This window comes from Parasteatoda tepidariorum, chromosome 6 (assembly GCF_982258835.1).
Source record: "Parasteatoda tepidariorum strain Cologne lab strain chromosome 6, Ptep-v5.0, whole genome shotgun sequence".
Taxonomy (NCBI): Eukaryota; Metazoa; Arthropoda; class Arachnida; order Araneae; family Theridiidae; genus Parasteatoda; species Parasteatoda tepidariorum.
This window is the reverse complement of record NC_141760.1, coordinates 109,102,102-109,223,997: the sequence shown is the minus strand read 5'-3', so window position 1 is coordinate 109,223,997 and position 121,896 is coordinate 109,102,102. Positions and strand designations below refer to the sequence as shown.

General features: G+C 31.0%; 1 long non-coding RNA gene across 1 annotated transcript; it reads right to left on the bottom strand.

The window, feature by feature from the left end:
• Positions 1 to 2,244: 2,244 nt before the first annotated feature.
• On the bottom strand, positions 2,245 to 62,994 carry LOC122272306 (uncharacterized). The gene is made up of 5 exons (XR_015434814.1): positions 62,855 to 62,994; positions 51,536 to 53,119; positions 38,464 to 38,507; positions 19,997 to 20,048; positions 2,245 to 2,353 (listed from the first exon to the last, which is right to left on the bottom strand). It is a non-coding gene; the product is annotated as an uncharacterized LOC122272306 (long non-coding RNA).
• Positions 62,995 to 121,896: the final 58,902 nt, after the last annotated feature.

Below are 121,896 nucleotides of genomic sequence, written 5' to 3'. Positions count from 1 at the left end.
CATTCTTGGAACATGGATGGACATGAACAAAAATCAACAGACCTTAAGTTACTTCCTAATTGCATAAGTAAAAATGAGTGGATTGCATGTAGTAAACCATTAATTTTGCATATGATACAACAGTCTTTTCTGACCACTTCTTGTTAAATTTTTATTTGTGTTGTTAACGTATCAAACTCTTCCACAGATTTGACTCCTTTTGTGACAGACCCTATAACAAAAAGTACATTTTTAATATCTTTTCATAACCTATTACTACAGTTATTTAAATCGTAACTATTGTCGAAAGAGTTATGACTTCTTTTCCAACTACTACTACTCATTCGAATGTCTGAAAATGAGCAACGATTGTTTGCTTTGTTGCGCTGAAGATTTTTCTAAATCATTTGAAGGCGTACTTAGAACTTGTGGATTTATAGTGAAAAATTATGCATAGCTAGTTTCATCTATTACTTTTTATGTACGGGTGAAGTAATGAAAGTTTTTGGTTGAGAAGAAAACTTTTTGAGGTAGGTACTTTTTTTTACGTCGCACTAGAGCTGCACAATGGGCTATTGGCGAAGGTCTGGGAAACATTCCTGAGGATGATCCGAGAACATGCCATCACAATTTTGATCCTCTGCAGAGGAGATGGCTCCCCTGCTTTGGTTGCCGGACGACCTGCGCGTGAAGTCAAATACTTTACGGTAGAACAGTTTAACGAGGACCGATACCGCACATCCTCGGTCCCTACGCAGGCTGATCAAATTGGTCACCCACCCGCTTACCACCCTATACCGCGCACCCACCAGTGATGCTCGACTTTGGTGTTCTACTGGGAACCGTGTCTTTGCGATCAGTCCTCTGCGGGACAACATTTTGAGGAAAAGTTTAAACTTGTGATTGCGAGATCATATAAACTAAAACGGTTTTAGAAAAAATTCATTGTTGCGCATTGTGATAATGGTGTCGTAACATGGATTAATGCTTGTGTGTTGTTGTAATTTTTTGGCTTGTAGGTAAAAAATTTACTAATTTTTCTGCTAACCACAAATTTTTTAACGAGTTTTCTTGATGGGTGAATGATTTCTTGGCATGGATTAATGAATGGAGAGGAAATTTTACTGGATTTTAAAGTGTGTCAATTACATATCTGGTGAAGTGTAAAGTAGTTTATATCAGATTTTTTTAATGAAAAGAAATTAAAAAATGACTCTCGGCAGAACAAACACTTCATCATAATATACTAAATATATATTTAATAAGTTTTAAAAGCACTTGTATTTAAAGAAACATAAAAGTAAATGGGTAAAATTGAAATATGTTTATTGCCAGTAAATTACTTTTTGTAAAGTTAATGGAAAATTATAATTTAAAACTTTATAATTTAAATATAATAATCTATATACAATAAAAACTTCATTAACACTTAGAACTATCTTTAAAAATATCACAATCTAGAGAATAGATTTATAATTATATCCAGTCCTAGCAGCAAAGGAAAAACAAATTAAAAAAAACATATGACAACCATTTAAGTGATTAGTCGCAAATTTAAGCCTGATGCCTTCTACAAATTTGAACGAAAAAGCATTTTTAATTTATTAGATTTAAAAAAATACTAAAGTTTGAAAGAAGTTTCTTTTCTACACTTGAATCAGCTGCATCTCTTTTTTTCGGGGGGGGGGGGATTATTTGATTTAAAGAATTTTTTGTAGTACTTTCATTGTAAAGGTGTTCCCACAATTCAATGTAATTTATTTTTTGAAGTTAATTACACTTCAAAATTTAAATATACTATTATTTAATTCAAAATTTTAATATATTACAAAAGCAGTTTTCGGTATGCTGTTGCTTTAATTATTTAAATTGTTTAAGTTAAAAGTATTAATTGCTTGAAAATTAATTCTCATATTTGCTACTGTTCACATTTTCTTTACTAAATTGTTTCATAATCCTTCGAATTAATCAGGCTGTAATTTCAGAATCAAAATGCTCACCCAATATTAAAAAGACTCTTAACCAATTCAAACCTTTAGAATTTAGATTTAAAAAAAAAATTTATTCTAATATTTTTTCTTCTCTTTTCATTAATCTTTAGTATTTTCCATATTTTTTCTACATTTTTAACTTATGTGCATAGATATACATTGTTAGTTCAGACACTCCCACAGAAAAACTTATAGACACATAATCATTGCAATGAAAAGGAATATACACAATTGTAATAGAATTCCTTGAGCCATCATTTTAAGAAAAATAAGAATACTCACTACATATTCATCTTCATAGCTTTCTTCATCATCTGGTTCCCCACTGTTTGGATCACAATCTTTAACTAAGTACTTTAATGTGTTACGCAAGATTCCAAGTACTGAAAGACATTATAAGTTTCAGTATAAGTACACAAAACAATTTGCTTTTTAACACAAAATTAAAAACACTTGGGTAAATCGTTAATGTCAAAACTTGTATACTTAGTGCAATACTTTAGGTCAGTGGTGCGCAAACTTTTTTCGACCGCGACCCCTTTCGTAGAGAGAAAATTTTTGGCGACCCCTAGAGATAAATGTTCACAAATACGATGTATATTTCGAGCATTTCTTTCGTTTCATCGAATAAAAACATCATCATATTTGACTCATATTAATTTTATTTATAATTTTAAGAAAATACTTTTTGTATAACACAAAAATCAGTAAATTGCCCTTTAATGAGATGTATGTGGCTGCAAGTTTCTAATTATCTCATCGATGTTTGGATCAGGGTTTAAGCTGAGTCTAAAAATTCATTAGCAAAAAAGCTAAAATCTGAAAAAAAGTTTTAGCAAAATGCTAAAATGCCATTAGGCTTATAAAATTACTTTATATCAAACAAGTACTGTAAGTTATCTGACAAAGAATAGCTTAATGTACAAGAATATCAAAAAGAATACCTATAACAAAAAAAAACACATTTATTATTTATCAAAACATTTTGGTTTATAATTAACAATCTTCCTTTCTTTCATGTTTGCCCATTTTACAAATGCTTCTTGAAAGTTAAATGCACTTTCAGGGCCCTCAATATTAATCATTAACAAATTGTTTACATGGTTGATTAACAACCTGTTTCGAATATTAGTTTTAATCAAATTAAGACAGCTAAAGCCCCTTTCACAGTCAACAGTGTGCATTGATATTGTTGCAGAATACTCTTTAACAGAAGTTATTAATGGGTACTGTTCAGACACATCATTGGTATATAAAAATAAAAGTAATTCATTAAATGACACGTTTTTACATCGTTGCATTAAGATGTGTTTAAATAATCCCCATTCACAAAGTAATTCAGTTTCTGTAAACTGAAAATCTTTTCTGGGAGATTCCGAAAACAAATTGAAAATGCAACGGATTTCCTTTACACCATAATGCTGTAATTCTTCCGAACTATGGGGCATCCTGCTAGGTATAAATATATTGAACATTTCGATTTTATCCAAATCTCCCAATCTATCAGTAAGCTTTTTTTTAATGGAATTTAGTAAAATCCTTTAGCAAAAATGCGAAAATGCTTTGTTGAATTTTAGCATTTTTGAGGGGTCTTTTCGCATTTTGCGAAAAAAGCTACCGTAGCGGAAACCCTGGTTTGGATGTATGTTGCTAATTGCAATTCACATATCATCTTCAGGTTTTAAACGCGAGTGGTATTTAGTTTTTATTGAAACTAGTTTGCTAAATCCAGTTTCACATAAATACGCTGATGCAAATTGTATTAACACTCTGATGGCATTCTTGCATAAAACGGGATATTGTTTTTCCACGGATAGCCAAAATGTTTGGCAAGGCTGAGTCTTAAATTGATTTCGAAGAGTATAATCACTAATCAAATCTATCAATTGCTCTTTCTCACTAATTTGAAGCGTTGAACTGCATATGTCAAAGGAAAATGGATCACGAATCCAACCAAGATCGTTTTCAGGAAAATCCTCGAATCTTCTCGAAAAATTTTTCTTTAACTTTTCAATGTGATTGGAAATGATGTTTTTAAATGTAAATATATCTATATTATTTTCCTTGATAAAATCGTTAAAGCAAGGGAACATGTTGGTGTTGTTTTTATTCAGTTCTGTTTGCCAGAGACTAAACTTATTCTTAAAAGCTTGAATTTTACTGGCTGTAGTTATGATAGTTGAATTCTCACTCTGCAAGCTCAAATTTAAGTCGTTAAGTTTTTCGAAAATATCAACTAAATAGCTCAGCTTTCCTAGCCTAACTTCATTGATATAATAACTTGCCAATCTATGTTTCTTTTCGATTTAGAACATGTACACTTCATTTCTCAAATCAAATATCCGTCGTAGTATTTTCCCACGTGAAAGCCGATGTGTAACAGTAATTTCTCATACGTTGAGCCCATCTCATTGCAAAGTATTGAAAAGAGACGGCTGTTGTGGCTGTTGCATTTAATGTTGTTAATTGAACTAACAGCGTCTTGTAATACGTTATGCAACTCTTCATCCATATCTTTTGCAACAGGAGCTTTCCGATGAATCATACAGTGATTAAATACCGTATGAGGTGCCACCTTCTGAATTAAGCCTCTGAGCCCTTTATTCGAACCTGTTAATGCTGCAGTACCATCAGTACAAACCGCAACACAGTTTGCCCAGGTAAGGGACTTTGTTTCAAAATATTCATTTATTACTTCGAATATTTTTTCTCCAGTTGTTTTTCCTTCCAAATTTTTGCAACATAAAAACGTTTCTGTTATATCTTCATTAAAAATAAACCTAACGTAAATAATTAGTTGTGACATTTTAGTAATATTGGTAGTCTCGTCCAGTTGTAAAGCAAATACAGATGAATTTTGTATGCGTTTTATGACTTCTGACTCGATATTTCGTGACATTTCGGAAATCCAACTGCAATTAAACAGTGAGTGATGGCGCTTCACTCTTTATATGTACACTGTATGGTATGCAGCATGCAGGGGTAATGCATTTCATAAAAATTTGGGGACCCCCAAAAAACTTCTGGCGACCCCCACAGGGGTCGCGACCCCTAGTTTGCGCACCACTGCTTTAGGTGACCTGACACGGATGTTAAAAATTTTAATTAATTAGCAAAAAATCTAGTTTCAGCCTCCACCTAGGTATGCTGCTTTATTTCTTGTGACCTGCATGCTTGATTGCTGGGTTAATTGATCACATTTCAAATGACAAAATTATATAAAAATTTATTAATATATTCCTAAAACTTTTAATTAAAATAACGACTATGTGCATGGTGCAAAAGACTACTGGAACAAAAAGAAACACGTGGGTAATACAGAAGAGGGGGCATAAGTTTTTACTGCGTTTTTGTAAGACTTGCTTGATTATTTCTTTAAAATATACACTGAACAATAAAAATGAATTAAAAATCATTAAACTTAAATATTGCTTTTTCTTTCCCCCACAATGCATGCACGAGATTTACTATTAAACAGGTAAAGACAAGCTGACCAACAGGTTTGTATGGATTTTCTCTTTATGCAAATTTCCAGTTGTCTATGTGTGATTTTTTCTCTTGTTCATTAGCTCAGGGTGCCCAGCCAAATCTTTCAGCAAAAAATAAGCACATTTTAAGTACTTTTTAAGCACTAAAAATATTAACAAAATGCAAACTAGTTATCAAAGACTTTTCATGATCATGATAAAATAACTTGTTTCTGATAGAGAACTTTTCTCTTGATTACAATAGCTACCATATACACAATAGACACACTTGATTACAATAGATCGAGAGATTTTTCGGTTCGATTTCAGAGGATGGAAAATGAAGCCTGAAATTGAGAATATCTTGCAAATTGCAGCAGAGTCGCTCATGAGAGTGCAAGAATCTCACCGAACCCAACCAGTAGATGTACATAAGGACCCGCAAGTATTTTATCAAACATGTAAAAGGATTGGCGCTTTCATACGCTACGGACCGACGGAAAGCCAAAATGCATTGTGTAAAAATGAATTTCGATAAGGTTGAATAAAACAATGTGAAAACTACGCTTTTGCACAATACGTGGCGAAAATCGACATGGTAAAGAAAAAAATTCATTGCCGAAAAGGGAAAATTGAACACTTTTTAAAAACACCCATTAAATGAAGCACCTTTAAAGGTTTTTAAAACGAAAATCGAAATCAAGCACTTTTTATAAACGCTACGTACTATGTAGATTAAAATTTCGCTCTAATTTGCTACGACCATAACTTATGTCTGCATGCTGATCGTGGAAAATTTGTGGAATGATCACGATTTTCTTTGATGGGTTAAAGTAGCGGTTCCCAAATGGTGCTCCGCAGAAACTTATGATTCCATGGAAGATTTAAAGGAGTACCGAGACTTAGAACTTTATAACATTTTTGAAACCTACGAATATATTTAGGTGCAATGATTAAATTATTATTTAATTAATATTTCGGATGTCTTTACGATATTATTTAAAGTAAAGTGACAAAAGAAAAGGCACTTGCTTTTGAAAAAATAAATGCGAATAACTTAGTGATATGTGCATTAGTCTTTCCCATTGTGATCTTCAAATCATATTTAAATTCGTTAGTAAAGAAATGTGTTTCCTGAACAACTAATTTCAACTTAAGTTCTTTTTAGTTTTCATTTCAACGGCTTATTTCATAAATTTTAGCTTATGAAACAAATCCATATCTAGATCAGATTCTGCTTGCGATTTCAACTGTCAGATATCAAACCTAATTTAAGATACGAAAAAATTTCATTACTTCAATTAAATATTTTGAAAATAAAATCGCACTTTATTGATTAATAAATTTATAATTGTCTTTTAGTAGTTTTTGATAACTAGCAGTCTTTCATATTATTGATTTTTAATAATTGTTTGCATATTTACCTAATGAACTTAATTTATGAAATCGGGGTTCCACAGAAGGAAGTTTGATTACTAAGGGTTCCACAAACGAATAAAAAATTGTGAACGGCAAGGATAACGTATAATTTAAAATGTTACTTCTAATAAAAACTACTATTTAACCAAATTAATCAATTTATCAGGATGTAATACAGGATGTTTTTGGTCGTAACATTTTTGGCATTTGCGATAACGAAAATTTTTGTCAGGCTGACGATTCCTCACTAGCAGTTAATGTTCTGAGGAAAATTAAAACACGTGGTTGTTTGGTCGGTTAATGGGCTAAGACATATTTTTGACCATATTTAACAAAAAATTTTGTTGTTCCAACATGAGGAGGTTAGATAATAATAAAGAAAAATATATTACGATTCTCTACAAAATGAAGAAAATTGTGATTCTTTGCGGAAAAGAAACTTTATTGTGTTTTCATTTAGAACAACTTCAACTGTTAATCCTGAACTGCTCGGTATACAATTTCGCAGACATATTTAAATGCAGCTCAGAAACATTCTGTATAATTCTTTCGATGACTGAATAGACATTGAACAGCCGACTCACAACGTATGATTTTTAAAAAGAGTGAATATGAATCGCGATATGTGTTTTGAATGAACGTGAATATGGATCGCGGTGTAGGATTTTTGAATAGCGAGAAAAATAGCAACTTTTTAAAAGCCAAAATACGAATTACGATTTGTGATTTTTACATCTCATGAATATGAATCATGATGGATGATTTTTAAATCACGTTTTGTTAATACTTTTAAATTGCGTGACTTTTAAATTGCGACTGCCATAAAAATAAGCGTTTGAAAAAATATTTGTGTTGAAATTGACACAGAGCGCGTAGGTGATAATTTTAATACGCGATTCAAAACTCGCGTGCCGTGAAACTATAGTAATAAAAATATCAAGATTTTTTAAACGGGAAAAGCGTAGTAATAACTCTATTAAAATCCCTTCATATTTACGATGCAATAGGCATAAAGAAAGAGCTTCAAAAAATGAGCTATTCCTTACTCGCGATTCATAATAATATCGTGCTGAAAATAACGAAATTTTAAAAATGCGTAGCAATAACTTCCAAAAAAAGGATCAAAAGTCATTTAGAGTTGCTATGAAGTTTGTGCATATAAAGCGTTTCATAACTTTCAAAACGTTAAAGGATATTTCGATTTCATAAAAAAATCGCGATATCAGAAACTACGTGAAAACGAGTTGCAATAACTGGCGAAAAGTCATTGGATTTAGGACGAAAACACATGAAGAGCGTCAATAATAATGTAGTATTAAAAATAATGGGATTCTTAAAACTATGAGTTATTCCGCAGCATTAACCATCGAAAAGAAGCGATCGAAAAACTGAATTGGTAGAGATAGGGTACCTCAAATTTTATTCTAACAATTCAAAACTAACTTTCTAATTAACTAACAATTCAAAATTTCTGAATTTTTTTTATTTATTTATTTTTAAAAAAAAATTGAATTATTTACTTTTTTCACTTTGTTCAGGTTGCAGTCACGGGGCGCATATCGAGGATTGCCGGGCCGCATGTTGTGCCCCCCTTCTTTAGACAATTAAAAATAAATTTCTTTAAAATAGTTTGACATACATTTTCTCAATATATCCATCAATGATGTGTTTTTTAAAGATCAAGTACCATTGCCTGCCATACATTTGCCCGGTATATCCTAACAACGCAAGTAAAATAACTACATAGCCTCATTTGGGCAATATTTTCTGAATTAAAAAACAGACAAATATTTAAAATTTAAAAGTTCTTTAAATAATATAAATTTAAGAAGAGATTTTAAGGAGCAATGAAAAATGCATTAAGAAAAAAATATGTTTCTCAAATTGTAACAATTTGTTTTTGAAATAAATGGAAAAGTATGCATTAAGAGTTTCCTTGTGTGATTATTTAACAAATGCTGTTTTCTTGTAATTGAATGGGACATCTTACTTATCCTACCAAACACCACATTCAATTCAATTAACCTATTTTAGGCCATGCAAATAAATTTTATAAAATGTATTATTTTCATTGAAATATGCTTACATTACATTCATTAAGACACAAAAAATTCGTGTATAAAAAATTATATTTTATTCAAGATATATAATGGGGCGTATAGGCACCATTGACCAAATAAATGAACAAACCATTTAGTAGAAAGCTTGTTTATTATGAATTTTTTTTAATTTACTGACTTGCAACTTTAATCCATCATAAAAACATAATGATAAATCTCAAAAGGAATAATTATACATTTTCAAAAAATTTCATTTGTCAATAACCGTTTTGAGTTGAAAAACTTAAATAGTAGTTTAAAAATCTCTCAACAGAAGGTATGTGTACTACAATTGAATTACTATTAATTTTTGGGTGTCTTAAGAACCCTTGACAATAGCAGAAAAATAAAATTAGTGAAAAATATACGTCACAGTGTTAATAAAAAAATATTTTTTGGAATGGTGCGTTCGCGCAATTTTGGCCGAAAATGGGTTAAAATCGATTGAATCTAAACGTAGACCATACGAAATTGTTGATAAAAGTAAAAACAAAATTAATACGTTTAAAAGTGATTAAAAAAATTGAAAAGTGAATTAAGGCAAATAAGAAGGATTGCGCTAGACTTTGGAATGAACTGGTCCTTAGAACTTAAAACTTTTTTATCAAAAATAGGTCCCTATCAAAAATATTAAATTTCTACTTTAAGATATACCCGAAAAGTAAATACTTTATGATAAGAATAAAAATACCATTGATTTTGAATCGGTAATAATTTCATAAACCATTAAGACCAAAATATCCAGATCAGCTGCTATTTTAATAAAGGGATTCATATTAATCAAGGGATTCATATTAATCAAAGGATTCATATAAATTAGATTCGTATTAATCAAGGAATTCATATTAATTTGATTCATATTAATCAAAGGCTTTTTATTTATCAGATTCATAATAATCAAGAAACTTAATATGAAAAAAACCCTTTTTCTTTTGCACTTTTCTTTTGCAGTATTCTTGTGTAGTACAGGCATTCATAATTCTGACTATGTAATTTAAAATAACATCATTATCACAGACACCTGTATTGTGCGCGCAGTGCATAAAATAAAAATAAAAAATGAACTCACTGAATAACTCTTGACTTAATGACTGGTTCTTTGCCATCAAAGACTCAATCTTAATGGTTCGAAAGTCTACCTTTAAATAAATTGATTATACAGAGAACCCGATATTTTAAGTTACAAAATCAGACGCGAAAACATACTTTTTTACTAACGTAGTATTCTTACGTAGAGCAGAGGAATTTTTTAAAACAAATCAACAGCCGAAAAAAGGGGGTAGCCGTACTCTGCTCCTAATAATTTCGAGCAGGGGAACAATAAAAATTAAAGACTCATAAATATAAATTCACTTCTTAGCATAATTCGCTAAATCTTGAAAATATTTTAAACATATTGCACATAAATATAAAACTCCTTTATCCAAAAATAATTACACATAAAGAATAATTTTTTTGTCATTTAAAATAATGTGAAATGATATATATATATATATATATATATATATATATATATATATATATATATATATATATATATATATATATATATATATATATATATATATATATATATATATATATATATATATATATATATATATATTTGTTAATTTTTCCATGTGTAAATCCATTTCGGGCAAGTCCGTGTTAAAATTATCTATTAAAATTTTTCTTTGATAATTTAAATAATTTTTCTATGTGCTAATCCATATCGTGCAAATCCGCGGCTAAAATTATTTGCAAAGCAGGCAATTTATGTTTCTCTTTTCTATTTTTTCTTAAATAAACATCTATCTTCTAAAACTATTTATGATCAATTTTTAAAATTATCCAGTATAATATTACCTTGCGCACATCCATTTCGGGCCCATCCTTGGTAACTAACAAATCAAAACTCAGAATGACAAATCACTTCAGCAGTGCAGTAAGAACGACACTTTAAAAACCTCTTGTTACACTCAATTTGCGCTTTTGTTTTCATATTTTGTAATCTGGCAATCTTTCTGCGAAAACATTTTTAAATCATTCTTGAAAAATATCCGTCCATGTAAGTTGTTATGATTTTGCTACGCGCTTTATAGTCCCCCCTTTTTAATTTTTCTTCTTTTTATTTTATTTTATTATCTGTTTTTACATGTTATTTTTACTTTTATGATCTATTTTATTTGTGTTATTTTTTAAAAATTTTTTTGAGTGCTCCTCACACTATTGTATTAATATATTTTGCTTTGGCTTTATTGATACAATATCAGAAAGCACTCTGTTTTGCGGATATAATCGTGTGGGCTGAAGAAAAGATTATATCTTTTTTTTCCGGCCTTTTTTCCGGTTTTTCAATTAACATTTTTTTTTTTTTTAATAAAATATTGTTTGTTATTTTTTTACTTATTATTTCCCACCTCCCTGTTTAATGTGTCTATAATTTTTCTTTGTTTTATTCTTCATTTTTAACTTATATATATATATATATATATATATATATATATATATATATATATACATACACGAATAGTTATTAATGCAAAGCATACACCAAATTTTTAAATTTCGTGTATTTTTCTATGAAAAATTAGTTTAATGGCCTTCCCTCCCCATGTAAAAACTCCTGTGCAAGCTTAAAACTTCCATGGATCATCTTTTTTTTTCTCCAGAATATTAAATGTGATGTCAAAAGATGGCGCCACTGGTAAACAAGAATAATCACACTCCCAGTGCTTTGATGGCTTACGACAGTGTTTCCCAAACTCACGACTTTTGCGTACCCTTTCTAAATTTTTCGTAACGCTATGTACCAGAATTAATGTATTTTTATTAGAAAAATTAATGTATTTTTTTAAAAAAATGTTTACTTTTCATTTTTGTTACAAAATTTTCGGCAAAAAATTCTCAAATTTTTGTAAAAAATTCTGTGTTAGAGTGATAAAAACTATATTTTAAAGAATAATCTAAATAAGTAGAATTTATTACAAACCTTTACTATCAAATAATTGCAAAAAAGTTAAAAATCAAAACTGGCTGTTGACACCACTAATTATTAACTGTTAACTCTGCAAAAATAGCCAAAAGAAAAATACGTAATCGCAAATTTTCATGGTTGCTTTTGATTTTAAATAAAAAAATTTTACATTTTCATTTGTTGCAAGATAATTCGCATAAGAACGCGTACCCCCACTAAACTGTTCCCGTACCCCTGAGGATACGCGTACCACACTTTGGGAAACACTGGCTTACGACAACAGCAACAGTATAGTTATATATAAAAAAGAAAGTGAAATGTTTGCTATGGATGGTGTTTTCAATATAAATGTACACACTTCTGCTTACTACAGCTTATTCTGCGAGGCGATATTTTCAAAACGGATAATTTTGTTTTCAATAAAAGAAATAAATTAGGTAATTTCTGAGCTCAAATCTGCCGTATTTCATAAGATATTAATGTTATTAAGTAATTCTGGTGAGTTTGAAGTGAAGGTTTCTTTTAGTTATTTATAGATATATTGTTAAAAAAGGAGACATGGTTGCTAGATTTTGAATAACTCGCTTTTTTGGCAGTCCTCCTTTGGCCTCTTTTCATTTGTTTATTACTTTTTGTTCTTGTTGCAAGTTGTGCACCATCTTAGGTTAGTGTTAGCATACTGTTCGAAGAGGAAGATTAAGTTTATACATTATAATTGGGTATACTATAGTCACAGATCGTGTTATTAATACTAAATTTAACTAGTAAACAGCATTTTCTGCGAACCTGATTTCTTGCAACAAGTAAGCATCAAACGAAGTGTCTTGTTATAAGTCGTTACTCGCCAGGTTGGAATTGTATTAGTCTAGTTCCTTTGAAAATAATTTATTTTGTTGTTTTACATAAGTTTATGAATTTAGTAAACATATTTAAAACTCAGTTCATTAATTAAACTAAAAGGTAAATGTTATTCCTAGTAAGTGGAAGTTGTTGTTTTTTTTCCTTCATATTATACCCAATTCAGGTTTAAATTTGAAAGTTAGCATATATTATTGACAAGGTACGAAGTGTTTTATAACGATTCTTTTTTCAAACGTTAGGTTTACATATTTATAATTGACCAAACCACATGTTACTACAACATAACACTGCTATTTCACAATGAAGTTTAAAATTATATAAGCGTATGTTTTTTTAAATTTTTTTTATTATATAGCGACACTTTTATTAGCTATTGCATGTGGTATTGTAAATCACTGTTTAGGCATACGTTAGTTTTGAAGATTGTATATCCGTAACAAGGTAATAATTGTTTCATAATAATTCTTTTTCTGATATAGATTTCACGTTTTCATAACCTTCGAAATCGCATGATTTCAGTCTTGATCAAGTTGTGGGCCAAATGGCTTTAAAATACACCGGAAACAGTAGCATAGGCGGTATAGACCTTGCAGCATGGAAAATACCATCCATATGATAAATATAGTATTTCAAATTGTGTTACAAGCAGGTTTCCTTTTTTAGTTTAAAGAATTTTGATCTTTTGAAGTTAGTTTATTATTAGTTTTAGTGCCACTTGTTCATTCATAGTTGATTTTAAAGTCCCAAAAATTCAGTTAAATTTGTATTGTATTAGAAGCTGGAGACAAACTGCAAACCTATGCCTAACTCGGATAAATCATGTTTTTGCGCTTAGTTGTTTTTTTCCTTCCATTTATGGTGCAAATATAGTTATTTAATTAATGTTATATATTATTTAATAAATAGTAAATAAAGTATTTTCCGTTAACTTATTCTCTTCTTAAATTATAATTTAATTTAGAATTATCAATCCATAAGTCTAAAATTAAGATTCCATTATTCCTTATTAAATTGTCGGTATCAATAAAAAAAAATATCAGACGTACGCGATAGGAATTGATTTAAGTTTAATTAATGTTGTTTAAAAACAAAATTGATTTTCTTATAAATTTGAAATGTTGCAAAATCTTTTAGAGCCAGGTTGGTTCAAGGGATAGAGCGGACCGGGTTCGAGTCCCAGCTATGGCTGGTCGAATTCTGCACCCGGCTAGCACCGACCGCAGTGCTGAAGTAAAAATATCCTCAGAGGTAGACGTATCATGGGTTTAAGTCCTCTTGCCGTCAGGCTAACCATGGATGGTTTTTCTCTTCATGTAACGCTATTCATAATTTTATTTAAAATTATTTGAATTGATTTACAATAAACGTATGGTTTAAATTCTGTTCAAACAGTATTTGTAACAAGCAGGTGAATATTAAAAACAATTCGTCCGGAAAAAAACATTTCAAAAATCATGTTTCAAATTTGTTTCTTTAATTTTAGAAATTTTAAAAAAGTAATTTCAATAATGTATTTCTTGTGAATAAAATGGAAAATTTCAATTTTTTTTTCAATTTTAACTATATTCAAATTTTAAAGAAGGAAAATTTTAAAACTCACACTTATTTTTAATTTTTCGAGATGTAGTACTTTTTTTAAGTCACATTTTAAATTCTTTAAATTATCTATGATATAAACACATACAAAAAATTGCTATTGTGATTTTATATTTATTTTGAAAAAAATTTTTTATGAATTTTATTCTGCAAAATACATTTTGCTTACATATTTTAGCTAATAATAGCATAAAATTTAAAAATACATCGTTCGTGTTCAGTTTATATCCTGAATTAATTCAATATTATACTTAAGAAAAGTTATTATAAATGAATAAGTATTTATTTTTTGCAGTTTTTTTTAGGGAGAAAGGTAAACTCTCCAGTAAAAATTAAAAATTTCTGTTGTTGCGGCAAGTTGCTCGGTGAACTAAGCGAATTTAAGGCAAAGACGGGTTTCTTATGTTTCAGATGGCGCCATCTATGGCCAAAATTACCAATTCTATCACACACATCATAGCCCATTTACAGGGCTGACCCATTCATATATCCATTTATTCATCCACAGATCGTAAATTTGACCTGAACTAGAGAACGATCTATCTCCAATTCAGTACCTCTAGATTTATGATATGTTTCGGGAACATAGACATGATTGGGAATTATATGTTTTGAGAAGACTTTGTGACCTGTCATACTTAACGTGCACCAGTCTCCATTTACTACACGGGGAGTCTTTGACCTGCGGTGATCGAACTCACGATCCCTTGGACATGGGCCGCACGCTCTATTAACCAGCCTGTCCTGGCAGTACTTAAAATTCTAAATCTTAAATATTTCCATTTCCTATTTGGGATCAAACTTTCAAGTGAAAGAATTCGAAACAAGTTCTAATGTTTGTATATATAATTCTTATGTATTACTCAGTTTACTTATAATGCAAAATGAAATAACAAAATTTTAATTTTTGAATACCCATAATGATGATTTTTGCATTATTGTGGAAAAAATTATACTCTTAATATTAAATTTGTTTTTAGATTTATTGATAATTTAATTATCTTTAATTTCCAAGATTATACTATTTTATTAAATAATATTTACCACGAGGAATTAATCTTGCTCCGAAATCATGATGATAATATTAATTTAAATTTTTTGGATTTGGGTATTATAAAAGAGGAAAATATCTGCTTATGTTGATTTATACGATAAAAGAAATGATTTTAATTTAATATAAATAAACTAATTACTTGGATTTCTAATGTTTCTAGGAACATCTATTTAAATATCATTTTTAATGATTTTTTTAATGATTTAGGTAAATTAAAAGAATATGTAATAATATTTATTTATCCTAAGAACAAATAGATAAACTCTTTCAAAATTTGATAAAAAACAAAGAATACCAATTTTAGAATTTCATCCATAGTAATGAAATTCTATATAAAATTATTGAGTTAATTGTATATTATTGCAAATAAATTCACTAAAAATTTCTTTGTTAATTTATATAATTTTTACCATGTGCAAATTCATTTCGGGAAAATCCGTGGCTAAAACTACGTGCAAAACAGGCAATTCATGTTTCTTTCTCTTTCCTATTTTATTTTTTTTCTTAAATGAATCTTAATTTTCTAAAATTATTAATTGTCAACTTCTTATTCTATATCCAATATAATATTACCTTGCGCACATCCATTTTCGGGCCCATCCGTGGTAACTAACAAATCAAACGCACTTCAGTACTGCAGTAAGAACGCACTTTAATACAAAACCCCTCTATTTACGCTTTAACCTAAATTTGCGCTTTTGGTTTCATATTTAACAATCTGGCAATCTTGTTACGAAAATATTTTAAATCATTTTTGAAAAATTCCCCTTTCATGTAAGTTTATTTGAATTCGCTACACGCTTTATAGATTTCGTTTCACGCTTTATTCTGTTTTTTTTCTTCTTTATATTTTATTTTCTGTTTTTACGTGATATTTTTATTTAATGTGTTCTATTTTATTCGTTGTAAAGTTTTTGAGTGCTCCTTACACTATTGCATTGGTATATTTTGCTTTGGCTATATTATACAATATTAGAAAGCACTCCTTTTTGCGGATATAATCGTGTGAGCTGATGAAAAGATTATATCTTTTATTTTCCAGATTCTTGTAATTTTTTTCTATGTTCTCTGCATTTTGAACTAAGGTAACTAATTTTGAACTATATATATATATATATATATATATATATATATATATATATATATATATATATATATATATATATATATATATATATATATATATATATATATATATATATATATATATATATATATATTCATAATTTTACTTAATTCCATTATTTCTTATCAAGTTATTGGTATCAATTAAAAAAGTGTCAGAAGTACGTGTATTGGAATTGATTTAAGATTAATATTGTTTAAAGGAAATATCACAAAATCTTGTAAAGAGTCGTGGTAGCTCAGAAGATTCGCGTTCGTCTTCGGTAAACCGGATTCGAATCCCAGCCATGACTGGTCAATGCGAATTCCGCACCCGGCTTGCACCGACCGCAGTGCTGACGCAAAAATATCCTCAGAGGTAGACGGATCATGGGTTTAGGTCCCCCTGCCGTCAGGCTAACCATGGGAGGTTTTCCTCCTCATCTAACACAAATGTGGGTTAGTTCCATCAAAAATCCATCATTCTCCTCTAAGGCAAAATTTGTCCCAATACCTTATCCACGAGATCCTTTTTTACTGGATTGGGTTCAAAATTACAAAGCTATGGAGTTTATTATTATTAGTCGTAAGCAAATAATTGGAACAGCTGTTCAAAGCCGGTTATAAAATAAAATAAAAATCTTGTAGATTTATGTTTAAAAAAAGTACTGTAAAGAAGTATGCTTATGGTTTTTTTTAAAGCATTTTCTTTTATATGTGTTAAATAATTTGTTTTTATGCTTTTACTTCATTCAAGTTATTTTGGTATTAAACGAAGTTAGTGAAATGTGTTTGAAATGAGTGTATTGTACTAATAGCCAATTTTACGTTGCATTTCGTAAATTGATAGGTAAATGAAGTATTTTCTATCAAATGTCAATTCCTCATTCTTCATTTTATTTCAAGTTATTTGAATTGATTTAAAATGCACGTATGGTTTAAATTCTGTTCAAACAATATTAGCAACAATCATGTAAGCATTAAAAACAATTCAACCGGAAAAAATATTTAGAAAATCATGTTTCAAATTTGCTTCCTTTGTTTTTGAAATTTAAAAAAAAAATTTCAATCCTTGTCAATAAAACAGAAAATTTCAAAACTTTTTTTTTCAATTTTAACAATATTCAAATTTTGAAAAAGGTAAATTTAAAAATCACACTCTGTTTTAATTCTTCGAGATATAGTAATACTTTTTTTACGTCACATTTTAAATTCTTTAAACTACCTATGATATAAACACATACAAAAAGTTGCCATTGTGATTTTATATTTATTTAAAGAAATTTGTATGACTTTTATTTTTCAAAATGCATTTTGCTTACATATTTTAGGTAATAATAGCATAAAATTTAAAAATACAACTTTCGTGTTCAGTTTATTATCCTGAATTAATTCAATATTATACTTAAGAAAAGTTATTATAAATGAATAAGTATTTATTTTTTTAAGTTTTTTAGGGAGAAAGGTTTTTAAAAAAAATAAGCCTTTATTTTTGCTTAATTAATTTTTCAATTTGCTTAAAATTCAGTTGTTTCTAATGCCACTAGCCAATATCTGCAAGCCTGCTTGGTGAAACTAAGCAAATTTTAGGCAGAGGTGCGTTTCTTGTGCTTCAGTGGAGCCACCTATGATCAAAAATACTTATTCAGTCACACATACGTCACAGTCCATTTACAGGGGGGCGAACCCATTCATATATCCATTTATTCATCCACGTCTCGTAATTTTCACCTGAACCCGAGAATCTCCAATTCAGTACCCCAAAAATATGATTTGTTTTGTGAACATAGAAGACTTTGTGACCCGACAGATTTAACGGGTAACGGTCACCACCTACTACACGGAGTCTTCGGCCAGCGGTGATCGAACTCACGATCACTTGGACATGGGCCAACCTAACAAGCAGGGTATCCTAGCAGTACTTAAAATTCTCAATCTTAATTACTTCCATTTCTTATTTGGAATCAAACCTTTATGTGAAAAAAATTTCACAAAATTTATTATGTATATATAGATATTTCTTACGTATAAACCAGTTTACTTATAATTTAAAATGACGTAACAAAATTGTAATTTTTGAATAAAAAATATCAATTCTCAAACCAAATATCCTTCTCAGTTTGCATTATATTTAAAAAATGTAAATAATTTTTTTCAAAAATAAGAATAGAATCAAACACTTTTTGTAAGCAACATCACTTTACCGTAAGATAAGTCGTGGTTTGGCATAATCCGTTTAAAAAGGAAGTGGATTCTGACGTCATAATCCCGCCTTTTTTTGAGTCACGTGAAGCTATTTTCGTTTCAAGCTAATTTTCAGTGATGATTTTAATAAATTCAGGTTAATTTTGAACCAGTTGATTTTTAAAAGTTTTAAGTTATAGACTTGTCAAAATAATCAGCATTACTCGATTACCCTTCGTATGCAGGTTGTTTGCTCTTAATATTAATTTTACCTCTTTGCGCATTCCGCTATATCTCAAGAACTTTTAACGAAAATTAAAAAGATTCCGTACTAAATTATAAAATTTGTTTATCCATTGATAATTCAATGCAAAAATGTTTAATTATTTTTTTTTTGTATTTTATTTAAAAATGGCCGAAGAAATTTTGAATTGCAAGGTATACATTTTTCTGCATCATTTTAAATAATGCAATTTTAAATGGTGAAATACAAAATTTAATGAAATCGGACGAATAGATCCTAAGAAATCGAATTTTTAAAAATACTTGAGTCGTATTGTTTGAAAAAGTCTTATATTTAAAAATTGATTTCTCAGAAACTAATCGGTCAACATCGCTCAAACGTTGTATTAGACCATTTAAAGTATTAACAACATTTAATATAATGCAAAAATTGTATACCTTAGAATTCAATTTTTTACTATTACTAAATAAAAAAATGAAAGATAAAAAGTATTTACTGAAAGTTTTATTTTGCTTGAAATTATTTCTGGATAAACGGAGCTCATTTGAAGTTTTATATGAAAAATCTTTTAATTCGCTTAAAAATTCAAGATATGATCAAATACGCAAAAAGTAAAATTAACATAAAGGGGTCCAAATTCTGGACCACTCTTTAGTCCACATTACTCGAACCTTATTTCTCGGCTACCCCCTATTCGAATCAGTCGAGCAAACGATATGTTTATTCAAAGAAAGTACCTTTTTGTGTCTGATTTCGTAACTTAAAATATCGTTTTCGCACAATTAATTAGCATGTTGTACACCTCGAATCATTCAGACCAAGAATGTAAGATTCAATTATTAGATCAAAAATTTCATTTGTTATTTTTTTATGCACTGTCACATGCTTATAGCAGCTGTAGTTTCAATTTGTGCTACAGTTTTGAAAAAGAAAATCCAGAAAATGAGACAGGAAATAAACAGGCAATAAAAAATTAAAATTTTTGGACAAAACTAGCGAAGATTTCAAAATTGATAAGACATGAGAATTATAATCTTACCTGTGTTTTGCTGTACTACATTATGTAGCTCATTTAACACCATAGCTCTTTCCTATAAGAAAAATAGTTGCTTTAGTAAAACCATAGTTAAAAAAAAGACAGCAGTGTAAATATTGCAATCAAAAATGAAGGGTATGTTACTACTCCCTCTGGGGTTGGGAACAATTTGGTTCCATATCCAGACGTTACCTCTTATGCGTTTTTCAAATTCCGATATTTTGATTAAGGTATTATAATACACATACTACAAATTTAATTTACCGCTTTACGAGGTCAATGCGTGACAATTTAAACGAAAAACTATATAGTTTTTCTTTTACTTTGATAACTTCTTTATTGACAGTTTTTTCCCTTCGGTTTTTCATACTAAAAATATCGCATTTAAGTAACCGCGTTTTTTTTTCATTGTACCAACTTCACCGTTGCTGTTGTCTCTAATTCCACTTGCCACATGGGCAAGCCTGCTTGGTGAAATCCAGGCAAAGTTAAGGCAGAGTGTGCGTTTCTTGTTTTTCAGTGGCGCAATCTATGGCCAAGAATTCGACTTCTGCCACACCATACGTCGCACCCATTTATAGGGCGGACCCATTCATACATTCATCCACAGATCGTAATTTTGACCTGAATCAGACAACGATCGATCTCCAATCCAGTACCCCAAGAGGTATTGATTTGTTATGGGAAATGGAGGACTTTTGCGATTCGACAGATTTAACGTGCATCAGTCACTTTACTACATGGGGAGTCTTCGGCCGGCGGGGTTCGAACCCACGAACTCTCAGACGTGGGCCCAGTGCCCTACCGACCAGGCTATCCCGGCCGCGATATTCCACTATGACTAACTCTGGGGCATTTTATATATACAAATGTACGAACGAGTAGAAGCGTCTGTGGCAAACCTTCACTGTAAACAAGGAACATCGTCTTTTTAAACTTCATTACTATTATTTTTTTTTTAGTAAGTCCCGCAGTGGATTGATCGTTAAGGCACGATTCCCAGCAGATCACCGAAGTCAAGCATCACTGGGTGCGGTCAGTGTGCGGGTGGGTGACCCACTTGGATCAGTCTGTGTAGGGACCGAGGGTGTGCGGTATTGGTCCTCGTTAAACTGTGCTACCGTAAAGTGCTCGACTTCGCGTGCAGGTCGTCGGGCTACCGAAGCGGGGGTGCCATCCCCTCCGCAGTGGATCAAAATTGTGATGGCATGTCTTCGGATCATCCTCCGGGATGTTTCCCAGACCGTCGCCAATAGCCCATTGTGCAGCTCTAGTGCGACGTAAATTAACAACAACAATAATAATAAACTTGATTATCGTTATGGAGATCTTTAAAAGTAATTGCCTTAAAGAATTACAGAAGTATTAAGAAGATTACTTTCAATTCTTTTTATTTAACTGAAACCATTGATTACTTAATAAAATAATAGATCAATTTAGAACTGTTGATTTTACTTATTAATTTTTGCAGTTGAAACACGTTGCTTTCCTCAAAATTCAGTGGGCTTGAATAAGTTTTTTTTTTCTTGTTTTTTTTTTTTTTTTTTTTTTGTAATTTATCAACAAGATACCACCATCATTTATCAACATGTATCAGCAAGATACTTCTGCTAATATTTTATTCATTTAAAATATAATAAACCAACATTTAAATTTAGCACCAGTTTTTACTACAATTCAATTATGTAAATCTTGTAAGATTACCTATTTAATTCTTTTTATCTGCTTATATTTCCTCAAAATTTCTATTTAGATCTAACATACCTGTGCGTTTTTGTAAATTTTTGATATTGTTTTATTTTATGCATAAATGTTTCTAACTATTTTTAAAAAAATTGACCTAAATATTTTAATATAATATTTAATATTATATATTTGAAATCAAATTTTTTTAAATCAAATTTTTTTAGATAAAAAATTTTGATGTCGATAGTATATTTGAGAATTGTATATATAAAATGTAATCTATCAAAAATCAAGATCAGCAACAAAAAAAAATTCTACTCTGACCATACATTGTGTCCCCTTATTGTGTAATATAATGTATGTTTATTATTGCTTTATAATAAAATATATTTTTTCTAATTAAGTTGCTTAATTTTATTTGTTACATTTTTTCAATATATTTTTATTGTTTTAAGGAATTAAATTTATATATTTAGTTCCTTTAATCCTTAAACTTTTTTTTTGACAAACTGATATAAGTTGTCATTTTGGACCACATTATTAAAGTTATTACTATATCAAGATCGATATAATTCTCCTGATTTTCAACAGAACTTTTAATTTTGCTATTTCTCTTAACTTGGAAATATTTAAAGTAATCTTTTAAATAAGGTTACTACATTTTCGCAAGACATTACAATGGTGGTTTCTTTCGCTGAACTAAAAATTTATGAAGCTAAGACATTTATTTTTATTTAATTTTCCCTTCTATTTGAGCTTAGTGTTGATAAAAGATGCAAAGAATAGTTGTTTGGTTGAATACCTGATACATGCAGAAGAGATGCAGGCAAATATTTGGTTACTAATTGCGACTCGTAAATTCTATTTCGGGCAAAATACTATACGTTGATTATAGTTTAAACAGCTTTTTAAATTAAAACATTCTATTTGTAAGTTTTCCAAAGGATTATAATTACCACTTTACTATAATTGTTAAATTTTAAAAACATAATAACAGAATAATCCTCTTAGAAACAAGTTTTTACCATGCTATTTCTTTTTCCATTTTTGCACATTTTTTCCCACAATAATATATAAATATTTATTATAACATTCGGAAAAGGAAATCAGATGGTTATCAAATTCATATCTATATTTTAAATTTAATTAATTTAATATGCTATTATATTTAATAATTAATAAACACTTAAAATTTATGCATGAATATAACCCATGGATTTTGTTGCTCTAAATAGATCAACTGATATCGAAATGTATTTATATTCGACCAAATCGAATATATTTGATTTTTGAAGCAAATAAGACAGATACAAAATAATTTTTGCATTATTACTATTAATTCAAATTTACCATATCTTTTTCACTTCATAAATTTTATAAAATTGTAGTTTCCCTGAACACAAAGACAAATGATTTCAAAAGTGTTTTATTATTAAAAATTCAAGATAATCTAAATTAATGAAAATAATTAAAAAAGCACTTTTAAAAGAAATGCATGTGCATGAAAGAAAAGATTTGTCATTTCATTTAAATTTTAGTACATAATCATTAAAATAAAATGTACTCATTGAATTGCAGCATAGTATTTCTATCAACATTTTGTGGTTGTCTAAATGCTACACCATATAATTAAGCAATATATTTTATTTGTGAATCAAGCTGTGTTTAAATTTTTTCACTCTATAAACAAAATTAAACGTGATCGCACCCTTATTAGTGTATAATTACAATATTTTGTGTTTCACATAAAGATTTAATAAATGTGACTGACCAAGTTTGAACATTGTAGGTTAATATATGAGGACCATACTGCCCAAAACAGAAAATATCAGTTATTACGCAAATTCACTTAGGAAGAAATGTTTAGTGACTGTTTACAGGATATTAACTTTCTACTGGAATGAAATGTTGATAATTTCATATTAAAACGGTGAGACTATACTAAAAATGGCTGGGTTTCCTTTTCGAGGAGAACCATTGTTTCTTGATGGTAAAAAAAGTTGGATGAAATGAAAACAAAAAGTAGGCAAAATTTAAGACACTGAACGCAATCATAGCGAAATAATTTATTATTTTTCTGCATTATGTTTTAAATTAAATTCAAATAAAAATTATTACTAAATGTATCAGTTTATCCTTATTTACCCTTACAGTAAATTGGATATATTGCATTTAACTCATTTTGAAGTCATTTTTATTTAGATTTTAATTACTTTTTATAATTAATATGACTATGTAAATATTTAAATAACTGGCATAGATAAAATTGTTTGTATTAATTCAGGTTTTAGTTTTGAAATTTACAAGAAACTGCCAAATATTTTGCTTGCTAATACTTTTTCAAAACTAAATCTATTTTAAAAAAATAATTTTTAGAAATCAGTAGGGGAAAGTGGGGTCAATTGTAACATTTTTTACTTAACTATTTTTAACTAACAAAAAATAGAATATATTATTAGTATTAATTGACAGACGAGTAAAGTAGACTATCCTCTACTAGAAAAAAAATAAATACCTGATTTTAAAATATTATTATATTAGTTATTAACAATTTTTGACAGTCGTGCACTTGTTACAATTGTCCCCACTCACGGGGTCAATTGTAACAGTTCATAAATTCAACTAAAACATAGTTAATTGTACATATTATCATAGTTGTGATATATTTTTTTATTAATCAACATAGTAGTGATATTTTAGGAGTAAAAATAATAATGAGCAGAAACCTAAAAGGTTAAACTTTTAACTTTAAGGGGTCAAAAATTTTAATTTATGCTGTAAAAGGTGACAAATAAAATAATGCACATGCAACATAATATAAATGATGTAGGAAACTATTGGTGGTTCTTAAGGCCTCACATACCTTTTAATAAGTAAAAAATGAGAGAAAACGAGCAATTTTCAATCATCTGCCAATTTTATAATAATTATTCTAAAAATACCAAATTTTGAAATATGACACTATACATAGTCTACATTTTGAAAACAATGCAAAAATGTTTTTTTCAAAAATTAAGAAATTTCTTAATTAATTGAAATTTTAATTCAATAAAATTTTTCTGTTTTTATTTGCGCGCAAGTTTCTGGAAAAAGTTTACATAATATTTGCTTGATTTTTTTTGTGAGTATAGAAATATATGGTAAAACTAAAATGACGAAGAATGAACAAATAATTTTACTTTTTTCTCAATGCAAAAATTTTTTTAAAATTTATTAAAAAATTTTAACAAAAAAAATTGCTATTTCATTTTTTTAAATGTCAATACATTAATCCCACCTTCAAATGGCTTCGTTAATTTATAGAAACAGGTATTTGAGACCTGCTGTAAAAATTTTGTGCAATTCTAATCAATAGTTTTCGAGATATTGTGCGCGCAAGGTGTAAAAATAGCATTTTGAGATAAATGAGTTTAAACACAAAACAGGACATATTTTATTAAAGAAAATGTATGACTTATTTTTTCGATAACTTTTGATCTAATGTGAATTTTTTTATGCTTTTTTTCCCAAATTTTCAGAAAGATCCATAGAATAAAATAAAATATTATGAAAAAAAAAATCGATTTTTTTGAAGTATTAAAAGGTATGTGAGGCCTTAAAGAGTTAAGTAATGGTTTGTAAACATAAGATTATTTATTTTCAGCTGTTACAATCGTCCCTTTACTTATTGCTACAATTGTCCCCAAGACGCCATTTCAGCTTCATTTGTAAAAAACAATGCTAGTTAATTAGCAAAACTAATCTTTTTTTATTGAAAGGTTAATTAAGGTGTCCGCTTACATATTCGGTTACTAATTTTTATTTGTTTAAACAAAATTACTTTGTTACAATATAATATTCTAATACCAAAAAAAGTACTTGCGTGGCGTGAAAATATCTTTTGTGATGTAACTCTTTCAAAAGTACATAAAAATGGTTGCCATCAGGGGTGTACATGTAGATTTATTAAATACACCTTGTGCGCCACCTAGGAACCAAATCTAGAACCCAACACTCGAAATTTTTGCTCTGTTACAATCGTACCCTGTTACAATTGACCCCACTCTCCCCTACTATTCTTGTGAAATTATCATACATCCGTTTTTCACATGAGAACCAACATATTATATCAAGCAAGTCTTTAAGTTTTACTTTGATGAGTTATTTCTGAAATAGCAAAGAAGAAACCAAGAATAATTTTTAACAACTGATTGAAATATGGATAGATTAACCATAATTTTTATAAAAGGTATGGAAATTGTTATATTAATTATTCTTGTAGTAAATTTTAAAAAAAAATTCAACATTTAGTTCTAAACGGAAATATGATTCTATAGATGAAATCGTGAATGGTAGAAATGTTTATTTGTCAATATAATAAAATTGCGTTGCGCCATGTAAATACAAACATATAGTTGTATAATTAATTACTGCACCATTTTTACGTTACTTGAATTAAAAAAGAAGTTTCGTTATACGAAACAATTAACGTGAAACTAAAACAGACGGAAAAAAACAATTCATATATCTTAAGTAATTTTATTGTTCATTTAAATTAACAAATTTTTGTACATGCGAGTTCCACCGATCATTACATAAACAAACACTACTTGCACTCGTATAAAAAAAATATAATAGCGGTTGAAGTTTAATCTCGTACGATTCGAGAAAGCGTGAGATTCATTGATTTGGCGTGTTAAGAATTCGCACGCCAAACAGTGCCAATTGGAGTGCCCCAGAGTTAGTCAAAGTGGAATATCTCATACCGGCCTGTCGGTAGGCCTGGATAGTAGTTCATCGTAACTTCATTGTAGAATCCATTACAATTTCAAATTTATTTTGGGAACTAATTGTTTTCATAAAGGGTTAGTTTTAATTCCGACATTTTGATGTGATGTTATGATGATGCGACGCTTCAAAATTGAGTGCTGATCATATTCTGACGTGCTCAAATCACGTTACGTAAATCTAGATCATTTAAAGAATTTTCAGACTATTTTTGCAAGGTATTTAAAACTAAAATATTTTCAACATATTACGACACTCAAGGGCGTACTCAGAGTCTCAGCTGCCCTGGTCGAAATATTGAGGCATTTTATCATGGTTAATAAAAATGAGATTTTGTTTTTATTAAAACTATTATTTTTCATTTTTTTAAAAAATTGTTTTCGCATTTAACGATCAAAACTCTGACTAAATATAAAAAATAATTTTAAACATTATTAAACAATAGTACTGTAACTAAAATTCTTAATAACACTAATAATAAAAAAGTTTATTATTTAATCACTGCAAACTAATTACTGAATAAATAAGTTAACTCAGTCAGTTATTTCTTTTTTCAAATCAAACTCAAAACGTTAAAGGATGGTAAAAACAGAGAACTAACCTGTCGGATGAAAAGTAAATTAATTCAGATGAGAAAACGTTTTAAAACAAATTATTCTTGGTAGAACAAGTCTTTATTCTTTACTTACAAGCAGTGATACTCAACCTACACTTTTATTAAATTTTGAAATTACTTAATTATTAACTTAAATAAATGTAATAAAAAATGAAATGGGCATAAATTAAATATATTTATTGCCAATGAAACAGCAAATTATTTTTCTCACTGAAAGGAGTACTTTAAAATAGGAAAATTAAATATGAAATGAATAATGAAAATTCATAATTTAAAAGTTACATTCTTATCTACTTTTAAGCTCTATACACAAAGAAATATTTTGTTTCTTAATTTATTTACTTTGCGGTGACACCAGTTTTAATCTGTAATTTTCGCCAGTTTTTTCCACCAGTTTCTCACCAGTATTTTTACTCCCGCCAGCTTGGCGAGTAAAGGTTTTGAGGAAATGGCAACCCTGTGGCAAACATCCTCCATCGGGTAAAGAACTGGCACTTATGGTTTGTCTATGGTAAGAACTCTCCCAGAGGCAGGGTTGTTGTTCTTGTAGTTCATTTACGTCGCACTAGAGCTGCACAATGGGCTATTGGCGACGGTCTGGGAAACATCCCTGAGAATGATCCGAAGATATGCCATCACAATTTTGATCCTCTGCAGAGGGGATGGCACCCCCGCTTCGGTAGCCCAACGACCTGCTCGCGAAGTCGAGCACTTTACGGTAGAACAGTTTAACGAGGACCAATACCGCGCACCCTCGGTCCCTATGCAGACTGATCCAAGTGGTCACCCACCCCCACACTGACCGCAGCCGGTGATGCTTGACTTTGGCGATCTGCTGGGAACCGTGTCTTAACGATCAGTCCACTGCGGGACTCCCCTAGGCCGGTATAGCCTGGCTGGTAGGGAACTGGGCCCATTTCTAAGAGATCGTGGGTTCGATCCCCGCCGGCCGAAGACTCCCCATTTAGCAAATGGTGACTGATCCACGATAAATCTTATACGTTAAATCTGTCGATCTAAAGGAAATCTTGAAACTTGCTGTCGCTGTGACGGCGACAAATGATCTGACAGCCAAACGCTCGTGTCCCTTATTTGTATTTTATAAAAACACGAATTTAAAATTTTTAGAGGATTCAGGTATGGAAGTAGGCTGCTTGCCCGTCCGGAAAATGATTAGAAATTTACACCTTGATCCATTACAATTATTTAAAGCTAATAATCAAAAATATTGACGTGTCAGCGTGGCCGAGAGGTCTGAGTCGTCGTCCTGGAAAGCAGTGTTCGATCCTCAGAACTCTAAGAAATTATAAAACTCTAAAATAAGCTTTTATTTTTATGTTTCTTCTAAAGTTTGTAGAAAGTTCTAATACGTCATTTCCTGTTCCGTTATTATTCCTATAAAAGACTGGGTGTTTCAAGCCGACACGACAGTTGCTTTCTTCCCTGTACTTTGAAGGTGTTAAATAAATCTCTTCAACTTTTTAGACTAATTCGTATTTATTCTACGTGACATTATTGACCTACGGAACTAAGTTATTGAACATTAATTGAGCATTACGAAGAGACTGCAAATAAAAAATTGCTACGGTGCCTATTCAACTTATTTTCAGAGCACTTGATTGACTTAAAATGGCGTAAATTAATTGATGTCACTTTTCTTTATTTGGCATAACTACCGAAACTGATACTTTTTAAATAAAATTAATTTCAGGTGACGTATATTTTTTATTTTGTAACCGTCGTTGAACAGCCGACCCAGTTTTTTGGATTTACGGCTACTAATGTTCAACTCCGTAGCCTTGTCATTTTGAACCCAATCTAGAAGACAAGGGAACTACTGGATCAAGTATTAGCAGAAATTTTGCATCGTGGCCGACTTATTGATGGAACTAATCCGAAATTTGCGTTACATGGGGAAGAAAACCACGAAAACCTACCATGGTTAGCCTAATGGCAAGGGGACTCTATCATCCACCTACCACTGAGGATATTTTACGTCAGCACTGTAGTCGATGCAAGCCGTGTGCGGAATTTGAATCAATCAGTTGTTGCTGGGATCGAACCCGGGTCACCTCATTGGGAGGCGAGTGCTCTATCCCCTAAGCTACCACGGCTCAGGTGACACATATTAAATTTTCCGGAATTAACTAAGTTAACACCAAAAATTAAGTAGGCGTATCATAATACTGTACATTATTTCGATGCAACTGGTTCTCCTACAGACAGGAAACCTAGTCCAAAAATATAGGATGTTGTAAAAACAAGAATTTCAGTTCATGCTAGAGCAGGGCATTCGCCGGTCTTCGATGTCAATATGGTTGTCTCCACTCCTTAAAGCTCAAAAAATATTCGACCAGATGGGGACTATAGTCCGTTCAACGAGAACTGAGAGTGGAAGTAAACAAAAGGGTTGCTGTTTGATCGCCAACGTTTGCCACTTTAACGGTTTCTTCGCTGAATGGGCGATTTCATTTGAATCGATAGAGCTTTCGCTTTTATAGAAAAACGAAAACGATGTTTGGTTTTTGATACCTTAAAATTAGATAAGAAAGTGCAAAATTAAAATATTTTCATGAAAATACGTTTCTAAGTGTTTCAGTAAACACATAATTTTATTTTAAGAATAGTTTTAATATATATATATTTCTTTAAGTTTCGATTAAATTAGTTTTAATATATTTTGCATAAATATCTATGAAAAACATAACTTTTATAATTCCATCGTAGAAGTCGTATAGAATTGAAAGTTATGTTAAAAAATGTTAAAAAAATACTCTTTTATTTTCATAATTACAATTTTTTTTAAAATTTATTAGAAGTTAAATAATATTTAAAATAGTTTTATGTTTCACCGATTGATTTAAAAATATATTAGAAGGAACTGCATTTATTTGTATTTTTAAATTGTTAATTATCTTTATTTTTCTAAGGGAAGTATTACGAAAATAATTACACTCAAAGAAACTTGGAACTTTTTTATATGTCTCACGAAATCTTTCGTTAAGAAAAATATACCCACTTAACCTATAAAAAAAAGCAGTTTGTAAACCTCGAATTCAATAGGTTTTTGAAAAAATAGAATCAAGTGTCAAAATTATTTAATTTTACGTAACATTTGAATTTCTGTACTTAATTAACAACTCTGTACCGAAAACGAAAATCGCCTCCACAAAATTATTTCTTCTTTTTCAATGAGTGAGCTGTTCCGTCCTCGTTTTTGATGTTTGAAGCCTAATTTTTTTTAACAGGGAATAAAATGTCGTTCTTTTAAAGTTTGGTAAATCAGAATCATCGTTCACAGCTTTGAGAACTTTGTTTACTGTCGGAATTTCGTTACGGCGGAAAAAATCATGAACTTTTCTTCTTACAGTATTTTTGTCGAAATCGTCAATGTCATCCAAAAAAGTTTTACGAGGTTTAGTCCTCTTCGGGGAATGTAATATACCATCCTTTTTATATTCTTTAATGATTCTGAAAACAGAAGCTGTGCTAACTCCCGCTGCAGAAGCCGCATGGTTCTGCGCTCCCGCTACATCATGATTGGAACATCTGGTTTTGAATGCACTTCTGTTTTACAAATGTTCAATATTATTTCTTTCTCAGCTTTACTTATGTAAGATTTCTTCTGTCGTTTTTTAGGAGGACTTAAATCCATCGCTTTATTTTCCATATTACTCATGAAACACCTGCAAGAAGACACCACGGCGAAACAAACGACCCTCTAAAAATAAGAGTTTTTGCTTGTCTGATAGGCGCTATTAGTCATTATTCCGGCGCCAAGTAGACAGCTGTATTGCGCCAAATAGCACGCCGCTTTGTTTACTTTCGCTATCAGTTCTCGCTGAACAGACTATAGAGGAAATTAAACACACAATTTTTAAGTTTCCTTTTATGAATTTTGGTCAGTGAGGAGCAGAGCAAACTTTTCAGAGGTTCATTAATAAATGTAAAATTCATTAGATTTGCCTTTTTGGAAATTTCCCTTTTTGCTTTAACCTCGGTGATATCCTTATTTTTAGTGAATCAGAGGAACAACCAGGGTGCGTAGCCAAATCTTTCAACAAAAAATAAGCACCTTTTAAGTACTTTTTAAGCACTCAAAAAATATTTTTAAGCACCATATACATTAACAAAATGCAAAATAACTTTCAAAGACTTTACATGATCGTGATAAAATAACTAGTTTTTGACAAAGAACACTTTTCTTGATTATATTAGCCCTTATATAATGATCGAGAAATTTTTCAGTTCAATTTCAGTGGGTTGAAAATGATGACTGAAATAGAGAATATCCTGCAAAATATAGCAGAGTTCTACACGAGAGTGCAATAATCTCACCGAACCCAGCTCTGTAGACGCACATGCGGATTCGCAAGTATTTCATCAAACATGTAAAATGATTGGCGCTTTCATACGATATGGACCAACAATACGTCACGGTTCCCAGCAGCTCACACCGAAGTCAAGCTCACTGACCGCAGTCAGTGAGTGGGGGGGGGGGTGACCACTTGGATCCGTATGCGTATGGTGTGCGGTATTGGTCCTCGTTAAACTGTTCTACCGTGAAGTGCTCGACTTTGCGTGCAGGTCGTCGGGCTACCGAAGCTGAGGTGCCATCCCCTCTGCAGAGGATCAAAATTGTGATGGCGTGTCTTCGAATCATCCTCAGGAATGTTTCCAAGACAGTCACCAATAGCTCATTGATCAGCTCTAGTGTGACGTAAATGAACAATAACAACGACTGACGGTACGCCGAAATAGGTGGTGGTAGAATGAATTGTTAAAAAGTTGAATAGAACAACGTGAAAAATATGGTTTTGTATAATACGTGGCGAAAATTGACATGGTTAAGAAAAAAAATCTTATATTCGAAAAGGGAAAATTAAGTACTTTTTAAAAACACCCAATGAAAAAAGCACCTTTAAGAGTTTTTAATAAACGAAAATTGAAAATAAGCAACTTTAAGCACTTTTTAAGAACTCTACACACCTTGACAGCACTAAATGCATGTTCGAGCCGTATTTCAAAAATTAACCGAATATGCTTTAACGGTGAGCGTATCAAAATGTCTGTTTGGTGTGGCAGAAATGTCAATTTTTTGGTACTTAATAACTAAGGAGGGCACGAAACCATCACCTGATAAAGTAGACACGATTTTAAATTACCCGCAGTCAAAAAGAATTGTTAAGATTTCTTAGTTTTCTCATTTTTTTTCCTACCTCGTGCAGCTCTTAACTAAACTCATTTAAGCAATTTCTTGAAAGGCTCAAAGAGCGCAAGGATAATCGTATGATTAACTAGTCAGAACAGTCCATGAGCGAAATTCAAAATTGCAAAACCCTTTCAGCAAAACGCTATGCTGCTTACGCATCCTTACCTCGATGCAAATTTAGAATTGCACGAGGCTGCCTCGGATTTTGCAACAGGAAAATCCAAATTTTAAACAGAAAACGAATTTCTTCAACTGTAGGGAGTTGTAATCAAACAATTCTCGAAATTATGTTTTGTTCACACATCACAAGCCACCCACCTATGCATTTAAGCGAAAGTTAGATAAATTTTCACTTCAATTAAATTAGATTTTTTATCTCAGTTTACAACAGATATACGATACCCAAATGGATCTGATAATACACTGCTGGACAATTGCTAAGGACGGATAACACTATCATCCATAGTAACCACAAAATGAAAGAAGGCAAAATGTGGAAAATTAGAATAAGTGCGGGATATAGCAAGAAGAGGTATGCGTATGCAAATTTTTTTTCCACGTCTGTTTATCACGTGATAGCGCTGAAAAGAGCTTTTAAAGTTTTGACGCGTGTGGAGAGTTGTTGTTTCGTGTCAAAGTTTTACAGGAAAGATTTAGTTGACGAACTTGAAATTTTCGGCATGTCTTCCCGATATCACTCAGATGATTTTAAGCGTGGCCAAATTATTGGAAAGATCGAAGAAGTGCGAAAAATAACAGATTTTGCCAGGGAGTTCGACATCGCTCACAGTGTTGTTTCACGGCTGTGGAAATCATTTAAAACTACGGGAATGTGTAGTAGGTTGCACGGGGGAGGTCGTGTTAGAAGTACGACGCCTGCAGAAGACAGATACATCGTCCTATCAGCAAAAAGGAACAGGCGCACCACAGCTCAGCAGGTGGCAAATCAGTTTCTTGCTGCCACAGGAAAGCAGATCTCCCGAAAAAACTGTTGCCAGACGTTTGAGGGGAGGAGGACTATACGCCTGCAGACCTGTTGTGTGTGTCCCATTGACCAGACAGCACCATACTGCCCGTTTGCAATGGTGTCGTGAGCATCACAGTTGGACTGAATAGGACTGGGATTGCGTACTATTCTCAGATGAGAGTAGGTTCAGTCTGTCATCGGATTGTAGATGCCAACTGATCTGATGCGAGAGTGGTACTGGTTATCGTCCAGAAAATATCCAGGAAAGGGACCGATATCCGACATGCAGTGTCATGGTATGGGCCGACATCATGATCAATGGCCACACGCGCCTACAAGTGGTTGCGAATGGGACTATGACAGGCCAACGATACATTGATGAAGTTCTACTTCCTCATGTTCGTCTTTTCCGTGGTGCTGTCGGTGATAAATTTGTTTTTATGGACGACAACGCAACATGTCATCGAACACTCGCTGTTCAGGATTGTCTAGACAGCGAGGTTATTCAACTCCTCGTATGGCCATCACGTTCTCCAGATCTAAAACCCATTGAAAATGTTTGGGATGCTTTGGGGAGGTAACTTCCTGGTCGAAACTATCTTCCGACAAACAAGAACACCCTCATCCGTGCACTGACAGAGGAATGGGATTAATTGCCTCAACAGCTGCTGGATAATGTTGTGCAAAGTATGATACGACGTGTAGAATGTTGCATCACACTCCACGGTGGACATATCACGTATTGACACCTTTCTTTAAGTTGCCTGCTGACATTTAGATGCATTGTTCCATTTTTCCGTACGCAGCATCAAATGAACATTTTTTTCTTTCAGATGTTTCATAACTTTTGTACTTTCCAGAACAATGAATATTCTTTATTCTAATGTCTGAACAGTGTGGCAACTATAATTTATCCTACTAGATCTCATGTCTCGCTTAATGCTATACTACATTGCAATTTGTGATCCGTCCTTAGCAATTGTCCAGCAGTGTATAACAGTAGATGCGTTATCAAAAATAGCTCCTATGAACATGCCAAATCCTGTAGATTATAGCAAAATAGCAGAAACTCAAGAAAATGATAAAGAATTAAATCATTTAATCAATATTTCCCAAGATTTAGATTTTAAAAATGTAAATATGGCTGATACGAACCAGGGATAAAGAGAATAGAAGGGCTGGTTCACTCCTCTGAAGAAACACTCGCCGTGCCAATCCTCTGATTTTCTCTAGTGACGTCACTTAGGCGCAAAGCTCGCACTTTTACTTCAAGAACGCAGCGTTCGGCCTTACTAGCTCTAACTAATATTGGAGCATTTCTTTTTGCGAGATATTTTAAGACATTTGTTATCATCTATAATGACTTTCCTCAGTTTTTGCAGTGAATTTACAAGAATTTAAAACTATTATCGAAATGCCAGTTTGCGCGATTGTAATCGCGATTGCAAATGAACTTACATGAAAGGGGAATTCTGATTGAAAAACAAAAGGAAAAAATATAATTTTCCGCGTGTTCCTCAAAGTAAATGAACAACTATGTAAAGAATGGTTTCCGAAATGACACAGTTAATATAAAACAGCAATACGTTTATTCTGTCGTTAAGAACTTTTATAAAAATTCATTATCTAAATAGAAACCGCCTCGTTACTTCAAAAAGAAAGGCATGTGAAAAAAAATGGATAAAGGCAAAGAAAATTAAAATGTAAATAAAAAGTATAAATGAAATATATAGTATATAGTTGAAATTCTCCTAATTTCATAACATATTTTTTAATGTAGTTATTCTAAGTATTTATGATTTTCACAAAAAATTATATTCTCTTAAATTTAAATATCTATAAATTATATCATCGTAAATTTAAATATCTATAAACAATTGTAAAATTTCTAATGTCATTATGAACCTAAATTATTATTTTGTTTCAGTAATTAGCGTTTAAGGTTGCTGTTTCCTAATGATTAAGTATGAACAAATTGCTATTAACGGCATATTTTAAAATCAGTGATTCTAAATTTAACTCAACTTATTGTTATAAAAGAATATGTAGATAAAAAAAAAAGTGTCGATATATGCTTTCATTTTCCTTAATAATTAAAGTTAAAACTGAACTTTTTAAAATAAAGTATTTATAGTGTTATTTTCGCCAACTAGGAAAACAGTTTTATAAGTTTAAAATGGAATTTTTTTTAATATAATGGCCAAGAAAGTTTTTTTGAAATATGTTTATGAACGGAAATAATGTGTTAATTACGTAAAGTTTGAAAGCTAATAACCAGAAAAAGTCTAACTTATTTTTACAAAGAGAAAGATGCAAAGTTATCATAATATCTTTGCTTGCGGTCTCCGAGATCTGTGGGCACAGTGACGTCATGAGGAGGGAAATCGTAGCTTCAGTTCTAAGAGCGGTGTGAACTAGCTCTTCTATTCTCTTTAGCCCTGTATACGAGCACATTTTTAATATTGTGACATTTCTACAAAAACTGTTCGACCTTTAATTCCAAAACAATTACGTAAGCAAATATTTGATACTATTCATAACCTATCACACTCCGGTACAAAAGCAATTAATAAATTAATTTGTAATAGATTTATTTAGCCTAACTTAATTAGAGATTGCAATACGTGGTCTAGTCACTGCATTCTATGTCAAAAATCATAAGGCATACTAAATCCCCTATTTTTTTCTTTTCCAGTAGAGTCCAAACACTTAGACCATATTCATCTTGATATCATTGACATATTACCATCATCTAACGGATTTATTTTCATATTGCTTAACGATGATCGACAGATATACTAGATGGATGGAAGCTGTTCCGAATACAGCAGAGAGGGTAGCGGAGGCTTTCTTTAAAACCTGTATAGCCCGCTTTGTAAGGTAGGTAGGTACTTTATTTATATCACACCAGAGTTGCGCAATAGGCTATTGGCGATGGTCTGGAAAACATCCCTGAGGATGACCCGAAGACATGCCATCACAATTTTGATCCTCTGTAGAGGGGATGGTTCTTTCGCTTTGCTAGTCTAACGTCCTGTGCGTGAAGTCGAGCACTTTCCGGTAGAACAGTTTAGCGAGACCGATACCGTGCACCCTCAGTCCCTACGCATGCTGATCAAAGTGGTCACCCACCAGCTTACTGACCGCAGACAGTGATGCTTGAATTCTCTGTTCTACTGGGAACCGTGTCTTTACGATCAGTCCTCTGCGGGACTGCTCGCTTTAGATCACCTTCAGTGATAACGACCGACTAGGGTCGCCAGTTCGACAGACCCTTCAAAACTCTAGCGCATCTCATGGGCATCAAAAGAGTTTGATCCTCACCTTACCATCCTCAAAATAATGGAATGATAGAACGATGGCGCTGACCCTTGAAAGCTGCACTAAAGGCCTACAGTACAGACTGTAGGGAGAGTAGAAATCGACAATGCCAACCTTTATCTATTAAAAGGTACCGCATAATTGAATCCAGTTAGCTTGTCTTATATACTAGTCAATTGATGTATAACAATCGTAGTGATCGTTATGCCATCCTACTCCGCCACCAAAATTTTAACAGGGATAAAATTCAATGAATGGATACTACTAGTTGCCGTATTTACCAAAGACCGGGAGACTGTTAAGTTTACCGGATTTTGAACATTTGTGATGAGAGTTGTTTTAAGTTCATGGTAGTGTATGTGGTCTCTCCTGTGTTGCTATTAACAGTCTAGTGTGTGCAGCATCACGTTGTGCAAAAAATGAAACGGAGAAGCAACAGCGTGAGGAGGACGATGACTCAGTAACAAATAGAAAGTCAACTTTTTAATGTGTACTATACATCAAAGTATGCTTCTTCATAGCACGCCTGAAGGTCACAAATGTAGGGAAAGTAGAAATCGACAATGTCAACCTTCATCTATCAAAAGTATCTCGAGATTGAATCGAGTTAATATGTCTTACAGTGAATTGATGCTTAATAAACGTAGTTATAGTTATGCCACAAAACCATTGGTCAGCCTTCTTACCGGCTATCCTCTTGGGCTTCCGAGCTGTATATATGAAAGTTCTACAGTCACCATCTCTGCAGAGCTCGACTGCAGAACAACACTTTTCGATTCTACTCCAATGAACTCGACCCAAATCCAACTTGTCTATTATTTACAGAAACATTTCTTTACCATCAGCCTTAAAAGTCATCAGGAATGAACCTTTGCAGGTTCCTTTAGATTGACCTTTTTTAGTGCTTCAGCGAACTGATAAAATTTTTTATGTTGATTATTAGAGATCAACAATCTCTACTTCGTTCATCAGGAGTTGGCACTTGACTCCACCTCCTCGGAGTTCATTTCAGAGCGGGAAGTAAGAGGAGAAACGTCTCCGCGCTTGAAATTGAAACAACCCTTAATGCGCAAACAGCGAATTCTTTTTCAGTCACTTACTTCGCTTTATCATCTGCTATTATACCTTTCCTTGCTCTAGCTAATTAAATATATTTATCTCAAAAAGGACAAACTATTCACTCAAAATCGAAAAATATCAAATTTATGAAATATTAAATGTTAAAAAAATGCATCTAAAGATTGTGAAATAAATATTTTAGTCATACGATCGCCAAATAGCAACCTTGTTCAGAATTGTTCACACCCTTCTCCCAAAAATAGAGAAATAGTATTGTCGGATACCCACTCTTCAGCCCTAGGACCTTCTTTCTCAGATTGCGGCTACCTCCTATTCAAATCAGACGATATGTTTGTTCAAAGAAAGTACGTTTTTGTGTCTGATCTCGTAACTTAAAATATCCTTTGAACAAATTAATTAGCATGTTTGAAGTTACCCCCTCGAATCATTCAGATTGAGACCAAGAGAGTAAAGATCCACTCATTAGATCAAAAATTATTTATGGTGGTCCATTTATTATTTTTTTGTAAACTGCAAATCAGAATTCATATTAATAGCAATAGTAGTTATCCATTTGTGCTGCAGTTTACAAAAAAATAATAAATGGATTTAAATATATAAATGGATTAAAAAATAATAAATGGATTAATTTAAATTTTTCAATCCCTGTTTCATTTTTTTTTTCAAAACTGCAAATCAGAATTCATATTAATAGCAATAGTAGTTATCCATTTGTGCTGCAGTTTTGAAAGAAAAATGAAACAGGTATTGAAAAATTTAAATTTTTGGTCAAAACAAGTAAAGGTGTCAAAATAAATAAAAAATGAGAATTATATTCTTACCTATATTTTGTTGCACTACGTTATACAGCTGGATTAACTCTTTCCTATAACAAAAATAGGTGCTATAGTAGAACAACAATACCTCAAAAAAGCAGTCTGAACTGCACAATAAAAAAAAGCATTTATAATTGAAAAGTTGCAATTTTATTTGCTTTTAAGATCTTAAACAAAAAAATATTTTGTTTCTTAATTTATTAACTTATTCCTTTGCAGTGCTCGCCACTCTCACCAGTTTTAACCTGCAATTTTCACTGAACCCAATCCAGAAGGCAAGGGAACTCCTGGATCAAATATTGGGAGAAATTTGCCTTCGTGGAGGACTATTTAATAGAACTAACCCGCATTTGTGTTACATGGAGAGGAAGACCACGAGAGCCTCCCACGGTTAACATGACGTTAAGGGGACTCCAGCCCATGATCCGTCTACCCCTGAGGATATTTCACATCAGCACTGTGGTCGGTGCAAGCCGGATGCGGAATTCGTTTCTATCAGTCATCGCCGGGATCGAACCCCGGTTCACCTCATTGGAAGGCTAACGCTCTATCCCCTGAGCCATCACGGCTCGAGTAAAGGTTTTGAGGAAAAAGCAACCCTGTGATAAACATCCTCCGTCAGATGAAGAACTGGCACTTATAGTTTGACTATAGAAAGAACTCCCCTCGCCAATGGAAATAAGAAATAGTGCACCTCGAAGACGGGGGCGTCTTTTCTCCCTGGTTCCCTTTCTCTCATCGACCCGAGTCAAAACCTATCTTAAATAATGACCCACATACTTGAAATAGTTAAACCTCGTAACCATAGTCACCGCCACCTCTTCAGACGAATGGCTAGGGGAGTTCTTTGCATAGAAAAACTATACTCTTTACTAGTTAGCTTGGTCGCATAACGACAGCATAATGTTTAAGTTTGATAATAATGCTCATTCGTTTGTTTATGCTATAGAAATATTTTGAATAAATGGTTTGAAGAGAATTTAACCTGTTATATCCTCATAACCTTAATTCTATGAATGAAACATTTATTATCATTGAGATTTAATATCAATGGTTTATTACCACAGCCTTAAGGTAACCGAGAGTTGATTAACAAATACTTTAGATGGCCAAACCATTTTATACAATAGTATTGAATTTTGAGTGAAAAATTATAACACATAATAGAAATATAACTAAATAAAAATATAATTATAAAAATTATAAGATTTATTTTTATTCTAGTTAAATATTTTTTAGCTCTACCTATTTAAGACTGAGTTAACAAAAACTTTTGGTACTTGAATTTAATCTAGTTATTCGTTTCGTTAAGCTTTGTAAGCAAAACTTGAACTTTTTGATCAAAAATTAGCTAACTCGATTTTAGCAATTATAGATTTTTGTAGGTTGGTTAACAGTTTCTTCAATGGGCTCAGGTTTGCAAGAAAAATTAACTTTTCGGGTTACCAACTTTTACCAATTTGCCATAATTTGCTTTTGACACAACTTTCTGTGTAACAACAAGGCCCTATATGTCACCTTAATATTGGCCCATAATATTCAAATTGGATCACGTACTATATTACCAGACACTAGTGTACCCTGCAAGGGAAAATAATTATAGGCCTAATAGGGGCCCCCCACAATTTATTACGATAATTAATTCAATGATCTAATTTAAAGGCGAAATTTAAAAACTTAAAAGTTTTTTTGGTTAGATATTTGCTAATTTCGCTTTTTCCATACTTTATTTTGGTGGATAAGAAGACTACAAGAATTTCCGTTATGTGGAAGAAGCTTCCTTCATTGGGGCAAAGTTCGAAGACGAATTTGTTGTTCCTAAATCAAAATTAGCCAAATTTTGATTCAGAATATAAATTTGCTAATAGGCTGAAGAAAACTTTCTTTGGACTAACATTTTTAAGTTAAATTCTTAAATTGTGATATTTTAGTCAATAAACATAGCTTGTTTTAGTCCCTACTTTTTTTTGGCGAATAGGGTAAAATTTTTTTGTTGGGAGGGAATACATTTTTTTTTTTAATTTGAGCGAAAGTTTTGAAGCAAAATTAAATTTTCTAGTTTCCTGATCTATGATAACTAAAACATGTTTATATACAGGCGTGTGGATTAACACCACTTCCCTACAACAGTTTTAAAATTTGATGCAAAACGCAAACTGTCGTTTTTGGTCAAAATTTAGCCAAACGTTTTTTTGGCCATACCCAAGTCAAACTTTTGGAAGGTCCCATCACAACATCTTGATTTCAGTGCGAATCATGATGATCCAACATCATTTGATGGTCACCATGGTTTTTGATATGCCAACAAACTTCCATCATGGAATGATGGAAAGTTCTACTATGATGATTAACTTAAATACTATGGTGGGTACTTTAATACTGTGATGATATGATGGTCAAGAGAAGTTTGATTCTCGTGGACCAGCCACCCATGATGATGCGTGATGGTTCTAACTATACATTTCAATTATGATTTAAAGGGAATTCTTGCTGTTTTCAGGAATATACCATCAAAATAATTTGTTTTTTCTTGTTGGTCCGAATAAATCAGTCCGAAATTCCTACAATAGGATGATGGCTGTTCATGATCGTTCCAACATTTGATTTCTTAGGAACTATGATAGAAACTATGATGAACAAACCATCAAAACAAGTTGCTATTCTTACGTTGGACCATCATAAATCGATCAGAATTTCTACATTGGGGTGATTTTTACTTATGTTGGTTACCAATAAAAAAAATAGAATGGAATTATTGATGGTTATAGGATGGTTATTGATGATGGAATTATTGATGGTTATAGGATGGTTATTGATGATGGAATTATTGATGGTTATCATCATGATTATGTTGGTCCATCAAGGGAAAACAATCAAAAATTTTGACTTGGGTAATCTTTCTGGCTGAAAAGTTTCGTTTGGTTAGAGTAGGTCATGGGTCATCAAACTTTTTCGATCATCGACCCCTATATAATTTTTCGAAATCTCCATCGACCCCCATAAAAGTAATTTTCTGTTAATTAAAATAAAACTATTAGATACTATGTTTGTACATTTATTTTATGATTTTAAACATTTATTAAAGTAATAGTACATTATGAAACAATAATTTTATGAAAAAATAAGTAAAGTAACTACAGATTTATTGCTTCTTAATCAATGAGATGGGTGTGCCTGGTGTTTTTTTGCAAGGCTCGCTATATTGGGTTCCAAATTTGTCAATTTTAATCTTAAATTCCCTCAAAACTCCACATTTAATTTGTTTCTGTACTCAGTTAAGATTGAATTTACGTGACTGAAACCGGCTTCAACTGTATAGGAACTTGGTAACATAAAAGGCTGAGCTATTTCGTAAAGTTTTACATATTTTTGCATTATATTTAAATTTGTTCAAAACTTGCTTATTTTTAAATTTTAAAAAAGCGTCTTTGCTTCAAGATCCGATAATTATTCATCAAGCTGCTCTTGTAGGCTGATTTTCACGTTTTCAATTTGAGCAGAAAATGGCACAATAATCCATTCAGGGATGTCAATGTTCTCCAACTCAACAAAGCGCAGTTTAAAATCGTCGCTCAATTTTTGGAGATGACCTGTATATATGTAAAAGTTTTAATAATGACACTGCAAATATTCAACACAGTTTGCAAAGATAACTGAAACTGCGTATGATATTTGCGTTTGTAACGTCAATGCTCGTTACACGTGACATTTGGACAAGAGCACATTGACTTATAAACCAGAAGTGCAGAGTTCGTGCCACTGGTACGTAACTACTTGTTTCACCCGAATAAATATACGTTTATTAATTTGTGTTCTATAAAGAAACTGATATTAAGTCAATTATAAAAAAATTCACAAATTTTACATACTCAATTAGGTATGTGTGATTCGCGTATTAAGAACTGTTTTTTCTTCGACCCCCAATCGATCTTTCCTATTCGGATCGAACCCCCGGCTCAGATCGATCCCCGCTTTTGTTACATAGACCCCTAGGGGTCCATATAGACCACTTTGGCGACCTCTGGAATAGGCTAATATTTTCTCGTAGTGAACTAACACTAGGAGGTAAGATTTAGTTTTGTGGCAGTCAATTTCACAATCAAGCCCTAATTTTTTTAAGACGAATCTTGTTTCGGATCATTGGCTAACGAAAACGTTCGGATGATTACTAACCATTTTCTATAAAGAGCTTAAACTAGGAGGAAAAATCCCTTTGTACCCCTAGCCATCAGGCTAACCGTGGGTGGTTTTCCTCTCTATGTAACGCAAATGCGGGTTAGTTCCATTTAAAAGCCCTCCACGAAGGCAAAATTCCCCCCCCCCAATACTTGACCCAGTAGTTCTCTTGTCTTCTGGATTGGGTTCAAAATTACAAGGCTAAGGAGTTGAACATTGGTAGTCGTAATGGATAGCCCAAAAAATTGGGTCGGCTGTTCAACGCCGGCTATAAAATAAAATTTAAAAAATTATTTACCTAGCAAAGAAGTGTCTTCGCTAAAAAAAACAAATAGCAGGATTTTTTTTTTTTTTTAAAAATTGCAGGTTGGGTAATGAAAAGCTTTTGTGCACAAGCACACACTTCCTATATCCTCACATAAAGCTAACTCGGAATAGTAAAATTTGAAATATATTTTGCTCTAAAAATCTTCCATTATTAATAAGTAAACAAAAAATTTTTAATAAGCAATTTAGGAAGCAAATTTTTTTGTCTTGTTACTGAATTTAGTTGAACTCTGATAATTAAAATATAATTAAGTATTGAAATCATTTACTATCAGCGAAAAAAAATGCGTTTCATGGAAGCTTTTTTCCAACACAAATTTTTTTAAACAATTGTACCAATAATTCAATTCCTATTCTCAAGCATATAAAACATGTTAACTCGATTCTATCTTGAGGTTCGTTTTGATAGATAACTCTGAAACTTTCGTTAACATACTCCTCGCATTGGACGCCTTCGGACATGAACGGAACACGCCTATCTTGATAGTCGCATTCACTTTGATTTGAACATGTCTAGTTTGATGGATGGAACACAGTGAACAGTTGACTCTCTATTTGTGATTGCAACGTTATCCTTCTCGCGCTTTTGCTGCTCGGTGTCGATTACACACAACGGGGAACTGTAAACACTGATAATAGCAACAAATGAGTGATCACGCACATAACTGTGATCTTAACACAGCTCTTTAAATCACAAATCAAAATCTGGTGATCTTAATACAGCACTCCCGGCCTCTCTTAAAAACAGCAATAAATCGTACACTGATATCTATTCATAGAATTCTATCCCAAATAAAATTCTGGTGGGAGAGTAATGTAGCGTAGCTACCACTACATTTATTCAATACCAATTAACTAGTATATAGCAGTGTTCCTCAACCTTTTTATCATCACGGTCCAGTCAACGTTTGATAATTTTACTACGGTCCACGGAAGAAGGGAGCAGCTAATCCAGATATGTCAAATTAAAATGTTTAATTAGTTTTAGTTCATAAAACAGTTAGCTCTCAGCATTATAATCTTCGGAAACTTTCTTTTTCCTCCCAAAAAGTTAAATGATAAGAACATAATTGCTTCATTATCAGCATTTATATAAAATAAATGAAGCAGCCTTACGCACCGCAATGTATTAATGAATATAGGTATTTATGATTAGAACTGTAGTATTACATTCTGAAAATAAAAGTTTCAGTTATTTTCATAACATCAGCTGAAAGAATCGTAACTTTCTATTTTAATTCATTTATCTTTAATCTTGTCAAATGTATTAACTCATTCCTAGCCTAGCGTCTTCTTAAAAGACGGTAAAAAAGTGGAAAAAATTTCATTATTCGAATTTATTTTTCTAATCATGAAAGTTGTAACATTTGTTTTAACGTTAATGTGAACGATACAAATAAATTTACTACCACTTTTTTAAATTTGGTATTTTTCATACGTTAGTTTCTTTTTGTGGGCAATTTCAAGAAAGGAAAGGCAAAGTTAAAAGGAAAATGGGGCAAAGTTAGAAGGAAAACATTCAGGCGTGTTTATATTGCTCAAAAAAAATTTCAATTGTGATTTCAGAAGTAAAAATATTAAATTTAGAAGTTGTGACAATGTTATTTACAAGAATCTCTTCGTTGAGAGCCTTCCAACATTGAGCCTTAACATCTTTCGAGTTTACGAACACTCTATTATTATTATTATTTTTTTAGTGTGCCTTTTCTTAAGTCAGCTAAACACTTCAAGATTTAAGAAATAAACTGAATGCTTTTAAAGACCAACCTGTTTTCGAAATAATTCATTTGATATATTTTAAGAGCTTGAAAAAGAGTGTGTTTTCAAAGTTTTTATTTATAATTAAATAATAATTTTAGTTCATATTTTTATTTTTCCCTTCATATTTTATCGATAAGCTAGAAAAAATTTATAAATAAATAAATATGAGTCTCATTTGCTTTGTCAAAATGAAGGTAAAACCCTTCCTGTTTCTCGCCGAGGAGACGGTATATATACCTTTGTATATAGTAAAACAAAAAAGTACATACCTTTAATATCTGGTAAATATACCTTTATTATACGGTATATACCTTTATATATGGATAAACACTATTAATATTGTATTTATACTAAGAGGATGTTTTCTTCAGTAAGCATAAAATTTAGCTTTTTTTTTTTTTTTAAAAAAAAGGCAGTGACATAATTTCTATTGAATTAGAACTACAGCCGGACTTCTATTGAATTAGAACTACAGCCGAACTTCTATTTAGCGAACTTCCATCGCGAATTTCTCTCTTTTCCGAATTTTTTTGAAGAACCAAGAACATTTTGGAAATTTCTTCGAAAAATAACTTCCAAATACCGAAGTGAATTTTCTGTTTAACGAACTTTTCTTCGAGATCCACTTGCCCTATTTTCCAAAATATTTCAGAACATTTTAAGCTTGTTAACGCATTTTATAGGGGAAATTACCTTGAATTGATTTTTGAAGCCACTTAACTTTTAGAGAAAGCAATTCCTTTTTTGTTTGCTTTTCAAACGAAAAACGCAAATAAAATTAACTGATTTTATCAGTAGCAATTAAACTTATGAACGCATGTGGTAATGTATGTTTAAAATTACTCTATAATAAATGCAGCTATAGTTTTATACATAAATTTAGCTTTTTTTTAGTTGAAAATGTATGCAGAATGATAGTATAACACTGGATTATGTTTTGCTATATTCTTGCTTTCCATGCAGATTTCTTTTATGGTTAAGATTTATAAAATAAACAGTATTAGATACTAGTTTACCAGATAAAGATGTATCAATTGCTTTTTTAATTATGCCTAGTGTTTATGAATTTAAAATGCGTTTTGAGTTGTTTAAGTATTTCAAAAGGTGATTTTTCTATTTAACGAATTTTCCATATAACGAACTTATTATCGGGATTTAACGACCTCGTTAAACAGAGGTCCGACTGTATATGTTTTATTCTAGGGAACAGGAGTTTCTTACTAATTATGAGGAATAATTTTCTGACAGAATAAGAGTGATTTTTTAACACTTTGAGTTCGTTAAAAAACAAATATGTTGAAATAGTATTTACAACGATATTATTTTTTCAAAATAATTATAAATTAAATGTGTCTTAAGCGGATATCATACAAGGGAAAAATAAGAGCAACCATAAGCGGAACCTCAACTCTTAAGGCAATTTCGCAGAGTTGTCGATAGGGTTGCTGAATTGCCAAAACGTTTGTTGGTAGCGGTTACCATATTTTGTTGTTTATCTTAACTTTTAAATTACATTTTATTTTTTTCATGTGATTCTATTATCTCATTCTTTTTCAATTTCTTTTTTTAAAAAGGAGGAAAATGAAATCACAGACGCTGTAGAATATTTATTGATATTCGTTTAAATTTGTGCATTTTAAAAGTCTTTATTCAGCTACAAATAAATATTCTGAGCACTACACTCCCATATTAGTGGAGCAGCATAGTATAAAAAGGATTATGATTTCTTGCTCATTATATGAAAATGACATTAAGATGTAAATAAATTCCATGTTGCATCTCTAAAGGGATAAGGGGGTAAAAGGAGGATATAATTAAATACTATCTAGTATTTTTTTACGTTGAATCAAGTGACTAATATTATAGAAGTTATTTATGTTTTATGTATAAACGTAGAGTTTATTTATCCATATTTACGTATTTATCCATTACTAGCTAGGCAAGTGAGGTATCGTGTACGTTAAATCGAATAAAACCAAGCTGTCTAACTTAATACTTTAGCAATTCAAAAATTTATAAAAGTTTCCAGCGGAGAAAGAACAATTTTTTTACTTTGACTTATACCACTTTATGCAACTGACATTGCTATCTAGACAAGTGAGGCTTTTCTTCCAATTTAAATTTTTATGCTTAATCTCATAAAATAGTCCTTTGAAACAATTGTTTAGAAGAAATGAGGATTTTATGTATGCAATTGTGACTTACCTTTTAGTCACAAAATATTTATAACATCAGAACCATTAGATCTATCAAATCAATTCTAATTTTTTTTTAAAATTTAGCCTAAAAAATATATAATAAATAATGTTTGACTTGTCTATACAATAATATCTCAGAGTTTTATTGTCATTAACTACAAATATTATCATGAATATCACTTTCATGAAATACCAATTTTTTTTTAAAAAATTGCTTTTGAAAAATACAAGATTTTCAATGTCATACTTACAATTTATTATTGTACAATTAGAAACATTCATTATTTATGTAAGATAATTTAATTAAAATTTACACGATTTATTTTAGGACAAATTTGTTGTATGTTAATTTACACACTAAATAAATTCAAATTTATTAGTAACTAGAAGAAAAAAAAACAATATTTTATTTATAGCATACGTTTTATGTACCCTGTTATTTTTGCTATAGGCTCTTTAAACGTGTTTTGCATTTTAAATAATACAAGAATCAGTTTAAAAAATGAAACTTTAAATATCAATACTTAGAACTTCATTAATTTATATATTTTTTTTTTTCAATTTCAATCATAGAAACAATATTACACCTCTTTCCTTCTACACTAGACAAACTTTATATGGTTCCACAAAATATCTGAAATAAAAGAAAGAAATTACTATCATGATAAAATTTTACCCACATATTATTAGAATGAGGGAGATTATAAATACCATTAATTTGAAATCAGTTAAGCCTTCAGGTATCCGTTAAAAACTTATTTTAAGTTTGATAGATATTTTGATTATAGATATTTATTTAGATGGATATTTTGATTTGAACGAAGGGAGGTATATTTGGTTTTGTAGTTTTTATGTTTGGACTGAAATTTCTTTTAAAAAATAAATTGTGTTTGTAAGTTAAGACTATTGAAAATGAAAGTACATATTGAAAAATTAGTAAGATAAACTTACGTACTAACTGCCATTGTGGAAAAGCAAAGTATCAATAGATAAATGTAAAGTATAAATAAAAAGTAAAGTATCAATAGTTAACTTTGAATAATAAGAAAAAATCATTATTCAAATTTGTTTTATTAGTATGATGTAATAATTATTTATTCGCTTTAAACTAATAACATTAAAACTTATTATTATAATTTGTTCCAATCAAAATCTTCATTACTTTTGATAGAAATAATTCCTAAATTAATATAGATGATGAATTTTTCTGGCATTTCACATTAAAATATTCGCCAAGCAACTAGCCAAACTATGTTGTATTATTATTTTAACATATAAAACATAAGAGATTGCATTTCTTAATTTTAACTTTTAATCTTTATTTCTGTTGATTAAAGAAACATGTGTTCTATTGCTTGAATTTTTTAAATTTTATTTGTGTATTAATTTTATTTTTCCCTAAGAATTCCTTAATTTTTCAATCGCTTATTTTAAAGCTAGTTAGAAAATTCAGAAAGCATGTTTAGCAAACATTTACCTTGTCCCCCACAAAGTTACCCTATTTTACGATAATTATTGAAGAGTTTTTTTAAAAAAGGTAGTAATATATTATACAAAAATAATTTTTAAAATAAAAAATTCCACACTTCAAACTGCTCTATATTCCACAATCCCTTTCCTCTTTATTTTCTTATCTGTTTCTGCATTCTCTTTATTTTGGTATATTTTGATTAGCATAATATTCTGTTTAATATTCTTCAAAGTAAACATACATTTATCTATAGATACTCTACAATGGTAGCAAGTATATAAGTTTACCTTATTAATTTTTCAATTCAATTTTATAAATAAAAAATTTTGTTGCATTATTATAACGTATAAAATATAATGAAGATTGTATTCCTTTATTTTAAAATTTTAATATTTGTTTTTAATTTTTGTACCTGTTGAATGTAAAAGCATGTGTTTGATTATTTGAAAAAGCTTAATTTTTTTAATTTGTGAAATAATTATTTATTTTTTCCTACGAATTACTTTAATTTTAGAAAAGCTTATTTTGAAACAAGTTAGAAAACTCAGGAAACATGTGTGGCAAATATTTACCTACTCTCTCACAAAGTTACCCCATTTTTCAGTAATTTTTAAAAATACAAATTTCCAAAACCCCTATCTATTTTTACACTCATAACCCTCTTTTAATTGGTGTATGATGATTTGCTTAATATTTTGTTCATTATTATTCAAAGTTAACTATTCATATTTAAATTTTTATTTATACATTACATTTATCTATTGATCCTTTACTTTTCTACAATGTAAGAATGTAAGTTTAAATTACTAATTTTTCAATATAGTTTCATTTTCAATAGACTTCATTTATAAATACCATTTATTTTTTAAAATAAAATAAATTTCTGTCCTATCATAAAAACTATAAAACCAATAATACCTCCCATCTTCCATTAGTGTATAGAATAATCTTAGATCTATCATCAAAATATCGATCAAACTTAAAATAAGTTTCTGAGGGATACCTGAAGGCTTAACTGATTTCAAATTAGTGCTATTTAATCTCACTTATTCTAATAATGTGTTGGTAAAATTTTATCATGATAGTAATTTCTTTTATTTCAGGTATTTTGTGGAACCCTGTAAAGTTTGTCTGGTGTAAAAGGAAAGAGATGTAATATTTTTTTTATGATTGAAATTAAAAAACAATAATTCAAAATTGAAAATAAATATACTTGATAGTAAATGTTTTATTTTTACACTGATTTTTGTGTTATTTAAAATGTAAGCCTATAAGAAAAATAAAGCCTATAAGAAAAATAATAGGGTACACAAAAAAAAATTGTCTTAATACAACATATTTTTTTTCTAGTTATTAAATTTGAATTTATATAGTATATGTTACAATAAATTTGTCGCAAAATATATCCTGTAATTTTTTATTAAATCATGTCATGCCAATAATTAATGTCTTAAATTTTACAATAATAAGTTGTAAGTATGACATTGAATTCATGAAAACCAATCCTCTTTTATTTAAAAAATATTTCTTTTTTTAAAAATTGGTCTTTTGTAAATGTGATATTCTTGATAATAATCAAAGTTAATGCAATGTAAATGAATTTTATTACAATTATGTAACAATGAAAATTTGAGTCATTTTTGTACAATCAAGTCCAGCATTATATAATATGTATTTTTTAGACAAATTTAACAAAAACAAAATTAGAATTGATTTGATAGATCTAATAGTTTTAATGCTTTAAATATTTCATGAGTAAAATGTAAGTCAAAAATTTTATATTTCATGCATTAAATCCTCATTTCTTCTAAAAAATTATATCAAAGGACTATTTTACTGGATTAAGAGTAAACAATTAAATTTGAAGTAATGCCCCACTTGTCTAGATAGCAGTGTCCGTTGCATAAAGTGGTGTAAGTCAAAGTAGAAAAATTGTACTTTCTACACATAAAACCTTAATAAATTTTCAAACTGCTAAACTATTAAATCAATCAGCTTGGTTTCATTCTAATTCGATTAAGCGTAATGATATGCATAGGTAACGATATCTTATTTGCCTAATTAGCTATGTTGGATACGTAAATAGGTATAAATAAAAAACTTTACTTTTATACATAAAACATAAATAACTTCGATAATATTAGTCTCTTCGTTCAACGTAAAAAAATAGTAAAAATACTAGATAGTATTTCAGTCTATCCTATTTTTATCCCCTTAGCCTTTTAGAAATGCAACATGACATACATTGTTAATATCAATTCCATATTATGAGCTAGAAATTATAATTGCTTTCATACTATGGGGCTCCACTAACGTGGAAGTGTAATTTTCAAAATCTTTATTTGCAGCTGAATAAAGACTTTTAAAATGTAAAAAATTAATCGGATATCAATTCAGCCTCTTTTCAAGCCTCTTATTCAAGCTCTTAAAATATATTAAATGGATTATTTTAAAAACAGGTTTGTCTTTGAAAGCATTGGGTTTATTTCTTAAATCTTAACAGTGCTTAGCCCACATGCGGAAAGACACATTAAAAAAATAAAGCGTTCGTAAACGCGAAAGATGTTAAGGCTCTATGTTGGGCAGGCTCTCAAACGAAGAGATTTTAATAAATAAAATTGTCACTATTTCTAAATTTAATATTTTTACTTCTTAAATCGCAATTACCATTTTTTAATTCATGCAATTTTGAAGCTGTAAAGCACTTTTAAAGCACTCAAAAAATATTTTTAAGATCTTTAAAAAAATATAATTATTAGAATAGGGGCACTAATAATTTTTTTCTTTCATATTGTTGAAAGTTTTTTACATTTATGCAAAATAATTTTGAAAGTTACATGATCATGATAAAATAACTAGTTTCTGACAAGGAATTCTTTCCTTGATTACATTGGCCACCATAAAAACAATTTTTGCGCAATTTTAAATATATTCAATATTGAGAGGATCATTCTATTTTTTAAATTAATAATTATTTTACACAATTATGTAAAAAAATAATTATTCAAAATTAGAATTAATTTAACTATTAAAAAGGTTATCAAGTGTATTTTTTTAGATTTAAATAAAAAGATATTTCACTGTCTTACCAGCAAATAGGGGAAAAATTAATAATGTAATAATGATAAAAAGAAAGGTCACGTACCTTTTCCTTCCCATCTCTGAAGCGAGTCAGGTCACCCAGTCAATGATTGAGATCTAATTCTCCGGACAAATCACCAACGGAATGTCCATCAGCAGTCAGTTGGCTCCCAACCAAGCTGCAGGTCTTCTTGTTCGGCAAAATATAATAGCTTGATCGATTGATATGGAACCACAGATATTGGACACTTCTGAATATTTGCCTTCGTAGGTGTGACACGTAACTGACTTGACATTTTCTCGCCTCCATTGTTCCGTCTTCAGCTGCAATATCATGAGTTCTGTTATAATCATTTTTGCAAAACACATTAGGTGAGTAATCGGCAGAAAACAGCATCATTTGACAACTTTTAGACACCATGCGGTGATTACGCAAACATTGATTATGATGCCCCTAAGTCGAAATCATGACTTCAACTTTACCCAAAACGAAAATTCCCAGTTTTTCCAAATCGAAAAATCACTTTTACCCAGTCCAATGAAACACTTTTCCAGGCGTTCAGATCACAAAAGGCTCCATCATCGTGGAACCTCTTGGCAAATTCTCGCCTATAACAGCCATTCGGAATTCAATCTCTTCACAAATGTTTCACCATTTTTTTCGCCACCTCACCAATCTGCAGGGCAAACTCATAAGTAGGTGATGCAAGTCCGTATCTGTTCTTGCTTAACTAGACAAAAGAGCCGTGATGGTTCAGGGAAAAAAGCGTTCGTCTTCCACTGAGGTTAACCGGGCTCGAACCCCGGCGATTGCCGGTCGATACGAATTCCGCATCTGGCTTGCACCGACCACAGTGCTGACGTGAAATATACTCCGTGGTAGATGGATCATGGGTTAGAGTCCCCTTGCTGTCAAGCTAACCATGGCGTGGTCTTTCTCTCCATGTAACGCAAATGCGGTTTAGTTCCACCAAAAAGTCCTCCACGAAGGCAAATTTCTCCCAATACATGATCCAGGAGTTCCCTTGTTTCTAGATTGGGTTCTACGTAGCTGAACATTAGTACTCTTAACCCCGAAAATTGGGTAGCCTGTTCAACGACGGTCATAAAATATAAAATAAAAATAGGCAAAGCGAAAGCTGTAGCTTAACCAGTCCGATTATGTTGTCTGGGGGATCAGCTAGCAAAGATGCAAGAGTTTTTTCTTAACTCTTGGAAGGAACATTAAAAGGCCATTGCATATGTTATTCTTAACAGATTTTCGGGCAGAAGGAGCGAAAGTTTTCACTGAATACAGAGCAGAGTCACCGTTCTTTCGCAAAACTTCAACTTCATGGGATGAAACTAACAGATGGGTCGTCAGAATCTTTCTCATAATGGATATTTCAGCCTCCGACAAACGAATTTCGTCATCATCGTTCTGTAGGATTTGCATCAACTTTAACATCGTTTTTGTTAGTGTCAGTTGGAGAAAGGCATATCGAAACTAGGCCTCTTAAATGCACGCTTTTTGTGTCTGTAGACCTTTCTGGAGCTGTTGATCGAGATAGTGGAGAGCCGCCAGCTTCCTATGGCGTTAAAACAAGCTTGAAAGAAAGTCTAGAATAATCTAAAAGCTGGTGCAAGTCTGTCATTTAGGCTGTCATATCTAAAATGGAAAAAAAAATGCTTTATAAGAAAAATAAAGTCGTTTCAAAAACTAATTAAATAAAATAGTTATTAAATTCAAAGAACAACAATATTTACTGTATATATTTAACATAAAAGGCTTCAACCAATCTTTGTTTTCCTTTTCTGTAAATCTTTTTCTTAATTTTCTATTGAAAACAAAACTCTCTTTCTCAGATTTTAAAATTCACATGCTGTGTTTTAATCTATTTTTAGTTCAAGTATGCATTAATTAATCTTGACATTTTTCCCTTTGCTAACTCGTGAGAAAGCTAAATTTCCCTAGACTAATTACAATGATTTCCTTTATTCCCTATAATGAAGCATTTTACTGATTCACTTCGGAAGATTTTCCCTAATTTTTTATTGAGGAGCACGACGATTTTGTGACTTGAATGCTCGCTCTTTAGGAATGTGTCTCTACAAATCTCAGTCATTTATTTTACTCAAATGATCACGGTTATATAAACAAAATGTAAGAAATATTTCTTGTAAAAGTTTTTTTTCTTTCACACCATTAACTTATGCTTAAATAGCAGTACACAGGAAAAGGAGAGATCTTTTTCAATTGCAAATTTTAATAAGAGGACGCAATTGAACTTGGTGAAAAGCAATTCAAAGAAAGCATTCAAGTTTAAATGAACGCAAAGCAAGAATATCCCTCAAATAAAAGTGTATTTCACTCAAGTTGAGTTAAAAAAATTCCACTCTTTTTTGAGTCCGGGAAATCACTCTTTCCTTTTAAGAGACCACGTGGTGTCAAAAATCCTAAAATTTTAACATAATACTGTTACAACTCACAAAAATAGATTCCGTTTCATTTTTTTGCAGCTTAGAAATTTCTTTAAAAATATTTAAGCTACTTAAAACATTTTATAATTTACTTAATAAAAATATCTTAAAATTGAAGTATATTTTTCACTAAATGTTGAGAATTATTTTGTACTACAATGATTTTGCTTTAAAATTAACAATTTTATGCCCTTAAAACTATCCTAAGTAAATTAAAGAATTTAACATGCATTTACTTTTGCTTACTAGCATATTCATTTTAACTTTAATTTTATAAAGAGTAAAGATTTTTATTGTTAAAATTTATATGGAAAATTTTTATTATGTAAAGCAATGAAAAACATCCTATGGGTTTTAGATACCCATAGGATGTTTATAATATAGATTATATTTTTTAAAATTAGTCTTAAATTCTTTAATTTTAAATGAAATCTAGTAGTTAAAAGTATTTATTTTGCGCAAGCATAATTCTAAGATAATTGTTAAAAATGATTCAGTGCTGTTCGCATTAATTTTATATAAAAATTACTATGATTAATGTCAGAATGCCTGTCTAAATACTTGGGCAAAGGTCAATCTGCCTTTCATTGGTCAATCTACTGTGTAAGGAACACTTCGCGCAAACCGCTACTATAAACTAATTATGGTAAGAACTCAAAAAGAATAACCGTTTAAAACTAGTATTCTATTAATTTCTAATTTTAATATTCAAGAATTTCTTCCAAGAACTTTAAAATTCTCCGTCTTCTATAATAGGTATGAAATAAATAATTTATCCTTTAATTTAAATAAGCAACTTTTGGGGTCAGTTTATTAATCGGAGAATACAAAAGTCAAAATTTTTGATGGCGTTCCATTGATGGACCCACATAATCTTGACGGTGACCATCAATAATTCCATCATGAACCATTATAATTTTTGGTAACCTACATAAGTAACCATCAAACATGTAAAATGATTGCCGCTTTCATACGCTACGGACAGACAGTACGCAGAGATGGATTGTGTTTGAATAAATTTGAAAACCATGCTTTTACGTAATAAGTTGCGAAAATCGACATGGTCAAGAAGAAGAAAAATCGCATTTTCGAAGAGGGAAAATTAAGAACTTTTTCAAAACATCCAATGAAAAAGGTAGCCATAAGAGATTTTTAAATATTTAAGTTTAAAAAAAAAGCACATTTAAGCACTTTTTAAAAATGCTACGCATCATGTTTGATAACCGTTATTGAACAGCCGACCCAATTTTTGGGTCTACGACTACTAATGTTCAACTCCGAATCATTATAATTTTGAACCAATCCAGAAGACAAGGAAACTCCTGGATCAGTACCCCCAGAGCTATGATTTGTTATGGGAACATTGAGGATATTGTGACTCGACAGATTTAACGTGCATCAGTCACCATTTACCACATGGGTAATTGTGTTACGACCTCTTAAACATTGGCTCAATGACTCTCCAACCAGGCTATCCCGGCCCTCATGTAATATATTGCCGTTGATAGAGAACTACTTCGTGCTAAATAAATCCGAATAATGAAAAAATTTTAACTTTTTTACTGTCTTTTAAGAAGACGCTAGGGAAGGAATGGGTTAATACGTTCTACGAAATTAGAGATAAGTGGATTAAAATAAAAAGTTGAGATTCTGTTAACTGATCTTATAAAAATAATTTAAACATTTATTTTCAGAATGTAATACTAAGAGGTTACAGTTCTAATCATGAATACCTACATAAATTAATAAATTACGGTGCTTAAGACTGTTTCATTTATTTTAAATAAATGCTGATAATGAAATAATTGTGTTTTTTATCATTTATCGTTTCGGGAGGAAAAATAAAGTTTCCTAAGATTGTAACTGTTTTATGAACTAAAACTAATTAGACATTCTAATTAGATATATTTGGATTAGCTGCAATTGCTCAAACTCGTTTAGAAATTAATATATAAATTAATTCATTATCGGAATTTAATTGATATTTTAATGGGGATTTTGGTGCTGTTCCCGTAATGGTTAGTTCTCTATATTTCCTTATATCTTAATATGCATAAATGAGTTTTTTCATTTTACGCTTAATTTTTATTTATATGAATAGAAAGATGACGGATTTTTTCATATCACATGATCCGTCATGTGGGTTCACAGGGGGTCCTGCAGATAGACTTGATCAAGGATCTACTGTGGTTAATTAGCTATACCTGATCAATTGTTTTGTTATATTAAACACTTTAAAAAATATAATAACAAAATCATTAAATTTTCCTTGCATATTCATTTCAATTTTTGATTGCTTTTTCTTATTTAGTTCATCCATTATGGGACTTTGATGCACAGTCAGTTTTTGGTTTAACCACTGCAGAAGGTTCCAGTGTGTTAGCAGACAGTGTACCACCTGATGCAGTGCTGTTTTTGCAACATACATATCTTTAGAAAAATTTTTTTTGCCTGATTTGTTTCTAACTTTCTAAATTGTTGAATTAAGACAAATTTGGTTTTAGCTTCTTTTAGCGCTTTTCCAGTCCATTTTTAGTCCATTTTGACTTATTATTATTTTAAATTATATTTTCTTAGTTCGCCTTTTTCTTATCTTGCTTAAATCTTTAATTCTTTGGTGGGATGTTAACTCGATTCCATCGGGAGTTAACTTTTGATGACGTTGTCGGTTGTTGACGAATCTCACAACTTCATTACTGATGACTCTTCGTTTTAGTTTTCATAATTTCTTGTGTGTGTGGATGAGTTTTGTTCGTGAAGCTAAGGTTTAAAGCGTATAAAAAATGTTTGAAATAGTCTTCACCAATCAGCGATGAATGAAGTCAGTTTTTAACTATGTTCATCACGTTATAGCAATATGTAATAGGGTGCGCAGCCAGATTTTTCAACAAAAAATAAGCACCTTTTAATTACTCTTTTATCACTCAAATAATATTTTTAATCACCTTCGGAAAAAAAATCATAATTAAGATCGGTGCAGTAATAAAAATTATATTTTTTTCTATCGCTTAAATTTCTTCATTTATGAACATAAAATCAATAAAATTCAAAAATATTTTCAAAAACTTTACATAATCGTGATAAAATAATTAGTTTCTGATAAATATTGCAGAGAAAATTTTGAAAATCATGCATTTTTTGTAATTTAGAACGACAACCGACACAGAAAAGAAAAAATCTCTTTTAAAAAGATAGAAAATTAAACACTTTTTACAAACCCCGGATAAAAATAGCACTTTTAAGGGCTTTTAAAAGACGTAAGTCAAAAATAAGCACCTTTAAGGACTTACAAAATCGTTACGCACACTAGGTAAGTAATACGCATTCATAAACAGGAATCACGAAGAAAAATTGCATAATAAAAGTTTATTTCTTTTTATTTATTAACATTATTCAGTGTTGTCTAGTGTGTCATTCAGAATACTTCTGAGTGCCGTTTGTGGTGCGTATTTTTTACCCATTCGTTGACCCATTAAAAAATTTCCAGTTCCCCACTTCTAAACGCTAAATAGTTTTCTAGCAAAAACAAGTACAGCTTATTTCTGACCTTGAATCCAAGAAATTTAAGTTTTGCGTTCAAAAATAAGTCCATTGCATTAGATAATTAGCCTATATTTTCCCACCAAAATGTTTTGTTTCCTATCCCACCTATAAAAAGGCATATTGAAAAAACAATCATAAACTGATTTTTGAACTTGAAAACAAATAATTTTAATTTCGCATTCAAACATTTGCCCATAGTAGCAATACGTTATGTCAGAAAAAAGTTCCGTTTGCTAAATCAGGAAAAAATTATAGCTGAGACAAATTTTAGTTAGTTTTCGACAAACAAAAAAAATTAAAAAGTTGAATTTTGCTTCCAAATTTAAGCTCGTCCGCAAACTCCTGTCCGTGGATCAAATAGTACTCCCCATATGGAACATAAAATTGCTTCCATTGTGTATTTCTCTCGGGTTAGTGTGACTTTCTGTGGACTTAAGGTTGACTGGGCGGTGAGATCAAATTAATCTGTATTAAACTCAAAACTAAGATCAGTCACCTATGCCACACCCATACCGCAAATGTAACTGTATTTGTTTTGAAGGATGTTTAAAAGCAAATTAAATTAAAATTATTAAATCAAAACCATCTGAAATATAACACACAACATTTGCTCCCTCCTTCAGTGGGCCGTAGTAAAATTATCAAACGTTGACCTAACCTTGGTGATAACACTGAAACAAAAGGTTGGGAAGCACTGTTCTATACTAGTAAATTGGTATGAATAATTGTAGTGGTAGCTACGCTACAATACTCCCCAACCAGAATTTTATTTGTCATAGAATTTGATGAATGGATATCACTATATGATTTATTGCAGTTTTTATGAGAGGCCAGAAGAACTGTATTAAGATCACAAGATTTTGAGCGCTGATTGTAAGAGCTGTAATAAGATTACTGTTGTGTGCGTGATTGCTCCTCTCTTGCTATTACTAGTGTGTACAGATCCCCGTTGCGTGTGATCGAGACTGAGCACCAAGAGAGCGAGGATGTCGCAATCACAAATAAAAAGTTAACTGTTCATTGTCTTCTATCCATCACTCTAGATCAGAGGTCGCCAAAGTGGTCTATATAGACCCCCAGGGGTCTATTTCACAAAAACGGGGTCGATTTGAGCCAGGGGGTCGAATGGGGGTCGATCCAAATCGGAAGGGTCGATTGGGGGTCGAAGAAAAAACCGTTCTTAATACGCAAATCACACATACCTAATTGAGTATGTAAAATTTGTGAATTTTTTTATAATTGACTTAATATCAGTTTCTTTATAGAACATAAATTAATAAACGTATATTTATTTATTCGGGTAAAACAAGTATTTACGTACCAGCGCGCAGTGGCATGAACTCTGCACTTCTGGTTTATAAGTCATATGCATATGTGTGCTTGTCCAAATGTCATGTGTGACGAGCATTGATGTTAATAAAGCAAATATCATACGCAGTATCAGCTATCTTTGCAAACTATGAACAGTGTTAAATAGTTGCAATGTCATTGTTAAAACTTTTATAGTTTTGGCTAATTAGTTATTGTTTCGATAAAACCATTCGTTTAGTTTAGATATCAACTTTAATTATCAATACATGTAAAAAAAGAAGGTAAGCATTAATATAATGGATTAGTACAGGCAGCGACAAAATTATAGCAACTTTAAAACTTTACGAAATAGCTCAGCCATTTATGCTAGCATTTCCAAGTTCCAATATGTTTGAAGCCGGTTTCAGTCACATAAATTCAATCTTAACTAAGCACAAAAATAAATAAAATGTGGAGTTTCGAGGGGATTTAAGATTAAATTTTACCAATTTTGAACCCAATATAGCGAATTTTGCAGGAAAACGCCAGGCACACCCATCTTATTGATTAAGAAGCAATAAATCTGTAGTTACTTTACTTATTATTTCTACTTATTTATAATTACTTATTATTTAATAAATATTAAGGTATTTAAATTTCAACATTAATATACATATTTTTCATAAAACTATTGTTACACAATGTACTATGACTTTAATAAATGTTTAAAATCATAAAATAAATATACAAACATAGTATCTAATGGAGTTTTATTTAAATTAACAGAAAATTACTTTTATGGGGGTCGATGGAGATTTCGAAAAATTATAAAGGGGTCGATGATCAAAAAAGTTTGGCAACCCCTGCTCTAGATGTATTCAAATCGAAGTGATCATTTCTGTGAGAGGTAGACGTGTTGTTCGAAGCAGGCGTGTCTAGATCAAAGTGGGCGTTGCTGACAAGATAGGCATGTTAAGTTCACGTCCGGAGGTCTTCAATGCGATGAGTTTTTTTTCCTTCCAATGCCCACTTGGAGAATGACTTACCTCATACAGGCATCTGAAGGGCAGATTTGTGGGCCACTATTTCAGGGGCACCACATTAGGTGGGCCAACGTTGCCCACAGTAAGGACAGATAGTACAGAGAAGGAAAAGCCTTGCCCAGGATTCGTACCCAGAACCTTTCTGGTGCAAGGACAGTTCCCTAACCCCTACGCAGGTCGGTTGGCCTATGCGAGGAGTACGTTAACGAAAATCTAAACCATTATCTATCAAAATGAACCTCAAGATAGAATAGAGTTAACATGTTTATATACTAATGAATGGGAGTTGAATAATTGTAGTGGTAGTTACGCTACAAAGTTTTTTAACATTAATATTTGTACACGGAAAATATTTGGTAAAATATTTCTTAAAAATTAGTGTTTGAAAAGGTAATTTCTGACAAACACATTTTTTTCGCCCATTGTAAATGATTTCGATACTTATTATATTTTAATTACCAGAGTTCAACTCAGAATTCTGTAATAAGATAAAAATTTGTCCTTTTCAAATTTAAAATATAAATTATTTTTGAGTTTGTAACTCATATTATTTCCTTTAATTTTTGACAGTGTTGAACTTTATCAATTTTTTTTATTGTGAATTTTATTTCAAATGATTTTAGTGTTTAAAACGAAGAGGCTCATTCAAAGACGAATTTCGATGGAAAAATTCAAACTAGAAGATTTTTGACAAAAATTAGTTGAAGTCTGTTTTGACTATTACTTTTTAGTTGGTAGGCTAACTAAAATCTTTGGTGGGTTTAAAATTTCCTACATTTTTGCTTAAATTTTAAGGTAAAACTCGTGGTTTGCAAAATAAAATTTGTTGTATAAGTCATTATCATAATTTTTTGACGGGATAGCTAGAGAAAAAATTAGGGCCTCACATTTCTTTTACAAACATAGATTTCATTGTAAAATTCGAAATTCCGATTAAAAAACTTATTAGATTTATTAAAAATTAGCAAAAGGTAATTTTGGTCCACACTTTTTTCGGTAGGGTGTCTATCGCAATAACTATCTGTAACGGACTTTTGGAGGCAAAATTAAAATGTTTAGTTTTTGGTTTTTAAAATTTTTATTTTTGGACTGTAACTATTTTCTACAATTATCTAACGTTTGGAAAAAAATCAAAACTTGTGGTTTCTAAGACAATAAAAAACTGCAACAATTTTCTTTTTCGTAGACGAGAAATTAGGGTAAGTTATTTCTTGTTACCGTTTCGAGTAGGATAACGTTCGTTCAAATCTTTATCAAATATTAGCTGTCGTTGCATACTTCGTTTGGTGGGTTGCCTGGAGTATCAAAATTTCTTTCCGCAAGAAAGTAACATTTTTTGGTCACATTCAATATTGTAGTTTTTAAGTCAAATAATAATTAAAACTAGTTTTTGACCATTTTTTAAAGGCATGTTTTGTAAATCATAAAATAAGCAAAACCAATTTTCGTCTTAGCTATGCTACCGTGCATGACCTAAATCAATAGAATTTCTATTTTACCGGTCAACAATCACATAGTCGCTTTGGTGAATGTCCGAAATATTTGTTATATCTGATTTGATATTAATTTATTCGTTGATATAATGATATTTATTCGATGTTTTAATATCTGCTGAGGTTAGATTGGGAGAAACATCAGTATTTGGAGTACCGGTAAAATGCATACCGAGCAGTGGCACTTAACTAGACCTAGTATACATTTTGGACATTGTGAATGTCAACATTCACCGGTGGAAGTCAACAACCACCAATTTCTGTCATTCATAGTAACAATTACACTTGAGCAAGTGATCTAACGAATGCATAAGAGCGAACATTTTGATTTATGGAAAGATTCTGGTGGCTTACTACTAAGAGCTAATGTTTAAAGGCAAAATTCGAATTTAAGGTTGCAAGAACAGCAATTATTTATAGCTTGTTTTTGCCATGCTATACTCCTTAACGATATTTTTAATTTGCATTAGAATGTACTAATAATTCCCTACACTATGCTAGCGTTTGGAGGTAAAGTTCAAACTGATGTTGTTGTTTTTTTAAACAGAAATATGCTAAAACTTGTTTAGAGGAAAATTTCAAACTTGCGGTTTCCAAGACAAAGATTCGTATTAACTTGCCTGAGCCATATTTTTTTGACGGTTAGGTTAAACGAAAAGTTTAAGAGTGATAAAAATGAACTTGTTTCTAGGTCAAATTATATTTAAAGTTTATCAATTCAAAACATTTTCCTTTGACAAATTTTAAGCGAATAACTTATAAGGATTATTTGGTCACACAAAGAACTTATGTTTGAAGGCTAAACTGATATTGTGGTTACTTTTGTCAATAAAGCTCTAAAACTTGTATATTAATATAACTTATAATATGCATTGTATTATTATCATTATTTTTGTGGTGAGATTAACGAAAGTATTTATTGAAGTACTGATTTTCTAAATAAGGATAACAAAGATATTAAATTCAAATTTTAAGTTATTTGTCCAGAAATTTTTTTAGCAGTAGGGTAAATGAAAATTTCTGGGGAGCTAACAATTTCTTACAACATTTATTGTAATTTAAAACTTATTTTATAAACTATCATTAAAATATTTGTATGTTTGCTATGAAAATTGTTATGTTTCCTAGCAATGAGTAGACACTTTTCATACGAGAGCTAATATTGATTCGAATATTTTTAGAAAATATTTACAGATCATATCACTCGAGAAGCGTCATAAAATCAACGCGATTTTCTCAGTACTTTTTTTAATAACTGCTCGAGTAATTTCTCTTTAAATTAATGAAAATTTAAAAAAAAAATTATGTTTATCAAAATTTAAGTTTATTGGAGTAGAAGTTAAAGACAAAATGCTTGTCTGTTGAAATTGGCAGTTTAGAGAAGAAAATGTTTCAGCGATGTTGACAACTTGCACCAAAAGTTTTTAAAGAAGCATAAAAAATACCTCTACTGGAATTACAATAAAAACTAAATTGTAAAAGTTGAAACATTTTGTTTTGGGGTCATAACGCGTGGAAATCTTAATTTATAGAAAGAGAAAATAAAATTCTTACCAGAACCATGTTGCAACAATACATACTGCTCAATTAACATCATAACTCTGTCCTATCTTGCAAACGAAAGCCACATCTTGTCCTGCATATACTGCAAAGAAAAAAAATAAACATAAGCAATGTTTTAATAAGCATTTTAAATCATAAAATTATCACAACTCACAACATTTTTTCTCTACAAAATAAATGTGTGCATGGTGCTAAAGATCATCGGAACAGACAAACAAGTGAGTAACGTAAAAGAAACGACTAAAGATTTTAATATGTTTTAATTAGACTTGCTAGATTATTTTTAAAACACGATCTGAACATTAAAAACAAGTTATGTAAAAAAATTAAAGTCAATTAATGCAATATAACAAACAAAAAAATTTATTTTAGTTACTTTATTATATAATTACAATTTTTTTTCTCCCATAACACTAAAATTTATTAATTACATTTAATTAATTAATTAATATTTAAAAAAACTGAGTTAACATCAAGTGGCTTCCACTACAAAAAATGTATTTGAACTTGAATGGATGATTAAAAAGTATTTTATTAATGAGTGAAAATTTGAACAAGATATATATATATATATATATATATATATATATATATATATATATATATATATATATATATATATATATATATATATATATATATATATATATATATATATATATATATATATATATATATATATATATATATATATATATATATATATATATATATATATATATATATATATATAGGGAGAGTGTGTACTAATAGTAGGAATTGAAAAAAAAAAGGGAGTGATATCAGACAATTATACGAGGGTTGCTATTTATATTTCTGGCCTAATAATGAAAAAACAAATATGTAGGATCGAAATTGGTTTCATTGTTTTTCAAAATATTCTCCATGATGATCAATACACTTTTGCATGCGTCTGAACCAATTTTCAAAGCACTTTTTCCAGTCCGATTGAGGTAACTCCAAAACATGCGTTTTGAATGCATCAACAGCTTCTTCGGGGGTCGAAAATCGTTGTCCACGTAATTTATTAATTGAGAAGAAGTCATTGGGTGCCAAATCAGGGCTGTACGGCGGATGACCCATCAGTTCGATCTTTCGCTCCGTCAGAAATGCCTTTGTTTGAGTCGATGTGTGAGAGCTCGCATTGTCATGATGAAGAATGATTCGCCTGTTCTTCTGCTTTTTTCGAATTTATCCGATGACTTCTGGCAAACAAATGGTCGTGTACCATTCAGAATTGACCGTCCTGCGTTGCTCTAACGCCACTGTTGCCACATGACCGTTAATGCCGAAGAAACAGGCAATCATTTGTTTCGATGTGCTTCTTCCTCGAACAACTTTTGTTGGTTTTGCCTCGTCTTGGAAGACCCATACAGTTGATTGCTGTTTTGTTTCCGGCTCATATGCAGAGATCCATGATTCGTCACCTGTGTAAATGTTATACACAGCCTTTGATGTACCTTGAACGTATTTTTCCAACATTTCCTTGCACCAATCGACACGAGCCTTTTTTTGAGCGTTTGTCAGATTATGCGGGATCCAACGCGAACAAATTATTTTTACGCTCAAATGTTCATACAATATTAATATAATAATTCATGCATACTAATGTCCAAAGACGCCTCTATCTCACGGTATGTCACATGACGATATTGCTTTATCAGTTCACGCTCAGCATCGATGTTTTCTGGCACAACAACGGATTTTGGACAACCTGCACGGGATTCGTCCTGGATCGAACATCGACCACGATTAAATTCGTTATACCAATTTTTACAGTGCTGTAGGATGGCGCTTTATCGCTGAATAAAGAATTAAGTTCATCAAAGCACTCTTGTCTTGACAATCCACGTCGAAAGTTATGAAAAATAATGGCACGAAAATGTTCACGATTCAATTCCATTTTTTGAAAGAGAAGAACTTTTCAATTTACTGTCAACAACACAAATGAAGCTATAATGGTAAATCGTCTGCTGAATTTATGTTTAAAAATATCAAACTTTCGATTAAAATCGTCTGCGGTCGCCTAGCAACACTTACTGTTGCCAATGCCAGAAATATAAATAGCAACCCTCGTAAAAATTAAAAATTTGGTGACGAGGACCACACGTACTACCACGTAATGTTCTTTATTGAATTTATCTGACACAGTGAATATAAATAAATTAAATATTTAAATGTGCGCAATAAACTACTTTTTTTGCTCAAATAGAGCTATAAGTTAGAAATTATCCCTGATGTTATTTTTAGAATATGTGAAAAACTGAATCGCTTATACTAAAATTTAAAACAATAACTAATACTTAATCCATCAGAAAATTCCATTTCGATTTTTGCTGATTCCTATTTAATGAATGAATTAATATTTGAAAAAGCTGTATTAACGTCAAGTCTACAAGTTTAAAATAAATGTATTTGAAATTGAGTGGATGAATGAAACGTATTTTATTAACAAATTTGAACAATATATAGGAAGAGTATGGAACTAATAGTAGGGATTGAATAAAGTAAAAATAATCACACATAAGTATTGCTTAATGGTTCTTCTTTCTCTCACAAAGCATGCTTGCGATTTCTTATTAAAGATAGGCATGTAAAGGCAAGCTTACGCATAGGTTTGTATGGAATTTCCTTTCTAATGAAATTTCCAGTTGTCGATATGTGTAACATGTTCTCTTGTTTTTTAGACTAAAAATTTGGTAAAACTTGATATTTTATTCGCTAAATAGCTAAAATGTATATTTTTTTCTAAAAGTTGACTGGGAAGAAAAGTTTTTCTGGATCGCGGTTTTCAACGATGAGCTAACGTATCGTAGAATAATTTCAAATACTTATTAAAATCAAAATTCTTATCAAAATTAATCAATTTATCAGAAGTTGGATACATGATTATTAGGCCGTAACTTTTTTGCCTTATGAGATAAGAAATTTTGAGAGGCTAATGATTCCTTACAAACAGTTAATGTTTGGAAGAAAATTTAAACATGTGGTTGTGTGGTAAAAAATGCGTTTTTTTAGTTGTTTTCTTTTCGAACCATATCTTAAGAGAGTTTTTGTTGTCCTAACATAAGTAGGTTAAATAATAACACCGGCACGCAGCCCTGTACTTGATACTTTCGGATTCTATCAGTTAACAGCTACAGCCAAAAATTTTATTTCAAAGGGGAAAATTATAGGGCAGTAGAATTCAAGCTTCATTCCTTCTAGCTCAAAAATCGTTTAAAGCTTGTTTTAGACAGAAATTTTTGTCACGTGAGCTAACGATTTCCTACATTTCTCCTATTTTTGTAGGTCACAATTCAGCTAACGCGTGTTTTGAATGTAACGCTCTCTTTTGTGCGTTGAACTTCTCTAGTGCACATGCGTCAGTTCTGTTGAAATGCGCATGCGCCCGTGAAAAATATCGTAAGTGAAAATAAGAGATTTTGCAAAAATCCATTAGTTAAAGAAGCTAACGTAGTGGAATATCATTTTAACTTTGACCACAAATTCAAAACAAATATTTACAATGGATGTATAGTTTGTCGAAGGGAAGAACTCCCCCCGCCATAAAGTCTGAGGCTGTCGGCTGCTAATGGAAACAGGAATAGCTCATATCAGGGAGGGTAGCTTCTCTTCCCTCTAGCGCTAACACATTAGACGGGAAAAAATTATTCATTTTCTCTCGCCGATTTGAGCCATAACCTGTCCTAAACAATGACCCCACCACCCCTACTTGACATAGTTATACCTCGTTACCATTGTCACCGCCACAAGTCCAGACGAATGGCAAGGGGAGTTCTTACTTTAGACAAACTATAGACTATTTCTTTAAAGCTGTAGCATGCGACTCAAAATGCTTTGCTGTGAAACTTTGGATCTGTGAGCAGAGAAATTTGGTAGATTATAGATTTTGATGAATTCAGCGATGAATAATAACGTTTATTATTAATATTTAAAAAATATTATTAAAATTCTATTGCTTATTGAATTTATTTAAACTAAATTACATAGTTAAAATAAATATAATTTTGAAATAGCGAAAATATATCTAGCTTCGTGTGGAGTTAAATGCAATTAGACAATCATAATTTTTTACCATAAACAAAAACCAACAAAATTATATTTTTATTGAATGAACCAATGGTTGTGAGAATAAAGGATTCATTTCTAAATTTCATCAATGTATTTCTTCATATTCGCATTCTAGGTTCACGCTTTTGGTTCGAAGACATTCTTAAACAGAAAACATTTAACCGCTATAAACAGCGTGCTTGCAGCTTTGTCCCGCCAACGAAACTTAAATCATGCCAACATAAAGATAGGCAGCACATAAAATAAATACGAGCATGCGCAGGTGCTTCAATCCTATTTACAGGAGCGAGCGAAAGCTAACTTTAAAGTGCGAAATTTCCCTATAAAGGGGCCACATAATTTTGAAGAAACTATAATAAAAGTGCTTATTTTTTTTATTTAAGAAAGTTGCATAAAATATTGTGTGTATAGTGAGCAAAAAAATAAACTTTCCACCCAAACAACTAACCGGATCTTCACATTCTAGGATTATCTTAATGATTCGATGGAGTGATATCAAATATGCTAACTAATGCTGACGACATTTTAACCTGCGAAATCAGAAACAAAAATGTACTTTCTCTTAATTATCATATCTTTTTTTCGGATTTCGATTCCTCGCCTAAAATAAAAACAGTAACCGCATTATGGCCGAAATTGCTTGGTCAGAAAAGCGGTTGATGATATGAGCCTCTTAATGCTAATTTTAAAATATTTTTTTTTCAATGAAAGTCGATCTTTTAAATAAAATACGGATTTAGATTTATGACACTCAAGATGCTGGGGGTGGTCGCAATCTGGGAAATAGGGTCCCCATAGTTTGATCAGGACAGCAATCCGACCCCTAAATAGTAATTTTAGCATATTTCCCCATATTTCGGGAACTTTTTAAGCGAAATGAGAAAATTTTTCACGGAATAATAAAATTCGGTTACCTAAATATAGTTTCATGCAAAAATTAACTTTTATTAAACATTTATTATTTTTTATTATCCTAGTTGAAAGAATTTTGAATTATAAGGCATACAACTTTTTACACCATGTAATGTGATTTTACATGGCAAATTTTCCATGTTACAGTGAAATCAGTCAATTACAAAATTGCAGTGATTTCAATTTGCGAAATCAAATTAGTGAATCAAATTACAGTGATTCGATACAAAAGTACAGTAAAATCGGTCGAATAGTACCTGAGAAATCGAATTTTTATATACGACTTTTTTTAAATAAGATTTTTTTAGGAACTATTGGACCAATTTCGCACAAATTTTGTATTTTGCAATGCAAAATTGTTTTTTTTTAATAAAAATAAGGATTTGTATATCCTACAGTTCAAAAATTTCAGACTTTTTTTTTTAAATGAAACAATAAAAAATAACAAATCTTTAATAACAATATTTTTGCAAAGAATTATCTTTGGATAAACAAAATTTATAATTGTGGGCAAAAATGTTTCATTTCGGTTAAAAAAAATCTGGCGATATGTTGAAATACGCAAAAAGTAAAACTAACATAATGGGGTCAAAACTTTGAACAGTTTTCCTGACCAAACCATGGGGACCAAATTTCCCAGATCGTGCCTTCCTCCTATATTTTGGGTGCCAGAATTCTGAATCCGTCGAGAAAGACCCTACTTTTTTTCAGAGAAAGTACGTTTTTGTGTCTAATTTCGTAACTTAAAATATCATCTGTGCTAATTAATTTGCTCTCGTTTTCCCAATGGTTTACCTAATGGTTCGTATTAAGATTAAGTCTCAGAACCTAAAGATTCGAACATTAGGGGTAACTCGTTTCTTTTTCTTTCGCACTGCAAAATATATAATTCATTTTTTTTTATTAATTTTTAGCTTTAAAATCTATACAAAGTCATCAATAAAAATACTGCAGCGTGAAATTTGTGATCATATTTGACAAGATTTGAAATAGTTGACATAATAGATTAAAAATTAAACTGTACTTACAGCTGAAGATTCAATTATTAAAAATCATCCTTCGTTTTAGCTTCATCATTTCATTTCAGGCAATTCAAAAGAAAATGGATTCATCTCAGTCTGGCAGATTCCTAACATCAAGCATCTCACTTTGTCAGGTTATTCCCTATTTGTCGGACTATTCAGCAGACAAAGCTTAGTAACATTGGATTAATATAAACTAAAGACAGGATTAATAACAAACAATTTAAAGTTCCAAAAAAACATAAAAAAATTAAAATTGGAAAAAGTAAACGTTAATGACATTAAAACTATTGAAACACAGTACAAGGATAACGACTGAAAAAAATCACTTAAGTTACACAGAGAGGAGAGGAAAAAAACTAAAACATACATGGGGTGAAAAACTAATTTACATTGGATAAGAACCTAAAAAGAGCAGAACTTTAAAAGAAAAATTCTAGAAAGATCTATCAGATACATTAGAAAAAAAATTTTGAAGAGAAAATAAAAAATTAAAACACATAAAAAAATCTGCTAACATGAAAAAAAAACTAAAAAGAATTGGAATAGAACAGAAAAACAAGAAGAATTAACGAGAAATAAAGTACAAAAAAATAAAAAGGTTGAAAAAAAGATTTTAAAAAGAAGTTAAACCTGTGAAAATTTAAAATCAAACGTAAGTAAGGACGGGTAATGCGAAACACGTTGTTGGGTCTATAAAAACAAATTAATTTGATTAGATGCACACACACAAATATTTTACCAATCAAAATCAACTAGAGTACACAATGGAAAAAATCTAAGAAACATTGGAAAAAATGTGATACACCATTTGGAAAAACAAAACACTCATTCAAGAAGCTAAAAAAACTTAGAAGGAAGAAAAACATTGGGAAAAAAACAATAAAAAACATGGGCAAAAAACAAATACACATTGAAAAACAAGAACTTTCATCTGAAATGAAAAGATAACACATATTGGAATTGAATAAGTAATAGTGAATAATAAATTAATAACCAGTAAAAAAGAAAACTCGTCTAATCAAAAAACGAAAATATGAAACATGAAAACAATTAAATACAAATTTTTAAAATAAATTTCTTAAAAAAAAACTGAAAAGCGGAAAATATGGCACACCGAAAACAAAGTGATTCACATATAAATAGAGATGGAAGCTACGAAATATGAAACATGGCGATAAAACATTGGTGAGTGTGATCAGTTTTAATTCAATGAAAGTATTACCCATCGAAAAACACGCTGAAAAAGCTACAGAAAAAATTTAAAAAAATGCAAAACAAACTTTAAGCATACATTGAAAAAAATAGAGCACACACACATTGGAGGAAACAAATTGGAACACAAACAGGGGAAGAAAAAGTAGGAGCACGACAGGACGAAAAAATTTGGATAACATACAATGGATGAAAATATTTGAAGCACAAACACTGGATAAAAAATTTGAAACACAGACACTGGGTGAAAAAAATTTAAATGAATACAAGAGGTGAAAAAATTGTAACGCAAACAATTGGTGAAGAAATTTGGAACACAGCCACAGGATTGGAAAAAAAAATTTACGTAAAACACTGGAAAAAGTTTGAAACACAAATTGAAAAAAAAAATTAAACCAAACATTGAAAGCAGAAAAAATTTAAACACACATTGAAAGAAAAATAAAATGAAATACACATTGAAAAAAAAAATTGCAACTTACAATTCTGAATTAGAAATTAAAAGCTGAAAAAAAAATATTTGAAAATAAAATTTTGAACACACACCAGAAATAAATCAGAACACAAATTGTGAATACAAACAGATATATTGAAAAAAATAACAGAATCTATATTTAAAAAAAACGAATGAAAAGCTGGAACTCAATGGATAACACAAGAAAAATAATTAAAGAACAGGGAATCCTAGAAAAAATTTAAAAAAAACAACAATTGGGAAATTCGAAAACAAAATTGAAGAAAATGAAAAAATTGAATACAAAAAATTGAAAATATGGAAAAAAGGAATGCGTAAAAACCATACATAAAGAACTGCTTAAACAAGGCGATAAAACAAATTGCGATTGGATCGAATGCATTTGAAAAAAATTTTAGCAATTAGAAAATATTGAAAAAATTAAAAACACACATATGGCACACACTTTGGAAAAACACATGCATACACAACTAATTGGAACCCCAACACTGGATAAAAAGAAATCAAAACATTTGAAACACAAACACTGGAAGTAAAAAAAAATTGGATCAGAGATATTGCATGGAAAAATTTGGAACATAAATTCTGGAAAATTTGGATCACAAACACTGGATTGAAAAATTTGAAACACAAGCATAGGATCAAAATATTTGGAGCACAAAAACCAGATGAAAAAGTTGAGAACACAAACACATGAAAAACTGGAAAGATCAAAAGTAGAAATTGGAAAAATTTTAAAAAAATTTAATGCAAAAAATTTAAAATTTAAGGAAAAACTGAACACGTAAGAAATACATAAAGGGGGAGTAATTCAAAATACAAGACGATAAAACGAAGAGGGAATTTGATCAAATGTACAATCAAACGAAAATGTTACCATTCGAAAAACGCTTTGGAAAAGCTACAGAAAAACATTGAAAAAATGCAAAACATTGAAAGTAATTACAAAAAACCACTGAACAAAGAAATATGGAACACAAACACAAGACGAAAATATTTGGGACACAAACACTAGATAAAAAATTTTCGGAATACAAACTATGGGTGAAAAAATCTGGAACACTAACACAGGGTAAAGAATATTTGGAACACAGAATGAAAAAATTTGGAACATAAACACAGAAGGAAAAATTTAGGAGTATAAACACTGGCTAATAAAAAATTGGAACACAAACATTGGAAGAAAAAAACTGAAATGCACTTGGAAAATGAAATTGGGAACACATATTAGAAAATAAAATTTGTAACACACACTGAAAAAAAGAACAGAACACAGAGTAAAAATAAAACTTACCCAGGAAATAAAAAATTTATATCTTTGAAATAAAAACAGATCATACTATATTGAAAAAAAAAATGGAACAAAAAAAGAAAGAGAAAAAAGCAACGAAAAGCTAAAGGCAATGAATAAACCAGCAAAACAATTAAAAACAGTAAATGGTAGAAAATATTGAAAAACAAGAATGAAAAACTGGAAAGATCAAAAGCAGAAATTGGAAAAATGAAAAAGATTGAATATATCTGGAAAAACTGAACACTTAACAAATGTATAAAGAGGGAGTCGTTCAAAAAACAAGGCGATAAAACAAAGGGGGAATTCGATCTAATGTACTTGAACAAAAACCATTCGTACTTGAACCATTCGAAAAACACCTTGGAAAAAGCTGCAGAAAAACATTGAAAAAAAGCAAATCACACTTAAAGTACACATTGAAGGTAACTAATTTCAAAACAAGAACGAACGAAAAACTATTGAACAAAAACATAAGACGAAAATATTTGGGACACAAACACAGGATAAAAATTATTAGAACACAAATACAGGATAGAAAAGGATTGTTACAAAAAACATTGGAGAAAAGTTTGAAGCACACATTGGAGAATAAAAATTGGACCAAACATTGAAAGCAGAAAAATTTAAACACACAGTGAGACAAAAATATTGAAACACAAATTGAAAGAAAATAAAACGAAATACACATCGAAAGAAAAAATTTGAAACGTACATTGAAAATTGAAAGTTGGAAAATAAAATTTGGAAATGAAGCCGCAAATGGATCAGAATGCATATGGAAATAAAAACGCATCATATATTGAAAAAAAAAACAGAATACTATAACAAAAACTATACTATACTAAATACTATACTATACTATACTATACTAAATACTATACTATACTAAATACTATACTATACTATACTATACTATATACTATACTATACTATACTAAATACTATACTATACTATACTAAATACTATACTATACTATACTATATACTATACTATACTATATACTATACTATACTATACTATACTATACTAAATACTATACTATACTATACTAAATGTTAAAAAAAATCGATGAAAAGCTGAAACGCAATGTATAACGCAGAAAAATAATAAAAGAACAGGATATCGTAGAAATTTTTTTTAAAAAACTGGAAAATTCAAAAACAAAATTTAGAAAAGTGAAAAAAATTGGAAATATGGAAAAAATGAACACGTAGAAACCAGACATAAAGCTTTTCAATAAACAAAAAAGGATGATTAAACAAATTGCGAATTAGATCGAATGCATTTGAACATAAATGTTAGTAATCGGAAAATCTGGAAAAAAAATTGCAGGAAAATATTGAAAAAAATTCAAAACACACATACGGAATATTCTGGAAAACACACACACACACACACCACACATTGAAAGCATCTAATTAGAACACCAACACTGGGTCTAAAAGGTTAAAACACAAACACTGGGAGAAATAATTTGGAACACCGGATAAAAACATTTGAAACACAAACACTATAAGAAAAAAACTGAATCACAGATATTGGATGGAAAAATTTTGAATACAAAAAAAACTAGATTAAAAATCTGGAACACAAATTCCGGAAGATAAGATTTGAATCACAAAAACTGGATGGAAAACTGCATGGTATAGCACCATGCAGAACTTAAGGATAAATAAGTGTCTTACCTTACAAGTGAGAGTTTACTTACTGACATTGCTAAGTACGTAACCATTTTCTGAACCTCAAGTAAGAAATCTTTTAAAGTGAATTAAAACTTACCGACAATATTCAGTTACTCTACACTGATTTCATTCATGTACGTCAGGCGGGTACTTACTGGAGTTCTCAGAAATTTTTCTTCAGATTCTAGGGAGGAAAAATTAAAAAAATTAAATTCTATTGATAATGGGCAATCAAAAGAGAGTACTGCTGTCATGTATCCATACTCGTTAATTTTTTCCATCTTTAAAAAGAATAGTTTGTTCCTTAAGCATAACATTCTTTGATTAAATATACACGGCAGTCATGCATTAATACTCATTAATGTTTCCATTTTTAAGAAAAATAGCTAGTTCCTTAAGCATAACACGCTTTATTTAAACAAGATATATTTCAAAATAGAAGAGAAAAAAAAACATTTTTGCAGTTTTCAAGAATAGGTTGAATTGTGTAGTCTAATTCTGTGGATTTTTATAGTCGTGAAACTCTTTAAGACTATAAAAATTAGTTTTCAGTTGTAACCTTAATACTAAAGTGCAAAATGAAGCATTTAAGTAATCTTTCATTAATTCTGCAATTTACTCCCAATACTTGATCCATTTGAGGCAAACCGGGTTCGAATTCCAGTCGATACGAATGCCGCATCCGTCTTGCACCGACCACAGTGCTGGTGTGAAATATCCTCAGTGGTAGACGGATCCTGGGTCAAAGTTTCCTTGCCATCAGGCTAACCGTGGGAGGTTTTCTTGGTTTTCCTCTTTATATAACGCAAATGCGGGTTCTCCATCAGAAAGTCCTCCACGAAGGCAAATTTCATCCAATACTCGATCCAGGAGTTCCCTTGTCTTCAGGACTGTGTTAACAATTACAAGGCTAGGGAGTTGTACATTAGTAGTCGTAAACCCATAAACTAGGGTCGGCTGTTTAATGATGGTTATAAAAAAAAATACTTGATCCAGGAGTTCCCTTGTCTTCTGAATTGGGTTCAAAATTACAAGGCTGTGGAATTAAACATTAGTAGTCATAAAACCAAAATTTGGGTCTGCTAATCAACGACGGTTGTAAAAAATATATCCCTAAGAATTACAGTGATCGCTTTTATTAACTTGTATTCTCATGGCAGAGTTACCAACATAATTAAGATAAAGAAAAAATAGCCATCTTGTAGTTAAAAATAGAACTTAGGCGAAATATTCATATTTAAAATAAATAAATTAGTAATCACCACAATAAATCATATAGTAAAGTTCATTTTTTTTAAAATTAAAATATTAGTTAAACAGAATGAATTTACAAGTGAGAAGCTCGGCTTGGAAAATTCACTTCGGAATGAAACTTGGTTTATTAGAAACATAGCTTATGGTTGTTCTTGTTGTAGTTGTAGTTCATTTTACGTCGCACTAGAGCTGCACAATGGGCTATTGGCGACGGTCTGGAAAACATTCCTGAGGCCTGAGGATGATCCGGAGACATGCCATCACAATTTTGATCCTCTGCAGAGGGGATGGCACCCCCCTTCGGTTAGCCCGACGACCTGCACGTGAAGTCTAGCACTTTACAGTAGAACAGTTTAACGAGGACTCATACCGCACATCCTTAGTCCCTACACAGACTAATCCAAGTGGTCACCCACCCGCACACTGACTGCAGCCAGTGATGCTTGACTTCGGTGATCTGCTGGGAATCACATAGCTTACGGGTGGAGTGAGATTGGCTTATAAAAAGAAATTAATTTAGCTTATTACCTGAAGCTTATTTGACTTTTAAAAAAACTTTTTTTGGGGTAGAAGGTGGAACGCGTTTTGAAAATTACCTACTGTAAAAAATTGATAACAAACTTTAATTTCTGCACTTATCAATAACCAAATTTATTAATTCTGTGTTCATAACTACAAATAAATCGATAATACGGAATGGAAAAACGCACAATACGCAGAGGCGACAATATCTTCCGAGCATTCACCTCTCTTCCTGATCCGACGCTAACCGTTACTGTTACATAGATTTATGAAAACAAAGGTCTTCATTGTTTTTTTTCTTCTCCTCTTGTGATTTCTGAAGTTATCAACGTCTATAATTTTATAACCGTCATTGAACAGCAGACCCAATTAACGGTTAACGGATACTAATGTTCAACTCCGTAGCCTTGTAATTTTGAACCCAATGCAGTAAACAAGAGAACTCCTGGATTTCTGGCAGAGATTTAGCCTTTGTGGAGGACTTATCGATAGAACTAACCAGCATTTGCGTTTCATGGAGAGGAAAACAAAGATAGCCACCCATATTTAGCCTGATGGTAAGGACATTGTAACCCATGATTCGTCTATCATTGAAGATATTTTACGTCAGCACTATAGTCGTTGCGAGCAGAGTGCGGAATTCGAATGAACCAGTTATCGCTTGGATGGAATAGAATCTGGGTCACGTCATCGGGGATCGAGTGCTCTCTGCCCTGAGCCACCACTGCTCAAGCCCCTATGATTTCCTAAGGCTGCAAAAATTATCGGCGAGAAAATATATTCCCATCAACATTATGAATTTGGATTTAATTATATTTACCACTACATTATAAGAGATTAAAAATATTTAACTGATTTGGAAATGTTACTCCAATTTGAAGATTTAGACTTAAGGTATTTAGTTAAAATATAAAATTGAGTAAAAGAGATGTTGAGTTCTTTAATTAAACAATAATAAATAATAAAAAAAACGTTTTAGGGAAAAAAAGTTAAAACAATTGAAGATCAAAATGAGAGAATGCTTTTTGCCTATTTTTTGCAAAAATGATGACTGATTCTCAGTCTAACAATTTGAGTATTAGATAAATCAATAACGGGGAAAACCAATGCTCCCCGAGAGTTATTATGATGTGAAAATTGGCAATGCTGTGGATAAACGGTTAGTGTCCGCGTGAATTCGTTTCTTTTTCTTTTTTTTTTTTTTTTGAGAATCAGCTTTTATGAACCTTAACCGTTCTTGCCACTAATCTCCAATTATCAAAAGTATATTCAGCACCTTTCCAAATCTTTGGTTATAGAGTTTTCAATTTCAAGTGTTTTTTAATAAAATCCTTAAGAGATTAAATAAATTTTTTGAAATGATACATCTAAATCTTAAAATTTCTAACCTCATACTGTAATAACGAGAAACCGCCTATTACTACCAGTTTCCAAGCGAGCAACAAAGAGACCAAAAAAAAAAAAAAAATATTACATTCGTAAAAAGTAAAAACTACCATTATTCTTTCCTCTATTGCAAAAAAAGAAGAAAAAAAGAGGAAAACGCGTTTTTGCTACTTTTCTAGTGAGTAATGAAAAAAAAAGCAAAAATAAAGAAATAAAGGCATTATTATTTATTTCTAATATCCATACGCAGGAAAGTTAGAAATCAACACCATTTCATTTTTTATTATTCTTACTATCTTCACCCGTTAAGTTTAAAGAGGGAAGATAGTAATGAGCGCGATCAACAGCTGAGTTACTTTTCTTTTCGCAGAAGAAAAAATCTTTTATCTTCAGGAATTCTGCTAAACACTTCTAAATAATGCGCTTTTTGTTGGTCACTTAGATCTACCAATCATTTTTCTACTCGGTTTGCAATACAAATCAACATTCAGTGGTATCAATGACGTCACACTATTACACTCTAGTCCATTTTGAACAGAATATTACAAAAATTCTCAAAAATTGACATTTTTATTACTCAACCCTAATTCTTATTACGAAACAGTAATAATTACGGATAAATGGTAATGGCATCTCTTTAAATAGAAGAATAAATAGAAAGTTTCAAAATCGAAAGCTATTTCACTTCATTAATGTATCCAAGAATTATTTTTTAACATTCTAAAAACAAAAATGTAGATTTTCTTAATTATCAGGAAATTTTCAGAATGTTTTATTTAAAACCAATTAAAATTAAAATAAAATTGGAAAATAGGTATTTGTGAGCCTGCTCAACCTTTCTTGCCTTTATACATAAATTATTATTCGTAAAAACTGAAAATGTTAAAAAGCAGTAACATTGCATTTCCCTAAGCTCTAATAATAAGAAACCATAAATTGATATGTTAAAAATCTATGTTTAGAAGTGAAAATTATCACTAACATTTTTCATAATTGAAATAATTACTCACAGAAAAAGCTATCATTTACATAAATAAATCCTTACATTAAACAAATTTTGGCTTAATACCAAATTACCACTTGCAAAAAAAAAAAAAAAAAAAAAAAAAAAAAACCCTTTTATCCAGTATTTCTGCTACACACTTCAAAATAACCGCTTTTTGCTGGTTGCATTGCTCTACATTCATTTATCTTCGCGGTTTGCAATACAGGTCAGTGGTATGCATGACGTCACACTATTTCACTCTAGTTCAGGGATGGGCAAACTACGGCCCGCAGGAAGGTTTAATCCGGCCCGCGGATAGAATTTTAACTTGCCGATCCGTAGCGAATATAAACAATATACATTATGCATCCATTTTTTTCTCAACTGTGTTTAAAGCAATTTTTGCTCTTTCTTCTTTTAACAAAGTACTGATAACCTTTTTACTTTCGATATTTCTTTTTCTCTATAAAACATAAATTGATGGAAATAGCTAGTAAAGACAGCTTCAATTGGTAAAATGTTGAAAGCAGAAGTTCTTTATAGGATAGCCGTAGATAGGCTCCAACGAGCGTTTGTCTTTCTCGAGGAGCAGGCATACTGAATCTAATATAGGTGAATCGTACTTCACATGTGGCAGACTGCGAATTTTAAGCTCTAACAAGCAGATTTCTCTGCCGGGACGAGTTCCAACATAATTTATTGCAAATTGAAAGATTGCACACATATAACGTTATTGTAAATAATGGAAGTTATGAAATGTATAAAATAGCTAGTACTTGTTTGAGTTATTTGAAATATTTTTCAACCCCAAAATGGCTACTAAAAACGCAAAGTTGATTCAGAGTGTGGTGCGTTCAATGATGTATGAACTTAGAAATATTTTTTGACAGATGTAAATGATAAACCAGTATGTCTTATCTGCAATGAAGCTGTGGCAGTTTTTAAAGAACACAACATTAACCGACATTTTACTGTCAAGCACAAGAATGTAAACTACGAAGCAATGTCTGAATGTGAAAGAAGACAAAATGCAAAAAGTCTTCATAAAGAATTATCAGGTCCACAAAATTTTTTCAAGCAGATAAACAGTGTTCAAGAAGCAGCTACGAATGCAAGTTACATTGTAGCATGCAATATTGCTAAAAATAATAAATCTTTCGGTGATGGCGAGTTTGTTAAACAATGCATACCCCAATTTTGTGATGTTTTATGTCCAGACATGAAAAATAATTTTGAGGCTTATCGCTAAAAATGGTGACTTCTAGAATAGAAGCCATCGATTAAAATTTGATATCACAATTAGAGTCAAAAATTGCACAAATTACATTTTGCTCTATAGCTATGGATAAAAGCACTGATATAAATGATACTGTTCAATTAGTGTTATTTATAAAAACTGTTGATGAGATCTTTGAAATTACCGAGGAACAGGCGTGCATGCGCTCTTTAAAAGGAACTACAATGAGATGTGATATTTCTCGTAAGGTTTAGGAATGACTTTTAAATTTGAAAGTGCCTGCATTTTTTTTTCAGATCTTTTTTGTCATATGAACAACTTCAATGTTAAGATGCAAGGGAAAATTCAATTGCTCGATGATATCTGGGCCCATCTCAAAGCTTTTAAACTGAAGCTTAATTTGTTTGCCGGGCAACTAACTAGAAACGACTTGTCTCATTTCTCGAGGTTAAATTCAATACCCTCAGTGAATAAGGAAAAGCATAAGAATTATAAATATAGCTTTGAGAAAACTCCATTTTGAGTTTCAGATTTTAGTTCCATTCAAACAGAATTAGATATTTTTACCATGCCTTTCAAAGTAAATTGTGAAACAGTGAGGTCGGATTTGTAGCTTTGAATTAATTGAGTTGCAATACAACAATCTTCTGAAGCAGTTGTTTCGAAATATGTCAAAGTTTGAGTTTTACAAATCATTACCAAAAGCTAGTTTCCAAAATTTAATATCTCATGCCCAGAAAATCAGTGCTATGTTTATGTTTGCTTCATCTTAAATATGTGAACAAATGTTTTCAACTATGAACCTTAGAAAAAATAATTTCAGAAGTAGAATAAAAGACAAGTATTTAGACTTGAAATAAGTACATCTCACTTCGAACCTCAATATAAGGAACTTATAAAAATTAAATCGCAATTTTCTTCCTGTCATAAAATATTTAAATTAAAACTTTCATACTGTTTCTTTATTTTAAAAATTTTTACTTGGCCCAACGAACTTTTCTTTTTCGATTTTTGGTCCTCGACCAAAAGAGTTTGCCCATCCCTGCTCTAGTCATTGTTATTGTTTTAACATTAAATTATAATTCAATAAGAGTTCGCAATAACGACAATCCGTAGTAACAAGTAGATTGTCATCTTAGCAAGCCTGTCGTTATAAGTAAGTACTCATATTTAACCATAAAACAACCTTACAGTAGACCGGAAAATACTGTAGAATAGTTATTGATGTTATTTATGTTTATAAACCGTCGTTGAACAGCCGAACCAATTTATAGGTTTACGACTACTTATGTTCAACTCCGTAGCCCTCTAAGTTTACACCCAATCCAGAAGACAAGGGAACTTCTGAATCAAGCATTGGGAAAAAATTTTGCTTCAATGGAGGACTTTTTTGAGGGAACTAGCCCGCATTTGCGTTACGTGGAGAGGAAGACTACAAGAACATCCCACGGTTAGCTTAACGGCAAAGGGACTCTAACCCAGGCTAAAGAGAATAGAAGGGCTAGTTCAGTCCTTTGAAGAAACTCTCGCCGCGCCAAACCTCCGATTTTCGCCTGTGACGTCACGGTGGCGCAAAGCTTGAGCTTTTACTTCAAGAACGAAGCGTTCGGTCTAACTAGCTTTAACTAATATTGGAACATTCCTTTTTGTGACACATTTCGAGACATTCTTTGTTTCCTATAATGATTTTTCTCAGTTTTGTGAAGTGAATTGCAAAAATTTGAAAATTGTTTATAAAATGCCAGTTTGTGCGATTGCAACTTACAAAAATTTTAATAGAAACACAAAAGGAAAAAATATAATTTTCCACGTGTTCCCTAAAGCAAATGAACAACTATGTAAAGAATGGCTTCAACATTGCAAAGGAATAACCCAGTTAATATTAAATATGAACGAAAATGCAGTAAGGATTTCTTAAAACAAGATTATGAAGATGATATGAGAAATCGTTTGCTTGGATTGCCGATTAGAATGATTTTAAAATTGCTCTAACTCTACCAGGTACTCTCTTATCTAAGGGAGGACTAAGTGTTCTGTCAGCAGCCTGGATGGAAGTGTGTCAAGAATTTCAGAATATTTTTCAAAGCGTGCATGGGACAGAAAATCAGAAAGTGTCAAAGAATTTATAAGTGAACTAGAGAGACGATATCCTGCAGTAAATAAAACTTAATATTTTGCATTTCAGAATTTTTATAAGAATTCGCCATCTAAATTGAAACCGCCCAGCTACTCCAAAAAAGAAAAAGAAAAAAAAAAGACAAACGAAAAAATTAAAAAATGAATAAGTCAAAGAAAATACAAACTTAAATTAAAAGTATAGATAATTAATAGTTAAAATTCTCCTAGTTTCATATCGTAGTTTTTAATGTAGTTATTCTAAATATTTATTATTCTTTTAATTATAATATAATTATTTTTTCATTATAACTATATTCTTTTAAATTTGCAATAATCTATAAGCAATTGTAAAATTTCTAATATTTTCATGAACCTAAATTATTATTTTGTTAGAATTATTAGCGCTTAAGGTTGTTGTTTCCTAATGATTAAGTATAAACAAATTGCCATTAGTAGCATATTTTAAAATCAGAATTCTAAATTTAACCTAACTGTACATGTAGCAAAAAAAGTGTCGATATATGCATTAAATATTTTTCAATAAAAGTTAAAACTGAAAATTTTAAAATAAAGTATTTATAGCGTCATTTACGACAACTAGTAAAATATTTTTATTAGTTTAAAATGGTATTTAATATAATATTTTGGCCAAGAAAATAAAATAAATAATATGTTAATTGCATAAAGTTTGAAAGCTAATATCAAGAAAAAGTCGAACTTATTTTTACAGAGAGAATGATACAAAGTTTTCATAATATTTTTGCTTGCGATCTCCGAGATCTGTGTGCAGTGTGACGTCATGAGGAGGGAAATCGTAGCTTCAGCTCTAAGAGCGGAATGAACTAGCCCTTCTATTATCTTTAGCCCTGACTCTAACCCACGATCCGTCTACCACAGAGAATATGTCACGTCACTACGGTGGTCGGTGTGAACCGTATGCGGATTCGCTTCGACCAGCCATCGCAGAGATTCGAACCCGGTTCACCTGATTGGAAGGAGAACACCATCCCTGAGCCATAGCATATTGAGAATACTAAATGTAGATTACAATCTTAATCAAAATAAGATCCCATTGCAAAGAAGTGAAATCAAAATCTATATAAGATGCGATTCCAGATAAATAAAATCAAGAAATAAATATATGCTATTGCAGATAAGTAGCCATCGAATAACATACTCATTTGAAGCGTGCGGCAGGATTCTTGAAAGAAACAAAGACTTTTTTTCTTCAGTAAAGTGGAAGGTAACTCTGGACAAGGGTTGTCTACACATATTTGTTTTATTAACATAATAAATTAAAACTTGATGAAGAAAATAAGGTGAAATGTTGTTCGTTTTTCATTTTTCTACATTGATATCAAAAATAAATAATATCTATTTTGTTCTTTCTTGCAGTTTTGCTCATTTAAAAAGCAGAAAAGTATAAAAAATGTCTTATCAATAAAATTCCTGTTATCACGAGTTTTCTGATAATAGACTTATACGAGATTAGATAAGTAAAGGTGCCTTAAATCCGTATTTCAAAAACTTAATATTAGCGAAATTTGATTTCGAGAAATATTTGATTATTGAGAAAAAAAAAATTTGTTTTTTCATAAAATGATTCAAGAGCATTGAAAGTTTTTAAACTAAAAATCCAGTAAGATTCACAATAAACCTCAATACTTGATACAATTAATGTATCACATTTTTAAAAGTATATATTTAAAATCTGACACATGATAGAATTTTGAAGGGAACAAATATTTAAAGTTTGCGTGTTAACTTAAAACATCGGAAGCATATTTTTCAATCAAAAAATTTTACTAGTTAACGAAAACTACAGTTTTTAATGATTATAATAATAAAAAAAAATTTCATTTTAAATTTAACAAATTTAAACCTATTTATAACTTATTTGAATTAGAAGAAACAAATAACTTACCCATATTTTTCAGGATCAAAACATTCAACAGTATTTGATGTTGAAATACAATCATACCCTCCACATCCAGTTTGTTAAGAAGAGTGTAAGCCCCAATGGCACTAGAATAAAAAATAAATAAGTAAATAAAATAGAAATTTAAAGACCATGAAATTGTCATGCTGTATTGAAAAATATATATTTTATTTTAATTAAATGGATGCAAAGCGCACCTGACTATCAATCACCATTTATACTACATTTAATTAATATCAAAAAGAAAACAAAAGCAAGACAAATAAAAGAATTGTAAAAAAATTATTCAGCAGCAGCGGTCGCCATAGCAACGCATGAAAAGACGACGCATGCTCACTGTTTACGATTTCTCTTGAACACAATAGAAAAGTGTGATGTCCAAATAAGGTGCGCTCGCCATCAAACCCGAAAGAGCACTCATTTTGCCAATGGGTAATAAAACATAAATTAAATGAAAAAATATATATTTCATACACAATGAATTAATTTCACTTGTTACGTTTCAAAATGTTATAACTAATTGAACTATCAATAGGAAATCTTTCTTACTAAGAAGCTATTTGAAGACACTCCTTTTTTCATAATTTTAATTTAATATTTGTTTTTAATTCAATCCTAATATTTCAAATTAAAGATTTAATCTCTTAAAAGAGAATTAGAACGCAATATTTTTATTCAAATACATCAATTTTAAGTTAATTTGTTATCAATCAGTTTTGATTATTAAACTGGCTGTTAAAGGGATTAAAATAAATTTAAATCAACAGTACAAAGAGATCCATTCCAACAACTAATCTGTATTAGAGAAGATTTTATTTGATTTAAATAATAAATTACTATATGTTCACTTATTTACACACATAAAATTTCATTAATAAAATTTATTTATTCAAGGTTTTCTTTAGCGTAATTATGTTGAAAAATTCTAAAATTCCTGAAATAACAAACTGTTTAGTAGATAAGAAACTTTAATTATTTTTAATCTATATGTTGATAGTTCCTTTGTTCAAATTTTTGTAACTATAGAATTTATAAAGTCTTATTGTCGGAGTTCTAATTGAGTTCAAAATTTCTTTTTTTCATATGATTTTAAAAAAAGGATTTGAAAAACTCGGAATAAAAATACAAGAAATATGCCGTTTCATATTTTTGACAGCAGTAATTTAGAACATGATACCTAAATCTATAAAGAATTCTATGATATTACTGTATTGTTGATAAGAATAGATTGTTTTTAAATTAGACAAAAGCGAAGAATCAATAATTATGAAACGACAAAACTTCAACCTAAGTCCCATAAAGTTTCAAACTTTAAATCAAATGATATTATATGACTGAACCATATATATATACAATTCGTGAAAAAATTTGTAAGCTTAACAAATGAATCTAGCGATTTTTACAGCGGTATTAATTAAATTAAAATGAAATGATGTTGAATCAAAAATATAAATATGTTGATTCTTTAAATGGCTCAGGGGATAGAGAGGGGGGTGCTGGCTCTGGGGATAGAGCGTTCGCCTTCCAATGAGGTGAACCGTATTAAAATCCCAGCGAAGGCTGGTCGATACGAATCCGCATCCAGCTTGCATCGACTACAGAGCTGAAGTGAAATATCTTCAGTGATAGACGGATCATGGGTTAGAGTTCCTTTGACGTCAGGCTAACCTTAGAAAGTTCTCGTGGTCTTCCTCTCCATGTAACGCAAACGCTTGTCAAAAAGTCCTCCACGAAGGCAAATTTCTCCCAATACTCGATCCAGGAGTTCCCTTGTCTTCTGGATTGGGTTCAAAATGACATGGCTACGGAGTTGATCATTAATAGTGGTAATTAATAGGTTGTGTTCCTAGAGTTTTTATATATAATATATATATGTCCTTTCTGTTTTAAAAAAAAAATTACTGGAATTTGATACCTTTAGTACTGTTGTGCCAGCCGTAATTATATTCTGAGTTACAAACATCCTATATTTTCCATGTGAAATTGTTTCCTTTTATTAACTTTGCACCCCTACTGAAGATGCGACATCAATATCTCTTCTGATTGTTACTGTTATTTTCTTTGTAATGTTTGTTTGCTTAGTTTATTTCTAAGTAGCACTGTTTTCTGGATTTCATATTTAATATTCCACCTATTTATTAAAACTCTAATTTGAAAATTTTGAATATGTTTGCTCATGTAATTGAACTGTTACGCTCACTTCGAACTTTCGGAGTGCCCCCGGATGCCCCCTTACGGGGGCGGGACGGGCTAAAGCCTGTTATTAATAGTGGTAAATCAAAAAAGTGGGTCGGCTGTTCAACAACGGTTATAATTCCAATTTGTATTCGTTGAAAATTTGATGTTTTGTATGCAAACAAAAATCAGGAATATCAGGACAGAAATCTATGGCAAACAAAAGTCGACAGTTTGGGGTTCCATTACTGAAAAAACTAGAAACCGTGAGTTAGACGTTACTTTAGGGTGTTGAAGTAGTTCATTGTTTCTTTTAAATTCTTAATAACCTTAATAATCTTAACTTTTTGCTGATGGCTGTTACAACATGTGAAACACGAGTGATGGTTTAATTGTTACACCATAAGCAAATGATTAGGTTACATTATTTAACGATTTAAATACGTTCCAAACGACCGTACAAGCAATCATTATCATAGTTGAGAGTTGAAAAGATCGTAATAACTCGAAGCTAGAAGAAAAATTGGATTTTAGTTATCGTTTGATCCCAGTGCTTTATTTGAATAATAAAGAGTCAATAACATAGGGACCGGTTTACAAAACATGAATTAGTGCTTGCAGTGCGTGAAAAATACCATGCATTTAAAATTTAATTTCTCAAGAATTATTCGGCCGATTTTTTTTATTTTGTTTATTATCATTCAAAAATATTTTCGCCAAAATTATGTAAATTTTTTTATACTTTACTATTCAAGTTTTTTTCAACCATTATTAGATAAAATAATAAATTATAGATAATTATTAAAAATATTTTTTGCTTGGAATTATCTTGTGACTTTTATAATTGAGTCGAAAAATTTTGGCAAAATACGCAAAAAGTAAAATTAACGTTAAACTGGAACTATTTTCCAGATTTCGGCTAACCCCACCCATATTTTGAGGGTTAACAATCCAAATTCAAAGGGAAAAAAGGTATTTTTATTAAGAGAAAGCACGTTTTTGTATCTGATTTCATAACAAAAAATATCGTCTGCACTAATTAATTAGCATACTTAAGGTTTAACCCTTGAACCGTTAAGATTGAGTCATACTACGTAAAAATTTGATTATTAGGTCAAAATATAATCAGGAAGTTCCGTTTTTCTTTTATGCACGGCATGAAACTTCCGTTCATGGTGAAGTCGCGGATTTTACTCAATTGTAAATAAATAAAAAAAATTCTTTTTATTTATAACAACTTTTACGGAAATCGGTTTCAAATCAGCATGAATTCAAATCAGCATGAACTGTTAAACTAACCTGATATATTAAAAGATGAGCTTGGAGTATTTTCTAAATATTTCCTGCTCTCTTCATCTGTGCTTAAGCATACAAAAAGCTATTCATCCATACGAATAAGATCAGAGAACACAAGATAACGACATCGATAAACTGAAAAATATCTAAAATATTCATTAGTTTCACCTGAAAAAAAATATTAGATTAAAATCTGAAATGAAATACATAATTAAAAAGTAAACATTGTACAACAGTTTCCAAAGAGTAAAAAGTAGACATATTGCAATCGACCTCGGAAATTTAAAAATAAACATAAATTTTTCTCGATTGAAATTGATGATTAAGAAATTAACTGAATTTCTTCCACTAAGTTTACCGTTAGCGGTTGATAACACTGCGCGTTAATATCATTAATTTGCAAAATAAAATTCAAATTTTCAGACAAATCGCAATTCGTTCATTCTAGACGTTAGTTCTAATTTATTATTATTTTTTGAACTCCGAACTCAGAAGGCATTAAAACATTCCATTATCCATATTTACTTAAAATATTACCTTCTGTTTTATGCATGGCACAAAACAGAATAAATGAAGTTAGCTACACATTCAGAATATAGGCTTTTCATAGAATAATAATATTGGTAGACTGCTCATCTATGATTGCCAATTGGCAACTAGGAAGACTCTTATGACCAAGGTTTGGGCAGGGCTAGGCATAGCATTTGGTGAACCTAGGCAACCACATGGGATTGCCAAATAAAAACGGCAGAAAATTCATATTTGATTTCTTTAAAAATATTTTTAAAAAAATGTTTTTAACCCTCTACACGTGATTTTTCTTTCTTTTTAATTTACTCTATTCTGATAATTTCATTTTAAAAATTCATCGGTGATTAATATTTTCTTTAATGTGATAAAATAATATTTTCTTTAGTGAAATAAAATTCGAACTATATTCTTATTTGCATTCTTTATATATAGTGTGATGTAGTCATTATATCATTATATATTTTGTATACTGTTAATTGTACTCAAAGCGACAATAAAATAAAAAAAATCAATATTTTCTTACTGAAAATTACTATGTTGCAACGTTCTGAATTAAATCACCAGTTAAATCAAAATGAAATTATATAATATTTCACAAACTAATTTAAGATTGAAAAATGTAACGGGTGTTTCATAATGCGTTTATAAAAGAAAATATTAGTGCATTAATGCTTTCTTTAATGTATTTTTAATAATTACTTCATTGAAATTGGACATAAAATAATTTATATTTTCTTTCAAAACGAGGTAGAGATTTCAAAGTTCAATATAAGCTGGATTTTTAACAATATGTTATGGAATAAATTACAATTTTTTTTTACAAAACTAAAATGTAAACTTATAATCTTTAGTTCAATATTTTGCTTTAATTTATAATTAAATTTAAGACATAACCTAAGCTATTCGAATTCATGTTATAATACATTTAATTTGCTAATGCATGAAAATTAATGTTTGCTTTGTTTGATTTAGTTTAGGGTTTTTCAAATTAAAATCTTAATGATATGCGACATAAGTTCAAATTGAATAAACATTCAATAGTCTCGTAGCATCAAATTTTGTTTCTTATTTAATTTTTAAAAACGCAACCATAACAGAAAACAGCGATTTCATAACGAAAATATTTTCCTATTACATTCAAAATTCAATTGAAAACAATTGGAGTAACATTGAAATTTATGAACTATTTTTTAGAAAATATAACATTTAGCACAAATTCTTTGAAGTTGTTTTTAATTGTTTTCAATTTTTCCAATTACTTCTTAAAATAAAATTTGCAATTAGTTCGTCTGTTTTTTCACTTGTACATTATATTCTGCCCTTCGTAAATTAATTTTATTTTTCCTTAATCATAACTCTTCATTTTTTTAAAAATAAAGCAGCTTAACAATTTAAAATATACGAAACTTACTAGTTAAACTTAACATAGTGGGTAACAAATTTACTTAAGTCTCATAACTCAATTTATAACTATATAAGTTGACTAGTTTCTCAGAAAGTTCACCTAACTCTTTCATAACTCAATTTAGAACTATAAATTATTTAACTGTGTAGAAAAAATAGAAAATTTAATAAAATCTTTTAAATATGAGAAACAGCTGGCAATATTTCCCCTTTTTTGTGATTTATTTTTTCCATTTTTTTTCTAATTTTTTTGAACCAACTACCAAATTTTTTTACCAACAACTTTCTTTTAGCTAGTTTATTTACGTTTTTACAAAAAAATCATCTTTGAAAAAACCAACTAAAAATCAATAAATCTTACTTGTAACTAATTACTAAAGGAGTCTGTTTTGATTAATATAATTTGATCAGGGAAAGTTAGTTTTAAGAGGAGTGGGTCTTATGATTCGGGTAGTAGTCTAATCCGATATTATTAGTCTATCGATCTTTTTGAGCTCCTGATTTGAATGTTAAGCCAACAATCACATTTTCTAGAAGCTTTCTATTTAGGAAAACAGAGAATATTACAAAACATACGAAAGAATACTAATATAAATTATTTATATTAGTCTTCTAATTCTTAAAATTATACACTTCTCTGCTTTTTTTACATTGGAACAAAAATCTAAGTACAGTAGGGAACCGATTATCCGGAACTATCGGGACCATCGCTATTCCGGATAACTGATTTTTCCGGTTTTCTGAATCGCTACAAAAAGCCGTTTTTTTATTGTTAAACCCAACTAAAAAATATATATATATTTGGAAATAATCTTAAAAAGAAGAAAAAACGATGAAGTAATACACTAATAATTATTTCCAAAATGATGGTAAGGTAAACATCTTTAAAAAAAGAAAGAAAAATTCTAAAATCTTATGAGGAAAAAAAATTTTTTTTTTAATGGTGGGAAAATTTATCGAATTTCGTTCCGGTTTTTTGGTTTTCCGGTTTTCTGATTTCCGGATAACGGGTTCTGTACTGTAATACAAAAAAAGATCGAAAAATTTAAGGTTTTTAAAATCAAGGAATGAAAACTTAATATCAATAAATTATATAGAAGTGCCAACTTTCCTAGCAAGATATCACTGATATACAATAATCTATACAATATAGGCAATAATATACAAAATTTTAGCATACACAACAAGTAGCATATATAATAATATAAATAACATAAATATATATATAGCATATAATGTATGCAATAAGGTATATAACCAAAAGGAATCAAATCAAATTTTAAATACTTAATTCTATATATATCTAATAATATACGTCAGCTTAGAATTAAATGAAAAAATAATTAAGTGTTACTTTTTTTTCAAACATAAGCTGCAAACGTTATATAATTTATAACTCTTGGTAGTCAAGGAAAAAAAATATTTTTAAAAGATTATTTTAAAAGTTCTCATAAATTAAAATTTTTATTACTCAACCATACTCTTTATTACGTACCGTAATAATTACGGATAAATTGTAATAGTTGGCACCTCTTTAAATAGAAGAATAAATAGAAAGTTTCAAAATATAAATCTAGTTCGCTTCATGTAACAAATAAATATTTAACATTCAAAAAGCAAAAATGTCAATTTTTTAATTTTAAGGAAATTTTCAGAATGTTTCATTTAAGTCAGATTAAAATGAAAATAAAGTTTGAAAATAGATACCCGTTAATCTTTTCAACCTTTCGTGCATTTATAATTCAGTTGTTACTCGTAAGAACGGAAAATTTTTTAAGTAGTAGCATTGCATTTGCTTAAGCTCGAAAATTTGTACCATAAACTGATATCTTAAAAATATGCGTTTAGAACTGAAAAATATCACCATTTTTTTAATTTAAATAATTGCCAACAAAAAAGCTATCATTTATATAATTAAACCATTGCATTAAACAAACTTTGGCTAAATACCAAACAACCATTCATTTTTCTCCTTTCGAAATCTTTTGTATGTTTGTGCAATGTAAGGTTAATTATGAAACTTTCTATTTAAAAATAACATTTTAAAACATTTTTAACAAAATCTTGTTATCCAAAAAAAAAACAACAACACATAACGCATGATGCGCAAGCATTTATGTATTTGCCTTATACAATATTGTAAAAACACGAATTTCTGATTTACAAAAAGTATTTAAGATTTAAATCACCACAGTTTGACTTATTCAAATCCAGGAAGGAAAAAGAACTGATTATTCAATTGAATCAATTACTAAAATTTTCCTATTGAAATCTCTTAAATTGGTGCATTGCGTGCAATATAGGAGATAGAATAGATTTGTTTTTCTCTCAATTATCCACAGTAACAATGTAAATACAAAAATGCAACAATAAAAATGCAAAAACCTACTGTTTGGCTATTGATTTTACAATTAAAAAATTTATAATTGTTTTTATAATATTTTTAATTAAACATTAAATAAAACATTTAATAATTAATAAACATTAACTAAAATATAGTAAAACATTAAATAAAAAACATTAAATAAAATATAGTAAATTTAATTACAGTATACTCTCGATATATTGAACTTTTATATCTCGAAAACCTTGCAAAGTCAAAAAAATATCTCCTCCCCCCTGGCTGCACACATTCAAATAATGTTAATTTGAATACCTATGTGTCAGAGTTTCTTCTCAAAACCTTGTTATGTGGAATATTTTTCGTAATAGAAAATTAAATTTTTCAGAAAAATCACAATGTAAGTTTATTATAAACCAATTTTCTACTTAATGCATAATTATTTTTGTCTTACTTTTAAAAATAAAATTTTTATGACTCAATTTTAAATTATAGTCAATTATAATTAGTTGACTATAATAGTAGTTATTCTTATGTTTCATGACTACCTTTTAGAGTACTATACTTAGAATATATTTTTTTCTACTTTTTAGAACATATTAAGTTCTGAACTTGTTGCATCTAAATTGTTTTAGCTTCCCTTCAATTTTGAGATATTGAGAGTATAACTGTGTTTTTTCTATTTCAAAGATACATTTTAGATACCGAAATATGAGTATGTTTAAATATGAATTTTGAAAATAACAGCTAAGAAATTTCAACTTCTTTAAAGACATTTTAGTTTCCTTCTTAAAATGTAAAATTTTGAAATATTTCTTTTTAAGACAATTTCAATTTAAGACAATTTCAATTTAAGACAATTTCAATTTAAGACAATTCAAAGGTGAAAGAGTCATTTTTATAAACGAAAAACTCAGCCATTTAGAATAACAGTGAGTTCACCACAAACACGCACATTCTTTTTTTTAAATATAACTTAAATTTTTTATATTGCAATGTAAAACAAAATTTCTTGAACAAATCAATATTTCTAAAATGTATTTCGAAATAATTATCCTAGCAATAGTCAAGCAATTCCAAAACAATTAAGCTAAGTATCAAGTGCGATAATTGAATATAAATTCAACTATCGCACTGGATACTTCAATATGATTTGTGCTTAATATTCGCAAAATGCTTTCTGTACTGATTTTAGAGAAGCTCGTGTATTAAAAAAAAACAGATGACGAAAATTATTTTTCACCTAGATAGGAAAACAATGATTATTGTAAAAGAAGAGTATTTAAGTACAAAGATTATTCAAAATGAATAATCTTTATTTTTTTCATGAAAAGAAATTTGCATTTAAAATTTGTAATAAAATTTATTCTATTTATTGTTATATTTTTAAAAAAAGTTTTTCCTGAAAAATTACAACAGTACAGAAAAGATTTGTCGAAAACTATTTAATAAACTATTTATATTAGAAAAAGTATTTTTAAAGTATAGAACTATATTAAAAATATGCACTCAAAAATGATAAAGAAGTTTCTGCACTTAAAGAAGCAATTTTTATTGCAACTGCTTCCAAAAATAAACTTTACTTTCTTAATAAGAGACAGTTTCCTTACCTTTCTTACATTTTTTTAAAATAGGTTGATCATACTGTATGATGTTTACATATAATTTTTAAAATAAATATGACGTTTATATTTTTTTAACCACACACGTTTCATGCTCGGTTTTAAATCAAAATACAATTTTTGAGCAAAAAGGTTTATTAATTATTATTTAAAACAGATGCAACCACTTCTTTAAATTCAGAACAGAAACTTTTCAATTTGGAAAAACAAATGCATCGGAATTTAAATTTGGTAAAAATTCGAAAATTTCATTTTCAGTCTTTAATCAAAAGACTATGACCATAGAAAGAAATTAATAGTGATGCAATTTTTTGGATGAAACAATTCTAGGTGAGCTGATTTTACTAAATCAATTACCAAAAAAACCCAATAAAATAAACACTTAAAATTTTAATAATGAAACTTTATTAAAAATATTTTCTACTCAATGCATTTGTTTCTCCATACATTAAAAATATCACGATTCAAAGATTTTAATAAAAATTGAAAGCTCTAGATCTTCAAATCTATGAAAGTATTACAAAATTTCTCTCTTTTAAAGCATATGAACCTTTCTAAGAAGTATCTTAGATAGTACTGATCGAATATTTTTTAATAAGTAAAACTGGATAATGAAACAATTCTCCTAATTTCGATTATTTTTCAGCTATCTAAAACGATTATTATTTCATACAAAAAAAATCAGATGTTTAAATTTTTGAGCAAGTCGGATGAACCATTTATTTAACGGATTGATAATTAATTTTTTGGAGGCTATTTTTAAAATTAAATAAAATCTTAACAAACACTTAAAAAGACGCCGAGATCAGAGTTGAAAAATTACCTATAACCGAAAATACTGTCACCGATAAGGAACCGTCCATCTTCATTTTTGTGGGGAAGAGACGATATAATATAGAGATATCAGACTTTAGGGAATTTATTTGAAAAAGAATTTTAAATTCCTTAAAAAGAATAATTTTGGCTAACAAGCGATAATATTTTACTCTATAACATTAACTCGGTAACATATTTTTTATAACCGTTGTTGAACAGCCGATCCAATTTTTGGATTTACGACTACTAATGTTCAACTCCGTAGTCTAGTCATCATCAAGCATGACTTGCTCCAAAAATTACATATATAAACGAAGATGGACGTCACTGGGGCACCCGGGTACGTGAGGCCCGTATTTGCTTAACACTACAATTTTAGCTGATGCAATTACAATTGAAGATCAAGAGGAGGGAAAAGTTAGTCCATTAAATCTGATTCTAAGAAAAATAAATTTGAAAGCAAGTTAATTTTCAAAGGAAACATATGATTAAAATCGAAAGAAAAAAATATATACAAGAATATTACAAGCATTGATCAACGTCCACTGAAAATTTCAAATTAAAGTTAACAACTTTTCGAAAAATAAATTTTAAATCGGTTTGGACACGAATTGTTTTTTCCTCAGAATCCTTTCCCACTAATTATTCCCCTTCCTCATTGGTCTTCCCTATACTTTTCTTAGTTCTTGTCTATATAGGAACCGGTTTTTTTTATGCGCGGCCCATCTTCACAGCGTAATAACTCCCGTGAAGATTTTCCACGTTTAATTATTTGTCAAAACTTAATAACCCTCAAAATGCTTAAGATGAACCAATCGTCATTTTAGCAAAAAATGCACAAAAAAAATTTATTAACAGATTTTTGAAAATAAAAGTTAAAATTTCATGAAATTTAAAAATTAAAATTTTTAAAAATTAAATTTTTTAAAAAGGATTTTTTTTTAAATTTTTTAATTAAAAACATTTTGTTAACGCATTGTAGGGTTAAGCAAACCCCCTGGGGAAAATGTTGAATTCAGTTAAAAGACAAAAAGAAATTAGCCAAGTCAACCACAACTTTTCGTAAAAAAAAATTAAAAAAACTGTAGAACACAATTTGTTGTTTTAAGATTTGAATTTGGCCTTGGGAGTTACGTTTGCATTATGTTTAATTGTCTCGCGTCTATTTTGAAAAATATTCTTTACAAACAAATAGATCATACATTATACTGTCTCATCGGGATTATACAAGACCAGAAATTTTTTTCTGTTGTCTCTTAAAAAAATAATTGTTTTTTTTTGGGTTTTAAGGTTCTTCGCTTCTGAGTTCAGTTCAAAATTACGAGTATTTATAGATAATGCATTAAAATCTATATAAAATCGCTATGTGATAGTCCATGTCAATTCTGCATGTCGTTAAAAATATAGTGAGCGCAATTTGTCGCATGTGGACTTTTTCACAAGCTCGCATTTTCCATTACACAAAGCTCAAATTTGAACTTCGGCACTATTTTGTGAGAAGCAAGCTATAAACTAGAAAAAATTAAATATACATTAAAATAAGTTAAAAGACAGTTTTCAATCAGGTTTAACATATGTACAACAAATTTATTTTTTATATCAAATTTTAACAATGATAAATTGATTATGCATTTTCAAAATAATTTCAAGCACTGCATCGACAACTCGGTAGAAATAATTAACTCTAAAACAGTAAATATAAAATAAGAATAAAAAGTTAGGTGGGTAAATAAAGCGCACGTCGAATCTAGTTATTAGAAATAAGCAAAATCTATGGAGGGACGGTTAAAAGGCAGTTATGGGTTAAAAGTAAGGAGGAAAAGAAATGGTTATTTTAAAAAAAATTGAATTTATAATAAAAATATATTTAATAAAATAATTCGAAATAGCAAGACAAAAAATAAGCAAGAGAAATAATTCGAGAGATATAAGGAAAAGAAGTAAAAAGCAAAGGGAGGAAAACATACAAAGCATGCAAAAGGAAGTAAATATGCAGGAAAATTGTAAAATACATGTCTAAAACTTAATCCACCCCTTAAATTTTGATATTTTGCATTAATTTAAAAATAATTCAAGAAGTTAAATTTCGTATTTTCGCAAGTGTTGATTGCGACCTGATTTTCTCACGTATATACCCTATAAGTATGGTTGATGCGTCGATCACAGCCCTTCATCAATGAAATGCCACAGATCATACATATGAAAGCACTTCTTTATGAAATCACCATTGAGGAAACTGTGGTAGAGTGTTACCCCCCATAAATCGCAGGATTTCCTTAATGATGCTCTCATGGAGTAGTGGGTCCATATATTTCTTTCTCCGATGTCACTTCATTGAATGAGGCAATGATGAATATGCCCATTTCCACGTTACTCGAAGCATATATGTGGTCACATCAGGCTACAAATACAAAAAATACAAAAGTACAAAAATTAATTTCTTCAAAAATACGAAATTTTTAATTTTTGATTTATTTCTGTTTACTTCCTTTTGCAGATAGTATATAGACATGAATTTTAAATTCGATTGCTAAGAAAACAAAACAAAAAGGGGAATTTACATTGTATTTAAAGTCTAAATATTATTGTTTTCAATTCATTGAGAAGACCGAGTAACTCCATGACTTCATTCATGGTCGGAAAAATGAAATTTTTCAGAGGCATATTCTTAATTCGTGTTAGAAACCCTTATTTTTTTTCTAGGCACTCGAAACAAGCACTGATTCTAAATCGAACATTCTTATTTTGATTCCTCCTCACATCATCGTACACCAACACCCTCTCATCGGTTTCTGTTTTTCACCATTTCTGCATCTCAGACTTTTTTTTGAGAGAGAGAGAGAGAGAGAGTGAAATTTGTTTTGTTTTTAACTATCACGGACCCATTGTTATGTTCGCCACTTTCTTCATTGCGATTTTTAAGCTTTTTACTCGAAAACTAATAAGAAAAGGCAGGAAATAGACTTGCAAAAATGGATTGTGGGCATACCCGCATCTTACTTATTTAATCATGTGATTTATTTTATCCTCTATTTTGCAAGAGTTAAGAATATATTAACTTAAGAAGTCTAGTTATTCTTACCTATCAGTTTAAGCGATTAAAAAGTTTCCTTTGGTAAAAATTTCGCTGATATTGGTTGTAGGCATTTATTGGATGCAATACCAGGGTTGTAACACAAAATTTCAAAATATTTTTCAGCTCTCGGGTCCAGAAAGCATCAAGAAAGCATTAAATTCAACATATTTCAGTACAAGACATTCAACATAAATCTGTGTTAGAATTGATAAAAAAAAATCTTTTTTGAATTATTTGACAATTTTCTAGATGCAATTTAAAAATGTCTAAAATTTTCCAAGAATTTCAAAATCTAAAAGCATTCAAAAGAAAAGTTTTAGGCTTTTTTTTTGTATTTATTGAACTATTTCATTAATGGAATAAATAAAAAGCTGAACAGTTTATTTTTGACCTTTCCAAACATAAAAATTATGAACTAACAAAACTTTTAATTAACATTCATTATGTCGGAAATTCGTGTGTTCAACCCTATTACACAAAAAACCAAATTTATCGAAATATCCAAAATTTTTTAAAATTAGTAGAGTAATTTTTCGTTAATTTCCTTTATTTTTAAAATTTTTTGATCAATAAAAAAATAACAGGACTGTTTGAAAGTAAATTTTATTTAGTTTATATATCTGCGCAGTTTAAAATTTTGTATGGATTCGTAATTTTTGCATAAACGAAGGGAGCAAACCTCTCTTCGCCTATTGTTCTTAATCATTTTTTCTTTCCCAAAATTTTCTTTCTTTTCTTTCTTTCCAACTTATAAAACTGAAATTTCCAAAAATTGCGAAAAATGCAAAATAATCTGAAAACTTTTTTCCTTAGTTTTACTTTATCATATAACAAACGATTATTGCTCCTCTGTCAAATCAGCTATATATTTTTGATTGAAAAAAAGTTCAAGGGCGTTTTCAAAAAATGGCATAGTTAAAAATGAATAGCTTCGGTCTACCCGATATTTAAATCTTGAATTTGACAGTTTTGTGTAAGCGTTTTATCTTCAAGAATTTTTTTTTTTTTTTTTCCCAAGAAGTTACAAAAAAAAATCCTGCAGTGCCCGTGATTATGTTGAAGGGTTTTTGCTACTGTGTATACAAGGAAATTGCTTTTGAAAAATTTTTTACTTTCGCTCATTGCTGATTTTGTAACCTTTTTCCTACGGCTCGTACAATAAGTGGACCAACATGTTTTATCATGCTAAGCGCCGTAAGCAAAAGGTTAACAATATATTTGCAGATTCATTTTAAGTTGAAATAGAAGGTTTCTAAAAACTTCAGTTAGGCTTATTTCGAAACTTAACGCCTGGTTTTATGAACAATGTAATCATGAACTGTGGATAGGATTTAAAACGTTTTTTAGGTGGCTGTTAAATATTGGTAATATTATCCAAGCTAGATCATTTGCAGAACAATTAATAATTGCCTCATTTCAAACTAAGGTATGCCAGGAAATAAAGCAACTGAAGTAATACAAACAAAAGAATTGGTGGAGACAAGTTCGAACCTTATCTTTTTCTGGAGCTATGCGAGGTGATTCACTTCTGCCAGTTATTTGTTTTTAAGTTTCTCGTGGGCCACTGTGCAGAAGTCACGAAAAGCTTCCTAATTATTTTAGTTTAATTACCGATACGAAAATCTTCCCATTCAACTGACAGCGGTAATTGATTTTGTCACCAAAACCGCAAATAGTTTTTAGTACTGTTAAAGGATTTCAAAATTCTAATACTTATCAATCAATAACTGCAGAAGATGGCTGAAGAGCTTTTTATAACATTTATTTAGTTTTATTTTCAGAACCAATTCTATTATTTCAAAACTATTTTTGACTTTTTATACGTTAAACTATTTTTTTAAAAAAATTATAAGACTTAATGTTAACAGTAATAAAATGTCATTAAAAGTTAAGGCGCGAAATACAACTGCAATTTGTATGTATGAAATATTTAATTCTCTACAGTAAAACGCATTTAAAGGAGAGGCAAGATACACAGGTACAGCTGCGTGTAACCAAACATTAGATATAATATTCCATTCATGTATTAATTAATAACCTACTAATAAAAAAATTAGTATCGTTAACTTAGAGAAATTACAAATTTTTAACTGCATTAATTTCCTACTAATCATGGGAATTATTTAATAAATTATTAGGATGGGCCTCTTCAATAAATGATTGAAAAGATGATAAACTTGTAAACATTGATCAATTTTAAAATATTGATCAAAAAATAAATTTGAAATTTTAAACGCTATTTCAAATATCCTAGTTATTTCATCTGATGTAATTTGAAAAGACGTGTTTTTAGAATATGGGATTAAGATTTTCTGTACCCTTTTAAAATTATATTTGTTCAATAAGATTTTAAAGTAGAGATGAATATCAAAATATATTCACGTTTATAGTATGAATCATACTAGAGTACAATAAAATTTTATTTTGAGTAATTCACTGTCATTTGATTTTTTTTAATATTTTTTTAATTTTTGATTATTTAATAAAACAATAATATTTTTCATATTAATATTCCACTTTCATAAGAAGCAGTAGCAATCTGACAAACATAAAAATCTATTATTGTCAATTTCAAAATACCTGTAAATCACAAAATATCTAATTTAGAAAAAAAATATATGAGCTGCCATTTGGATTTTAAAATAATCTTTTTTTTTTATTTCATGAATAAGCTTAGAATAAAAATTATAGTAACGTCCCTCTTTTGGAGAAAAGGAATCAAACAATTTTAAAAATTACAGTTATTTTTATTCTTAAAATATCGAAACGGTCAGCAAAAACTGCTATTTTGCTATCGTTGTTTTATTAAGTTGTCGATTTTATGTAACAAGGTATGTAGCCAGATTTTTGAACAAAAAAAATAAGTACCTTTTAAGCACTCAAAAATATTTTAATCAATTTTTTAAAACAAATCATAATTAGGATTTGTGCAGAAATTATAAAAAAAAGAAGAATTTGTGCAGAAATTATTAATTTATAAAAATAAATCAATAGAATTCAAAAGAAAATTAAAAAACTTTACTTAATCATCATAAAGTAACTACTTTCTGATAAATATTGCAGAGAAAAATGCGAAAATCATGCATTTTTTGTAATTTCGGACGACAATCGTCACGGTAAAGAAAAAATCTCTTTTTAAAAAACGAAAAATTAAGCACTTTTTATAAACCCCGAATAAAAAAAGCACTTTTAAGGACTTTTAGAAATCGTAAACCAAAAATAAGCACTTCTTAAAGACGCTACGCACCCTGTGTAATAAGACAACCTTCCTAAAAATGGATTGGTTGAAGAAAAAAAAATTTGAATGAAAAAATAACATTGAAAGTTTGAATAAAAAAAATAACAATTTTCTTAAGAAAAGGTAGCATTTTAAAAACAATTATAAGTTTGTTTTGTATAAGGTTTGAGTGTAACCAATCCAAAAAAAAAAAATTTTTTTAATCAAAAAATTCGAAATATGTTTTAAAAACTAATCTTAAAAATATATGAATCTAAATATAAACTTTTTTTACTAATTAGATGAACTAGTATGAAAGGTGTCAGACGATATCCCCCTCCCCCTTCTTTTTTTCTTCAAATGAACATGTTTCGGTGAAAAAGGATTTTAGGGAAAAAGTACCGGAATCTTGAGTGTCGGAATTTGGACCGGATTCTTTTGCAGTGTATTGTAAAATTGATTCAAGACATAAAAGCACTCTTAAATTTTTGGTTTCTGTGATATGGCGTTCAAAAGGTTTTCCTTTCTAATGAGCGATGCGGTCAATACTTTGCATTCTTTCTCTCTGTTTACCCCTAAGGATTTAAGGCAGTCGGGAATTAAGTTTCACACACCCCTAAAAAGTGATTAAATAATAAAGGACCGGACGATGGTCATTTAAAATACAAAATAATAAAACTTTTATCGGATCATTCTGATTTTTTTCAAAATACTACCATTTATTGTATAAAAAATTTTACAAAATTTTTCGTTTTAAATTTTTTTTTTCTAAAAAAATAAAATAAAACAATTTTGCAATTGTGTTTGAAATATTTAAGAATAAATCTTTGAAAAAAAATAGCAAGTAAAATATTTAAATAAAAATAAAATATTTATGAAGATAAAAATAATATTAAGATAGAAAAAAAATATTTAAAAATAAAAGTTTATAAATACTTAATCTGAATAATTGTTTTCAGACTAATACAATAACGTATTTAATAGAAGTTTTTCGAATGACAAATATTTTTTATAGACAAAATTTTCAGGATTTCTTTAGATTAATTTCGAAAATATATTTTCATTTTACGTTCCTTTTTAATAACAATAAATAAATTTTTAATGTTCAGGTGGTTTAAAAAAAAGGTTCATAACTGCTTAAATAAACACTAGAAAATAAGTTGGAATGATGTCTTTCGAATGATGTCTCTCATCTAAGCTCTATTCAAGCTCTTTTAATTACGTTATAACAGTGACAAATAAAGGTAGGTATGAAATAAAAAAAATTCTAATTTAAAAATAGTAATGAATGCTGGACCGAGATTTTACTTAAAATAATTAATTAGCTAATTAGAAATAAATAATTTATTCAAAATTAAATTTTTCACCCAAAAGGAGCATGTGAATTACAAATAATTTTGCCCCTCTTATTTTTTCATCCAACTTATTTTATATCACCGTATGATTTCATTGCATTGAACACGCAGCGATGTTTAGGCTTGGCGCAGTGAAAGTGCCTGCAGCAATTGTGCTATCAAACACTACTTTCAACAAAAAAATAGTGATAAACATTTAATTAATTATTATTGGGGGAAATAAAATAAATACTAATGTGAAATAAGAACTGAAAAGAATGGCTAAAAAATTATATTACTTAATATGGTTAATCGTAATAGTATCGTTTATTACTTGGAAACTTCTACAAGTTCAAAAGTAGTTTACACAACCATTACTAGTTGAGTACTTATAATAGCGTTCTTAAACAATGAAGTGCTAAGCTCTCATTAGTTGATACATCTTGTAGGGAGAGTAGAAATTGGCAATGCCTACTTTCATCTATCATAAGCTTCCTCAAGATTGGATCAAATTAGCATGTCTCATATACTAGTGAATTGATGTTAAACAATCGTAGTGGTAGATACGCCACAATACTCCTCCCACCAAAATTTTATCAGGGATCGAATTCGATGTACGGATACCAGTATTTGCGAAAGACAGGGAGAGCTGTGTTAAGTCAACCGTATTTTGAGAGCATGTGAGAGTTGTATTAAGTTCACCGTTTCGAGCGTTTGTCGTGAGAGCTGTAGTAAGTTCACGGTTCTCATCACGAAATAACTGTAGCAAAGTGGAGTTGCATATAAACTTTTAAATCATTTACATGTAGTGGTGTGGAAAGGAATCAAAAATAATACATTAATACATGGTTACCACTAGAATAAATGTTTTACAAAAAGCGTAGAAAGTTGCCAGTCCTGTATTAGTTAATATTTAAGACTTATTAATTAATATGGTTATTATAATAAAATAAGTAAGAGATAAAATGCGGATAAAACTTGGAAAATAAATTTAAATTTTCAAGCGCTATTTCAGTAAATCTTAAATGCCTTAAGCCTCAAACAAATCATCGAACTTGCGACTTTGAAAAACCAGTTGGAGAAGTGAATTACACATCATTTGATCCCGCCAACAGCAAAAAGAATACTTACACCCTCGAAATGAATTTAAAAAATTTATTAAATTTGAGGATTAGTATACTTTGAAACACAAATCTTTCGTATTTTTATAAAATTTTGAATAAAGAAAAAAAAATCGAAAATTATATCTTTTCTAGTGTATTATTTACTTCAATTTTATTAAAATCTAATGGTGAAAAACGTATTGACAATTTCTTGGATTTTGTATTTTTAGCACTATAAGAAAGCCCTCAAACTTTACGCAATTTTGTATATTGTCAAAATATTTGAGAATTTTTTATGCATATCCCGAAGACAGTTTAATTTAGTTTAATAGTTACAAATTCAGAAAAAGAACATATTGGCGATTTCATGGATTTCACATTTTTATTTATCACTCCAAAACAGCGAAATACGTTTACTAGACATGGCTTTTCACAGGTTTTTGATACTATACACTAAAACTATTTAAGCATTTACCATTGAATAACGAGCCATGTTTGAAATTATAGTTTAATTTTTTAATTTTCAGATTCAAGCTAAAAAAAAGGAATTATACAGGGAAGAAAAAAGCTTTGAAAGACCATACGTGAGGCTTGTTTAAGCGAAATTCATAAAATTTAAGTAAAATACAGCAAAAAGACTTTCTTATAACATTTTTATATACATGATTTCTCATTTTATGTTCCGTAAAAATAGTAGATTACATGTAATATTCGCAAATTTTACAAATTTGCTTTATTAAGTGTATAAAAATTATCTGAAATAAAGTAAAACCGATGTAAATAAGAGATAAATCTCCGTGGAGTATTTTTGTGCTTAGATTTGATCCTTTTTGAAAAATCTGTGTTGTTATAATCAATTTGATAACACATTCACCACGGTGAATGCTTTATATCTTGTCGATTATATAACTTCTTTTATGTATTTAAGATAGCTACATAAAAAAATGACTTCATTAGTGAAATTTCATGCATCTAATTTTATATTTAATACTCAGTGAAATGAGTCATAAACACAGTAAACCTAAAAAATGCTCAGGATATTAATTTCGTTCTTGCAATATGTATTAATAGATTTGCTAACAACTTAAAAATACGATAAAATTGATAGTTCTCAAACTCATAACAAGCTTAAATTGAATGATTACCATTTACATATTAACTATTGGTCATAAACAAACCAAAGCGTGGGGAAAATTTATTCTTTTAAATCTGATATTTGCAAAGTATTTGTACTCCGATTACAATATGGCTAATGACTGACTTGTAAGACTAAATACAAGAAGGAATTAAAAGTTTCTTATTACAATTAAAATTTTTCTAAATGCAATGAATTTTCAATGCATTTATGCAAAAAAGTACTGATTTGAATATCAAGATAATAAAAAAGATTTTACGCAATCAATTTAAAAATAAAAGCTTTTTTTCGTGATATATTGGTTTCTTTTTGAAATTGTGTTTTAGCCGACCAACGACTTTAAATTCTGCAATTTGCAGTAGGTTTAACAAAAATTACTGTTCATCACTGTAGTTTACATACTGATCAAATACTAAACCATAGGAACAATAGGGTGCGCCCCCAGTTTTTTCAGAAAAAACAAGCACCTCCTTTTAAGTACTTTTAAAGCACTCAAAAAATATTTTAAATCACTATCCAAAAAAAAAAAAAAAAAAAAAAAAAAAACATAATTAAGATCTGTGTAGTAATAAAAGTAATTTTTTCTATCGTTTAAAGTTCTTAATTTATAAACATAATCAAAAACATTCAAGAACATTTTCAAAAACTTGATATAATCATGATAAAATAACTAGTTTCTGATAAATATTGCAGAGAAAATTTCGAAAAATCATGCATGCTTTGTAATTTAAAATGACAATCGACACGGCAAAGAAAAAATTACTTTTTAAAATTTAGAAAATTAAGCGCTTTTTACAAACTCCGAATAAAAAAAAGCACCTTTAAGGGTTTTTAAGAAACTTGAATCAAAAATAAGCTCCTTTAAGCATTTTTTAAAAACGCTTCGCACCCTGGATAATAAATATTTAAGTCAAAAAAACAATTATACGCGGGATAATTTTATCGTTAAGCAATCATTAATGTCAGTGTTTTTCACAGACAGTCAATTGCTGCTATAATAATTGGTTAAATATTTAAAAGCTGATATTTTGCACATTAGCATGAACAATTCAGCTTACATTTTTTGGGGAAGCGGGGGGGGGGGGAGTTTGGCTGGTGCTAAATATTACATTGGAAATGATTAGGCAATTTTGAATTAGTTAGCAATTAGGTAACAGTTTCAATTATTTATAAAATATTGAATCAAAGAGGGGAAGCACATTTAGACAAGGAAAAATTTACCTGGAATACTAGTTCTCGTTAGGAAAAGTGACTCATCAATTTAAAAAGCTACAAAATTAAAAATGTTTTTTAAAAAAGTATAAATCAACCCATTAATTTTTAATTTTTGAAATAACCATTGCCAACAATAGCTGAAATAAAATGCTTTTTATATTTGATTTGTAACACATTGTGCCTAACCTTCCCACAAAACGTATACCTTCTATGCATAGATTGCAGTATGATACGAATACTTTATTCTTATTATTTTATGTAAGAACATTTAATTGATCAAATACATTTTAGAAATCGATAAAAAAAGAGATAAATTTTAAAAAAAAAGCAGTTTTAAAGTTTTGAGTAAAAGCAAAAGAGCATAAAATTATTTTTCATTGAAGTAACTCTTATTAACAAGTTTTAAAAAAGTACTTGTTTTGAAAAATAACAAGGTTTTTTAAAAAAGGAATTGAAAAAAAATCTAACTATTAATAATTATAGCAGTCAAATTAAAGTTTTACCAACAATCATTTAGCAATTAAATTTCAAAATTAAGAGTAAATATTATAAATATTTCATTATATGACTAGTTTTTTTTTAAAAAAAATAGTTTGTTTCAGAAAACTAATGGCTGATTCAAGAGCTTTAAAAATTTTAAAACAATCTAACGAAATTTTAAAAATTTTATATCTGAAGTACTTTTTTTCAAACATGGCGAGCATTTTGTTCTATTTTTTCATTTATTTCAAACACATAAGTTATAAAAAGGTGTGAAACAAAAAAGGGAAGCAAACATTTATAAATAAAGCTAAAATGAAAAGCTTAGTTTTAGCATCTAAGCGTTTCGCTCATTGTTTGAACATAAACCCTAGACACACCAATAACAAACAATTTGAAGCACATTTGAAGAACTATTAATACTTGATTAATCTATAGCTCTTTCAATGCTTCCTGTTCATCACAAGTTGAAATTAAAAACCTTTACACTTAAAAGCTAATAATAAACTTTAGTATGCTTCAAATACAGTGATCTAAATTAGATGCTTTTTTTTAAATTGATAATTTGGTAGTGATTAAAAATTTTCCACCGTTCTCAATCTGTAAATAGAAACTGAATGCAAATCCTGGTTCTATAGAAGGTTTTGATTAGATTCCTTATACTGATCCATACGGAATGAAGGGCAGTTACCAAATTCCCACTTGAGTATATGGATTATTATTTTAAAGGTTGGTGATTCTCACTCAAATAGCGATAGGTTTCTTGAAAAGAATCTTCATCGAAGGCACGTGTAGAAAATAATTAGAAAAAATAAGAATTTAGATTTAGAAAAAGTCAGTTATTTGACTCGTAAATGCCTTCATAGCCTTAATAGAAATCAAAATTAAAACGGTCGTCTAAATGTGGTAGAATAAGAAGTCTTTTTACTAAAAGTGTTAAACATCAATTAAAGAAGAAAATTTTTAAAAAAATAATATACGATACATAATAACTTATAATAAATATTAAATTACTCCAGGTAGCCATCACGAATTTTTTTTGATCAGAACCTAATAAAAATGTTCTATAACAAATAACTGCACTTAAGTTGCAAAAATAATTTTCTTTTAATCAAGGAGGCTGATAAACACGAAGAAAAAACATTTTCTGCCTATCTCTTGTATGGATTACGTCGCAGAAAAGTAGAAGAAATTTTTTGCAAAGACAGAAAAAGAAATTAAAATAGAAAACTCAACATTAGAAACGTTTATAAAAGTAGATCTTTCAATCTGATTAGAGGTCGAGTAAACACAATACCAAAAATTTGCCAAATTTTTAAAAAAATAAGTTTCCATATTTACTTATGGATAAACATAAAAGCAATTAATATGTTCTTTAATCAACTCGTTTCCATTTGTAATTGTTGATTCCAGCTGTATATATTAGGTTCTATGACAGAAAAATAAGTTTAATTAAGATATTTCTATAACCAAATTTCAGATCTGTCAAGTACAAAAACACTTCGCACAAACTAATTTTCAGAAGGAAAAAAAAAGGAAATTGGGACATTTTTAGTAAATTGGTGTTTTAGGTGAAAAGCTAAAATGGAAATAATACAATATATTTAATCAATTGAACTGTAAAAAGTATTTAATTAAATATTCATTTACTCTTAGAATATCTGGCATTCATGTAAGAGGATATCGTGATAAAGCTTGCCATTCATTTAAGTACAATCATTTAAGCATGAATTTGAATATCGTCACAAAAAAAAGAAAAGAAAAATCGGTTTCAGTTAAACAAAAGCTTCAAATTTAATTTTAAAAAATTAGCAATTTGGAATTAGATTCCAAAGATACAAGTTAAGAAAGTCTGCGAAAAATTCTTATTAATTTCCTGTGAATAGAACGAAGTTTTCATTTCAAAACGAAAGATTTTGCTTCACTCTGCTTTTCGAAATACTCTTGATTTCATAATTTCTGGCCTCCAGTAATTGGAACGATAAGTGAAACGATAGGTTTTTGTTTCGCCCTGTTTTAAAAAGAATTTTATTGATTTCATAGTAAATATTTAAAATAACAGGTTCAACTTTTAAGAAACGCCCTCTTAATATCATCTTATACTGCTTGATAGTAGTTCAATATTAAGTTGATTATCTAAATAGAAACATTTCACGAATCGTCATTTGGTTCAATAATTTTGAGGATTCCGATAATAGGTTCAAATTTATTAGTTTAAAGAGGTTAAAAAATTGAAAATAAATTGTTTGATTCGAAGTACTTAAATTAGTTCGTCATTTAAAATTTAATTCACAAAAGTATAACCTTGTACTTAAGGTTTTCATTATTTCCGAACTCAGAAGAATATATCTCACTCATTTTACAAAGAAGTATTGGGAAAAAAGTATGAAACACTAATGCAAAGATTTTTTTTAATGCATAATATTAATTTTTTCAGTTGAAAGAGTTCAAAGCAATTAATATGTTTCAAAATTAGCCTATAAGTGGGCAAAAAAATTTTTCAAAATTTTTTGACAGTAAAAATATAAAACTAGATAAAACATTATGGACACAGTTTGCTTTTATTTATTTTTTTCATTTTTTGTATTTCTTTTTTTAATATTTCTTTTTTTAATATTTCTTTTTTTAATATTTCTTTTTTTAATATTTCTTTTTTTTATATTTCTCTTTTTTTAATAGAATATAATTTAATAGAATATATTTTAATAGAATATAATTTAATAAAGAAAACTGAGCCAAAAATATTTTTTTTTGGTCATAAGAACTTTTCACTCATTTTCGTATATTTACCAATAGACATAACTGAAGGAATTTGAAAATAATTTAGATATACGATTCAAGTTTAAAATCATATTTAAATATTTCGAAACTTATATTTCTTTTTCATCACAAATTGAAATTATAAACAACTTTGCAAATTTAATTTTTAATAACTAAAATCTCACTTAAATATGCTTAAAATTCATCTTTTTAATTAATAAATTTGGCAGCGATAAAAGAAAATACTGTAAAATATCACAATCCGTTAATACAATCTAAATGCAAATCCTGGGTTCCATAGTAATATTTTGATTAGATTTACATTATTAGCAACTCACTGTGGTTGGTGGAAGTCGGATTCGTATTGACCAGCCATGCCATAGCTCGGATACGAACCCGGCTCACCGCATTGGAAGGCGAACGCTCTATCCCCTTAGCCATAGCGGCACAAGATTTACAGTAATTCCCTGTGGTCGGTCCAAGCCGGATGCGGATTCGTATCTACCAGCCATGTCATCGCTGGGATACGAACCCGGCTCACCTCTTTGGGAGGCGAACGCTCTATCCCCTGAGCCATCGCGGCGCAAGATTTACAGTAATTCCCTGTGGTCGGTCCAAGCCGGATGCGGATTCGTATCTACCAGCCATGTCATCGCTGGAATACGAACCCGGCTCACCTCATTGGGAGGCGAACGCTCTATCCCCTGAGCCATCGCGGCGCAAGATTTGCAGTAATTCCCTGCGGTCGGTCCAAGCCGGATGCGGATTCGTATCTACCAGCCATGTCATCGCTGGAATATGAACCCGGCTCACCTCATTGGGAGGCGAACGCTCTATCCCCTGAGCCATCGCGGCGCAAGATTTACAGTAATTCTCGGCGGTCGGTCCAAGCCGGATGCGGATTCGTATCTACCAGCCATGTCATCGCTGGAATACGAACCCGGCTCACCTCATTGGGAGGCGAACGCTCTATCCCCTGAGCCATCGCGGCGCAAGATTTGCAGTAATTCCCTGCGGTCGGTCCAAGCCGGATGCGGATTCGTATCTACCAGCCATGTCATCGCTGGAATACGAACCCGGCTCACCTCATTGGGAGGCGAACGCTCTATCCCCTGAGCCATCGCGGCGCAAGATTTACAGTAATTCCCTGCGGTCGGTCCAAGCCGGATGCGGATTCGTATCTACCAGCCATGTCATCGCTGGAATACGAACCCGGCTCACCTCATTGGGAGGCGAACGCTCTATCCCCTGAGCCATCGCGGCGCAAGACTTACAGTAATTCCCTGTGGTCGGTCCAAGCCGGATGCGGATTCGTATCTACCAGCCATGTCATCGCTGGAATACGAACCCGGCTCACCTCATTGGGAGGCGAACGCTCTATCCCCTGAGCCATCGCGGCGCAAGATTTACAGTAATTCCCTGTGGTCGGTCCAAGCCGGATGCGGATTCGTATCTACCAGCCATGTCATCGCTGGAATACGAACCCGGCTCACCTCTTTGGGAGGCGAACGCTCTATCCCCTGAGCCATCGCGGCGCAAGATTTACAGTAATTCCCTGTGGTCGGTCCAAGCCGGATGCGGATTCGTATCTACCAGCCATGTCATCGCTGGAATACGAACCCGGCTCACCTCATTGGGAGGCGAACGCTCTATCCCCTGAGCCATCGCGGCGCAAGACTTACAGTAATTCCCTGTGGTCGGTCCAAGCCGGATGCGGATTCGTATCTACCAGCCATGTCATCGCTGGAATACGAACCCGGCTCACCTCATTGGGAGGCGAACGCTCTATCCCCTGAGCCATCGCGGCGCAAGATTTGCAGTAATTCCCTGTGGTCGGTCCAAGCCGGATGCGGATTCGTATCTACCAGCCATGTCATCGCTGGAATACGAACCCGGCTCACCTCATTGGGAGGCGAACGCTCTATCCCCTGAGCCATCGCGGCGCAAGATTTGCAGTAATTCCCTGTGGTCGGTCCAAGCCGGATGCGGATTCGTATCTACCAGCCATGTCATCGCTGGAATATGAACCCGGCTCACCTCATTGGGAGGCGAACGCTCTATCCCCTGAGCCATCGCGGCGCAAGACTTACAGTAATTCCCTGTGGTCGGTCCAAGCCGGATGCGGATTCGTATCTACCAGCCATGTCATCGCTGGAATACGAACCCGGCTCACCTCATTGGGAGGCGAACGCTCTATCCCCTGAGCCATCGCTGCGCAAGACTTACAGTAATTCCCTGTGGTCGGTCCAAGCCGGATGCGGATTCGTATCTACCAGCCATGTCATCGCTGGAATACGAACCCGGCTCACCTCATTGGGAGGCGAACGCTCTATCCCCTGAGCCATCGCGGCGCAAGATTTACAGTAATTCCCTGTGGTCGGTCCAAGCCGGATGCGGATTCGTATCTACCAGCCATGTCATCGCTGGAATACGAACCCGGCTCACCTCATTGGGAGGCGAACGCTCTATCCCCTGAGCCATCGCGGCGCAAGACTTACAGTAATTCCCTGTGGTCGGTCCAAGCCGGATGCGGATTCGTATCTACCAGCCATGTCATCGCTGGAATACGAACCCGGCTCACCTCATTGGGAGGCGAACGCTCTATCCCCTGAGCCATCGCGGCGCAAGATTTACAGTAATTCCCAGTGGTCGGTCCAAGCCGGATGCGGATTCGTATCTACCAGCCATGTCATCGCTGGAATACGAACCCGGCTCACCTCATTGGGAGGCGAACGCTCTATCCCCTGAGCCATCGCGGCGCAAGACTTACAGTAATTCCCTGTGGTCGGTCCAAGCCGGATGCGGATTCGTATCTACCAGCCATGTCATCGCTGGAATACGAACCCGGCTCACCTCATTGGGAGGCGAACGCTCTATCCCCCGAGCCATCGCGGCGCAAGATTTACAGTAATTCCCTGTGGTCGGTCCAAGCCGGATGCGGATTCGTATCTACCAGCCATGTCATCGCTGGAATACGAACCCGGCTCACCTCATTGGGAGGCGAACGCTCTATCCCCTGAGCCATCGCGGCGCAAGACTTACAGTAATTCCCTGTGGTCGGTCCAAGCCGGATGCGGATTCGTATCTACCAGCCATGTCATCGCTGGAATACGAACCCGGCTCACCTCATTGGGAGGCGAACGCTCTATCCCCCGAGCCATCGCGGCGCAAGATTTACAGTAATTCCCTGTGGTCGGTCCAAGCCGGATGCGGATTCGTATCTACCAGCCATGTCATCGCTGGAATACGAACCCGGCTCACCTCATTGGGAGGCGAACGCTCTATCCCCTGAGCCATCGCTGCGCAAGACTTACAGTAATTCCCTGTGGTCGGTCCAAGCCGGATGCGGATTCGTATCTACCAGCCATGTCATCGCTGGAATACGAACCCGGCTCACCTCATTGGGAGGCGAACGCTCTATCCCCTGAGCCATCGCGGCGCAAGATTTACAGTAATTCCCTGTGGTCGGTCCAAGCCGGATGCGGATTCGTATCTACCAGCCATGTCATCGCTGGAATACGAACCCGGCTCACCTCATTGGGAGGCGAACGCTCTATCCCCTGAGCCATCGCGGCGCAAGACTTACAGTAATTCCCTGTGGTCGGTCCAAGCCGGATGCGGATTCGTATCTACCAGCCATGTCATCGCTGGAATACGAACCCGGCTCACCTCATTGGGAGGCGAACGCTCTATCCCCTGAGCCATCGCGGCGCAAGATTTACAGTAATTCCCAGTGGTCGGTCCAAGCCGGATGCGGATTCGTATCTACCAGCCATGTCATCGCTGGAATACGAACCCGGCTCACCTCATTGGGAGGCGAACGCTCTATCCCCCGAGCCATCGCGGCGCAAGACTTACAGTAATTCCCTGTGGTCGGTCCAAGCCGGATGCGGATTCGTATCTACCAGCCATGTCATCGCTGGAATACGAACCCGGCTCACCTCATTGGGAGGCGAACGCTCTATCCCCCGAGCCATCGCGGCGCAAGACTTACAGTAATTCCCTGTGGTCGGTCCAAGCCGGATGCGGATTCGTATCTACCAGCCATGTCATCGCTGGAATACGAACCCGGCTCACCTCATTGGGAGGCGAACGCTCTATCCCCCGAGCCATCGCGGCGCAAGATTTACAGTAATTCCCTGTGGTCGGTCCAAGCCGGATGCGGATTCGTATCTACCAGCCATGTCATCGCTGGAATACGAACCCGGCTCACCTCATTGGGAGGCGAACGCTCTATCCCCTGAGCCATCGCTGCGCAAGACTTACAGTAATTCCCTGTGGTCGGTCCAAGCCGGATGCGGATTCGTATCTACCAGCCATGTCATCGCTGGAATACGAACCCGGCTCACCTCATTGGGAGGCGAACGCTCTATCCCCTGAGCCATCGCGGCGCAAGACTTACAGTAATTCCCTGTGGTCGGTCCAAGCCGGATGCGGATTCGTATCTACCAGCCATGTCATCGCTGGAATACGAACCCGGCTCACCTCATTGGGAGGCGAACGCTCTATCCCCTGAGCCATCGCGGCGCAAGACTTACAGTAATTCCCTGTGGTCGGTCCAAGCCGGATGCGGATTCGTATCTACCAGCCATGTCATCGCTGGAATACGAACCCGGCTCACCTCATTGGGAGGCGAACGCTCTATCCCCTGAGCCATCGCGGCGCAAGATTTACAGTAATTCCCAGTGGTCGGTCCAAGCCGGATGCGGATTCGTATCTACCAGCCATGTCATCGCTGGAATACGAACCCGGCTCACCTCATTGGGAGGCGAACGCTCTATCCCCTGAACCATCGCGGCGCAAGACTTACAGTAATTCCCTGTGGTCGGTCCAAGCCGGATGCGGATTCGTATCTACCAGCCATGTCATCGCTGGAATACGAACCCGGCTCACCTCATTGGGAGGCGAACGCTCTATCCCCCGAGCCATCGCGGCGCAAGATTTACAGTAATTCCCTGTGGTCGGTCCAAGCCGGATGCGGATTCGTATCTACCAGCCATGTCATCGCTGGAATACGAACCCGGCTCACCTCATTGGGAGGCGAACGCTCTATCCCCCGAGCCATCGCGGCGCAAGACTTACAGTAATTCCCTGTGGTCGGTCCAAGCCGGATGCGGATTCGTATCTACCAGCCATGTCATCGCTGGAATACGAACCCGGCTCACCTCATTGGGAGGCGAACGCTCTATCCCCCGAGCCATCGCGGCGCAAGATTTACAGTAATTCCCTGTGGTCGGTCCAAGCCGGATGCGGATTCGTATCTACCAGCCATGTCATCGCTGGAATACGAACCCGGCTCACCTCATTGGGAGGCGAACGCTCTATCCCCCGAGCCATCGCGGCGCAAGACTTACAGTAATTCCCTGTGGTCGGTCCAAGCCGGATGCGGATTCGTATCTACCAGCCATGTCATCGCTGGAATACGAACCCGGCTCACCTCATTGGGAGGCGAACGCTCTATCCCCCGAGCCATCGCGGCGCAAGATTTACAGTAATTCCCTGTGGTCGGTCCAAGCCGGATGCGGATTCGTATCTACCAGCCATGTCATCGCTGGAATACGAACCCGGCTCACCTCATTGGGAGGCGAACGCTCTATCCCCCGAGCCATCGCGGCGCAAGACTTACAGTAATTCCCTGTGGTCGGTCCAAGCCGGATGCGGATTCGTATCTACCAGCCATGTCATCGCTGGAATACGAACCCGGCTCACCTCATTGGGAGGCGAACGCTCTATCCCCTGAGCCATCGCGGCGCAAGACTTACAGTAATTCCCTGTGGTCGGTCCAAGCCGGATGCGGATTCGTATCTACCAGCCATGTCATCGCTGGAATACGAACCCGGCTCACCTCATTGGGAGGCGAACGCTCTATCCCCTTCGCCATCGCGGCTCAAGATTTATATTTATCGCCATTCACTGGACGTTCGGATTGTAGATTTTTCTCTTAATCACAGTTGCAGCTGATATACAAAAAGCGACAAAACATTTTCTGCCATAGACATGAATAAAATTGCTTTGCATAGGTGAAAAATTTATTTCTTTGCGAAGACAGAAATTTTAAATATTAGATGACATTGTGGTGCGGAATTTAATAAAGCATTAAGTTGTCGATTGGACTTTTAATTTGATTAAAGCACACTACAAACACAATAAAAAAAAGTCTTGTAAAAACGATTCAAAACTTTAATGACGGTACAAATAGACTGGAACAAAAAAACAACAACTATTGTTTCATTTAATCTTAGTATTGTCATCGTTCTTAGCAGCTTGTTAATTTTTACATTCTAATTTTGCAGGCGGAAAAATAAGAAATGTAATTCAGATGATTTTATGCTTTTCTAGAAATTGTAAAAATTTTGCACTCATTAAAATCGAAACAAAAATTTAAAAATCTTTAGTAAATGGTTGCTTTAGTTGAAAAAATTCAATGTGGTTTAATTGAACTGGGAAGAATAATTATTTCTTTACTCTGAAAACATCTGGTACTAGTGTAAGATTATCTCATGATAAAGGTTGGCATTCAATGACCCACATTCATTTTGACTTGAGTATCGCCCCCCCCCCCCAAAAAAAAACAGCTTTGGTTAACCATATTGAAATTTAATTGAAATTCAGTTCAACAAACTGAAGCTTAGTAAATATTTTAATAGAATTTACACTTGAATGGATTTGAGAATTCCAGTTAATAATATCAGCACATAAAATTTTTTGATTGGCTTTCAGTAAGTGAAGTGAAACGAGAGATATTGTGCTTCACCCCGTTTTTAAAGGAATTTTATATTTCATAGTAAATATTAAAAAAAAATAACAGGTTCAACTTTGTACAAACATCCTTTCAATATCATTTTATGATACTGCCGATTATAGTAAAATTTTGAGTCGATGATTTAATAATTTTAATGATTGTTAATTTATTCGAATCTATTAGTTTAAAGATATTCAAAAATTGAAAAAGAAATTTTATTTGGTTCGAATTACTTAAATTCGTTCTTGGAAACTCCACTCTTCCTTTAAAATTTAATTCATAAAAAAATAACTCTTACTGAGGGTTTTCAACATTTCCGAAATTAAAACATATTTTCATGAAACACTGATGCAAAGATTAATTTTTTTTTTAATTAAACAAAATGATTTAGTCAAAAAGTCTTAGAAAAGTTAATATATTTAACAAATAGCTAATAATTAAATAAAATAATCAAAGCCATAAAAAAAAGAAAACACTGTTAAACACTTGAAGTAATGTATGAAATTACTGTAAATATGGAAACATTCTTATTGTTTATAGATAAATAAAATGAAAACAATTTTTTCATAAATAGAAAATTAAAGACAAAAATGCATGCTTAATTTTAAATTTTTAGCTTTCTAGTTGAATAGTACAAAAATATATGGTATAAAAATTGAAAAATTAATACAAAAGTATTATACAAAGTACTATTACCACAGTTTGCTTTTTTTTTTTCATATTTTTTTTTTTTCTTTTTCATATTTTTTTTTTCATTCTTTTTTTTTTTTTCATTTTATTCTTTTTTTTTCTTTTACATTTTTTTTTCTTTTACATTTTTTTTTTCTTTTAAATTTTTTTTTTTTACATTTTTTTTTTCTTTTAAATTTTTTTTTTCTTTTACATTTTTTTTCTTTATTTTTTTTCTTTCATATTTTTTTCCTTATATTTTCTTTCTTTTATATATTTTTTTTAATATTTTTTGCTTTTACATTTTTTTCTTTTATATTTTTTTCTTTTTAAAGCAAACTATTAAGTTGTTTACATAATACATAGCTACAATAGATTACAATCTAGAGAAAATTTAAACCAAATAGGATTTGCAAGTTTTTCATGGAGGTTTAAATTAGTTAAACCTATTTTATCTATAGATAATACTGAATTTAATTTGTAATAATTGGGTAATATATCTTTTTTATTAAATTTGAGTGCATTTCAACTAAAATGCTTTTTTAAACTTAGAAAGAAACATTCTTAATAATAGCAAGCAAAAATAAACCCATTTAATAAATAATGTAATGAAACTACCAAAAATAATTTGAAAGCGATTGCTTGCTCTAATAATAAAGTTTTCCAAATTAAAAGAAAACCATTCAGCTCGTTTTCTTTATTACACATTTAAAGAATTTTTTTTAAAAAATGTAAATTTATTTGTAATAATAATATAATAGTAATATATAATAATAATATAAATGTAAATATTTATTTGAAATAACCAAAAGAATGTTTAAGATAGGGTATGATGTAAATAATGGAAAAAGATGTGTGAAATATGAAACATTTGCTTATGACAAAGTTATATGAAAGATAATATGAATTAACTACAAATAAGTGTTTTATATAAGTTAAAAAATTATCAAAATACGAACGAAAACCCATTCAGTCCAAAATAATTTAAAAGAAAAAAAATTCACATTTAAGGAAATAAAAAAAAAAATTAAAATTTGGAATAAGCTTTATACCCCATCTTTTTTTTCTTACGATGGGGGAAATGGATTTTCTTGATGGCAAGAATTAACTATTTATAAATTATTTAAGCTTTAAAAACATTAAGGAAAATCCATTCTGTCCGAAAATAGTTTTTAAAAAAAATCACATTTAAAGAAATAAAAAAAATAAAAAATTTGGAATAAAAAATTTTATACCCCATTTTTTTTTTTTTTTTTTTTTTTTTTTTTTTGATAGGGTGGAATTGATTTTCTTTCATTTAAAGTAATTAATGCTATCATATATTTCATTATTCATTATGATATTAAAAAAAAAACATTAAAAAAAAGGTAAAAATTGCGCTATACGCTTAAAATATTTATCAATATAATTCAATTTAAAAAATAAAACTACTTGCAACCAAAAGAATAATGTTAATGTAAATGTAAAGAATAATGTTTCCAGTAGCTAAGTAAACTATATTATACATCAAAATTAAAATACTACAGATGAAGTATGCATGTAAATTAACAATGAACTATGAAACACTCTTAGAACAAGCCTCCATAAAAAACTGCAACATTCACAACTAATTCATTACATTCACATAGTTAACACTTCAAGAAAAATAAGCAGAAAATTACAAGCTTTTAGAACAAGAAGTAATAAATAAACTAAAACATATTTCTTCATATGGTTACTAAATTTTTTTAATCCCCCCCCCCATTTTATAACATTGTTTCTGTTATTCGATGTTCTACACTGTTTTTTGGCGTAAATAAAGAAGAAAAACTGAAGTTCTATGGGAGTCGGGTCAAAGCTGCTTTTATGAGTCAATCAAGCAAGTTTTCTCAGGTGCGTCGCACAGTTTGTGCACAGTATGCACAGTATTGCAGAATGCTGCAATGCTGTGCTAAATTGTTTAATTACGGATCAAAATGGCACCTTGCGATGGTCAAAATGGCACCTACATGAACAACCACTAGATCTTCATGTCAAATAAATAGTTTACTTTATTTAAATTCCTTCGACAACATTTACCTGAAGTAGCAGTTCCAAACTATATTATTAAACACAGGAAGAAGGAATTCTTAGAATTGAATTTTCGTTTCAAGATGTTTTTGATCTTCAAGATGCATGGATCATAAACTAACTAACTCCCTGGCATTACAGTCCACGTTGGACCGTGGCCTCACTAACAATTTTCCTCCACAGTCGCCTGTCTCTAGCTCTTTGTTTCCAGTTTCGGTCTTTTAGAGTGTTAAGGTCTTTTTCCACCTCGTCAAACCATCTCTTGACCGACCTTCCTCTTTTCCTTTGGCTCTGGCACTGCCACTTGAATATCTTCTTAGTGCCTCCGTTTTCCTCCATTCTCTCAAGGTGTCCTAGCCCTTGAATTCTCTTTGCTTTTACATAATTTGTTATATCTTTTTCTTTAAATAGTCTTGCAATTTCGAAATTGTATCGCCTTCTCCCCAGATCACTATCTTAGACAGGTCCAAAAATAGTTCTAAGAATTTTTCTTTCCCAGGTAATCAGCATTTTTACTTATTTCTGGGTGGAGCGTCTCTGATCCATAGATAACGGTTGGTCTGATTATAGTTTTATAAACCTGAAGCTGTGTTTTCCTCTTTATTACTTTTGATGTTAGCAATCTCTTAAGTGCAAAATAACTGCCATTTCAGCATTTAGTCTTTGCTTAATATCTGGCATAATATCATTGTTTTCAGTGACAACTGAACCCAAGTACTTAAATTCCCCAACTCTTTCAAATTTTGTCATTTCATTGATTTGTTGTTCTGTGTCCATATCCGTTCCCTTACAATCCATTATCATGTATTTGATCTTATCACTATTTATTTCCAAACTAAAAAGACTAGCTTCTTTAGTTAAGTCTTTAAAAAGGTCAACAAGTGCATTTTTACTTCTTGCAATCAATATTACATCATCGGCGAAAGCAAGGACTTGTTTCGTTCTATTAAAAATAGTACCTCTATTGGATACCGTAATACGCATCACTTTTTCAAGGCATACATTAAACAACAAGCTTGACAGAATGTCGCCTTGTCTCAATCCAGTCACAATATCAAACTCCCTGGACATTTTATTTTGTACCTTTACTTTCGCTTTAGTAAATGAAGTTGTCATTCTAATCAACCTGATTGATTTATGAGGGATGTTAAACTCGTGTAAGGTCTGTAGCATCAATTCTCTATTTATTGAATCATATGCTTGCTTGAAATCAACATAGAGCTGATAGACATTAACATTCATTTCCTTGAATTTTTCCAAGATATTTCTTATGCTGAATATCTGGTCTATGGTTGATCTATTCAGCCTAAAGCAACATTGGTAGTCTCCAATTTCTCTCTCTATCAATGGCATAAGTCTTGTAGCTATGACATTCGTTAATACTTAGTAAGTCAGGTTGAGCAGGGAAATTCCTCTATAGTTCTTGCAGTCCAGTATGTTTCCCTTTTTCAAAATTGGGCATATCACTGCGCTGTTCCATTCGTTTGGCATCTGTTCATTCTCCCAAACTTCATCAACAAGGTCATACACCATTTTGAATAACTTCTCACTGCCGTACTTTATTAGTTCTGGAGAAATTAAATCCTCTCCAGATGGCCTCCGTTACGTAACTTTTTAATTGCTTCTTTAACTTCCTCAATCTCTAACGGTTCACAATCATTCTCTGATATAATTAATTCACCTTCTGTTTGTCCAATTACTTCATTTCTGTTTAAAAGGTTTTCAAAATGTTCTGCCCACGTTTCCAAAATTTCGTCTTCTCCAACCAAGATTCCATTTTTTCCATGACAAAGTGTGGTTCGTGGTTGGTACCCTCTTCTCATAGAAGTTAATTTTGCATACATTCCACGGATGTCCCCGATCGCAGATAGGTCCTCCACTTCCTGTATCTTTTCTTTTTCCAGCGTTCTTTTCTTGGTACGAATAATGATCTTAGTTAGTTTTCTCTTTTCCTTGTACACTTTTGCATGGATCATAGAGGAACGATATAATAGTCCGATCACTAACAGTTACGAGATCTTCATGTCTAATAGATCATTTCGAATCCTTCAACGAATTTGAGTGAACTGTGTTTTATGTAAGCATAATCATTGTCTCACTTGACTATTCAGGCATTTAGTTAACAATTTATAAGGCATAATAAGCGTAAGTTGGCAAATAGAGTCAATCCATATACCATGCTTATAATTTTTAAACACTTCTGATTAACACTGCGAGTTTACGAACTGAATTCACACTATTCTTGGAATTCCAAAATTTCAATTTAAACCAAAAGTTTAATTTTGGTCTGCTCGTAGTCATAATCACATCGTAGTTTAAAGAACTTGCTAAAAAAATGGCAAAAGTAGCTTTTTCGTAAAAAATCCAGCTTTTTGACCCAGCTCAGTAATTTTATATTTTTAATCAGTTTGGGAGGGGGGATTGTGTAATCCAAACAAAAGTTTCACTTTTCCAAAAATGGTCCAATATCTTTCTTTGATAGTATTTTTTTTTAAATAATATTAAATAGGACAACTTTTAAGTAAAATACACAAAGTACAATAAAAACATATTTAGATAATAATAACTATTTAGATAATGCTTTTATATAAATCTTTGCATCAGTTTTTATACTTCAACATTTTTATATGCTTAAACCAACAAATATAATTTGCTTTCTAAATATTGAGTGATAATATAAAGTTTCAAATTTTTGACCTAGATTTAGATATACATGTCGGCAAAACTGACATGCTTTATCAGTATTATGATTTTGTCAGCATTGTTATCATTGCTATGATCAACACTATCCTTATTGTATTGAAAGGACGTTATGATATTGTTGAAACCCAATTTAACCTTATCAAAAAATAAATATTTTCCATTTATTTGTTATGTAAAAAAATTACTCGGGGCGAGCATTTATAAAAAGAAATGGAATTAAAATAAATTAAAAAATGATTCTTAAGAGTGTTTTTTAATGTAAAAATTTACAAAACTTTCAAATACTTAAATTTTGTTAGAATTTTCCCATAATTCGATCGATACACACGTTCAAAAACGAAAAGCCAACAAAAAATTATGAAAATCCAAAATTTACCCACTACAAATTGATGCTTCATTTGCTTTTAAAATTTTAAAAATATGTTAAGATAGTATCTTTCTTGAAAAAAGGGGGCGATGATTGTGTACACTCAAATTCAATAAATAAAATGAATATCGTTAGATATGCCCAGTCATTATCATTAGTATTCTGAACACTTGTTCAACTCACGGAAGATAACTGTTAAAAGTTAACTCTAATATATATTCATTAAATTAGAGTTCGTCATCATATTAAACAGGGAACATTTTGTGGTAGGAAAGGTTTTATTTTATTTTTTTTTTTTCATTTTTTTTTTTTAGTGATTGTTTAAATATTGAGGCAACCATTTGCTACTATGAGCATTGTGATAAAAAAAGGCGTAACATTATCTAAGATGTTTTAGAGGTAAATTATACTTTTTGGACTACGAAACAAGACTCAAAATTACAAAAGATTCGCCATTTTATGTTGCTTATTACCGTTCTGTAACTGTTCTTATAATTAATATGCTAAGGTTAAAACACATATCGAATAAAATAAAACTCTTACTAATCATGTATAATCTTATAATAAAATGTTTCCCAGCAAAGACTTTAATCATAGAGGGTTGTTTATGCAACTGAGAACGGAACAGCATAAGTCGTTTTCAAACAGTCTGTTGCTGTCAATTAGAATCTTTCCTTGTGGCAGAAAATGCTTTCGCTTTTTGTTAAACATTTACACAGTAAAAAGTCAAAATAACTTTTTACTACGGCGATTTATTCGTGTTTTATTTCTGAAAAGGTTCTTAGGATTTTCAATTTTCAGTTCGACACTCGACATTAAGCATTCATGCGCAACCTGATAGTATTCAAAGACATATGAAACATGACCAACATTAATTGCTCATAAGGATATAGTTGAGGATATACAGCTTTGAATTTCAAAAAAAAAACATAATTTATCAAATACTAAAACAATTATAATTTATTCAAAGTTTGAAATTAATCATTCCTTCCCACAAGCATTAATATTTATCAAAATGCACTTACTTCCTTTATCAGTTTGTTTTAAAAAATACTTGAAACAGTTAAATTCTGAACTTCAAGCTATATAAGGAATCTAATCTAATATTTGAAAAAAGAATGCATTGAAACGTAATAAAGATTTTTTTAAATCTTTAATTTCAATCTTTACATTACAAAATTCATCCCCTGAAAAATACATTGTTCTCAGTTTTTAATGCCTAGTTATTAAATAAATTTTTCATTCAATTAATAAAGCCTTAAAGTTTTTTTCTAAAATATTTGATCAATATTATGTCTTTTATATACGCCAAAACAGCAAAAAAAAATTTAAAATCTAAAAACATTCATTTTTTTTAAATAAATGTTAAATCCAACATTAAAGTTAAAAACCACTACAATTCTTTTTCTTTGATAAATTAAGCACTCTTTCAAATAAATAAAATATCTAAAATGCAATATTTTGTTTTTCCCACAAATCATAAATACTAAGATGAATTTCAAGCATTTTGTCATCAACAATTTTAGATACAAACTTAATTCGCTTCTTCAGTGTATTTATAATTATACATAACATCAACAAATAAGATTGCAGAGATCGTGGAATCGCTATTACTTCTCTGGTAGTTCATAGTTTTAGAATTTTTTTCGTTTTCTTTTTTCGCAAGATTTAGATGATTTAAGTTTTTTTTTTAAATTTAAGTTTCTTATGAAATGATTTAATGAAAAATCTAATAAATAGAAGGGTTAACGTGATTTCTTATTTTCGTACCGAGATGTAGCTTTGAAATCACATTTCCGAAAGAAAAAAACATTTTCTCGGTTTCTTCCAGTTTTGGGGCGACTAGTCATGTACTGATTTATTAAAATGTATAATTTTATAA